Source organism: Eleutherodactylus coqui, chromosome 10, assembly GCF_035609145.1.
Source record: "Eleutherodactylus coqui strain aEleCoq1 chromosome 10, aEleCoq1.hap1, whole genome shotgun sequence".
NCBI classification, from domain to species: Eukaryota; Metazoa; Chordata; class Amphibia; order Anura; family Eleutherodactylidae; genus Eleutherodactylus; species Eleutherodactylus coqui.
Window position 1 is genome coordinate 14,735,024 of NC_089846.1, and position 129,691 is coordinate 14,864,714.

Sequence of the window (129,691 nt, forward strand, 5' to 3'; positions counted from 1 at the left end):
TTGCAGTTTCAAGTGTTCTGAAAAGACACTTGGCGTCCACTAAGACTACAACTCCCAGAGACCCACACAAGTGAAAGTTTGAAGCAGTTCCAGCCAAACAGTGGCATTATGGAATACAGCGGGTTAGGTTGTGCTGTAGGTTATCCAGTGTTATGAAGTGTGATTAATCTGTAGTAGAGATGGGCGAACGTACTCGGATAAGCACTACTCGTCCGAGTAATGTGCTTTATCCGAGTATCTCGCCGCTCGTCCTGAAAAATTTGGGGCGCTCTGCTGCTGACAGGTGAGTCGCAGCGGGGAGCGGGGCAGAGCGGGCGGGAGAGAAGGAGAGAAAGATCTCCCCTCCGTTCCTCCCCGCTCTCCCCTGCAGCTCCCCGCTCCGCAGCGCGTCCCGAATCTTTCAGGACGAGCAGAGAGGTACTCGGATAAAGCACATTACTCGGACGAGTAGTGCTTATCCGAGTACGTTTGCTCATCTCTAATCTGTAGTCATGGAGTTATAAAAGTCATACATTATATGATAGAGGTGCGCAGGCTGCACACAACTCCCATTACATGGAAGTGATTCATATGGAAATAATTGCCTTGTCGGTTTCAGATTTCACCGATTTGTTTTCGGATGGATTATCGACAAAAAACGAAGTATCACTACTAATTTTTAGAAAAATGTGTTTTCTACCGCCCCTTTGAGAAGTAAAAACGCCCACAAGGGGGAAATAATGCCCACATTGAGAACCACTGCTCTAATGGAGAACAAGGATCTCTCAGGATTTGTAATAGTTCAACCTATAAGATTCAATAATGTAGAGAATATTAAAGGACCCTGAACAGGAATTCCTCCAGTTGTTGCATGCCAGCGTAATATAAAGCACACAGCCGCCGGCAGGCAAAACCTCTCGGTATACTGTGACAGGAACGCACTGTTAATAAAGTTGTCACATGATCAGAAGTAGTGAGAGGCGGTACCGGTAATGGACTTATCAGAGCTTCTATCTCAGCGGTGTGAAACCCATTTTCAGCGAGGGCCACATTTGGATTATGGTTCCTGGCAAAGGGCCCTTTATCAGGGCTTATTCACACAGGCCTGCTTCTGTTCGTATGCAAATAAGGAAGATGGAACAATACCTCTGCAGCGCCACCTATTGGTTGCAACATTCCTGTAAATCAATTGCAGACCCTTTATACAAGTCTTCAATTCCCAATCATGGCTATAAAAAACGAAAGTCAGACAACCATAAACATACAGCTGTTTCGGGGGGTTTGCCCCTCATTAGTGTGCAGTGGCATTAGTGAGAGGCCTATGACATCCAAAATCCAACTGTTGGAGTCCACTGGTTCCTATAAAGGTGGCAAAAAAGGATGCCAATGTTGTGTAAACATATCCACGATCACAAAGTGCAGCATCCCAAAGGGTAACTCTGGACACTGGGCACACGTAGCCTCAGGCAGAGCAGCACTGGGCCTCTTCCGGACACCCCTAAGAGAGGGATAGTCAATATAGATGGAACAGGAATACATTTTTGTCACTCGTGACGCCACCGTTCCTATTACCCACCGGTATGACCCTCGGTGGTAATAAAGAGAATTCACACACAATGTAAGGTTGAAGTACCTCGGTTCCTGGGAATGGTCAGGGCCTGGCAAAACTTTACTTGGAAACTTCAATGTCACACCAATCAGGAATACACTGGTGCAGGAAAGAACAGACAGTTTGAGGTCAAAAAGAAAACTCAGGATGACACCGATCCTGTAGGCCTGCGTTATCTGTCAGGAACCGCTCCTGGAAGGGGAACTTTCCAGAGGAGGATAGGGGTAGGGTCACTCCACAGACACTCTTGCAACACAGTATCTCTGCACAGTGGTCTTGGCCTTTCTTTTCTCCTCACACTCACTCTCTTTTAATGGTTCCTGGCTTTGGGGACCTTAGGATACCTTTCTTTCTCTTCCATACGTCACCACATGAGGGTTGAAGGTACCCCCATGTGGCTGGCACTCTTTCTCAGGAACCCAGAAGAACAGAACCCCACCTTGCTCTCAAACACTCATACTTATAGACTCTAGCATACCACATGACCGGATATAAATTGATACATTTGCAGACATCACCCAGTCTCATGCAAACAGTAAAGGGGTTGTCCCGCGAAAGCAAGTGGGGCTAAGCCCTTCTGTATGGCCATATTAATGCGCTTTGTAATATTCATCGTGCATTAAATATTGGCCATATAGAAGTTATACATTTACCCCCTCCGGTGTTGGCGTCCCCGTCTCCATGGCGCTGACCGAAGCCTTCTTCTGCCTGGATTAGACGCGCTTGCGCAGTCTGCCCTCTTCGGTCCAGCTCCGGCGTGCTCGCGCCGCAGAGGTCTTCTGCGCATGCGCAGAAGACCTGTGCGGCGCGAGCACGCTGGAGCAGCCCCTTCAGCGGGACAGAAGAAGCAGACTACGCAAGGCTTCGGTCCGCGCCATGGAGACGGGGACGCCAACACCGGAGGGGGTAAGTGTATAACTTCTGTATGGCCAATATTTAATGCACGATGTATATTACAAAGTGCATTAATACGGCCATACAGAAGTGCTTAACCCCACTTGCTTTCGTGGGACAACCCCTTTAACCTCTCACTTGCTGCAGCTGTGAAATACACATAAAAAGAGACTAGACAATTTGCACAGTGCATCTACACAGAAGACATTACATGTATGATATTTATGGTGGGACCAGGAAGAGATGTTGTGGGCCACCACACAAAGAAATCCATATGGATGCAGAAAACATCTTCTTACCTCTGAAGGACTTTCTACATTGCAGATCCCAAAATATAATTTATCAAAATCAGTAAGGGAGCGCCCCAGAGATAAGGTAGAGTGAGAAGTGACTAAGGTAGAATGTATCGCTAAGTGCCTAGGTGAATAAAAAATGGGTTGACTCACTCCGGAGTACCAGAGTCACCCTTGCTTAAGGGTGCTCTAGTACATCCACAGTCACGAAGTGCAGGGAGTATAGTTTACATACCGTGGTCCACAGGACATCCGAACATGGAGAGCATCAAGGGGAATCCGAACATCAAGGGATATATCAGAGAATAGAAGCAGCAATAGTACATCATAGGTCAGAGCCTAAAAAGAACACCCAGCACTCCAGGTTGTAAACTTAGAGAATGGTAAAATGTGAAGCACTTGCTTCACAGGCGTGCCGCAGAAGAGTGCACCCCTAATCCAGAATAGCTGTGAAATACCAGGTCCAACTGGAGGGAGGTTGTACAAGCCACAGTACATTGACAAGTGCTTTATTCAAAAGGGAAACACTATCAATGCGACGCGTTTCGGCTCATAGGTGAGCCTTTTCCAAGCATAAAGAAAATGTGTACTACATTCATATATATAATTAAAACCATTGAATACCATGTGCAGGGTCTCTTCCACGTGTGCGTCCATATCTCCAAGGCTAGGGTGTCTGTTGATGACGTATAATGAAAACAAAGGTTTGGTGCCGTGTCGCCAGTAGAGCAAAATGTGATTGCTTCCAGCAAGAGAAACGACATAATCTTGTAGATATGATACCTTTTAATGGCTAACAAAAATACAGGATGTAATAGCGAGCTTCCGAACCTATCGGGTTCTTCATCAGGCTTAAATTGATTGGATCTGAAGAGGCAAGCATATTTATACACACTTATAACATACATACTTATGACAAGGCACAGATATGGATGTGATTGGTTTGCACTTAAAAGGAATTCTGCAACAGCAAACAAGCTTTTTTTTGTCTAGGCACTGATAGCGGAGTGAAAGTTTTATGGTCCCTAAATTACTGTTGAGGGGGGGGGGGCAGCAGGCTAGAAATGCTACAAGAGATACACAAACATTTTTAGCTAAACACTGATAAGGGAGTGAAAGTTTATGGTCCCTGAATTACTGTTGATGGGGGTCTTATCTGTGCAATAAATGTCTCACACCTCCCCTTCACACATAAATCCTGGGGAATAATTTAACCCAGGATTCAGCGTGTCAAAAGTTATCAATTTATATTCCCAAATTCTTCAGTGGTTTTGTGACTTAAAACCACCCTTCAATATCAAAACTCTCATATCCCCTATGTCATGTCCACGGTTTGAGAAGTGCTCGGCCACAGGTAATTCTCTTTTTCTGTGTTTAATCGTGTGGCAATGAGATCTCATCCTTGCTTTCAGTTTCTGACCTGTTTGTCCAACATAAAGCCCCCCAACAGGACACTTACTGCCACGGATCAGGTACACAACATTGGACGAGGAACATGTGATTTGTCCTGGGATCTTATAGTCCTGCTGTGTGTTGGGGATCCGTATCCTGTCCGCAGTCAGTATATGTGAGCAGGTCTTGCAGCTCCTTACATTACAGGGATAAGTTCCTTTTTGTGTGTCAGAGGGTAATGCACTCCTGATTATAAAGTTCCTCAAGTTAGGAGGTTGTCTGTAACACAGAAGCGGAGGGTCCGGGAATATGGTTTTCAGACGGTCATCCTTGTGTAGGGTATGGTGGAGTTTCTTTGCAGTTTTCCTTAGTACCTCTAGTTGCGGATTGTAGGTCACTACTAGAGGCACACGATTGTTTCTTTCCTTCTCCTTGTATTGTAGTAGTTGATTTCTGGGTATCCTGGTTGCTCTGGTGATTTGGTCATCAGTTGAGGTGGGATGGTAGCCCTGATTTATAAATGTCCTTTTAAGATGGTACAAATGTTCCTCTCTGTCCATTGGGTTGGAGCAGATCCGATTGTATCTGATGGCCTGGCTGTAGACAATGGACTTTTTGATGTGCTTAGGATGGTAACTGTCCCATCTGTGGTATGTAGGCCGATCAATCGGTTTTCGGTATAGGGATGTCTGTATTGAGTTGTTTAAAATTTTTATGGTGGTGTCCAAAAAGTTGATTTCTGTATGTGAGTAGTTTAATGTCAGGTTTATGGGGGGGGAGGAATGCATGGAATCTCTCATGGAATTTTATTAATTCTTGTTTGGTGTTGGTCCAGATGATTATGATGTCATCAATGTAGCGGAAGTAGGCCAATGGTTTGCTGGGGCAGTAGGCCAGAAAGTCACTCTCCAGTTTTGCCATAAAAAGGTTGGCATATTGCGGTGGCATTTTACTGCCCATGGCAGTCCCGGTGAGTTGCAGGAATATCTCTTGGCCAAAGGAGAAATAATTGTGTGTGAGGTGACATATTGAATAAATATATGCTGTAATTTGCACCAAAAAACTCATTTTATTGAATAATAAATAATCCCCTATATGTATAGCTCAGCCTCTGGGGCTGGAAAGTGGAAACACTAGAAGCTGAATATATTACTAAAATATATAAATAAAAGTTGATTATTTCTACATGTTTTTTATTTATTTATAAGCAGAAAATAAATGAAGACAAGTTATTGTAAGCATCCAGTTCTTTATTGCGCAAAAATTTCAACCATAATATATAGGAGACTGCGAGACCGCATGTCCGCAGAAGTGTTACACATCAATCATGTCCACGGTTGAAGGTAAAGGTTGAGATCACCTGCTGCAGCCAAGTTGCGGTCTCTGCCACCATTTTGCCTAATTTTGTGCAAATAGTTGCATAAAGAAAAAGTTTAGTTGTTTACAAGTAAAATTCCTCTTTAGTTTGTAAAGACGTTTTAAGGGGGGGAAAAAACACATTGATGATTAGACAATTACCGACTACAGCCATTTGTAAAGAAACATAATGAGGCACGTGTACTAATACTATCTAAGGCCTCTTTCACACGGGCTACAAAATCTTGCTACAAAACGCATTAATGTGAAGCTCATGGTTTCCAGTGGGTTCTTTCACATGAGAGATGTTTTGTAGCCTGAAAGAACCCATTGGGAACCATGAGCTTCACATTAATGCGTTTTGTAGCGAGATTTTGTAGCTCGTGTGAAAGAAGCCTAAAGGTTAGCACAAACTAAGACAGAGAGTCTTAAAGGGGTATTCTGGGACTGCTAGGTCATCAAAAGTTGACTGACGGGGGCTTGGTACTTGGGATCCCTGCTGATCAGCTGATTGTTTAGCTCACTGTCAGGGCCAGACATAGTTATTGGTGGAAGTGTAATAGTCGTTTCACTCAAATTAAAATCAATGGGAGCCCCTTCTCAAGGTCAAGACTGAATGTCCACATTGAGGAGCTGGAAGTGCAATAGGAGGCATTGCTCCCATTGATTTTAATGGGAATGAAGCCAGCTATTACAGTTCTTCCCCTGCCTACCTATGACAATGTCTGGCCCACTGCACTGATAGCATGCTGAATGATCAGCTGATCGGTGGGGATCCCAAGTGGCAGGACCCCATTGATCAACTACTGATGACTTATCCTACGGATAGATCACCAATAGTTAAAGGCTGAAGCACACAGAATGTCCCGAGAATGTAAAGCAGTGTTTCCCAAACTCCAGTCCTCATGACCCCCAACAGGGCAGGCTTTCAGGATTTCCTCAGTATTACACAGGTGATGTAATTATGGTCAGTGACTCAGACATTGCCATAGGTGTTCTCTCTATAGGATATCCTGAAAACATGACCTGTTGGAGGTCCCTGAGGACTAGAGTTGGGAAACACTGGTGTAGAGCCAGAGAGGTACAGAGGCCTCTGCCCAGCACAGGTGTGTATAACCAGGGAGGCCTCAGAAGCCGCAGGAAAATCGTGTTCGCAACTGGCAACAAAGCTGGTATGGTTGGCAGACCATGGGAGCAGGCCAGGGACTGCTGGAGGTGGCAGGGGGCCAAGGACCATGGTAAAGGGTGACAACAGATGAGGGAACCCATGGAGAAAAGGGCAGGAGACACTGCTGGAAAGTACTTGACTGGGGAAAAAAAATGCAGCCAAAGGGGGATTGAGAGGAGGGAAAGGTGATGAGAGTGGGGAAGGTGAGGGATGATGGCACCATACTTGCCTAATATGTTATTTATTTACTAATCTTGATCCTCTTCTCTTCGGTTTCCTGGGGCACCAGCAGGGTCATCGCTTCAGCAATGGTCACTTAGTATTGAGAGGATGTTGAAATGGGAAAGCAATCAGGAACAGTAGGTGACTCCATGACTGGTGGGATACTGAGTAGTTAGTGCTCTTCTGGTCTACTTTGTCTCCTTGGAGGAGGGAGTAGTGGCATGTCTGATGCAGTACTGTTCGCTCTCCTCACTTAGGGACAATCAGGGATATTAGATCATCCCCAATTCCCACATTGAGGGGGAAATGGAAAAATAATAAAAGCAGGAAGGTCTGCCTCCTCCAGACACTAAGCTGGTAGGAGGGACCATGTCTTTCTTTGCTTAGTGTCCGCCTCCTAGTGGCAATAGCTATACCCAAGGTCTTGCTGTGTGATGTGGATATGGATGAACAAACTGTATTATATGCAAGAGGTGTGTGATGAGCAACCAGATCGCGGATCCCAGCAGAGAAGCAGAATGGTGGGGTCACATCCGTATTACACTTGTGTTGCTTTTCCTGAACTTTTATTTCTAGCAACAGTTTGCACACATCCTCATTACAATTCCTGCATCAATGTGGGATATTTCCCGGCTTCCTAGAAATAACTGCGCTACTCGTCAGTTTCGGATTTCATTGTGCTTCTTTGGAACAGTTACAAACCGTCGTCTCTTTAGGAATTTTGGGATTCCAAAACTGTCATCCCACAGATATTCCGGGGACAGGATCTTGGTGGGCTTGTGGTACAGGAAGTATTTGTTCAGGTAGCTCTCATCATGCCAGATGGCCTCAATGTTCTTGGCTTTGTCCGCCATCATGGCGTTATGACAGAAGCTGGTCAGCTTGTAAACTTCTTCTACGTTCCCCCCAAAGTAGCCCCCCGCATAATAAAAATCTCCCTCGTCTAAGGGGATGAAGGCCTCCGACTGCGGGTTCCGCTCATATGTGTAAATTTTCCGCGGTACTCCATACATGCCTGGATGTAGTGTCCCAAATAGGTCGCTTAAGATCTCCACCCCGACCTCATCATTGAACCTCATGTCCACGTCCACACATACCAGGTAATCCACCGCATCCGTGAATCGCTGGCGGGAATAGTCCCGGAGTATCTCCATGCGCCTCATGGACACATCCTGCCATCTCTGATAAGTGGGCGCTCTCAGCACCATCAACCGCCTGCCCTCCGCTAGCTCCATGATAGGAATGTTACTGACATGGTCTGTAAACACATAGTAGGTGACCTTGTGTCCCACCATGAAATACTTCTCAGCCGTCTCTATAAAGGTCTGGACAAACACTGTATATCTGGAAAATAAGGAAGACGTAACAGGAAGAGGCATGTTTATAATCAGACTGCATATAATAGAATGCTACTAAGGTATCATACATGCAGTGGGATACTGTCTGGGGCTCTGTCACCGCGGCCATAAATGGAATTGCGATAGAACTCCCGAACGAAACCATTGACTGTCATTAATCAAGCAGACACCACTTTAGTTTTCGTTTTACAAGGGTTCCATTTGTTTCTCCTATGTTTGGAGTATCCGCATTTACAGTTTCTAATATCCAAAGTTGCCAAGAAACAGCTAAGATGAAATGAAGTCACCAAATACCAATCCCCCTCCAGCTGCATTCTGCCTCCATCTGTCCACTGCAACGGAGGACAAGGAGCAGAATCTTCTTGTGATCCTACTTGGTGACTTTCCTTGATTGGATTCGTTCATATTTGTCAAGAAATGGCGCAGTAACATGAGTGATATGCAGAGGATGTCTCTTAGCTGCTCAAGATGGTGGAATTAATGCTATCGGATCAAAGTCAATCGTCCCGGTAAACGGAAAGGTACTCACTTCTTAATAGCAAACACAGTGAGGCAGATGCGGAGGTCTCTCTGCTGAAACTGTGCGGTCAATACGTCAATGTTATAGGTGCCATTCCAGACGATGGGGGCGAACCAGGGCGTCATCATTAAGATGTCAGTCCTCCTGGAAGACACAGTCAAGAGAAAATGGTGATTACAGGGTCTCAAGTTGGGGAAGACTAAGATCTCATGTCCATGGCGCACACGGATTTTCACAGTGGAAGACCTGCGAGTCAGTGCGGAAATGATTTTTTTAAATGATTGCCGGCGATTGTGGATGCAAATTTTTTTTTTGTTCTACGCGGATGTACTGTTGGGGGAAAAAAATGAAACATCGCAAGCCTCCTCCCCACCTCCCTGCTAGGTCTCCAAGCAACCAGAGAGGTATCTGCCTACAAATCCGCAATGTATCCGCAATTGAATTGTGGATCGCTTGCTTCCGTAGAGATCTATTGAGCCCTTCCACGCGGAATCCGCGGTAAAATAGAGCAAGCTGCGATTTCTTTTCTGTGCATGCGATCCGCAAATCAAACAAAATCCACAGGTGTTAAATTAAGTGCGGACGCCCCAGGCTTCTCTATCGGCTGCTTGAACTGTGGATTCCGCAATTCAATTTGGCTCGTGGACATGAGACCTAAGGCTCTGTTCACAAAAATAACAATTTTGGCATTACTGTTTAAAGCACAGCGTTCACCCTGCGAAATATATAACAAAATGTTTTCATAGCCTGGGTTTCATTTCATTTCTGCGTTTTGCTCTTTTTCTAGCCCTTGTTTCCCAATGGAGCCTTTGCTTTATCGCAGTGCACAAACTTGCGACTTTTATGCGTTTTTTTAGCATTAGTAAGTCCTATTGTCTTTCTAAGGGGAAAATCGCGAGCGGCAGCAATGTTTTTGCGAGAAAAAGCAAGCTGACCCTGAAAAATCGCGCGAACAAAGAGGCAATTTTGCCACAATTTTCTTGCTGCAATATCGAGATCGTCCGTGTGAAATGACCCATAGGCTGCCGTCACACTGAAGGAGCCCTCACTGACTCCACAGCCCTAAGGGCCTATTCACACAGGTGTATAACGCAGCCGTGTATTTCACGTGGCCTTAAAGCCCATGAGGCCATTCACATGATGCATGTATAAGGATAAAATCACTAGCTCATTAGTTTCCATGGACAAGAACTGGACTTGTAATGTGCAGGATCAGACAGAACATGGAAGGCTCGCGGTGTGCCGTCCAATACAGGTTGCACCGGAGTTTCTTGTGCGCAATGTTCATACGCCTGTGTGAATAAGCCCTAAATGTAGCAATCTGACAACGTAATCACACAATGTAGACACTTACGGGGGCTTCAAGGCGTCCGGCTTCTCGTACAGCATCCTGTAAAATGGGGAGGGGATTAGGGGGATGATCGGTCACGACGCACATTTCCTAATTAACTAATCATTACGATCATTCGGGTTTATTACCTTTACTGTAATGAAAATCAGGAAAAAAAATCCTAAAATCATATCTGTCCCCTCTTCAGCTACAGAGTCATGTGGAAAAAGTAAGTGCCCCCTGCATAGTGTTATATGCCCCCCTATACGGTACTTCAGTATCTACTCCTCAGTCACAGAAGAGAAAGGAGATGGAAGAAGAACAAACTGCGCAAAACATCTGGTAATTCCCAGATCTGCCATCTCCTTCTATGGAAGACGTGCCCACGTGCCTCGTGTCCCGGGGTGTTGGCCCTCTGGCAGACACAACACCCAGCAGGGGTTTCTTGCAGGCTCCTATGTTGGGCATTGTTCCGGAGAATGTATCCTGCTGGGGCGATTGTTTGGAGGTTTCTTACACACAGGACACCACTATTAAGAGGTAAGTCAGTGGCCACATCCACCACTATGAGGGTCCCAGACAGTGGCCATCACTACTTTATGGGTCTCAGTGATCAGCCACCACCACCATTACATGGGTTCCAAGCATTGTTTTCAACCACCATTACATGGGTCTCTGTCATCAGCCACCATCACCACTCCATTAGTCATCAGTCACCACCACTACAGGGGTCTCAGTCAGTGATTATGCTGAATTTCCACTTATGCTACAGTTTGACTTACCTTTGAGAAGTGACATTTTTATAATGGTCTCGTGGTGACAAGGAGGCAATGGAGAGGTTAGTGGTGGTGCCCCTGTGTGGAGACATCAGGTATTACAAATAGGACCGTGGAGACTTTCCACATTGACTTATTTGTCTTGTTCTTGTGCCTGGTGTTCACGTGAACCTCAGTTGGGGAGGGGGCGCTGTTCACACAGCTATACAGAATCTCGGAACTCTCACTGCGGATATTGTTGGCTTCCGATTCTGTGGGAGCTGTAAGGTGAGTGGATGGGTGGCAGTCGGCCGTGGATGGGGGTCACTCTGCTGGTGATGATGGTTCTATAAATGGGGATCTTCTGATGGTGCTATCATAATGGATACTCTAGCTATTTCTATAAAAGCATATAATATAGGCACTGTATGCAAGAGTAGCTATACATACAGTATACCAGCATCTTTTATATGTACTGCCTGGTGGTATAAGTAATGTATGCAGTATAGCAGTATTATCTATGTGTACTCTGTGGTGGAAACATGTATGTGCACAGAATGGTGGCTTCATTTGTGTGTACTTTGTGGTAGTACTAATCATGTGTACCATATGTATAGTTCCATCATTTGTGTATATTGTGTGGTGGTATTGGCCATGTGTACATTATGTATAGCAGCATCATCTTTTGTATACTGTGTGGTGTTATTAGTTATGTGTATGGTGTGACAGTACTCATAAGTACAGTATAGCAGCAGAATTTGTGTGTACTGCGTGGTGGCATCAGTTGTGTGTACAGTAAACCGCAACACTTATGTGTACTGTGTGGTAGGATTAGTTATATGCAAGATATAGCAGTGTCAGTTGTATGCATATTATAATAGTGTCATTTATGCATTCTGTGTGGTTGCATTAGTTACGTGTACAGTATGTATTGCGGTATCATTTCTGTGTTGTGTGTGGTGGCATTATTCATGTGTATGGTATGATAGTGTTCTGTGTACTGTGACATGGCAGTAGTTATGTGTACAGCATAGCAGCATCTTTTATGTGTACTGTGTGGTAGCATAACTTATGTGTACTGTATGTATTGAAGTGTCATTTCTGTGTAGTGGCATTATTTATGGGTACTGTGCAGTCGCATTAGTTACGTGCATAGTTTAGCGGTGTTAGTTTAGTGCATAATACCGTATAGTAAGGTTATGTTTGCGTACAGTGTGGTAGCATTAGATATGGGTGTAGTATTGCAGCATCTTTTATGTGAGTAGTGGGGTGGCATTAGTTATGCCTATGGTAGGTCAGTGTCATGTATATGTACAGTATGTAGGGTACCCTTGTATTAACATCTGTTGGCATGTGTGTGCACCACATAAACATAATTATACCCAAGAACCCCCTCCTTGACAAACATAGAAGCCTACACATGTGGGCGCTACAGCAAGTTCAACACAAGTTACTACCATTCCATATATGTTGAGGTTTTCCCAGGATTCGTACTTCGCATGGCTCAGTAGCAGACACGGATTGACTCAGCCGCTATTGTCATTCCAGGTCCAAAGCTCGAAATATGTCATATCCAAAAAATGACAATCACTACTCACTGCGGTCTACAAGACGGAGGGATCCCGTGACGCCATCTGTCACTTCTTATACAGAACCTGAGAAAACAAGTAAACTTCTGAGATTCCTCAAGAGAATTTCAAAGGTCTTTACCAGCAGCTTCCTGGCACAGGCCAGAATCTGACATTTACCTACAATATGGAGCTCACTCCACAGTGGGAATCTACTACCAGCAACTACCTTCTGTCATATCTCCTTTATCCGTGAACTGTGGATTGTAAACGATACTTGCGGACAGACATAAACCAACGACTGACAAATGCTCAAGACACTCACCATACATACCTGTACACAAAACAGATGGAATTGCTATAGAATGTATGAGGTATTAGTTTGTGAATTGGCCACTCCAAGGATCCTCGTTGTCTCGCGGGTCTCTACTCTAACTAGACAACTTCCACATGAAACCTGCCTGCATGCAGGTTGATTGCCCCAATAGGGACGGCCCCACGCTGGAACCTACGGACCTAACATGCTCAGGATGGAAAACAACCCAAAGCAGAACAGGACACAGTTCACGCCAACACACTAGGAATTGCATGCACCACAGAACAGGACTGTTCATACCTCATGACTGGCCACCTGTGCAGACCCACAGAACACATTACTGTTCACACACGTCCGGCCACCTGCACATACACACACAACACATGATGCATGAAAGCAAAACCCTAGAGTGAAGGGAAACTAGCATCCTCTAGCCAGAGGGCTGGTATATATGAGCAGCAGACTAAGGGGATTGGCTGGCTGGAGAAATCCACATCCAGACAGCTCAATTAAACCACACTTGTGAAGCGGTGCTACTGGAAACCCGTAGAAGAACAGGTCTCAGCAGCACAACCTACCACCTTTCCCCAGTAGGGCTATGCTAAAGTGATGAAAAATGGGCCTACATGTGGTCTCACCCTTATATGTGTGTCTGTGGCAGCAAATATCAGGAGAATAAAGAGCTAAAAAATGTAACAGCCTTTTGCATGGTCTCAGGAGGACTCCCATGAGGGAAGAAGAGTGTTGCTTCCGCAATACTTACCCCTATACATGCTTTTAATGGATGTTATGAATGACTGACTTACCAGAAGGAGCAAAGAACCAGGAGGAGTAGCAGGACATTCAGAAGACAACAGCATCTCTTCCCAAGACCCCTGTCATCTGTGCGAGAAACCGACAAGGTCATGACCCCCAGGAAACCAGCACTACAACAGAAGCGGTACTGTGCACTGTCCATAGACGCAGAACAAAAGAAGCGGTACTGTGCACCGTCCATACATGCAGAAGAGAAGAAGAAGCGGTACTGTGCACCGTCCATACATGCAGAAGAGAAGAAGAAGCGGTACTGTGCACCGTCCATACATGCAGAAGAGAAGCAGTACTGTGCGCCGTCCATACATGCAGAAGAGAAGCAGTACTGTGCGCCGTCCATACATGCAGAAGAGAAGCAGTACTGTGCGCCGTCCATACATGCAGAAGAGAAGCAGTACTGTGCGCCGTCCATACATGCAGAAGAGAAGCAGTACTGTGCGCCGTCCATACATGCAGAAGAGAAGCAGTACTGTGCGCCGTCCATACATGCAGAAGAGAAGCAGTACTGTGCGCCGTCCATACATGCAGAAGAGAAGCAGTACTGTGCGCCGTCCATACATGCAGAAGAGAAGCAGTACTGTGCGCCGTCCATACATGCAGAAGAGAAGCAGTACTGTGCGTCGTCCATACATGCAGAAGAGAAGCAGTACTGTGCGCCGTCCATACATGCAGAAGAGAAGCAGTACTGTGCGCTGTCCATACATGCAGAAGAGAAGCAGTACTGTGCACCGTCCATACATGCAGAAGAGAAGCAGTACTGTGCACCGTCCATACATGCAGAAGAGAAGAAGAAGCGGTACTGTGCACCGTCCATACATGCAGAAGAGAAGAAGAGGCGGTACTGTGCGCCGTCCATACATGCAGAAGAGAAGAAGAAGCGGTACTGTGCACCGTCCATACATGCAGAAGAGAAGAAGAAGCGGTACTGTGCTCCGTCCATACATGCAGAAGAGAAGCAGTACTGTGCTCCGTCCATACATGCAGAAGAGAAGCAGTACTGTGCTCCGTCCATACATGCAGAAGAGAAGCAGTACTGTGCTCCGTCCATACATGCAGAAGAGAAGCAGTACTGTGCTCCGTCCATACATGCAGAAGAGAAGCAGTACTGTGCTCCGTCCATACATGCAGAAGAGAAGCAGTACTGTGCACCGTCCATACATGCAGAAGAGAAGCAGTACTGTGCACCGTCCATACATGCAGAAGAGAAGCAGTACTGTGCGCTGTCCATACATGCAGAAGAGAAGCAGTACTGTGCGCTGTCCATACATGCAGAAGAGAAGCAGTACTGTGCACCGTCCATACATGCAGAAGAGAAGCAGTACTGTGCACCGTCCATACATGCAGAAGAGAAGAAGAAGCGGTACTGTGCACCGTCCATACATGCAGAAGAGAAGAAGAGGCGGTACTGTGCGCCGTCCATACATGCAGAAGAGAAGAAGAAGCGGTACTGTGCACCGTCCATACATGCAGAAGAGAAGAAGAAGCGGTACTGTGCTCCGTCCATACATGCAGAAGAGAAGCAGTACTGTGCTCCGTCCATACATGCAGAAGAGAAGCAGTACTGTGCTCCGTCCATACATGCAGAAGAGAAGCAGTACTGTGCTCCGTCCATACATGCAGAAGAGAAGCAGTACTGTGCTCCGTCCATACATGCAGAAGAGAAGCAGTACTGTGCTCCGTCCATACATGCAGAAGAGAAGCAGTACTGTGCTCCGTCCATACATGCAGAAGAGAAGCAGTACTGTGCTCCGTCCATACATGCAGAAGAGAAGCAGTACTGTGCTCCGTCCATACATGCAGAAGAGAAGCAGTACTGTGCTCCGTCCATACATGCAGAAGAGAAGCAGTACTGTGCACCGTCCATACATGCAGAAGAGAAGCAGTACTGTGCACCGTCCATACATGCAGAAGAGAAGCAGTACTGTGCACCGTCCATACATGCAAAAGAGAAGCAGTACTGTGCTCCGTCCATACATGCAGAAGAGAAGCAGTACTGTGCTCCGTCCATACATGCAGAAGAGAAGAAGAAGCAGTACTGTGCACCGTCCATACATGCAGAAGAGAAGAAGAAGCGGTACTGTGCACCGTCCATACATGCAGAAGAGAAGCAGTACTGTGCACCGTCCATACATGCAGAAGAGAAGAAGCAGTACTGTGCTCCGTCCATACATGCAGTGGTACTGTATGGTGTGTGTATATATACTGGAGCAGTTGAACTGTATGGTGTGTATATAGAGGAGCAGTGGTACTGTATAGTTCTATCTATATCTATCTAATAATATATATAATATAAAAATATATTATACACATACATACACACACACGAGCAGTGGTACTGTATGGCGTGTATATATACACGAGCAGTGGTACTGTATGGTGAGTATACACACAGGAGCAGTGGTACTGTATAATGTATGTATATACTGGAGTAGTGGTACTGTATGGTGTGTATCTATGATATGAGGTGGGCTGCCCTGCAGTGATGAGGTTATGTTGGAGGGGTCCTCGGTTACAGGTGGTGCCTGTGGTGGGTTGTCATCACTCTCCTCAGGCTTCACCCACGAGGACCCCGGCTGACACGACAAGTGATTTCAGACACTCGGTGATCTGTGAGGCGTCTACACTTCCACCTGCTGTTACTGGAAGCCAGTATGAGGCGCTGACATGACCAATGACCTACATGTGTAGCTGATGGGGGGTCTGAGGGTACAGGACCCCGCAAACAGCAGCCCCCCATCCCCCTCCTACATACAACATACGTCATTCACTTACAGATATCCAGGACCATGGCTGCTGTATGTGTGGCTGCTGCGTGTCTCCCCCTCCTTCCTGAGGGACCTCCATACACCTGGGAGCGTGAGCAGCTGCTCCAACCTGAGGAAGCAGCCAGCAGTGTAGGTAATCCTGGAGATACGGGGCGATTAGCACCAGCCTCCTCACTGGAAACAGCGAATTCGGGCGATAATAGTCCCGTGTACAAGCGGCCGCCGACGGCGCACCGAGCGACAAGTCCAGCACTTACTACAAGCCAAGCGACGGTGCGCCGAGCGACAAGTCCAGCACTTACTACAAGCCAAGCGACGGCGCACCGAGCGACAAGTCCAGCGCTTACTACAAGCCAAGCGACGGCGCACCGAGCGACAAGTCCAGCGCTTACTACAAGCCAAGCGACGGCGCGCCGAGCGACAAGTCCAGCGCTTACTACAAGCCAAGCGACGGCGCGCCGAGCGACAAGTCCAGCACTTACTACAAGCCAAGCGACGGCGCACCGAGCGACAAGTCCAGCACTTACTACAAGCCAAGCGACGGCGCACCGAGCGACAAGTCCAGCACTTACTACAAGCCAAGCGACGGCGCACCGAGCGACAAGTCCAGCACTTACTACAAGCCAAGCGACGGCGCACCGAGCGACAAGTCCAGCACTTACTACAAGCCAAGCGACGGCGCACCGAGCGACACGTCCAGCACTTACTACAAGCCAAGCGACGGCGCACCGAGCGACAAGTCCAGCACTTACTACAAGCCAAGCGACGGCGCACCGAGCGACAAGTCCAGCACTTACCACAAGCCAAGCGACGGCGCGCCGAGCGACAAGTCCAGCACTTACTACAAGCCAAGCGACGGCGCACCGAGCGACAAGTCCAGCACTTACTACAAGCCAAGCGACGGCGCACCGAGCGACAAGTCCAGCACTTACTACAAGCCAAGCGACGGCGCACCGAGCGACAAGTCCAGCACTTACTACAAGCCAAGCGACGGCGCACCGAGCGACAAGTCCAGCACTTACTACAAGCCAAGCGACGGCGCACCGAGCGACAAGTCCAGCACTTACTACAAGCCAAGCGACGGCGCACCGAGCGACAAGTCCAGCACTTACTACAAGCCAAGCGACGGCGCACCGAGCGACAAGTCCAGCACTTACTACAAGCCAAGCGACGGCGCACCGAGCGACACGTCCAGCACTTACTACAAGCCAAGCGACGGCGCACCGAGCGACAAGTCCAGCACTTACTACAAGCCAAGCGACGGCGCACCGAGCGACAAGTCCAGCACTTACCACAAGCCAAGCGACGGCGCGCCGAGCGACAAGTCCAGCACTTACTACAAGCCAAGCGACGGCGCACCGAGCGACAAGTCCAGCACTTACTACAAGCCAAGCGACGGCGCACCGAGCGACAAGTCCAGCACTTACTACAAGCCAAGCGACGGCGCACCGAGCGACAAGTCCAGCACTTACTACAAGCCAAGCGACGGCGCACCGAGCGACAAGTCCAGCACTTGTTGGAGCCACTTGGCTTTTAGCTAAACTACAAGCCAAGTGACTGTCGGCCGTGTACACCGCCGCCGCTCAGTGTATGAGCGACTCCTGTTTACGGTGGATGGCGGGCGGCAGGAATGATCCCCGGACCGCTCTGCCTCCAGTCACAGAATGACTATCCATCCTATGGAAAATCTGCACCAAATCTGCTATGTGTGAACCCACCATAACTGGTCGGAAATAGTTTCCTTATATAGTGCTGGAAGTCAGAGGGAACGTACCGCAACTAACTACTGGGGGAGCGTCCTGGTCACAAGAGCTTACACTCTATGAGGAAATAGGGGGGAGGGTCCTGGTCACAAGAGCTTACACTTTATGAGGAAATAGGGGGAGGGTCCTGGTCACAAGAGCTTACACTTTATGAGGAAATAGGGGGAGGGTCCTGGTCACAAGAGCTTACACTTTATGAGGAAATAGGGGGAGGGTCCTGGTCACAAGAGCTTACACTTTATGAGGAAATAGGGGGAGGGTCCTGGTCACAAGAGCTTACACTTTATGAGGAAATAGGGGGAGGGTCCTGGTCACAAGAGCTTACACTTTATGAGGAAATAGGGGGAGGGTCCTGGTCACAAGAGCTTACACTTTATGAGGAAATAGGGGGAGGGTCCTGGTCACAAGAGCTTACACTTTATGAGGAAATAGGGGGAGGGTCCTGGTCACAAGAGCTTACACTTTATGAGGAAATAGGGGGAGGGTCCTGGTCACAAGAGCTTACACTTTATGAGGAAATAGGGGGAGGGTCCTGGTCACAAGAGCTTACACTTTGAGGAAATAGGGGGAGGGTCCTGGTCACAAGAGCTTACACTTTGAGGAAATAGGGGGAGGGTCCTGGTCACAAGAGCTTACACTCTATGAGGAAATAGGAGAGAGGGTCCTGGTCACAAGAGCTTACACTCTATGAGGAAATAGGGGAGAGGGTCCTGGTCACAAGAGCTTACACTCTATGAGGAAATAGGAGAGAGGGTCCTGGTCACAAGAGCTTACACTCTATGAGGAAATAGGGGAGAGGGTCCTGGTCACAAGAGCTTACACTCTATGAGGAAATAGGGGGAGGGTCCTGGTCACAAGAGCTTACACTTTATGAGGAAATAGGGGGAGGGTCCTGGTCACAAGAGCTTACACTTTATGAGGAAATAGGGGGGAGGGTCCTGGTCACAAGAGCTTACACTTTGAGGAAATAGGGGGAGGGTCCTGGTCACAAGAGCTTACACTTTGAGGAAATAGGGGGAGGGTCCTGGTCACAAGAGCTTACACTCTATGAGGAAATAGGAGAGAGGGTCCTGGTCACAAGAGCTTACACTCTATGAGGAAATAGGGGAGAGGGTCCTGGTCACAAGAGCTTACACTCTATGAGGAAATAGGAGAGAGGGTCCTGGTCACAAGAGCTTACACTCTATGAGGAAATAGGGGAGAGGGTCCTGGTCACAAGAGCTTACACTCTATGAGGAACTAGGGGGGAGGGTCCTCGTCACAAGAGCTTACAATCTATGAAGAAATAGGGGGGGGGGGAGGTAAGAGCTTACAATCTATGAGGAAATAGGGGGGGGGAGGTAAGAGCATACAATCTATGAGGTAGCAGTGCTTGCCCTGTCCAGTGGGCGGCCATCTCTTATATCGGTAGGTCAGGCATCACTACGGTACTTACTGATCGATAACTGCAGTAGTTCAGTAAATAACGCCGTTAGATGCGTCAGCCTGAGCCCGAGTGCCGCTGCTGCAGTGGATGCTGGGACCTCTTCTATCATTGTGAGAAAAAAAATCACTTGTGTATACGACCCCACTGAAGATAATGCGTTCGTTACACGTGTGACTCCTGCGCATCTCACAGCACACAAATCACGTGTGTAAATACAGCCTTATAGACTCAGGGGGGCCAGTTAAAGGGGTGGTCTGGTTGTAAACCAAGGATCATTAGATTAGCTGGGGGTCTGCTGCCAGCCAGGTGAACCCACCAATGGGGAGCGGACTAGATATGCAGACAAAATCTAGCATCTTGGCACAACTCTCCAGGGAGATAATAGGATGAGATATCCAACTTCATCAGTCAAGCTGCGGGAAACTAGTATATAAAAAAGAGATGCAACATGTGTATATTGCATAAGGGAAGGAGAGCGTAAAAAGAGAGGGGGAAAACCAACCAAAAAAATAAAGAAAAGTCTGCAAAGAGCGATGTTACATGATCAGGCTGAAAAACACAAAGCAAAAAGGGAAAAAATGTTCTGCCAACAACGGTCAGTGACGATGGGATTAGTTCAGATGCCACTATGTGGACAGATACAGTACAAGAAGGGCAAAGATAAAATACAGGAAAAACAAGATAAAACCTAAAATGATGAAATAGAAAACCATGAATGGTGGATGGCAATAGTTACAAAAAATGAAAGTACCTAGAAAGGGCATAACTATATGTAAAAAAAAGAGATAATTTTAAGAATTATACAGAAGAAATATATAAACATACAAAAAAATATGTAAAACAAAGACTTTATTTCAGGATTTTAAGATTAAAGAGAGAAATATAAAATACTATTGAATACAAACACCTAACACAAACGTCTATATACACACACACCTAACACATATACACGCACATGAGCACACACCTAACACATATATGAGCACACACCTAACATATACACGCGCATGAACACACACCTAACATATACACGCGCATGAGCACACACCTAACATATACACGCGCATGAGCACACACCTAACATATACACGCACATGAGCACACACCTAACACATATATGAGCACACACCTAACATATACACGCGCATGAACACACACCTAACATATACACGCGCATGAGCACACACCTAACATATACACGCGCATGAGCACACACCTAACACATATATGAGCACACACCTAACATATACACGCGCATGAGCACACACCTAACATATACACGCACATGAGCACACACCTAACACATATATGAGCACACACCTAACATATACACGCGCATGAACACACACCTAACATATACACGCGCATGAGCACACACCTAACATATACACGCGCATGAGCACACACCTAACATATACACGCACATGAGCACACACCTAACACATATATGAGCACACACCTAACATATACACGCGCATGAACACACACCTAACATATACACGCGCATGAGCTCACACCTAACATATACACGCGCATGAGCACACACCTAACATATACACGCGCATGAGCACACACCTAACATATACACGCGCATGAGCACACACCTAACATATACACGCGCATGAGCACACACCTAACATATACACGCGCATGAGCACACACCTAACATATACACGCGCATGAGCACACACCTAACATATACACGCGCATGAGCACACACCTAACATATACACGCGCATGAGCACACACCTAACATATACACGCGCATGAGCACACACCTAACATATACACGCGCATGAGCACACACCTAACATATACACGCGCATGAGCACACACCTAACATATACACGCGCATGAGCACACACCTAACATATACACGCGCATGAGCACACACCTAACATATACACGCGCATGAACACACACCTAACATATACACGCGCATGAGCACACACCTAACATATACACGCGCATGAGCACACACCTAACATATACACGCGCATGAGCACACACCTAACATATACACGCGCATGAGCACACACCTAACATATACACGCGCATGAGCACACACCTAACATATACACGCGCATGAGCACACACCTAACATATATACGCGCATGAGCACACACCTAACATATACACGCGCATGAGCACACACCTAACATATACACGCGCATGAGCACACACCTAACATATACACGCGCATGAACACACACCTAACATATACACGCACATGAGCACACACCTAACATATACACGCGCACGAGCACACACCTAACATATACAATCGCACGAGCACACACCTAACATATACACGCGCACGAGCACACACCTAACATATACACGCGCACGAGCGCACACCTAACATATACACGCGCACGAGCGCACACCTAACATATACACGCGCACGAGCGCACACCTAACATATACACGCGCACGAGCGCACACCTAACATATACACGCGCACGAGCGCACACCTAACATATACACGCGCACGAGCGCACACCTAACATATACACGCGCACGAGCGCACACCTAACATATACACGCGCACGAGCGCACACCTAACATATACACGCGCACACCTAACATATACACGCGCACACCTAACATATACACGCGCACGAGCGCACACCTAACATATACACGCGCACACCTAACATATACACGCGCACACCTAACATATACACGCGCACAAGCGCACACCTAACATATACACGCGCACGAGCGCACACCTAACATATACACGCGCACGAGCGCACACCTAACATATACACGCGCACGAGCGCACACCTAACATATACACGCGCACGAGCGCACACCTAACATATACACGCGCACGAGCGCACACCTAACATATACACGCGCACGAGCGCACACCTAACATATACACGCGCACGAGCGCATACCTAACATATACACGCGCACGAACGCACACCTAACATATACACGCACACGAACGCACACCTAACATATACACGCACACGTACGCACACCTAACATATACACGCACATGAACACACACCTAACATATACACGCACATGAACACACACCTAACATATACACGCACATGAACACACACCTAACATATACACGCACATGAACACACACCTAACATATACACGCACATGAACACACACCTAACATATACACGCACATGAACACACACCTAACATATACACGCACATGAACACACACCTAACACATATACACGCGCATGAACACACACCTAACACATATACACGCGCATGAACACACACCTAACACATATACACGCGCATGAACACACACCTAACACATATACACGCACATGAACACACACCTAACATATACACGCACATGAACACACACCTAACATATACACGCACATGAACACACACCTAACATATACACGCACATGAACACACACCTAACATATACACGCACATGAACACACACCTAACACATATACACGCACATGAACACACACCTAACACATATACACGCGCATGAACACACACCTAACACATATACACGCGCATGAACACACACCTAACACATATACACGCGCATGAACACACACCTAACACATATACACGCGCATGAACACACACCTAACATATACACGCACATGAACACACACCTAACATATACACGCACATGAACACACACCTAACATATACACGCACATGAACACACACCTAACATATACACGCACATGAACACACACCTAACATATACACGCACATGAACACACACCTAGCACATGAACACACACCTAACACATATACACGCACATGAACACACACCTAACATATACACGCACATGAACACACACCTAACATATACACGCACATGAACACACACCTAACATATACACGCACATGAACACACACCTAACATATACACGCACATGAACACACACCTAACACATATACACGCGCATGAACACACACCTAACACATATACACGCGCATGAACACACACCTAACACATATACACGCGCATGAACACACACCTAACACATATACACGCACATGAACACACACCTAACATATACACGCACATGAACACACACCTAACATATACACGCACATGAACACACACCTAACATATACACGCACATGAACACACACCTAACATATACACGCACATGAACACACACCTAACACATATACACGCACATGAACACACACCTAACACATATACACGCGCATGAACACACACCTAACACATATACACGCGCATGAACACACACCTAACACATATACACGCGCATGAACACACACCTAACACATATACACGCGCATGAACACACACCTAACATATACACGCACATGAACACACACCTAACATATACACGCACATGAACACACACCTAACATATACACGCACATGAACACACACCTAACATATACACGCACATGAACACACACCTAACATATACACGCACATGAACACACACCTAACACATATACACGCACATGAACACACACCTAACACATATACACGCACATGAACATACACCTAAGGCCACTCTTACACACATCGTCAAAATGCTTCTATTTTGATCGCGACAGTTGGCAGCGATTTTACAGCCATTTTCGGACACGGGTTATGGCGTCCTCCAGCGTCCTTTAACAGACCTTATCATTGTGATGGGGTGTGTTAAAAAGCGTGGAAACGCAGCAAAATAAAGCAGACAGCGATCGGAAATCGTGGCATTTGAGCGCATGTCTGCAAGGCCCCAGTGAAATCAATGGTAGCGTTATACCACTAATCGTGTGTGAGCGGCCCAACACAAACATATAACCGCACATACATGTATAGACATAAAAACTATAACTAAACATGTGGTGTGCTGATAATGGCTGACCTCACCTGTCCAAATGGGAAGTCATGTGGGACGGTACAAAAATAATACATAACCACTACTTTGGGGGTGGGAGGACTGTAAGGCTAGTAGTAGACTTACCATCCCCTTTGTATATATGATTACAAAGGGGACATTATGACTAATTATATATATTACTAGAGGGGACATTATGGCCATTACTACAGGTGGATAGTAGGTCTATTTCTTACTACATGTAACAGTATGGCTACCTTTTACTACAGTGGAGGTTATAGACATATTACTACATGGGGGACATTATAGCTATATATTACTGCAGGGAGATAGTATGGAAAATCTCTATTACAGGGGTTATTATGGCTATATATTACTACGGGCGAACAGTATGGCTATTACTATAAGGGGGAGAGTATGGATCCTTATTTACTGCGGGGGGACAGTATGGCTATTACTATAAGGGGGAGAGTATGGATCCTTATTTACTACGGGGGGACAGTGCTGATCATTGTCCATAGCAGGGGGACAGTGCAGCTGGTTATTCATTACTCGGGGCGCTGGGACGTGCGGTGTTATACAGTATTCAGGGGAATCCATGTGCGGCACTATTACAAGCCTATCTTCATATAGGGATTAAATATATGAAAAAGCAAATGGCCAACAACATCCGTGTGGCAACCTCTGAGACCAGTTGTGTCCAGCAGTTGTCATGTCGGACTGGATGGAAGAGATAATGACAACGCTGATTAGAGATGATGTCACGTGTGTCACAGTGTTGTTTATTCTGCCTCTGATCAGTCCTGTAGTCACTGTACGGGCTGTATAGCCATAATGGGCAATAGCTTTCTTGTTTGTGAACTGACAGCGCCCGTCACACATTACCACTGTTCAGGTCATAATAGGAAGTACAACATTAAATAGAAGGCTGCCTTGACTTTTCAGATGATCCCTTTATTAATCTTGGTTCTGGTGCTGTATTTATGTATTGAGATAAGTTCTTGGTTGCCCTAGATGCCAAGCCACACTGCAATTACAATATAGGCTACCAAGCCTTCCCCAGACAGAGTTCCACCCTCTGTTCCTGCTAGTTTGTCTGCATATTATATACAGTACTTTTTCTTCATCATCCGTGAAGTAATACTTTTTCGAAGTAATGCTCCTCTCCGCTGGAGAGAGATGAGGGGACTCCCCGGGGCATCCCCGGGGCATCCCTTCATTGCGGGGATGAAGGGAAGACCCAGGGGAGTCCCCCCATCTCCTCAATGAAGAGAAGCCCTGGCAGGGATGAAGGGAGTACCCACCAGGGCTTACCTTTATCACATTGCCAGGCACTCTCTTCATCCCCGCCGGGAACTAAAAGGACCTTACAGCTGGACATTTAAAAAGTGAAAACTTGCCGTTCAGAGGGACTTCGGCGCTGCTGCTATGATCTGTCTCTCTTGTGCCCGAACTCTGGCGCATTTTTTCCATCGCTGATCAGCATAGTTTTAACGCTGATACAGCTTGGGACTTCAGTGTGAAAAAGTCATCCATTCACTCGATTTTCACTCAAGTTAGCTGAGATTTTTTTTGTGTGTGGCTACCTTCTGCACAATTTTGATACCCGTGTGAATGAGCCCTTAGGTGGAATCACGCACAGCGGAAATGCTGCGGAATCACAGCAGATGTGCTGTAAATGCCGCAGACTAAACCGCGTGGAGCAGATTTCTAAAGTCTCCTTCACATGCTGCAGAAGTTTTCTGCAACAAATCCGCAGCAGATCAGCAATTAAAGGCAGCCAAACCCGCATTATTTAGGTGCCGATTTGGCCACTGCAGATTTACAGCGCAACTGATGCAAGTTTTCCGCTGCAGAAATTCCACAGCAAATGCACCACGTGTGAAGGTCCAAGAAGCAGCGTCCAAAAGTCTCTGCCCTATTTCTGTCAAGAGCAGCGTTCTATTTGGTAAAGGCTTGGCCATGGGGTAGTCGTGACCTATAGATCTGTGTCCATGACCAGATGCTGACAGCGGAGTGAGGTCTGATCCTGCACCCCCGACCAGAGTTCTATGCACTGATCAGAAGAGAATTAAGGGCGCTTTCACACGGGCTGGAATAAGCCCGCAGGACGCACCGCAAGCCAACATAAAATCCTCAACAAAATCTGCAGGCTTGAAAATGAGACAAATGAGGACAGTGCTCCGCAACATAAATGGTGAATATCAATGGGCAGCGGTGAATAAAAAAACAACAGGACTTACCCGGTGTCCAGCGGGGTGCCTCCTGGGAAACACCGCTAGCACCTCCACATCCCGATAGGCATATAGAATATATATAATATAGGTCCCCCCAATCTTCTTTCTATATCTTGTGGCTACAGGAGAGCTTCATTGTTATGTGGATTGTATCATTCATTGTTACTATTATAACTATTTTAGGTACTCTGAATTTATAGAAAAGTTTTTTAGATTCAATGTATCATTTAGTTTGGGTAAACTATTTAATTTTACATATATAGATAAATATTCAATGTGGGGAATGGTATAAATGGGGTTCATACTATTTATAGGGATCATTTTATATTCTATATACCGCGTTTCCCCGAAAATAAGGCATCCTCTGAAATTTGCAGAAGTCCCAAATATAAGGCACCCCCGATAGTAAGGCATAGTAAAGTGTGCAGGCAAGTCAAGAGGCCTGTCCCCTGCTGCCATCCCCGCTGTCTCCTACCTTCAGATGTATAGGTAGATCTGCAGACAGTCTGCTGTTATCCTGTCCCTGCTGTGCTGTAAGAGTGTGCTGTTGTGAGCTCCCCTTGCTGGCTGGAAAAGTCCATACTGTACGTTCTGTTCCTGCTGTACATGTCTGCTGTGATGAGCTCCCCCTGGTGGCCGGAAGCTGCAATACCATCCCTGCTTACAAGTAAGTGGTACAGGAACTTCTGTCTGCAGACAGGTACGTTACTTTACAGCCCTTATTTTAAGGCTCTGTGTGTGAGTCAGGCACCCTGTGTGATTCTTAAGGTTGGGTTCTCACAGAGCGTATTTCCAGTGGAAATCTCGCAGTTTGGCCACAGCGATAAACAGCGAGATTTCCGCCGGGAAAGCGCTGCTTCAAAACCCACGGCACTCAGCCGCTTGTTTTGAAGTGACCTGGCTGCACGCTTTTCCGTTTCTCTGGCCGGTGAATCCGCACCACAACACCGGCTTCTCCCAGCTTTGCCGTGACAGATTTGCTGTCCCATGTGGACAAGATTTCTGAGAAATTTCGTCCACAAAGCTGGCCAATGGAGGGATTAGCGGCCACAGACGGATTTGCCGCGGCGAAATAAGACACCCCCTGAAAATAAGAAGTAGCGCATATTTGGGAGCAAAAATTAATATAAGACGCGTCTTATTTTCGGGGAAACAGGGTAGTAAAGATATGGATACTAATAATATTCTTTATAATGAAATATACACACAAAAATACGCCCGGGTACATATTATGCTAACAATTATAATAACTGCTAGTACGGACAAAAACATTTAGATAAATTATATAGGAAATGTATTTTTTTTATTATATTAGTTGTGGAGTAAAATAGGATGTAGTAAACGACTCAGAATATCAAGAGGAGAGTGAGAGGGCGCTATGCAATAGTTCTGCTGATCATGTGACTACTTTATAAGAGTTGGCTGTATGAGCGGTCCAATATACGTCACAGAGCACCGTCCCTCCCTCCCCTTGCGGCGCTCCCAATCCGGAAGTCGGTCAGGCAGGGGGAACACCATTGGATGAACACATGTAAGTGAATGTAATTGTATATACGTTTGTGAGTGGTAATGCTTATGTATTATGCTTGAAAAAGTTGTGGATAGTGACAAACGCATTGCATTAAAGGTTTTGTAAACTGTCCTTGTGAAAGATCCGAACATCTTTTTTTCTGACTGAGCGATGAGGACATTTTTTGTTTTTTCTCGAGTTTAGAACTGAAAAAGGCTTAAATCAAAATTCACAGTTAGACCTGCGGATTGTGGTATGGAATTCCACAGCAGCAGAATACGCTATAGATTTGGGGGTGCCCTGTGGGCTAATTGTGGCCCGTGCAAAAGCACCCTAAAATAGCTGTCCTAGAATGGACATTCATTGGCCAGCTACGGCTGTACTCTGCTGTTTCCATCAGCCCCATAGACATGGAATGCAGCAGCTGGGAAGATGTGTGACCACAAGAGATGAGCGAGCCTACTCGGCCACGCCCCTTTTTCGCCCAAGCACCGCGATTTTCGAGTACTTCCGTACTCGGGCGAAAAGGTTCGGGGGGCGCCGTGGGTGAGGAGAGGGCTCCCCCCGTGCCGCCACGCCTCCGAATCTTTTCACCCGAGTACTGAAGTACTCGAAAATCGCGGTGCTCGATCGAGTAATTACTCGAAACGAGTAGATTCGCTCATCTCTAGTGACCACCTGTTCATTCAAATTGCTCCACCCTGTGGTTTTGCAATGAGGAGGAATAGGAGACCCAGACCCCCATTCTAGTGATCATTGGGGTCCCAGCAGTCAAATATTTACCACCTAATTCTGCTGATAAATGTCCTTGAGGTTTAACCCCTTTAATCTTCTTCCTTCTGAAATATTGTATCACAGAAGAAGTGCAGAGATATTGGAAACATTCTGCACACATTACAGCCTGTGTGGGGCAGACACAAGCAGACAACCATGGACCAACCAGCCCGCAGGAAGAGACAAGCAGCAACAGCTACCTAAAAAGGCCAAAAAGAGCCACTGAACATAAATGACTGCACCCTAACCCTTATCTACACGTTATTTCTCATGACCTACCTGACCGAGTTCATGGAGGAACTTGGACCAAAGTCATCACTGGACTGGAATTCATAAGGCCTATGCCCGTTATTTTTTTCACTACAATGCATGCATTTTGGACTGAGAATCATAGTTTGTAGTAAAATTTAATTTAAAATGTTTCATTTGTTTTCTGCAGCTTCTACATATCATTGTATACATAGAAACTGCAGTATTAGTCTCAATAGGAAGCCGCTGTGAGAAGGCACACATAACTACCAGGACGGCTGAGCACCCTATGAGCTGAAATACACAACATCATTCAGGTCTTTACTCTATACAATTATATTGAGAAAGCCTCCTCAGAACCACCTCTTCGGGACCAAACGTCCTTCCAATCCATATATCTCCCCCCAAAAAGAGTTCTGTACTCTTTAAGATAAAGTTCTTCTAGGCAGCAGTCAGTCGTCCCACCACCTGCATCACTTCAAACCAGCTTTGGCCAAGTCCTCAGGCAGGATCCGTCCGCGCTTGCGAGCCCTGTTCTTCTTCTTCTCCACCTTGGCTATCTTCTTCTTCTTGATGTTGCGGCTCCTCTTGTCTTGCCTCTGCTGCATCTTCTCCGCTGTGTTCTGTATTCGCTTGTCCCAGTTCTTCTTTCGCTGCTCCTTCCGCTTCTCTTTTCTCTTCAGGGCAGTTTTCAGCATCCCCTCGTCGTCCTTGATCTTCAGGCCTTCGGCTTTGTACAGCACGTTTGTCCACTTGATCTTGTTCTCGAATTCCTTGGCTTTCTCCTGGTCTTTAGCCTTCAGGTCTTCCAGTTTGCTGTTCCGGGCCTCCAGCCGGCTCAGCAGCTGCTTATAGTTCTTGCCTGTCATGGGTGTGATGTTGCCCTTCACTCGTTCTTTCTTCTTTTGCTTCTTTATGACCTTATTGAGGGGTTCATCATTGACTTCCACCTTATTAAAGACGAGCGGAGGCTGATCTGTGTCCTTTGTCAGGTCCTCTGTACTCTTCTCCTCCAAGGAGGCTTCCATCTCGGGAGTCTCCTGCGTGGCGGCCTTCAACTTCCGCTCCTTCCTTTTTCTCTTTTTCCGTTCTCTTTCTTGCTTTCTTTTTTGCCGTCTTTTCTCTATTTCTTCAATAGAGAGAGATTTGTTGGAAACCTGCATTTAGGAAGGAAGAAACATTTACTTCATTGGTAATATAGGATGCAGAGTCTTCGGCCCAGTGTTGTGAGGACCACAGTCATCATCACTACGATTGCTGTCCTCTAGGGTGGACTCATCCTCACCTGACCCCGAGACTCCTCAATCTTTTCATAAAGACGTTTTCTTAGTAAGTCAACTGTGGAGAAGGAGTTCCGAGGCGACTCTGCAGAGGGAACACAAGAGGATGATAAGGAAGGAAAAAAAAAATCCTCCGCCATACATATAGCATTCACTTCACCCCCATAATGGCAATCAGCTCACTAGCTCACTCATAGAACGGTGTTCACTCTACCCCTATATATAACGGCATTCACTCCACCTCCAATAATTACCCCCACATGTAGGAGCACCCCCAGACAACTATTTCTCTGGCCAACTTTGGGTATTGTCTCTTCTAGTTTCCACTGCGGATATTTTCTTTTAATCTTGTGCAGTTTTAGCCCTTTAAGGAGGTTTTCTGGGACTATACTAGTGATGACCGATCCTCAGGATAGCTCATCAATAGTAGATTGGTGGGGGATCACCGCTCGGGACTCCCACTGATCAGCTGATTGAAGAGGCTTGGGTGAGTGGCAAGGCCTCTTCTTAGCCCTGTGACATCACAATCATTGGTCAAATGTCCTGAGAGCAGCTCAGTCGTAGTCAAGTGAATGGGACGGAGCTGCAATACCAGGCACAGCCACTATAAAATGTACAGCACTGTGACCAAGGAGGACTGAGGTGACCATGGCCCTCACGTAAGCGCTGCTGTCACACCTGATGGGAAGGGAGTCTTGGGCAACCAGCCAGCCTGCCTGCCTCCCCCCCCTGACCAACTATTGATGACCGATCATCAATAGTTTACTCCCGGAAAACGCCTTTAAAGAAGACGCAATGGCAATGAGGCCATGATAAGCTGGTGGAAAGTGCGCAACATTCCGTGTAGTGGGCGGTCAGTGCTGCCCCTCCTCCCCCACACGTTATACACAGTCACCTGTGTTCTGTAGTGTGGGGATGACCAGCGGCGGCATGTGGACGGTTTCTTGCGCTCGTTGCCCGGAGCGCGGTTTTCTTGGCTTCTTTTTCTTCTTCTTCTTGGGGCCGCTCGGCTCGTCTGGATCTTGGGTTCTGAAGGCTGGAAATAGAGGGGAAGGTCAGCGAGTGATACTGACCGCCAGACGAACGAGCGGAACGCAGCGGCCACATACATCAGCTCACCCGGGGCACGTTTTGGCTTTTCTTTAGGCTGCTGCACACAGACCTTCCTGGCCAGGTTCTGCAGGTAGGTGTCCTTACTCGCCAGGGACTCCATCACCACCTAAAAGAGCCAGAAAGACGCTGGAAAGCTGACATGCGAGGGCAGGCAGGACTTACCGCTACATTCGGGTCTGACTTACCTCTGCAGCCGCTACCAACACATGGAGTCTCAGACTATACTAGCAGATGCCAGACAGCATTCACCCGCGGCCCCTTCGCAGCGTCCTGTACTCGGCGCACAACAGGGTTCCGTAATCGATTTCCTGGGTCTGCCGAGAATTGCAGGCGTGGGCTAGAGCGGTGGTGGAGCAGAGCATGACGGGATACAGGAGGACTCATTGCCCGGGGAGAAGGAGGAGGCTGCAGTTCTCTGTACCTGCTGTACTGCCTGTATATACTACTCGGATATGCTGTATTGCTGGCATATAATATCCGTATATACTGTTTATAATGTGCTGTCTATATATGTGTATACATATATAGACAGCACTTTATACTGTATACAGTGAGTTGTATATGTATATACATAACTGTATATAATGAACTGTGTTTGTATATATATATCTCCCATATACTGTATATATCCTATTTACCGTATATAATGGACTGTCTATATATTACCCTATATACTATGTACAATGGGCTGTCATATATGTGTATATATAACCATACTTGCTGTATATAATTGGCTGTGTATATAACCGTATATACTGTATATAATGGACTCTATATATATTACCATATATACTGTATATAATGGGCTGTCTAAATATGTTTTTTAACTCTATATACTGTATATAATTGGCTATATATAACCCTATATAATGTATATAATAGTCACATCTACTACATCATCTCTGCTCAGCATTATCACTGTGTTCTCTATGGTGTTACATAGGACTGCAGGTGACATCATCATCTGTCCTCAACGTTATCACTGTGTTCTCTGTGGTGTTACATAGGACTGCAGCTGCCATCATCAGCTGCCCGCAGCGTTATCACTGTGTTCTCTGTGCTGTTACATAGGACTGCAGCTGACATCATCATCTGTCCGCAGCGTTATCACTGTGTTCTCTGTGCTGTTACATAGGACTGCAGGTGACATCATCATCTGTCCTCAACGTTATCACTGTGTTCTCTGTGCTGTTACATAGGACTGCAGCTGACATCATCATCTGTCCTCAACGTTATCACTGTGTTCTCTGTGCTGTTACATAGGACTGCAGCTGACATCATCATCTATCCTTAGCGTTATCACTGTGTTCTCTATGGTGTTACATAGGACTGCAGCTGCCATCATCATCTGTCTGCAGCGTTATCACTGTGTTCTCTGTGCTGTTACATAGGACTGCAGGTGACATCATCATCTGTCCTCAACGTTATCACTGTGTTCTCTGTGCTGTTACATAGGACTGCAGGTTACATCATCTGTCCTTAGCGTTATCACTGTGTTCTCTATGGTGTTACATAGGACTGCAGCTGACATCATCATCTGTCCTCAGCGTTATGACCGTGTTCTCTGTGGTGTTACATTGGCGTGCAATTGTACAGTACTGTACTAGTGTATTACCTGGCGCCGATGATGAAGGGTGGGTTGCATTAGCTGCAGGAGGACGAGTAGAAGACACCGAGCGGGAGATCACGTGGGCCGGCACACACCGGTGTTACTAACTGGAGGCAACATTTTGGCTAAAACAAAACGGCCTTACTCGAAATCAGCCTTAGTAGATGCCAACGCTGGTAGAGGTTTCACTGTATGCTGTATTGCCTGCATGTAGTGCCTTTATATATATATCCTGTATACAATACCCATTTTCTATAATCTGTTATACCTGTTCACCTACTTCAGCAGCTGCCCGTCCAGCACTGGCACCCAGGAGCGCGCCGTTCGAAGCCCAGAAGATGCGTGCGGTCACATGACCACTCAGTTGACCACAGACTTCAGACTTCGTCACACGGGCGTACTGCATATTACACCCACAGATTTTGTGCACGTCCTTCGTAGTGAATAGAACCCATTGACTTCAGAGGGCTCGTTCACAGGAGTGTATTTTGCGCACGCATTTCATTCACGCAAAAAAAAAATGCAACCCGTTGTATTTCCGTGAGCATTGCTCATATTAAACCTAATCACCAATTAAAATCACAGCAAGCATGTTTGCATGTTTTTTTGCGCGCCCAAATACAAAGGTCACGCACGTGCAAAAACACAAAAAAAATGCAATGCCCATCGCGCAAATGTGCTTGCCCCACCCTTATGACAACATTTTTCATCCACGAACAGAAACCGCAACTGGTTTCCGCTTGTGCGCATTGGATGGACATTGCTGCGGAATCCGCGGGGCAGGCGCCTTCGCCCCTTTAACACAACAGGACGTACACTTACGCCCCGTGGATAGCGCAATATTAGAAGAGATCCTGCACCAGCCAACTGTCACCGATAGCTGGCCTCCCGCTGCATCAGCGGGGTTGCATTGGGGCAGCGCCCCTGCTGTTAACCCCTTACATTCCACAATCTATGTAGAGCGTGCTCCCTCCCTGTAATGTATTGTGTCATTTATGCTGCATGATTAACGCTGTAAAAATAAAAACCCACAAAAAACAATGCAGAATTGATGCGTTTTCTCTCGCTATTATAAAAAATGTAATAAAAGCTGTACAATATAGTCTATGTACCCAAAACTGGCACCAATACAAACTACAGTTCGCCACGCAAAAAACAAGCCCTCATACGGCCGCGTCGACAGAAAAATAAAAACGTTATGGCTTTTGAAAAGTGGAGATGAAGATCCCCCCAAAACGGTTGCGTGCTTAAGGGGTTAAAACTGCCTTCAAAAGGGGCGATAAAATCGCACGATGCGAGAGCGAGCAGAAAAGCAGAATTATGAAACCAATGATTTTCAATGGTTTCCTTCACATTAGTGATGTTTTCAGTGATGCGATGTGGCGAACAAAATAATCGCTGCGTGCGCTCTCTTTCTGCGATTTTTATTTTTTTTTTTTTTTTAAATCACCCATGTTTCCCTATTATAAGACACTACACCTACGCCAGTGCTGCCCCCATGAGGTGCTGTAAGTCAGCAGCATGTAGTGCACATCAGGTAGACAAGCGGTTCGGCCCGTAGGGACGCTTTAACCTCCAGTTTTGGGCTTCCTGACGGCCCCATTTTTAAATCTCATGTGTTCCTCTATGTGGTAATAATTACGGAATGGTTTTCCTGAGGCGACGGTCACACGGCCGTATTTGCTCCATATTTGGATTGGTATTTGTAAGCTAAAATCAGGATCGGGTCGAAAACACGGAAGTGATGCGAATCTCTCCGTTATACTTTCTCGGTACGAGCCTCTCCTGCTTTAACCTCCAAATACCGATGAAAAATACTGCCGTGTCAATGGGGCAGTAAAGAGGCAATGCTGAGGTTTTTTCATGGCACATTGTACTTTGTGTTAGCGGCAAATTTTGTACAATTTGTTTTTATTTATTAAAAAAAAAAAATCCAATGGAAATTTAAAAAAAAACAAAAAAAAAAATTTACATTTTCAAAATTTTAATTTTTGTGCTAGTAAAACAAAAAAAAGTTACAAACCTTCACCGTGCGTCCTCTTTATCTCGGCATCATTCTGGAAGCAGCCTTCATAATGCTTGTAAGTATGGGGGAAGTTTTTCATATTAAAAAATGTCCAAAAGCTATTTTTTTTAGGAATCGGTTCTGTTTTGGAGAACCAGCGTTAGAAACCCCCATAAGGCCTCTTTTACACGAGCGACAGCGATATCACATCTGTGTTTTGTGCGATATTGCTGCGTTATCTGTCGCTAGACGACATTGTAGTGCTCTTTTGCAGGGATTTTCATGTGGCTAGAGCTTATATTTTAAGTCCCTTCCCCACCCCCGCAAATAAGCCATAGCTGCATGAAACACACAAAAAAAACCAATACGTCACCTAAGAGGCGTTATCGGCTCCTCTGCAGCTCTGGCACTTGTTTGTAGTCTTCAGTGACTGCTTCCTGGTCAGGGGTTTCAAAAACCCCACCTCCAAGAAGCACTGCCTCTGATTACTTCTCAAGCGCCGCGGCTCAGCCAATCCGAGCCAGCGCTCGATGAACCAATCATGGCTATCGCATTGAATGGCTGTGATTGGTTCATTGAGCGCTGGCTCTGATTGGTTCTTGTGCACTGTGGCTCAGCCAATCACAGACAGCGCTTCCTGGAGGCAATGCAACAGAACGGAAGGCTCCATAGGGAAACATGGGCCACAAAACATAAGAAATCGCGTCAATATTCATCAACCCGCATTTTTTTTCTCACAATGTAGCAGCCTACAAAACTTTGCTAATGTGAAGGAACCCATTGGAAAACATGTGATTTGTAGCGCTGTCGCAATGCGGCAAAACTGGCCTTAATCATCCAGTCTTGAAAAAATGCATCCCTCAAAGTATTCAAAACACTTTTACAAAATCCGTTACCCCTTTATGTGTTTCACTCAAATTAAAGCGAAGAAGAAATTGGTAAATTGTCTTAGTTCTTACAACTTTACAATAGGACCGTCTGCGACCCGGCAGTAGCTATCAGAGGGACAACCCGAAGATTCATTAGCGAGTCTGATGTTTCTAGAAATCAGGGAGCACCTTACAGTTTTGGGATGACTTGAGGTGCTAGGACGTAAGAAACCACACCATTTTGGAAATTACCCCCTTAAGGAAATCGTTGAGGGTTAGTGAGTAGAGATGAGCGAGTATACTCGCTAAGGCACATTACTCGAGCAAGTAGTACCTTAGCCGAGTATCTCCCCGCTCGTCTCTAAAGATGCGGGGGCCGGTGGGGAGCAGCGGGGGAGAGCTGGGAGGAATAAAGGGGAGATCTCTCTCTCCCTCTCCCCCCGCAATTCACTTGTCACCGGTGCCGGCTCCCGAATCTTTAGAGATGAGCGGGGAGATACTCGGCTAAGGCACTACTCGCTCGAGTAATGTGCCTTAGCGAGTATACTCGCTCATCTCTAGTAGTGAGTGGTTCAATCCCATAATGGTTTTGGAATTGGGCTTTGAAAATGACTTACAAATTCTCTGAAAACACTTGAGGTTTAGCCCCACATTGTCCATTTTCATAAGGGGCAATTAAAAAGAAAAAAAAAAAAGCACCCACTTTGCTATTCCCAATTTTCCCTAAGTAAGAAAATTCCCCCTACATGAACGTAAACTAGTTTGGAAACGCAACAGGGCTCAGAAGGGGCGGAGCGCTATTTGGCTTTTGGAGGGCAAATTGTGTTGGAATTAATCTTACCCGCCATGTAGCGACCCCACAAACTGACCCCATCTGGGAAACTACACTTCTCAGGAAATTCAACAAGGGGTGCAGTGAGCGTTTAGACCTCACAGGTGTCTGGCGGTAGGATAAGAAAAAATTTATATAAGCGGGCGATGGACCACAAGTGGGCAGATGGGGGTAGGATTGGGGAGGGAGGTATGAGGTTTTGTAACTAGACCTCTATTACAAATGTAAACTGAACAGCAAACTTTATTGGCTTCATGAGTGATTTAAGGTTAGTTTTTTAGCGTCTCTCTCCTCCTGCATGGCCCCAAAAGGACTTTGATAGCGCCCAAGAGTTTTGTGTAGTTGCTGCACCTGCAGGGCTCCCCCTAACACCTCTAGGATCACATCAATCACAGGACTATCAGGGGAAGGGGGGGGTCATGGCTATCATCGGGGTATATTCCTATTCTGAACCCTCTTCGAGGAGTGATATACACCCTATGATAGAGTTGTACAGTCATTACAACGTAGCGACTTCAAGGCCTTCAATAGGCGTGGGATGGTTAACTCGGGAATATCCGTGGTCCATTTCATGAGCGCTGCTTGGAACATGGCATAGTCTATTAGAGTATGCAGATGTGGGTAGGCTCTGGTTGTATACCCTCACATAGAGGGGTGCGTCGTGCATATGTGGTTTAGTTTTGACCATTGGTGTGGGGACATGTTGGCCAGGATTCTGTCTATGTAACTTCTTGCTTGTAGATAGGGAAAAAAAGATTTTGAGGGCTTGGGGGTATTTGTTTTGCAGATCTGGGAGAGATAGCATCTCACAGGTGTTTTCAGTTAGCAGACATTTAAAGGGGTTGTCTCGCGAAAGCAAGTGGGGTTATACACTTCTGTATGGCCATATTAATGCACTTTGTAATGTACATTGTGCATTAAATATGAGCCATACAGAAGTTATTCACTTACCTGCTCCGTTGCTAGCGTCCCTGTTGCCATGGTTCCGTCTAACTTCGGTGTCTGCTTGCTTTTTTAGACGCGCTTGCGCAGATGCATCTTCTCCCTTCGGCTGGTCTTCGAAGCATCGGCGTTTTGGCTCCGCCCCCTTGTACGCATCATCGCGTGGCTCCGCCCCATGACGTGTGCCGGTTCCAGCCTCCTGATTGGCTGGAATCGGCACATGACGGGGGCGGAGCTACGCGATGACGCGTACAAGGGGCGGAGCCAAAACGCTGATGCTTCCAAGACCAGCCGAAGGGAGAAGATGCATCTGCGCAAGCGCGTCTAAAAAAGCAAGAAGACACCGAAGTTAGACGGAACCATGGCAACGGGGACGCTAGCAACGGAGCAGGTAAGTGTATAACTTCTGTATGGCTCATATTTAATGCACAATGTACATTACAAAGTGCATTAATATGGCCATACAGAAGTGTATAACCCCACTTGCTGCTGCGAGACAACCCCTTTAATATTGTTTATTTCTTCCGTCTGCCATTGATGGGAATCCTCTGTGGGGCGCATTGTGGTGAAAGTTCGGTTTTCAGCAACCTTTTTCAACATGGCGGGGTGAAATCCATGTTACACATACTAATTTTGCAACTTTTTTTTTCCCAATCGCATGTGCGCCTACTGTTATTTAAGGATAGGCAGCTCTAACATACGAGACGAATCGTACGCAGTTATATCCTATATGTCATCGACATGTGCCACACCCCACGCTTCTACTGAACCAAACTTGGATGGCTAAAGGGTTCATTAGAATTAGGGTTACAATACAGGTGACCAGCAGAGAACTGGCAAACCCATACACGGGGGAACAGTCCTGGCTCCTCTCATTAAAACAGACTAGAAAGGAGATTAATCCACGTGGCCCCTGCAGCACTTCACGGTGGTAATATCACCGACTAATTTATTGCTGTTGGGATTGAAAACACAAAGTAACAAAAACAAGACAAAAAAAAAAGTTTATTTTAGGCTTACAAAACAAATGAAACCTACAGCGGAGGGGCAGATGACTACAAGCGCTCCATGGAATGGAGGACATCCTCGACAGCGTGAAGGAAAGGGACAAGACATGATGGAAGATCTTGCGTCATCAAGTCTGTGCGTGTACAACACCCCACCTGCTGATTGGACGTAGGCTGCGGTTATGGGGTCAGACAAAACCTTGGGACTCATAAATAGATGTACAGAGTTGTAGTGACCAGGTGAAAATGGTCTGGATGATGGAAGACATGTTCTACAAGCCTCACCTTCCAAGCCACCAGCTCAACCCTCAAGGGTCTCCATGGATGACATCACGCTGGACCTTTAACTATGTGACAAGAATCAGGCCTGGAGGTCAAGTATGAACGACCTGAGCTACATGAGGTCAGAGTTCTCAGCTGTGCTCCGATATGCTCACTCCGTGTCCGTTCACATGTGGAGATGCGTGGATCTGACTGGGGATGGAACTGTTCTCGGACGTTACCGACATCATCGGGTTGGAGGGATCCTGAGGCGAAGAGTCAAGACTGTCTCTGATCCAGTACGCTTCGCACAGCGGGAGATCGCTCGGCTCACACACACTGTAGCTTACAACACAACAGGTAAAGCGGCAGACAGCGTCCGGGCAGCAAGAAGGCCAGAAAGCAGGAAGAGAAAAGCAAGACAGAAGCAAAGCGTTAAGAACTCGGCAGCAGCAAATCACTGGGACTTATCATCATGTACAAACTACATGTAAGAGGAGGCGCTCCAGCCGGGACTGTGTATATTGTACCACCCCGGAGCGAGCGGCCATCCTCTATCTGCCCCCCGGACACACAACAGAGGAGCAGAAGGGACAGGAAGACACGAGACAGCAACGAACAGGAAGGAGGCCAGAGCTACGGTCAGACATGTGACAAGGGGCCATTACACGGGTGACACATCTGGACCTGCAGTTCATGTTCAATTGTGCTCCGGATTAGGAGGTACATCAGAAACCAGCTATTGGGTGGTCTACAGGCAGAATTGTGAAACTGTGGGTAGATCTACTCATCAGGAGAGTGGCAGGACCCCCGACCCCACAACACACGGCCGAGGTGATCACACAACTATCGAGGGTTAATGCACAAATCACTTTATTGTCCTTACATAAAGTTGTCAGACCTGAAATCTGTACAAGACTGAGGAACTGGACAATTCCATCCTCAGGACACACTAAATCCCCCTCCCACTGCTAGAACTGTGCAACTAATGGGGCTCTGATGTTACACATATACAGGGACATCAATTACCCCACCACCACTCCCAGCAAGAAACAGCGGATGCCAGGGAACAGATGGCACGTGCCCACACAGCAGTGTAGGACAATAGCGGTCGCAGCACTGCAGAAAAATGAATGGCACACCACCACACAGAACTATAGGACATTAGCGGGCATGCCACCAGGCAGCACGGTAGTACAATGGATGGCACGCAGCACTGTAGGACAATAGCTGGCATGCCACCACACAGCACTGTAATACATCGAATGGCACTCAGCACAATAAATGGCATGCCACCACGCAGCACTGTGGTACAACGGATGGCACGCAGCACTGTAGGTTGCCTTCGGCTGCCCTCATTCACGAGATACAAGAAGTCAATTGGAAAAGTAATATTTTTTTTTTTTAAAAGTCTAGAAAAGAATAAAAAACGAACACAGAGCCAGGTAAATATGACGGTGCTGGTGTGATACTGGGCATGGCACAAACAGTAACCCCTTCACTGCCACGGATCGGTTTACAACCCCATTGCTAACAAAGGCACGGCAGCAGTCAGCCTCCCGCGACAAAGGCCACGCAGTCCAATCGGAGCCTACTTATACCTGGAGGAGTAATATTCCTCTTCAAGTTCATAGAGGTCTATGGCAATCTCGTCCCGCAGTGAGACCAGCTTCTTGTCACACTCCTCCTGCAGGCCGCGGAGCTGCTGGTTACGTTGGTTAATGGCCTCGTTCACGGAGGGGAAGTCGTTCAGGATAAGATACTGCTTCAGATCAGACACCAGCCTCATCAGCGACTCTCCGGCCCGGACCTGCAGTACACAGAAGGGAGACAAAGCATCAAACACCTCCACCCTGTATACTGAGGGCTGACGCACACGGCGCACTGTGTATTTCAGTCCGTGAATATGCAGCGTATTCACAGACTGTAATATGCCGATTCCCTGCGTGGTTCTGCCCATTTCCTGCATATTTACGCACACTCATTGATTTCAATCAGCGATTTCGGTGCACCATTCACACAAACATAGGACATGTCGCAGTTTTTTTTCATGTGATCGTCACGTGAAAAAAATGCAAGTGTGAATAAACCCATTGAAACCAATGGGCTCTATTCACTGCGCAATACTCTGCGGATTTACGTTTGTGTGAACGAACCCTAACAGATCTGACGCCGCACAAATAGACGTCCTCTAAAAGAAGCCAAACTAAGTACGACCCCCGAAAGGACCTCTTATCATGGACCCCATTGTCATCCCCCACACAGATAACCCAACCCCATAGCGACAGATGATGGCAGGAGCGGCGCAGCATGTGGATCCGCCAGCCGTCACTTCCTGACATTGATGACATGGCTACCTGCTGTACTTACTATGTTAGCGGAGCGGACCTGCATCTCGTAGTTATCCTGCTCCCCTTGGGTTGAGCGGCTCACTTGATGTTCTTCTTCAATCTGACCAAAGAGAAAAAAAAGACTCCAAATCATTATCGCTCCACCGCGGGAGGAAGCAATAGCCTGTCGCACTGACATCAAGAGGTCTACGAGTCTTAACGAGTTAATGCCCCCCACATGTATGAGCGACACCTAGCGGAGGCAACCTTATGTGCACAGTACATGTGCGACTGGGAGTCAATCTGCAACATGTCTCACTGCTATAAGGCCGTATTTGCGCTGTGTAATATGTCGTGACCAGACTGCATTGATTTCATTGGGTGCGTTCACATGAACGCTTTTTTTCACGCAATGACATCAATGGACTTTAGTTAATGCGCACGACATACGCAGAAAACCAGAGAAATTCGCAGCACATATATGCACAAAAATCACATTGATTTTGTGCAGATTTGTTTGCGCGAACGTGTGCTGGATTTGCGTACACAAATACATGACAGAGCGGGCGAAATATGCCGGCATAAGCACATTTTGGCAGCGCAAACATGTAGCATATTTGCACGGCAAAAACATGCTTACACGTATGTACCCAACCTAAAACCAGGACACGCGCCGCTCACTTCTCTGTACCGACTACTCGCCAACCCTCACCCGGGCGGTCTTGATGATCTCGGTGAAGTTGTCCATGATGGATTTGATGTCGTCCCTCAACCTCTTGTTGTAGGACTGCAACAACGTCTCCTTGCTCTGGGGTAGCACTCTCTGCTGCGCCATGACATCACCTCACTGAAAGGGAAGGAGAAGCGCCGGTCAGTCACACAATTACCCAAAACGTCTATTATCCCCCAAGGACCTGCCCTCAGCCTGGACAAACGGGAAGGAAGCCCCCACTTCCTGTAAGGGGTCCATCCAGACGGAGACGCCCACCGCAAGTCACTGTCAGGTGTGCAGCCTGGGGTGAGAGAGGTAAAAATACTGCGAGCGCCTCACCACCGCCATCTGCATACAATCGCACAACCTGCAACAATGTGTAATAATGGGGGGGCATAAAAATTCAGGTTTGTGGCAGAAAGACCCCGAGACCCCCTAACAGAATGTCACTTCTGTCTACAAGTACATCCACATAGAAGCGTCAAGAGTCCCCGGCCCTCCCCAGTGGGGTTCAACAGCTGGACCTTTGGGACAAACTTTGCTAAAAGTTTGGTTCAGCGAGAACTCAAACCTCAAGTATTTTTCTTGGCTGAACTCGCTGAAGGAAAACGTAGGCAAGAGGGAAAAAATCCGTTTTTCTCTTTTTTGGATTAACTTTGTCTAAACCGCATCACCCTCGCGTTACAGCGCCATTTTCCTGTGAGTAGAAACTTTCCATTATTCCCTATGGGAACAAAATAAATCCCATTCGATGTACATGTGAAGGCAGAGTGGTTTTTAAGGGTTTTTTTACGCCTCCGTTGGGAAGAATGGGCGATATCCCCTAAGGGTAGGATACGCCATAATGCTTATTCTAAGGCCGCCTGCAGACGAACGGGTCGGATTCCGCATGCAGGAGCCCACAGCGGAATCCGGCCCTGGCAGCAGCCGGCGACCCGTCTGTTTCTTCTTCTCATCTGTACCGCGGATGGTCGCGGCCGCCGTTAGACACACACGGTATAAGCTTATTTTTTTTTATGTTTATTTCCCCTGCGCTGTTGCTAGGCGATGATGCAGAATCCGTGACCGGTCCGCAATGTCACTTGTGGACGGACTGCGAGTCGGACGGCTTCCATTGCAATTTCTCCTCTACTTGCAGAAACGGCAATTGGTTTGTGTGCAGGAAGAATCGCTTTCCCATAACATGCTATGGGTGGTATTCGCTGCGAATGTGCAGTTGATGCCAACCGCGGCATCCGCAAGGCAGGTCCGTTCGTGTGCAGGCGGCCGGAGGGTCACACGGGGCATCGGTGCGAGCCACACGGTTTAGAGGCAGCGGGGATGTTTGACAAAACTTCTGCTTAGATTTGGTGAAGCGGCTGAACCAAACGTCTTAAAGGTTTGCTCAGCACGGTCCTCAGGGGTGCGGGATTACTACAAGCCCCTCCCCCGCAGCCAGCGCCATCCAACGGAAGGGCGATCTTAAAAGGAACGATTATCATCAAATTATCGAAAATTAGCGATATTGTAGACGATAATTCATTCACTAATAGTTCGCCGTTCGTTAATCGCAGACATAACAGCATCGCTCGCCGCTTGGCGGTTGTTTAGGCGTAAAAAGCGATGAGCGAGTCTTCTACAAGCTGCTCCCCGCTGAACGCAGATTCCCCGACGGAACGATTAAAAAAAATTTAGTCGTTATTGCGCCCGTAAACAGATGACGGTTAAAAGCAAACGACTCATTCGCTCGTTCCTACGAATAACCGCTCCGTGTAAAAGGGCCCGAAGGGCTAACAGTCTGCGGCAGAACGCAAAGGCATCGTATATACGAGCAGAACAAATCACCTAACCCCCATCCCCAACCTCCTTCCTCCCTGATATCTCGGTCCCGCCGTCCCTCCTGCTCCACAGACTCCCTTTTCCCGGTCACTCACCAAAATGCTCGCGGTGACTCGCGGCGATTGGCTGCAAAACGTCCCCGCTAACCTGTGATTGGCCAAAACAAACGTCAATCATCTCGAAGAGCTGAAGCTTCCTGTTTATTTGACCACGTGACCACGACTCGTGGTGTTATTGCGGCTCGGAGCCTCCAGGCGCCGCTGTTCAGCCTCATCTCGCAGTAGCCCACGATTTAATGCTCAGTGACGCTCGCATCCTCAAGGTGGCGCTGTTCGGTATTCACTTACGTCAGGCGCCTGAGCCTCAAATCTCGTTTTTTGCCGCTAAGTGTCGCGGTACTTTGGACTTGATACAAAAATTACCCACAATGCCTCCTTCTTCCTTTCCCTGCCCCGTCCACCATGGTGAGTGATGGCCGCCTCTGCTGCCGCTGATACAATCCGGCTCCATCCTACGCCCGCCGGCTCCTCTCTACCCTCCTGACTCCCGCGGTGTGTGCAGGGCCGTCCGCTGCTTCCTCCGCGCGGTGTATGTGGTTATTCCCGGGGACGGGGAGCTGTTAGCCGGCTGTTCTTACCGCTGACTGGCCTGCCGGCGGTGAGCGGCACTGGGGCTCCGGCGGGTCGTGTCCCGTGTAGGAGCCCTGCTGCTGCCGCCGCTGTATACGGGGTTCCTGGTGCTGGGGGAGCAGGGTGGCAGAGCGCTGCGGTCCATAGGCCCGGGGTGCTGCTGTCTGTGGGGAGGAGTGTTGGTGGCAGGGTGGTCTGGGGGTACAGGTGGCTGCTTCCTGCAGTCTCCAGAGGCCCAGAGTGGCACGGGGCTGCATTCTGCGGGGAGGAGCGTGGGCGCTGCGGCGGTCTTGAGTGAGCGTTGGTGGTGGAGTGGTCTAGGGGGTTACAGGTACTGTGATGGTGTGAGGGCCTGGGGGCAGCCAGGCGCTGCGGTGGTCTGTGGCTGGTTGCAGTAGGCTGCAAGGAGAAGTGTGGGCAGCTGGGCACTGATGAGTTGTGGGGACAGCATGGCGCTGCGGTGGTCTAGCGGCTGGTTGCTGCAGGGAGGAGTGTGGGCAGCTGGGCACTGATGAGTTGTGGGGGCAGCATGGCGCTGCGATGGTCTGGCGGCTGGTTGCTGCATGGAGGGGCGTGGGCAGCTGGGCACTAATGGGTTGTGGGGGCAGCATGGCGCTGCGGTGGTCTGGCGGCTGGTTGCTGCAGGGAGGAGTGTGGGCAGCTGGGCACTGATGGGTTGTGGGGGCAGCATGGCGCTGCGGTGGTCTGGCGGCTGGTTGCTGCAGGGAGGAGCGTGGGCAGCTGGGCACTGATGGGTTGTGGGGGCAGCATGGCGCTGCGGTGGTCTGGCGGTTGGTTGCTGCAGGGAGGAGCGTGGGCAGCTGGGCACTGATGGGGTGTGGGGGCAGCATGGCGCTGCGGTGGTCTGGTGGCTGGTTGCAGCGGCTCGAGGTGGCTGGTTGCTGCAGTGTGGGCAGCTGGGCACTGTGATAGGGTGTGGGGGCAGCATGGTGCTGCAGTAGTCTGGGGGACCGCAGGCGGTCAGGGCAGTTCCATGTTTGTCGCGGTCCTGCTTTGCCAGTCAGACGAGCAGATGATGACAAAATATTTGCTATCTGAGTCAATGATTACACTTGACCACCAAGATCCCTGATGCTCGTCTGCAGCGCCCATCTCGTGCGCCCGGCGTTGCCTCCTGTGGTGATGTAATTTATGCTCACGTCTCCGCAGCCTAAAGGAAAGAAGGCCAAGGGTAAGAAGGTGGCTCCGGCCCCTGCCGTCGTCAGGAAGGCTGAAGTGAAGAAGGTGGTGAACCCTCTCTTTGAGAAGAGGCCCAAGAACTTTGGCATCGGTGAGTGGCGCTGCCCGCAGCTGCTTCTGCATGTGAGCAGCAGTTCTCTTATTAAACCATCTTCTTCCTTCAGGACAGGATATCCAACCCAAGAGGGATCTCACCCGCTTCGTGAAATGGCCACGTTACATCCGCCTCCAGCGCCAGCGGTCCATCCTGTACAAACGTCTCAAGGTGCCTCCTGCAATCCACCAGTTCGCCCAGGCCCTCGACCGGCAGACAGGTTCGTGGAGGTGCCCGCACCTCATAGGGTCAACATGTTTATTACTGTCCTAGAGCGGGTAGAAACTGCGCCAAATGTATCAGTGGCTGCTGTACGATACATTTGGTGCAGCTTGCTAGATGTGGGCCAGTTGTCCTTTTGCCGCCTCTAGGCTGGTTTTACACCTGTATTTAGCACTTGATTTTCGCACTTTTTACGTCTCCTTCAGGCTGCGCTCCCTTTTATGGGCACCATTAACCTGTCTAGTGTATTATAAGGGGTCCAGCATATAAATGTGACCCACGGCGTGCCGCTTGTTTTCTGACACAACTTGCGCCAGAATTCTGCGTTCTATTTAGTAAATCTACAAGATGCTGCATAAATCTAAGGCCGGGCCGTACCCTAACGAGCGTCTTGTATACTGGTGCAGACTCCATGTCCATAGCAACCAGTCAGCTCAGGTTGCCAGCATCCCCCTGTATACCTGGCGGTGCCTACAGGCTTTGTGCACGCAGTGGTGAGTTTTTTTCCGCATGGATCTATGTAGCTCAGCTGTTTCTTTTGTTGCAGATCCTGCCCTGTAAATGGACAAAATCCATATGTGGAATTTCCAATGTGATTCTGCATGGATTTGCGTTAAGTGATAAATCACGATTCAGGGCCGTAATTACATGGTTGAGTTCAGTATTGGTCCGAGGTGCAGCACTTGTAAACATGCGATGCGTATTTTTATGCATTGCTGTGCTTGGACTTTTTCATGCACATGCTGTTCCTATAGAAAATTGCATCACACTCGCATGAAAATTGCACTTTTTTTCCTATAGATGATAATGGCCAATTCTGGAACAGGTGAGTGGAAGATCATTCCTGTAAATTAACCCGTTGAAAGCAGTGAGTTTTCCTGTGCAAGTTCCATCCAGTTGCAATATGGACAGAACTCGCATTGGGAAAATAGTGTTAATACACCCTAAAGAGGGATTTAGTGACTTTATTTTTTCTGTTGCTGACCGGCAGGGACTCGACTCTTGCACTGCAGCACTGCTACAGTGGAATTCCAAGTGGGAGCTGTGCCTGCAACACCAATCTAGGCTGCCGGGCTATGGTCAGCGCTTCCTGCAGTGACAGCGGCCCCAGGAGTCAGCTGATTGGTTGGGGTCCATGGACCAAGTCCCAGCCGATCATCTATTTGTGACTTTTCAGTCATCAGAGAAATGTCCCAGAATACCCCTTTAATGCGGCTCCTCATCAGAAATTCCACATTCAGACTTTGCCCGTTTACAAGGGTAAATTTACTTCTGGATCCATGACCAAATTATGCAGATTTCTTACACTTTTGTAGATGTGGGATCCATGCGGAAAAATCAGTGTTGGATTTCGCTGTGTGCACATAGCCTAATGGTGGCTTTATATGGGACTACTGTTTGCTTGGCCCAGGCAAGTCTATTTTGCAATCTTAGCAGCTTACTTCGTGATAATCTACATTTCGAATAGTCCTTTGAAAGGGTGAATACAAGCAGTCAGTCCTTGTAAACATGGCTGCTTCGTTAAGGTGTTAGGACCATAGTTAATTTGCCCAGTGCCGGTTCTCTGTCTCTGTGGAGCGAGGATCAGACGGCACAGGGATGGGTCGCTGTTGGTTCTTTCAGCTTGCTTTGTGTCCATATTGGAGATTCCAGCTATTCTACTTGAGCATCTGGGGCGCAGTGAGTCTTCCTGTAAGATGCAGCTGGGGTCCCCGGGCTCGTGTGCACATGATGTGTCTAATATTTGCTATCTGAGAAGCTGTGATTACACTCTTCCACCAAGATCTCTGATGCACATTATCTGTGCTCTTCTCTGATGTCTCTTCCTTCCATCCCACGTTGACCAAGCTTTCTCCCCTCAGCAACTCAGCTCTTCAAACTGGCTCACAAATACCGGCCAGAGACCAAGCAAGAGAAGAAGAAAAGGCTGCTGGCCCGAGCTGAGCAAAAAGCTGCTGGCAAAGGAGATGTCCCAACCAAGAGACCCCCAATGATCAGAGCAGGTATGTTGGAGGAAGGGGCAGAGGAGGCTGGGGGGGGAGGGGGCGGCTAACTGCAGATTGCAATGATGTCTGAATTTCTTCACCTGAATCCAATTTGTGTGGAATAAAACACGAGCTTTTTAACCCTGAGCAATAACCTTGTCCAGGCTTTAGATCCCATCAGAGATGAGCAGAGCTGACTACTTTTTTTTTTTTCCTTCTCTACAGGTGTAAACACAGTGACCACCTTGGTGGAGAACAAGAAGGCCCAGCTAGTTGTCCTTGCTCATGATGTGGACCCTATTGAGGTGAGATGACCTTTGCTGGGTGCATTTACCATTGGGGAGGGGTCATTAGATTGTAGCTGTTTGCCCATAATGCACAGACTGTTCGGCTTTATGATGTGTATGGGGCCTATTTCTGTCAGCGGCGTTCTGGAATTGCAAGGATGTGTGAATTTCTTCACCTGACTCTCACTATGAAGATTAAATCCGAGCTTTTTAACCCTGAGCAATTCCCTAGCGATGCGATTTAGTGACTGGTTCCTGTATGTCCAGGCTCACACTGTGCTTGTCCTACAGCTTGTCGTCTTCCTGCCTGCTCTGTGCCGAAAGATGGGCGTACCCTACTGCATCATCAAGGGCAAGGCCAGACTGGGCCGCCTAGTCCATAGGAAGACCTGCACCAGCATTGCCTTCACACAAGTCAACACGTAGGTTCACTTACTGTTTCTAGCTTCTGACCCGATGGCTTCTCAGCAATGATGTAACAGAATTTCTTCACCTGAACATAACTGTGTGGTTCTAGAGCTTTTTAACCCTGAGCTGTTGAGGCTTCTGATATGCAGTGGACTTGATGGGTTACGGTCATAGTGAGAACTGACACTTGTATTCCTTTTGCAGGGAGGATAAGGGATCGCTCGCCAAACTGGTGGAGGCCATCAAGACAAACTACAACGACAGACATGACGAGGTAAGATGAGAAAGACTGATGGTTCTGACCCAAGTAGGGGGGGAGTTGATGTTTTCTCTAAGAATACTTCTGGCGCACTTGGCAGTGGGCACTATGTAATCTAGAGTGGGTCAGGGTTCTTTGTCCCCTACTGTAAAAGCCTACAGACATTCAAGACAGCAACGCCTGATATGGTCATTAGTGACTGCTGATGACATTGTCTGTCAATGGTTTGTGGATTTAAACATTAAAGGAGTTGTGCCATAATATACAGTTATCCCCTATCCACAGGATAAGAGAATAGATTTATGAACTGTGGGAGTCCAACTGCTGGAGCTCACACTAGTCCTAGTTATCCTCTATGCTATAGTTTGAGTATTTTTCACACTGACCACAGAGTCTGAAAGGCACTCTTACATCAAACAAGTATTGGCAAAATTGCTCAAACGATTTTTTTTTTTTTGACCAATAGTTTTCCTGTGACTGCAGGACCCAAGAGGGTGCTGAGTGCGAAATTGCTCACTAGCCATTCGTTTCAGTGTGCTGAAACCGTGACTGAGCGGCTTCTCACTCAGTGTTAACAGGTTATTTTTTGAGTGACTGCCTGTTCACAGAGAATGGAGGTGGGCGACTGGAAGAGGTCTGCAGCATGCACTGCCTCCATGTACTGAAGGCTATCGCTCCTGTGTAAACACACAGGAGCGACAGTCGTCCCCTGTATTAAGGTACTTTTTACTCGTCTCCCTTCCTGATCTGTAGAGAAACCTTTGCAGCCATCATCTCAGTCACATCAAAGGGTTGCAATGAAGGGTAACACATATAGATGACACAGGATCCACCATTCACAATTGATTAGTTGTAACTTTCTCTCTCCCTGCAAAATGACCTCTGCACAAGTCACAAGGCATGCCTAGCGCAGTCTCCCATACAATTTAGTAGGTCCTGCCCATTGTGTGAATACAAGCAGTCGTTCCTTGTAAACACGGCCACTCCTGAAAGAATAAAAAATTCTACAATCAGAAAATAACAGACTAGAAAAATAAATGTTTTTCCACCTGGTTTTAATTAGTAAAATACAGGCGGTACAGTCCCCTTTAAAGTTGTTTTTCAAGACTGATATATTGATGATCCTTAGATTAGGTCATTAGATTGTGAAGGTTCACCACTTGGGACCCCCACCAATCAGTTGTTTAAAGGGGCCACTACATTCAGGTAACGGCCGTGGTTGCGTTCCATGCAAGTGCCATGGCCTTTTCAAACAACTGCTCCGTGGTGGACGGTCGCCGATCTGTTATTGATGACCTATCCTTACAATGCCTCATCAGTGTTAGTCCTGGACGTTTCCTTTCAGGGTAAACTTGCCAGGACAGTCTTAAGGGTGTTTTTCTGGTACGAAAATATTTTTATGCTCAGGATAGGTCACCAGTATCAGATCGCTGAGGGTCCACCACCTGGGACCTATGCCTATCAACTGTTTGAAGAGGCAGGGGTGTGCTGTAGCCTCTCTTCTACCTGTAATGTCACATTTTGTTACCTTGTGTGAGCAACTCGGTATACTTCAAATAAATGGGATTTGGCTACTAGACCAGGCACTGCTGCTACAGTCTGACCTGGTATGCAGTGAAGAGGCCTCAGCTGATTGGCAGGAGGTCCCAAGTTGTGGACCCCCATTATAATATATTGACCCATCTTGAGGACTAGTCAACAATATACATATCCACCAAACCCCTTTACCCTAAAAAAAAAAGCAGCTCGGCAAGCTGTCCTGCTGTGCTGTGCCCTCTAGAGATTGAGCAGCAACCTTGCTGCTGTATTATAATATGGAGCAGAAGTATGTGCAGCATTCTGAATTTCGCTGCTACCATTTCCACATGATATTATGGTGACTGTTTCTCATCGTCGCTCTTCTCTAATGGGTTTTGTCTTCTCTCACAGATCCGTCGTCACTGGGGAGGAGGAATCTTGGGCCCAAAGTCTGTGGCCAGAATCGCCAAGCTCGAGAAGGCAAAGGCCAAGGAATTGGCCACGAAACTTGGCTAAATGTACTTGGGTGTTCTGTACATAATAAACAAAATTCCTCAAAGCGTTCTTGGCAGAGTTTTTATTGCTAGTTGCAGCTGCCAACTGCGCACATCGTGACCGGAGTTGATGGATAGTTCTAGTCTGACTGCTGTTCTAGATGGAGGGGTATTCCCAGGGCACATTGAGGGCTCAATGTGCTTTTATATGTGAAATTCTCAATCTTTGAAAATGCACCAGTCCTGACTTCTCATCCTTCAAACTTTTGGTTTGCTCCTGCACACATCCTCCAGTAGTCCCTCAGCTCCTTGTAACGGTTGTGTCCCTGTTTTTGGCACGCAGACTGCTAAAGCTCTCTGCCCTGCATTCAGTAAGCTCAGCTCTGCCTGGACAAAAAGTTAACCCTTTTAACTTCTTTCTGCTCCAGGACTTGTACACACATCCTGGCTGTGTGGACTGATGCACGTTTACGTCACATGGATGGCGTGGGCTCGGGAGCAGAGCCTGCACCATTTGCAGCAGATGCTGGCTGTGCTTGACACCCTGGCCTCCCACTACAATAGTGGGGATCACAGAGCACACCAATCTCTGTGGTTAACAGCCTAAATGCTGCAATCAGTGTTGATCATGGCATGTATTGAGAGAGGTAGCTCCCTCTAACGTTATCAGCCCTTTGCCATGAAATTGCAGAGGGCCGATGAGTTGCCATGGCAATTGGAGGTCTAATAGTGGCTTTACAGGGGTCTCATGAGTTTCAATGTAAATGGCAACAGTATACTGCATTAGAGAAGTAATGCAGGGTATTATCTGAGCAAACTTTTGTTACCAACAAGTGGGGGATAAAAACTAAAAAAAAAATCATTTGGGGACGGTCATTGGACCAACCTGCAGAAAATAGTTGTCATTTACACCAGATGGTGGACTCTGTAAAAGCAGAATTGTGTGGGGTTCTTTTTTTTGTTTTTCCATCCTGACCCTCAAAGTTACATGTACTCTAAAATAGTAGCAAGAAAAAGTACAGCTCATCATGCAGAGAACAAGAACTCATCTGGCCATGTCGACAGACATAGTTATGGCTTTTGAAAAGTGGAAATGAAAATTCCATAATAAAGTCACATCATTGGGCCTAAATGTAAACAGTTATGAGGCTGGAAGAAGTTTTGCAGAGCTCCCTCCTTACTCTATTGGCTTCTCCTTACTGTCCTTCCTCAGATTGTAATGAGTAGGAGCCAGTATTTATACAGGGTTCATCTTTGCCAGCTAACTCTCAGTGCACAGGCAGTGTAGTTATAGGGAAATGGCATGGAGCTGTCAGCAGCCAGGACGAGATGCCGGTACTCCTGGGAACTGTAGTTTCCCAGAGAAGTACTGATCACATGGTCATTAGCATTGCCCTGTTTTGTTAAAGGGATTGTCCACGGTTAGAAAAACATGGCTGATTTCTTAACACAGCGCCACCCTTGTCTGTGGGTTGTCTGGTATTGCAACTCGGCTCCAGTGAAGGGAATGGACGATAAATTGCAATACCAGACAACCCACAGACAAAGAAGGCGCTATGTTTGAAAGAAAGCAGCCATGGTTTTTCTAATCCTGGAAAATCCCTTCAAGCGATTTAACACTTTACCAAAGGGAGTAACTGCGAGTTACATTAGGGGGGAGAAGCAGAGTGATTGTATTTGGGCAAGTGGCATTTTATTTTATATTAGGAAGGTATTGCTAGTTTAGAGAAAGTTTGATTGTGGGATAACCCCTTAAAGAAGGGCTTCTTAGAAAAATTCCTTGAACTCTGGGTGTTTCCCAGACTCTAGTCGTCATGACCCTCAACAGGTCAGGACTTCCTCAGTATTGCACAGGTGAGGGGATGGAATTATTGGTGGAGTCTCATTCATTACCGCAGGTGTTCTGTATAGGATATCCTACAATTATGACCTATCGGGCAGTCGTGAGGACTGGAGTTTAGGAAATGCTTCTCTGGAAATGCGTGCTTGAGGTATTGCATGTAGCTTCCTTTCCTTCTCCCGCCTTACGGTTTGGGGATTAGTTTACAGGAACTGCAGTTTATTGGCTACAATGTTAGTCGCAGACCCTTAGGGCCCATTCAGATGGCCATTATTCCCTTTCGTGTGCTGTCTGCATATTTCATGGACAACACCCGGACCCATTCTAGCCAGTTGGGCTGTCCGCATGAGCACGGTTTCATGCGGACCAATAGTCCATGTGGGAGAAAAAAATGTTCCACTCTGGCCTGTCATGGGAGACTGAAGGCAATGTCCACTGCCCTGCTGCTTGGACAGCAGAATGTGATTGTTCTCAGCAAGAGAAACCTATGCGGGGTTATTCCTCAGGCTTAATGGAGTAGATGCAAAGGGGTGTGTGTTTTAAAAAAAATAAAATAAAAACACTGGCTGCTAAGTCTGGCTTTACTCAGAAAGAAACTAGATAGGAAGATGAAACTTTACATTTCTTCCACATACTCTCCACTGATGTCAACAGACTTCTCAAATCGGTATTCCAAGTTCTGTAAGCCTTACAAATAGAAGGATTTTGGTTGTGCCTCAAACCAGTCATCCGTAGCAGCCATGGCATCAGAAATGGTGTGAAATTTGGTCCCCTTGATATGTTTCTTCAGGTTTGGAAACAGATGATAGTCGGAGGGAGCTAGATCTGGTGAATAAGGTGGGTGGTCAACCAGCTGGAAGCCTAGCTCCACCAGTTTTGCCGTGGTCGCTTGTGCAGTGTGAGCGGAGGCGTTGTCTTGCAGGAACAAGATTCCTTTGGATTCCTTTGCCTTCAATTGGTCCAAAAGTTCAATGCAATACCTTTCATTGATGGTGGAAGCATTTTGAAGGTAGTCCACTAGCAACATGCCCTCCTTATCCCAGAACAGACGCCATCACCTTAGTGGCTGAACTTCTTTGGCCGAGGAGAACCACTTGGTTTCAGGGTCATACGAATAAATCCAGGTCTCATCCAAAGTGACCAGTCCATCCAGGAAGTTCTTATCAGTCTGGAAATGCTGACAAATGGAGCTGGAAGTTTTCACTCGCATGCTTCTGATCTGTTGTCAAACATCCGGGAACCTACTTTGCAGATCGCTTCTTCATGTTCAAATGTTTATGGACAATAACACGTTCACCAGAAATCCCCATGATGTCGGGTATTCTTTTAGCTGACATTGGCCGGTTCTCCAGTATGAGGTTGTGCACAGCATCGACGATCTCCGGAACAACCACCTCTCTCGGTCGTCCAGGACGTTCCTCATCATTGGGGCTGAAGTGGCCCGTTTTAAATTTGGCAATCCAGTTCTTAACTGTAGAATATGAAGGGCATTGATCCCCCAATGTCTGCCACATATCACCATGAATATCCTTCACGGACTTTCCTTGCAGAAACAAGAATTTTATCGCTCCTCTGCTCTCATCTGCTGTGAATATCGCCTTAGACTCCGCCATCTTGTTTCCCCGCGTGCCGAGATCACTGCTGCCATAAGCTACAAACACAATTTTGAAAACCTATATTAGACACATAAGGCTGTCATGTGATGTAACATTCGTTACCATAGAAACAAACACAGCCAATGACTTAGCACCCCCTTGTGGTATTATTTATATAATGCGCAGACATGGTGTGATTAATTTGCACTTAAAACAATACCAGAACAGGATAAGCAGAGGTGTAAGTACTTAGGCCACTGATAAGGCATGTAAAAGTTTTATGGTCCCTAAATTTCTCAATCGCCAGTCACACATGAACCCTCTTGAAATATTTAGGCCTGTGTTGAGAGTGTCAAAGACTGTTCTAAACTTGTACTCCCAAATGCTTCTAGGACCTAGAGATTTGAAGTTGCCTTTTACAATAGTCCCATATGTTGTGTCCGTGACTAGAAAAATGTTCCACCACAGGTAATTTGGTTGTACTTCAATCGTCTGGCGATAAGACCTCATCCTAGCTTTCAGTTTTTGTTCCGTTTCCCCCATCAGGGCCTTTACTGCCCCGGATCAGGTACACAACATCAGACGTGGAACATGTGAATGTCCCGGGATCTTATAGTCCTGCTGTGTGTTGGAGTTATGTATCCTGTCCGCGGTCAGTACATGTCAGCAGGTCTTACAGCTCCTTACCTTACAGGGATAAGTTCCTTTTTGTGTGTCAGAGGGCAATGCACTCCTAATTATAAAGCTCCTCAGACTTAGAGGTTGCCTGTAACACAGAAGCGGAGGGTCCAGGAATATGGTGGTCAGACGGTCCTCCTTGTGTCGGGTATGATGGAGTGTCTTTGCGATTTTCCTTAGTACCTCTAGCTGTGGATTGGTGGTCACTATTAGAGGCACACGTCCGTTTCCTTCCTCCTTGGTGTATTGGGGTAGTTGATTCCTGGGTATCCTGGTGGTGATTTGCTCATCAATTGAGGTCACTCAAAAATGTCCTTTTCAGATGCTGTAAATGTTCCTCTCGGTCTGTTGGGTTGAACAGATCCGGTTGTATCTGATGGCCTGGCTGTAGACCATGGACTGTTTGATGTGTTTATGATGGGAACTGTCCATCTGAGGTATGTGGGGTGATAAATCGGTTTTCGCTATAGGGATGTCTGTATTGAGATGTTTGACATTTTTATGGTGGTATCCAAAAAGTTTGCTTGTGTATACGAGTAGCTTAATGTCAGGTTTATGGTGGGGGGGAATGCATGGAATCTCATGGAATTTTATTAGTTCTTGTTCAGAGTTGGTCCAGATGATGATGTCATCAATGTAGCAGAAGTAGGCCAATGGTTTGCTCGGGCAGGAGGCCTGAAAGGCACTCTCCAGTGTTGCCATGAACAGGTTGGCATATTGCTGTGCCATTTTACTGCCCATGGTGGTTCTAGTAATTTACAGAAATTTCTTTGCCAAAGGAAAAATTGTGTAAAGATGAATCTTGTGAGTTGTAGCACGGATTCAGAGGCGACCCCATTGGCATCAACGTGTCCCTGGCAGGCGGTCAGTCAACATCAACAGACACATGTCCCTGTGGTGTCAAATGCGACTTATGCAACCTGCAAATGGTTGTCTAGGTGGTATTTTCAGAAGGGCAGGTCTCTCTCAGAATGTGTCTGGATTTGGGAGTTCTGGGGAAAGGATTATTCTCATTTCTTTTTTTTTTTTTTATAATTGATGGTATGAAGTTTCCAGCACTGAAATATTTAATCTCTGGCACCTCGTGTCCTGGAATAACCTGCAAGGGACTGGATCTGTGTATGTTGCTAATCTTCCAAGAGGAGTTTGGCAGCAGTTTATTCCCCCCCTCCCTGCAGAGTATACAGCGGTCTGATTGTGTATACGGGGGAGCTGGGCTGACTGTTGGCCGACGCAGTGTCCGGCTGACTGCTATCTGTAGTGTGAGGCCAGCTTAAAGGGTCGGTGGGTTTAGTTCTCTGGGGTTCCTGTGACGATCTACGTGGGATAGTGAGACATTGTGTTTTTCTATGACGGCGGTGAAGACTTGTCTCCTGTCTACCGCCTTGTTTATGTCTGATACACTGTGCAGCGCCATCTTGGTTTGGTGTAAAGCACCTTGAGGTCAATCTAACAGCCCCTAACCCTGCGTTGCCCCCTGCTTGGCAACATCACTTGAGTGTTTTTCATTGCACTTTTCTCTGATGCATCAATTAATAATTAGGCATACCTGATTCATAAGGCTACGCTACCCTTTGAGTATCACCTAAATTAAGTCAGTACTTCACTTCCATCCCCTTATCTCCTATGTTTACTGTTTCCATGGGCTATTACACAAGCGTCGTTAACACTCGGGTAATAGCAATATTGGCCGGGCTGCACATACACTTGCAGGTTTAGCCCGGCAATTGTTGGAGTAATGCGGGCGATAATGCTCGTGTAATAGCACCCTAACAGTCGCTGTAATAATACCCCTCGAGTACACAAATTATTGCCCCAGGCCTGTTCTGCAGAAGTTTAGATATACGCAAACACTGATCAGCATGACGTACCTGTGAAGCTCTGACTGCAGATCACCCTCTTCTGGGGCTAGACTATTAATGTATTTGATTTGCTTCTTAAATGATGCACAATTTTGAATTTTCTTCATAACTGTTGTGAAATTGGTACAAGCCCCTGTTGGCGAGGCTAATGGTGGCATGAAGGGAAGCTATGGCGGAGGCTGGGTGAGCAGGATGGCACACTGATCAGACGGGAATTCTGCATAGTGCTGAGTGGCCAAGCGTCAACCAATCAGTGCTAGGCTTGTATATGGCACTGGCTTTCACGCTCATCAGTATGCGTACAGCGCAAATGAGCACCACAGAAGAAAGTACATGGGGAGCGGGGACGGTGCCGTGGTGTCTGGGAGAAACCCTGCGTTTCATGTGTCTATAACAATGATGTGTGTACCCCAGCTTATTCACACAGGTGTATGCATTCTAAGTCCATGAAAAACGTACTGCGCGTGTATATGTGCCTTTATCATATAGGTACGTTTTTTGTTTTTGATACAACACAATTTGTTTAATAAGATCAATGAGCAAAATTATATAAAATGGATGAAAGTTAAACTAATTTACATAAAAGTGTAAAAGTTTTCAATATCACCTATTAGGCAAGGGTTGAATACTGATATCACCAAGGGATACACATGAACACCTTCATATTACATAGGAATATACTTACAACACATTAACTACATCTGTTTACTGAATACCCACCATTGGAGTCCATCGCCTCGCAGTCTGGTCTGAGTTTACAATCAGCTGGAGAATCGACAGCCGAAGACAGAGAACCCCTTTGGAAACTACTGTGAGCGCCCCTCGTCACAGGTTACAGGCTCCTATAGGTATGTTTTTAGCATGTATGTTGCATGAGTATTCACTGTGGTTTTTATCGCTCCAAAAAAAAAAATGCAGACTGTCTCCTAGCAATGTGTGAGAAACACAGGGGCTTCGCATGTAGCATCCGTATTCACTGTTTTTTTTTTTTTTTAATATATTCATTCCTATTGACTTAGGCCATCTTCACAAACCAGATGTTTACTGCAGTATCCGCTGTCAACGTCTGCACGGGGGATCCGTAGCAAATAGCATGCATCGAAAGGTATGTAAACGTACTTTTTCCTTCACATTGCGATTTCCTTAAGCAGAGGAAAAATCGCAGCGTGCTATACTTTGCTGCAGACTCCACACGGATGGCCTCCATTGAAATCAATGGAAGCCATCCGACCTGCAGCCCATCCGCAATTGACATTACGGATAGGCTGCGGGTACCTGCGTTATCGGCTAGCGACGGTGCCAGAAAAACAAATATGTAAAAAAAGAAAATCTGTACTGCGCATGACCGACAAGCGTCCGCAGTACAGAAGAAGCAGGGCCGCCTGCCGGAGTCACAGGCTGATTCCACTGTGGGAACCGCATGCGGGATATGGCTCTGCCATTTGCAGCCGGCCTAACATGGATGATTTTGCTCCTTGATACGTACCAAAATAGGCATGTTGGAACTTTTTCACACACGACAAAATGCAGGTAAGAAAACATAAATGCAAAACAATGGTGGTGTGCGCTGTCCGTATTATGTGTGTTAAGAAAAAAAAATTAGCATTCAATACAGACTGCAAAAACGTCTGTGTAAGGCTGGATTCAGACGAACGTATATCGGCTCGGTTTTCACACCGAGCCGATATACGATGTCTTCATCTACAGGGGGGGAGGATGGAAGAGCCAGGAGCAGGAACTGAGCTCCTGCCCCCTCTCCGCCCCTCTGCACTATTTACAATGAAAGGAGGCGGGACGGGGGCTGGGCTAAGTTCCGCCAATTAGCCCCATACCGCCTCTCTCCATTGCAAATAGTGCAGAGGGGTGGAGAGGAGGCAGAGAGGGGGTGGGAGCTCAGAGCACTGCTCCTGGCTCTTCCAGCCTCCCCCCCTGCAGAGAGAGACGACGTATATTGGCTGGACGTGAAAACCCAACCGATATACGGTCGTCTGAATCCATTCTTAGGGAAATACCTGCACAGCAATTTGTTTCTATGTACCGATTATCAGACCTCCCCATGTGATTCTAGTATCTGGAATCACAGAAAAGGGCAGAACCTTACTGGGTGAGGAGTGCATATAGATGCATCCTCTCACCCTGCAGGTAGCTGACTACCAAATGGAGGAGCCAATAACACCTGTGCAGGACACCGATGAGACAGCTGCTCACACTGCCTCTTGATAATGAGGGGGGTGGCTGCTTGGCGTATACTCCCACGCATTTTGTTTTTAATTTTTTATTTCCCCTTCTGTGATGCATTCATATTAGTGTAGGGACCCACTACAACGCAAGGAACCGTGAAGTGGTTAGTGGGCTCATGTATCTTGGCCAACATCCAACCAATGCCTTGCATTTATTATCTATCATTCACATGCAGTGTGGCATTAAGACTCCAGGGGGAGCCCAGGTTGGCAGTACCAATGTGGTTCACTGTTGGAAATGCAGGGCAACCCGCCGAATTATCATGGCGTCATTAATAGTTTGCTGGTCTGCATGGTGAACTACATATATCAGATTGGTCTGGCACCTTGTATCCACTATGTGTGGGAGTGTACGACAAGCACCCACCCCCCTCATTATCAAGTGTGAGTGGGTGTTTTATCGGTGCCCTCACAGGTGTTATTGGCTCCTCCATTTGGTAGTCAGCTACCTGCATGGTGAGAGGATGCATTTATATGCACTCCTCACCCAGTAAGTAACGGCCGTTTTCTGTGATTGTTTTTAATAGTATCTGGAATCGCTTCAGGAATTGCTGTATTTCTCTTATGTAAAAACAAAAGTGTCCCGGTGTTTTTAGAGGCTTGATTCACACCTGCGCTATTTCCGTTGTTAGGTTCCATGTCAAACAACGAAAACGAAAGTGATGGTCACACACCGGAACCAGCAGGAACAGTGCCCAACAGACCCCACCGACTATAATGAGGTCTGTTGGGTTAATGTCATGCTGGCCAGCATTTTCCTGAACAAGTAGCATGGCTCGCTGCACTATTCTGTCCTTGATTTTGTGCAGCATCTGCGCCAAAGGTTCTGGAAGTGGTCTAAAGGTGCCTTTACACCACCAAGATGATTGCTCAAAAGATTGCTTTTGAGTGATCATTTTGCATAAACTATTAATTGGTACTAAGGTCTATTAGTACCAATTAGTAGCATGTGAGCCGCTAGGAGCTGTATTAAGGGAAGAGACCACCGCTGTTCCCTGATTACATTCCCTTTCTTCTGCCAGCTATAAGGGGAGGGGGATCCAGGTGTTCCATACAGATACTTATATGCAGCACTGATCTATCGGGACTATGGGGAGGTGGGCCTATGCGTTACATCCACCATACAGATACTGATACACTGCACTGATCTATGGGGAGGGGGAATCCAGGTGTTACATCCAGTATGAAGATATGGATACCCTGCCCTGATCTATGGCAAAGTGGGATCCCGGTGTTACATCTACCATACAGATACTGATACGCAGCACTAGTTGATGGGGAGGGGGATTCAAGTGTTCCATCCAGTATGCAGATACTGATACGCAGCACTGATTTATGGGGAGTGGGATCCAAGTGTTACATCCACCATACAGATACTGATACGCAGCACTGATTTATGGGGAGGGGGATCCAGGTGTTCCATCCAGTATGCAGATACTGATAAACAGCACTGATTTATGGGGAGAGGGATTCAAGTTTTTCATCCAGTATGCAGATACTGATATGCAGCACTAATCTATGGGGAGGGGGATCCAGGTGTTCCATCCAGTATGCAGATACTGATACGCAGCACTGATTTATGGGGAGGGGATCCAGGTGTTCCATCCAGTATGCAGATACTGATATGCAGCACTGATTTATGGGGAGGGGATCCAGGTGTTCCATCCAGTATGCAGATACTGATATGCAGCACTGATTTATGGGGAGGGGGATCCAAGTGTTCCATCCAGTATGCAGATACTGATATGCAGCACTGATCTATGGGGAAGGGGGATCCAGGTGTTACATCCACCATACAGATACTAATACGCAGCACTGATATAGGGGGGTGGTTACGGGTGTTTAAATCCAGCATACAGATTGTTAAATAATGCGCTGATCTATTATGGGTGGGGGGATCCAGGTGTTACATCCAGAATACAGATAGTTAACACTGCACTGGTGTATGTGGTCCAGTAGATCTAGCTGGGGGAGTCTTGTCGTCTGTGTCTACAGGTCACCAGCCTCTCCTGGTACCGCCCCGGGCTGTAATGTTTGCTTTTGGTTGATTGGAGTTTTCTGGTACCGCCCAGTAACTTATCAGTCGGTGTCTCAGGAGGAGAGCTCAGTTGCTTCTTGCTGCAGGACACTCTCACAATGCAGAGAAGGCTGACGGTGGTGGAGGGCATGGCCCTGGCTTATGACATTGCCAAAGAGTGGGAGCAAATCAAGAATTTCCAGGCGAGAGACGGAGACATTTTAATTGATACATACCCCAAATCTGGTGAGCCCCTGTAAGGTGCAGGGTGAGGAGCACTGGGTAGCTATGGTTGGGGAGCTGTATGCTGAGCTCTGACACACAGACTGTTTAGCAGGGGTGATCCCACCTCAGTTGCAGCAGGTTGGGGTAAATCTCTCAGTTTTGGGGGTTTCCCCATGATTTTGGGATTAATCAGAAAACAACTTCTCATCCTAACTTCAGGAACCACCTGGATGCAGGAGATAGTGGATCTAATAATGCACGACGCAGATGAGCAAGCGTGCAGAAGAGGCCCCGTCTATGAACGGATCCCATTCATCGAACTCTTTCACCTTATGAAACCAGGTAAGGAGGGAGCGCTGTGCTGGAATAGGGAGCAGTGCGTGCATGTATATGTGTGTGTAATATATATAATCACCTGCTGTGTGCAGGAATAGGCAGTGCTGTATTATGCTGCAAGGAGCTGGGAGAAGCAAAATGACGTCTAAATAATCCTGCAATCAGCACATGGCCCAATGCACACGGACGTATTTGCATTGCGTAATCCGGAGTGGGCATTCGCATCCAGATTCCGCCGCAAATACAACCCATAGACATGCTATAGAAAATCACTTTTCCATGTCCACAAGCAGAAATCAATTCCGGAGGGAAAATCGCAGCATGTGCTATTCCAGCGCGGACAGCGACGGCGCAGCATTATCTGTATTGTGCATCGGCCGGTACAGAAAATGCGGCGCACATCCGCAGTACGGAAAAGACGCAGCACAATTAACATTGGATATAGCATCCAACGTAGGCCACGTCACACAGCCAAAAATAAATCGCGCAAGACGTGTGCCTTGCGAGACGCATGAATAGGAACCCTATACTTTTGAACAGGGTTGTACACATGAGCGATTGGGAAACACATTTCGCAATCCACCGCCACAGCTCTTTAACACAAACGCCTCACATCTGCGGTGACATCACATGTTGGCGAGCGCAATTTTTGGCCGCGTTTCACGGTCCGATATCACTCGCCCATTGGAAATTAGCCTTAGGGTTTGAGAAGCAGTAGGAGACCAACAGGTAAATATATCACACCAGTGGCTACCGGTCTCTGCTTGATCTTTAATTGCTATACTTAATATACCTTTTTGACGTAACTATAGTTTTGTTTTTCGAGTTCTATTAAGGAATGACTTAGGGCTCCTTTCCACTGGCGAGATAATTGTGCGTTTTCAGTGCGATGCGAGAGTGCGAGCTCTCGCAGGAAAGTCCTGCACATGTTGTTCTATGACAACCTTTCCACTAGCGATGTTTAAGGGCAAGCTGCGATGCGAGGATTAAAAATCGCAGCAGGAGGATTGTTTCAGCGTTTTGCGTTTTTCTCTCGCACATACAGTGTAATGGCAAAACAGATTCTCTCATCACATCGCAACGCAAAAACTTGCGATTTTGTAGCGATGCAATGCGATTTTTAACATTGCGATATTCTCGCAGCAATTATCACTATCGCCAGTGGAAAGGAGCCCTCAGTTGTATGTTAACCCCTTAAGGACCAGACACGTTTTAGGGATTTTAGCCATGTGGTAGTTTTTTCTGCCCTATTTTTCTTTTTCCTTTAGCTATCAAAATTTCTTTGTTGCTTTTTTTTTTTTTTTTTTTTTTTTCATGACCTATAGGGTTTTTTAAATACATTTTTCATAGACTTTTTTTCCGTTTTATTGGGGGCAAAAAGCTTTAAAAAAATTTTTTTTGGGGGGGGGGAATTTTTTAAATAGTTTTGTTTGTTTTTTTTCTTTAAAATTTGTATATTTACGCTAAAATAAAGTATGGTAACGGGTCCCTCATTTTGTTTCGGATGTCTTGATATATATGTATGGTTTTGGATTACACTGTGCATATAGCGACAGTTTTGGTTGGCGTCTGTGGATTATTTTCTTTGTTATGTATATAGTTTTATTCTGTTTTTTTTTTTTTCCACTTAATTATGTAATTTTTCTTTTTGCTATCTATGTCCCCTAAGACGTCATATAAGACCTCAGGGGTATCTCCACATGTTTTTGTGTTTTTTTTGGTTTGACGTTTTTTCACTGTAGCTGGGACATCCATAGGAGCCTCAGTTACAGAAGAAAACATCCCCTGTAGTGACAATAGTCACTGGCAGAGCTGATCAGGGACCCTGCAGCTCGGTTGTAGAAGGAAATCCTGGTGATCACGTAGTGGAAGAAACACTTCCACTTTCACTTTTTAGTACATAGCGCTCATTGAGCACTGTATACTAAAGAAAGGAGGAGGCAGAAAGGGTTAAAACCCACTTCTCCCTTCTCCAGGTTATCAGCTGTAACTAACAGCTAACAACCTGCCCTGCTTCTGATTGATTGCTGAAGCAGGAGGCTTTAATCCTCACTGTAACTTTACATACGGCTGGGCTTTAATCCCTGGACCAAGTGCAGCGTCCTGTAGGGTAACCCTGGACACAGGGCGTACGCTAAGGAGCTGGGATGGTAAGATGGTTGCTTGCCACCGCGGCACTTACCATGTTCCCTTCCGGAGAGACGCATGTAGCCTCGGCCAGGGCAGCGCTGGGCCTCTTTCGGGCACCCCTAGGTGATGGATTCCCAATAAACTTGCGAACAGGCATAGGGATTGCCACAGATGACATCACTGTTTCATTACCCACTGTAAAGAACCTCGGTAGTAAATAAATGAGCCACAGACTTGTATCACGTACCTCAGGTCCCCGGTAATGGTCAGGGCCTGGCAAAACTTTTACTTAGAATAAACACTGGGTGGAAGGCACAAATTACACAAAGTTGAGTTGCAGGAAGCCAAGCAATAGGATAGTACCTCTACGTGGTGATCCCCGACATGAGTCAACAATATAGGAAACAGTAGAATTTAAGTACCTCTACGCAGTGATCCCTGCCACAGGAACAATAGTAGGCGAGTACCTCTGCACATGGATTTTGGCCTTGATTCACCACCAACATGCTCACGCTCTCTCTCTTTTGGGACTCCCTCTCTCACGGTCACTGGCATACAGATGATCAGGAACCGCTCTTCTTCCTCCATTCTTCACCACATGGGAGTTGAAGATACCCCCATGTGGCTGGCACTCTATTTATATTCTCACTCATACCACATGACAGGATGTAAATGATACATTGCAAGCATCTTCCAGGCACATGCAACACTTAACCTCACTTGCTGCAGCTGTGCAATACACATAATAAAATGACTAGACAATTTGCACAGTGCACCTACAAAAGACATGATGTGTGATATTATGGAGGGGGCCAGAGATAGATGTACTGGGCCACTACACAAGCGCCGTAAATTTACAGCGCTTGTTTCATAATGGGTTAAACATATTCACGAATCTAATTTCACCTCTATTACTGTAGTGGTTCAGTCACTAAGGTGAAGCCTCAGGTGTAGCAGCTGCTCGTCTGGAGAGTAGTCAAGGAAGAGCCAGGAGTCAGCAATGGGAGGTCTCGGTTTGCAGTACAAGGGATGAGGCGGGTAACCTAGTCAGATGGAAAGCCAGAAGTCTGTATCAGCAGGTCTTGTCGCAATAGCAGAGAAGCAGGCAGAAGTGGAGTTTGCTTAGTCAATGCAGAATAATCACTCACTGGTGCAGTGGCAGGGTCAGGCTTTTATAATAAGCCCAATCAGGAACAGAGGGGGGGGGGTCAGGACCAGGATAACTTGAATCATGGAACAAGGTTGGGAGTCATGCAGGGCTGTTGTCCACAGGCTGGATAGCTCAGCAGTGAGAGCTACTAAATGGAGCTCAGGAGGTCCCAGGTTCGACTCCTGACAATTACTGTTTTCTATATTTTGATTTGCTAGTAACATAAAATTCGGTCAAAATTGCTTTCAATGGGAGACCTCGTGATGCTGACGCCAGTCCCCTTGAAAGCAATGGGCGATGCAATGAGAGAGCGCACAGGGAGACAGAACATGCCGCGACTTGTTTCCTGCATCGCGGTCCCATGCAGGAAAACATCGCTCATGTGTATGACCCAATTCAAAAGAATACGGTTCATATTTGTGCATCTCACAACGCGCAAATCTTGTGCGTTTTTTTTCCTCGCCTGTGTGAAGTCGGCCTAACAGATACAGGAATATAAATGTCTGGGAATATGGGGGCGTGGCTAACTGCCAACATGGCAGGACGCGGATGAGCTGAGCTGCTGTGAGATACAGAAAATCTTGCTAGTATCTTAACATTGCTGCTTTAAACAGCGCTGAGAGACTTTCAGTACTCACCAGGACTGCTGTGGGAGGCCCCAAGTACGCTGCGGCGGTGCTTTTGAGAGATCCTGTGCAGCGGCCTGCTGAGCCCCAAAGCATCTGTCTATGTATGGTTTCCTGGCCTGGTTTCCTATTCCCAATTATTGTTATAAAGGCCTGTAAAAATGGTCTGACATTGATTTGACGGAATGCTGCCATCAATAAGTGGCGTTGCAGAGGTATTGTTCCATCTTTCTTATTTGCATAAATTACCTAGAGGAGCTTGCATGGCCTTATAAGTCTCCTCCCTCACCTCTCAGGTGTCTTCTCACACCCCTTCTGGGTGCTCTCCTTGGGGAGAGGCTATACCATCCCCTGACCCACTCACCCCCTAGGTGTCTCCACACACTTTTTGGGTGCTCTCCTTAAGGAGAGACGACACCCCTCTTGACCCAGTTATTCATATATAACATCTGATACTCTTGCATAGTGAGTTATACAGCAAGATTTAAGAATCAATATCTCGACATCCTGACTGAAGTTCAACAGTGCATTGTAGTACGTTGACTGTACTGTAACACAGTTCAATGCCCTACTTCTGCAGCATCATGAGTCCTTGTGCCAAAAATCCATCTGCAGCAGAAAGGTTAAAGGACTTTGCTCGCACGGACACTCTTGATCTCGACACTCTTGACACGAACCGCACAGACAAAGAACAAGGAGGATGACGTAGAACCGGTGCACGAACCTGAGCCTACTCTACGCCAGCTGCTAGAAGCTATAAACGCCTGCAAAACCTCATTAACAAGATAGAGGAGATCAAGATTGACGTCAAATTGCTTCGACAAGATGAGCAAAACCTGAAGGGACGAAAAACATGGAGTAGCATATCTCCACGGCTGAGGACAAGCTGAACCCTCTTACCTCCATGGTTCACACTGCAATTAAAAAAGCTGCAAAATGCCAAACCAAATCGGATGACCTTGAAAATCATCTCTGGCGTAACAATATACGCATTGTGGGCCTTCCAGAGAAAGCAGAATGTCCGAAACATTCCTGGAACGATGGCTTAAATCAATATTGTTGTATGATGCCTTTTCCTCTTTTTTTTTTTTCCCCCCTCAGTGGAGAGAGCCTACCGGGTCCCTGTAAAGCCGCCTGGGGCTCCTTCCTAACCTATATTGGCCAGGCTCCTCACCTGCCGAGATCGAGACACCACTCAGCGTCAAGCTCAACTAAAAAGCCCTATGCAAAACAACAGTGCCACGGTCTGAATATTTCCAGGTTTCTCGGCTGAACTCCAGAAACGAAGAGCTACATTTGTAGAAGTCAAGAAGACACTTAAATTCAGGAACATTCCATATTCGATGACCTTACCCTGCACGTTTTAGGAGAGGCAATATTTTTGCTGAGGCCTTGGAGTGGCTGCAAGCTCATCCTACATGAACTGGGAGTTGACGTCCTCTACTAAACAATAACCTTTTTCAACCATTTTGTTAGTCGCCCACCCCCACCACCGCCGCCGCATCCTCCTTTTTTTAATTTTTCTTTCTCTCTCTTCTCTTCTTCCCTTCTCTTCCCTTTTTCCTGCCTCTCTTCTAAGTGCCAGGAGGACATGACATCCTACAACTAATAAACAGAAGACAGACTGGCATAGAATCCTCAGCGTAGGGGTAACGAAAGCTACAACACGCAACAGTAAAAAAGATGCACAGGTAGACGTGGCAGTGGTTAGGTGGTCATAGGTCACAGGTCACGAGCCTACCACCACAGACTCAATATATCTACACTCTAAGGTCTTTGGTGAAATGGCTGCTTTACATACGTGTAAAACGCATACTGTGACCGCCTCCACTGTTCGATTATATAATGAGGCCGACTTGCCCTCACGTTGATGAGGTATCTCTACCCATAAAAACTTTAAAGTAAGGAGGAGGGTGACTGCACCTCTCCTCTTATAGGACAGATTAAATAAAGATTAAATACAGATCCGGGATGGATCTAGTTAAGCTCTTTTGGATGTACAAAGTTTGCTATATAAGCTGTTCTATTTAGTTTAACCCTTTCCAATCCAATGTCTGACGTCTAAAGACATTATGATTTAAGGCTGTACAGCTCCGATGTTGGAAGAAGTCCGTCAGGGTTCTCTTACTGTATATTGCCAGCCTCTCTGCTATCTGAGCCTATCAAATGTGTCACCTCATGCAGGTACTGGCTTTAGCCAGCAGATAGCGCCGTTGTATAACGGCAAAAAAAGAGTAGGCCCTCTAGGAAAACCAGAATACAAATTGGATTGGAAAGGGTTAATGTTTTCCTAACCGCTTCCACATGTTGGCATGTGTTTGGGGACTCGCTGCAGTGCTACTGTCTGCTGTCAGTTAAATTCTATGCGACTAGTACTGATGGATAAATGCTCATGTCTGTCTTGGAATGTGCAAGGCCTAGCTACCCCAGCTAAGAGAATGGCGGTGTTTTCACATATCTGACGATATAACCCTCACATAATTGGTCTGCAAGAAACACATTTGATATCAGACAAAGTAGACCTCTTAAAAACATAAGTTCAGTGGACCTGCCACTCCTTCCATACTTCATTCTCCAAGGGAGTTTTTGTTAATTCACCGCTCATTACACTGGAATCCCACCAACGCCAGAAGGGATCCATAGAGTAGATTTGTATTCGTGTACGCAGAAATAGATGCAAGCCATACGTTATATTATGAATTTATAACCCGCCACACAACAACATGCGTGTTCTGCAGGCAGCCATTACATTTGCACATCAATACCCGCTAACGGATGTTCTGAGCGTTGGAGACTTTAACCAAACTATAGACTGCCTGAGAGATTCCAGATACACCCACGTGCCATCAGCGGAGGGATATCCCCAATGTGACAGCTGATTCACGGGGTGGGTTGGATAGATTTATGGCGTCTGGACCATCCAGATGTGTCTGAATACACCTGTCACTCTCCCAGCCAGGGGTCCTTATCCAGACTGGGCTATATGTTCAGCACTCCCTCGCTGGCCATTCATGTCTCTTCCATACAACATGGGCTGTGTGGCACGTCGGACTACAGCCTGGAAACTTGGAAATTGCACCCCCTTCTGGCTGAAACTGATAGGTCCAGACGACTATCTCTGACCAACTGTCTTCTTTCCTGGAAATACACGATGATACCACTCCCTACGCCTTGAGATGGGATCCGCTTAAGGCATACTTTAGAGGATGCATCAGGTCTACCATTTCATTTATAAAGCGTACCACCTCTCAGAACCGCAAACACAAGTAACCGAGGCTGTATAATTATATAACAGGCTGCCTTTAAATACCAAAGGTAAGGTGTGTGGTTTTTTTGGGGTTTTTTTTTTTTTTTAACCAAACAATATTTTGAGATGGGCAATCAGTTCAGCCATCTATTAGCAAATCTAATTAAGCAAAACAATCTCTGTCCTGAGAATAAAAGACCCTAATGGGGTGGAGTTTACAGAGACGTAATCTATCAGAACTCGCTTCAAAGACTATTACGCCAACTTTATATAGCTCAAGCGATAAATCCCTATCAGACGCCGTAACATATTTGGAAGATTCCAGCCCTATCCACGGAGCTCTGCTGGATGCTCTTATTACTCTAGAGGAGGTCCAGCAGGCAATTGCGGACATGGCATTAAATAAGTCTCCCAGGCCAGACGGCCTTCCAATTGAGGTGTACAAGAAATACCTAGAGGAGCTCTCTCCAGTTTTGCTGGAGATGTTGAGACAAGTCCATTTGGAGGGCTCCCTTCCACCCTCCTTTTATGATGCCACCATCATAGTTCTATTAAACGGGGTAAGGAACCCATGGAATGTGACTCCTACCGTCCAATATCGTTACTTAAAGGGGTTGTCCCGTGAAACAAAGTGGGGGTATACACTTCTGTATGGCCATATTAATGCACTTTGTAATGTACATTGTGCATTAATTATGAGCCATACAGAAGTTATTCACTTACCTGTTCCGTTGCTGGCGTCCCCGTCTCCATGGTGCCGTCTAATCTTCAGCGTCTAATCACCCGATTAGACGCGCTTGCGCAGTCTGGTCTTCTCCCTTCTGAATGGGGCCGCTCGTGCTGGAGAGCGGCTCCTCGTAGCTCCGCCCCGTCACGTGTGCCGATTCCAGCCAATCAGGAGGCTGGAATCGGCAATGGACCGCACAGAAGACCTGCGGTCCACCGAGGGTGAAGATCCCGGCGGCCATCTTCACAAGGTAAGTCAGAAGTCGCCGGAGCGCGGGGATTCGGGTAAGTACTGGACGGTTTGTTTTTTTTATGCCTGCATCGGGTTTGTCTCGCGCCGAACGGGGGGGCTATTGAAAAAAAAAAAACCGTTTCGGCGCGGGACAACCCCTTTAACATTGACTATAAAATACTCACCAAAATTTTAGCTACTACATTAAACCTAGTTATTCTTTCCATTATCAACTGGGACCAGACCGGCTATATGCCTGGGAAATCCACCACTATATCCGTAGAGTCCAAGCAACCATCCAGTTGAATAGAATGCATGATGTTCCCTGGGCGCTAGTGCCACTGGATGCTAAGAAGGCCTTCGACTCTTTGGAGTGGAGCGTCTTAGAAGCCTGGATCAAAATTATTTACAGATCTCATACGGTCATCTAAATTTCCCTTTATGGGGCACTAGGCAAGGCTGACCCTTAATATGGGAATGCCCTCATATTATAGAATTCTGGACAGATATCTGGACCTTTTTGTCCTTACACCTACCCTTTCCCCTTACTTTGGACCCAAAAATAGCGCTGTTCGGTCTAATAGATGGGGAAATATGGCCACACCATACCCGGATCTTCCTTAGAGAAGCCTTGTTTCTGGCCAGGAAGGAAATGGCTGAGTTGGCGAGCCGCCCTCTGTTGCCAGCTGGAGGAGGTTGGTAGATGTAGTAATCCCATATGAAAAAATAATATACCAACACAGGGGATGCCCTAACAAATTTTTAAAAAATATGGGAACCATGGCTTACCTCTCCGCAAACACTATAGACTGATTGTCGGAAACAGATGCATTATGTACTACAGACCCAAGAGATAAGATGGAAGCCAATATGATGAAATGTTTATTGCAATATACATTAACAAACTTTTGTTTAATTCCCGTTAATAAAGAGGGAGAGAAAATCCTTCTTTTACGTCTTTGGTTTTCTTTTAAATTGTTCTTCTCCTATATACAAGAAAGAAAATCCTGTACAAACTTTGCAGAATTGTGTTCCTTGTACCAATTTTTGCAATACTTTTGAATAAAACAAAGTTAAAAAATGTCTGGGAACACAAATGTCTCTCACTGTAGAGGTCTTCATCCCAAGAGGTTCTATAGTGACAAACCCCAAAAAGTCAATTATGTCCTATTTACAAGGCACAACAGTCGTCTAAATGATCTGCAGGAGCGCTGACGTCACCGCTAGGTTAGATGGACAGATCCTCACAGGCTTCTCGCTCAGCACTCCACATTCTATGTGACCGGGGAGCAAGAAGTTGGCGATGACTTTCATGCTAGTTGAAAGTGAGCGACCAACAAACTTTAAATGGATATTGCACGATGGCTGTTCTTTAGATGCAACGATTATTGCACAAATTTGTTCTTTTACACAAAGTTTGCTTGATAATCACCTCGTGTAAATGGCCCTTAAGTCAACAATTCAAAGTCCTCAGCATGTGTGTCCCAGTCATTGTTACAAGGCTTGTATAAACAGTCTAACTTTGGCTTGAAGGAATGCTGCCTTCCAATAGGCGGCGCTGTGGAGGTATTATTCCATCTCCCTTATTTGCCTGATACCGTACTTCTCTGTAATGGCCCTTTTTACACGGGACCATTATAGTCCAGGCTCCCACGGGACTCTGGGCGATTATCAGTGTCATTCAGTGTAAATAGCAATTCACTTTTGAATGACTGTTTTACAGTGAATGGAGGCAGTGGGGGGCGAACGCTCCCCGACCTTCTCCGCCTGCACTGTGAGCGATGCCAGCGGTGCTCGCTCTTGTGTAACAGTATAGGAGTGGGCGTCACGGCACAAATATTCTGCACACAACACTACTGCGTTAAATGATTCAATACTTTCACAGAAGCAAGAGGAAAGGGGATCCACCGTCCGAGGTGGCAACGCAGGGTTAGGGGCTGTTGGATCGACCTCAAGGGTGCGTTACACCAAACCAAGATGGAGCTGCACAGCGGGTCACACAGAAACAAGGCGACAAGTCTTAATCGCCGTCGTAGAAAAACACGGTTACATTATACCACGTAGGTCCTCACAGGAGAACTAAACCCACCGCCCCTTTAAGCTGGCCTCACACTGCAGAGAGTGGTCAGCCGGACACTGGGTCGGCCAACAGTCAGCCCAGCTCCCCCGTATACACAGACCGCTGTATACTCTGCAGGGATAAGGAGATAAACTTCTGCCAAACTCCCAATGTGAGGATTGGCAAAGTACACAGATCCAATCTCCTGTATGTTATTCCAGGACGCGAGGAGCCAGAGATTAAATATTTTAGTGCTGGAAGCTTTATTGCATACCATCAATTAAAAAAAAGATAAATGAGACTAATCCTCCACCCCCACAAATCTCAATCCAGACACATTCTTAAAGACACCCGCACCTCTGAAAATGCCACCTTTTACTTTACACAAGGCCGTATGCAGGTTGCATAAGTCGCATTGGACAACACCCGGACACAGGATAATCGTCCCATGTAAATGCCTGCAGCGACTGAATGAGAGCCGCTCAGTTCTTGTTTGCAGAAAACTGAATGATGTGCCGTTCACTTTTGAACAACTGTCTGCTTACCGTGAATGGAGGCGGATGGGGGAGAACGCTCCCGGGCCGCTCCCCCTCCATTCCGGCAGCGCTGTGAGCGATGCCAGCGGTACTCGTGCCAGTGTAATGGCGCAGGAGCAAGCGTTACTGGGATGAGGGTTGGACAAGGAGAGTGGGCGTAAGGGGAGTATTGTGCCCTCATCACCAATGGCCTATTGTCAAGGTGACTTCACTACTTTCCCTGGTTGGCCAAAGAATAAACCCATAGGAGGAATCCATCCCCACCCTTTACAATGGTAATGGTCTGTCTTTTTATGTCCTTTCTCCATGTTGATGGGTGTGAGAAGTGCAGGTATTAATGGCTGTATTATACTGCCTGCTACTATATGAGCTGGAAGAGGGGGCGCTGTATTATACTGCCTGCTACTATATGAGCTGGAAGAGGGGGCGCTGTATTATACTGCCTGCTACTATATGACCTGGAAAAGGGGGCGCTGTATTATACTGCCTGCTACTATGAGCTGGAAAAGGGGGGGCTGTATTATACTGCCTGCTACTATATGAGCTGGAAGAGGGGGCGCTGTATTATACTGCCTGCTACTATATGAGCTGGAAGAGGGGGCGCTGTATTATACTGCCTGCTACTATATGAGCTGGAAGAGGGGGCGCTGTATTATACTGCCTGCTACTATATGAGCTGGAAGAGGGGGGCGCTGTATTATACTGCCTGCTACTATATGAGCTGAAAGAGGGGGCGCTGTATTATACTGCCTGCTACTATATGAGCTGGAAGAGGGGGGCGCTGTATTATACTGCCTGCTACTATATGAGCTGGAAGAGGGGGCGCTGTATTATACTGCCTGCTACTATATGAGCTGGAAGAGGGGGGCGCTGTATTATACTGCCTTGTACTATATGAGCTGAAAGAGGGGGCGCTGTATTATACTGCCTGCTACTATATGAGCTGAAAGAGGGGGCGCTGTATTATACTGCCTGCTACTATATGAGCTGGAAGAGGGGGGCGCTGTATTATACTGCCTGCTACTATATGAGCTGGAAGAGGGGGCGCTGTATTATACTGCCTGCTACTATATGTGCTGGAAGAGGGGGCGCTGTATTATACTGCCTGCTACTATATGTGCTGGAAGAGGGGGCGCTGTATTATACTGCCTGCTACTATATGAGCTGGAAGAGGGGGCGCTGTATTATACTGCCTGCTACCATATGAGCTGGAAGAGGGGGCGCTGTATTATACTGCCTGCTACTATATGAGCTGGAAGAGGGGGCGCTGTATTATACTGCCTGCTACCATATGAGCTGGAAGAGGGGGCGCTGTATTATACTGCCTGCTACTATATGTGCTGGAGGAGGGGGCGCTGTATTAGTGTCCAAGTTAAGGTTTCGGCTAGGCTCATGGTTAGACTTTGGGTCAGGCTGAGGCTACAGATTAGACTTTGGGTTATGTTTGGGCTTTGGGTCCGGGTTGGTTGCAGTCTTTTCTGGATGGTACTGCGGTAGGACAATGCAGTACTGGGTTTCAGGTGAATGATCAGTGGGTGCTGGGCACACTTATGGGGGCCCTACATATTAGATAGAAGTAGGATGAATGAACAAACGATTGCTGAATGACCATTACACTGATGCAGCCATAACCAAACCAGAATACATATAGCGGTGAATGGATACACAATTTGATTAAGCTGAGGGTCAGGTTCTACATTATGGTCAAGCCTTGAGTATGGATTGGGGGCAGGTCCTAGGTATGAGTTAGATTTAGGATTACTGTCAAGATCAGGCACTGTGTATGGATAAGATTTGAGTATGGGTCATGGTCAGGTCTTGAAGGAGTTGGGCCAGATTTATGGTTGGGGTCAGGCCCTGAGTATTGAAAAAGCTCGGGATTATGGTCAGGCCCTGGTATAGGTTAGGGTTAGACCTTGGGTATGGATTAGGCTCAGCTTTATGGTCAGTCCCTCCGTATGGGTTAGGCTCAAGCTCATTGTTAGGGTCAGGCCCTGGTGTGGATTAAGCTCAGGTGTATGGTTAGCATCAGGAATTCGTTAGCTTTTAGACTTAGGGTGAAGTCACACGAACGTATATCGGCTCGGTTTTTACGCCGAGCCGATATACGTTGTCCTCGTGTGCAGGGGGGGATGGAGGAGCCAGGAGCAGGAACAGGAACTGAGCTCCCCGCCCCCTCTCCGCCCCTCTGCATTATTTGTAATGGGAAGGGGTGGGGCTAAGTTCCAAGAATTAGCCCCGCCCCCGCCCCACCTCTCCCCATTGCAAATAGTGCAGAGGGGCGGAGAGGAGGCAGAGAGGGGGGCGGGAGCTCAGTTCCTGCTCCTGGCTCTTCCATCCTCCCCCCCCCTGCACACGAGGACAACGTATATCGGCTCGGCGTAAAAACCGAGCCGATATACGTTCGTGTGACTTCACCCTGAGGTTTATGGTATGGATTAGGCTCGGGGTCATTGTTTGTGTCAGATCCTGGGTTTGGGATAGGCTCAGTACTTGGTTCATGCTGATTGTCAGGGTAGGGCCTTGGGTTTGGGTTAGGCTAAGGATTAGGCTCAGGTTTAAAACTTGAGTTAGGCTCAGGCCCTGGATGTGGATTGAGGTCAAGGTCATGGCTAGTGTCAGGCCTTTGGTATCTGTTAGGGTCAGGCACAGGACATAGGTTAGGAATAGGCTCCCTGACAGCCCTGAGGTTGAAGAACACAGAGGTTGCTCCAGTAATTTAATCTGTGTGCAGCGCTTAGATTTAGCAGGCATAAGGTTAGGCTCAGATATCCGGATGGAGGCCTGACGATAAAGTTCAGGGTATTTTCAGTTAACCTCTTAGTGATAGCCTATCGTGTTATTACGTCCTGTACATCATACTGCAGGAGCTATCAAAGCATTGCAAGTTGTTCCCTCTGGGGACTGAAAAAGAAAAGTGAAAAGATCAATAAAGTTGTGTTTGTTTGGTTTTCTTTTTTTGTTTTTGTTTTTTTTTACTAAATATTTATTTTAAAAAGTAATAAGTAAAAAAAATTTTTTGCCATATTTATAATTAGAATTTAAATAATAAAACAAAAATACATATTTGGTATCGCTGCGTCCGTAAAAGTCAGATCTATCAAAGTATAAACGTTATCAGAAAAAATAAAGCCAGAAATGCACTTTTTGGGTCAGCCTGTCTCCAAGAAAAAATGCAATAAAAAGCGATCAAAAAGTCATATGCATTCCAAAATGGTACCAACGCAAACTACAGGACTTCCCGCAAAAATGAGCCCTCGCACAACTATGTGGACGGAAAAATAAAAAAAGCCATTCTGCGCACAAGATGCAGCAGAAAATAATTTAAAACAATTAAATATCTTTGAAAAAAAAATACAAGTAGTACAGCAATAAAAAGTTTGGTATCGTAGTAATCGTACTGAGTACTGACCCATAGAATAAAGTTATCGGGTCATTTTTGTTGCAGTTTGTGCGCCGTAGAAACAAGACGCAGTGAAAGATGGCGGAATTTCTTTTTTTTTTTTTTTTCATTTCTCTCCGCTTAAAATTTTTGAAGTTTTTTTCAGTACACTATACGGTACATTAACCCCTTCCTGCTCCAGGACGTACATTTACGCTGTTCGGGGGTCCCGTACGCCCCCCCCCCCCCGCAGTGAGATCGGGAGAGCCGTGCAGGTGTCATGGCTGCCGGGGGCCTTCTGAAAGGCCCCAGGGCTGCCTTGAGAGACTGCCTATCAAGCCATTCCCGTGGGGTTGGGAGAGACTGAGAGACTTCATGCTGCAGGAGCGATCAAAGTATCGCATATTGTAGTCCCCCAGGGGGACTTAAAAGTAAAGTTAAAAAAGTAGTAAAAGTTTAAATCGCCCCCCTTTTGCTATATATATATATATATATATATATATATATATATATATATATATATATATAATTAAAAAGTCTACATAATAAAATTAAAATACATATTTGGTATCGCCACGTCCGTAAAAGTCTGATCTATCAAAGCAGCACATTATTTACCTCCCGCGGTGAATGTAGTCCGAAAGAAAATAAAGAACGGCAGAAATGCACTTTTTCAGTCACCCTGTCTCCCAGAAAAAACACAATAAAAAGCGATGAAAAAGTCGTATGTATTCCGTATGAGTAGTAATGGAAACTAAAGGACATCCCGCAAAAAATGAGCCATTGCTGAACTACGTCGACGGAAAAATAAAGTTATTGCGCGCACAAGATGACAGCAGAAAAAAATAGAAGAAAATTAAATGTCTTTAAAAAAAAAAAAGAGTAGTATAGTAAAAAAAAAACTATACAAGTTTGGTATTGTAGCAATCGCACTGACCCATAGAATAAAGTTATGTCATTTTTGTTGCAGTTTGTGCGCCGTAGAAACAAGACGCACCGAAAGATGGCGGAATGTGTTTTTTTTTTTTTCATTTTACTCCACTTAGAATTTTTTACAAGTTTTTCAGTACATTAAATAGCACCATTGAAAAATACAACTCGTTCCGCAAAAAACAAGCCCTCATATAGCGACGTCGATGGATAAATAAAGGAGTTACGATTTTTTTTAAGCGGGGGAGGAAAAAACGAAAATGGAGGGAAAAAAGGCCCGCGTCATGAAGGGGTTAAATAGCTATGCCAATGGATAAATAAAGGAGTTACTTTTTTTTTTTTTAAAGGGGAGGAAAAAAATGAAAATGGGGGGTGCGGGGGCACTTGGTCACTAAGGGGTTAATTTTGTGCACTGTAAATCATTAAGACTTCTTGATGCAGACAGAGTGGAGGAGCACCTATCTGATTGCATGTGGTGCAGAATGTTCTCTGTTGGTTGATCGTTATGTGCCAGCAGCCCATCCTGTTCAGCACACGGGGCCACAATACAAGAGGGCTACACATTACATCGATGGAGTCGTTTGGCATGGAGATTCCCCTTTCCTAATGAAGGGCCACAACTGCTGCTTTAGTGCCCTGAATTTTCGGCCTGTGGTGCCAAATTGCAGAACAATAGCAAGAAGACTTCTTTCTGCATAGGAACAACCACTGGGTCACAGTTACCAGTGGGGTACCACAGGGGTCGGTATTGGAAAAAATCACTATTACTAGTGCGGTACTTCAGGAAGCCATAATGGAATGGGTATCTAAGCACACAGAGCTGCTGGAGATGCACGGAATACATGAAATCGCTTGCACCTCTTCATGTATTTAGCACACACTGAGCCTGGGGAAATTGCACTAAACCCAACACTGGTAATGCTGGGATTAGTAAATTTCCCTCTGTTATTCCTATATTGCTGTAGTGCACCGTTTCTCCAGTTTTCAGGTTCCCCCATAGAGTGGAGTCCTGGGGTAGTGACTGCTGAATTGATAGGATTTCTTCAGGTGAGATCATTACTGAGGACACGAGCTGCAGAAGGGCACCTGAGGACACGAGCTGCAGAAGGGCACCTGAGGACACGAGCTGAACCCTCCAAGATAAGCTGATGCCAGACACTTTCACATTCCCATCATCTAGTACTGTCATCCAGCTGACATCTATGATATCCAATAGGACATGTCTTGATTATGGTATAGTCAAGTAATATCTAATGTCGTCCTTCAGGCATAGAAGAGGTGAATAGGATGCCCTCCCCCCGGATCCTGAAGAGCCACCTACCTGTGCAGCTGGTGCCGCAGTCTTTCTGGGAACACAACTGCAAGGTTCGGAGTCTTCCAGTATTTTGTAGGTGACTGGTCTCACAGTAGAAATGACTTTCATATGTTTGTCCCCAGGTGATCTATGTGGCGCGAAATGCAAGAGACACGGTCACCTCCTTCTACCATTTTGACCATATTCTGCTATTCCATCCTCATCCCGACCCTTGGGAGAAGTACCTGGAGCGATTTATGAAGGGAGACGGTGAGGAAGGGGAGCTCTAGAGGTGCAGCAGACACTGACGTGTCACTTTGTGGTGTTCGGTTTTGAGGTTACGGTCAGAAACAAAACATTTATTGCGTTAAGGGAAAAGGTGCGATTTCTCCAAAGGACAACGATCTGAGGCCAACCCAGCGAGAACCGTCACCGTCTGCTGACTTCTGCCCCAAAACCTTTACTGGCTTGACAAGCTTTGCATCACCTTTATGAATGGTGTGAGGATGATGTTCTAAATGTTTGAATGGTGTGTGATTGTTGACTGATGTGATGATATGAATGAGGTGTGATTAATGAATGATGTGATAACATCAATTATATGAAGTGTGATTGATGAATGTTAGGATGATGGCGTTTTGAATGTGTGATATTATGGATGATGTGTGTTGATGACCTAATGAATAATTTGATATCAATTATATCTGATGACATTATGACTGGTGGTATTCAAAACATCACGCAACATTCATATGTGGTGATGATCTAGTGTTATGGTGATAACATTCAGTAATATGAAACTGATGAGTTATGTATGATTTTTGAATGATGTGTGTTAAAGCGAATCTTTCAACCTACTTCAGGCTATTCTCTCCCTGAGTATTGACACTGAATTCGTGTGTGTTTGTGTGTGTGTGTGATGTATAAATATGCTGTAGTTTGGCCAAATATTATATATTCTCTGTAGAGCACTGGCAGCGCTCTGAGCCAGGAGTCCTTAAGTTTATGACCTGCAGGCTCCACCCACCGGTAATTGACAGATTTTTCCCTATTACTGTGCATAGGGCAAAACCTGTCAATCGTCAGTGTGGCTTGGTTGGGAACCTGTAGCTCGGAAATAATAGGACTTCTGGCTGTAGAGAGCATCATGAAGCGGGTGACAATTTTGCTTTTAAGGGGCCATATTGCTTTATGTCAGGAAACCTGCTGTCAGGCCGGAACACCCTTCTGAAGTCTGTATGTAAAACGGAGGCAACATAAGGCAGTGTGGCTAGCCCCTAATTGATGGGTTATGAATGATGTAATAATATTGTGTATGTCATCACCATATCATTCAGAATATAAAAATACACTATTTATAAATCACACATCATTCATAACATCACGTACCATTCATAGTGTCATCAATTACACATCTTTCATCAATTCATAACATCACGCATCATTCGTAATGTCATCATTATTCAACATTCATATCGCACATCACTTATAACCTCATTCATATCACATAGCATTCACGTCGTCCTTATCACCACATATCATTCATAACGACCTCCTCCACATATATCATTCATTAATTGAGAGAAATTCATAACCTCTTCACACATCAGAAGTCATTCATGTTATCATCACACATCATTCTGAATGTCATCACCGTCACATATCATTTATAGACATAATATGAACTATATACGATGTATTTAACTGTGTGATGATGTTATGAATGATGGCAGTTTGAATGATGTGTGATGACTAAATTATGTTGTAAATGTGTCGTCTTTCTGACCCCTTGTGGACACAGGACGCTGCTGCAGTCTAGTCCCTTCTGATTGTTCTATTCTCCTGCAGTGGGCTGGGGCTCCTGGTACGATCACGTGAAAGGTTTCTGGGAAGCGCAAGGAAAGCACAATATTTTATACGTATTTTTTGAGGATGTGAAGAAGGTAAGATGAATAGTATGTTATATCATCAGCTGCGCTTCCTGTTGTCACTTCTGTAAAACGGCCTCCATATATATACATATCCCTGTAAGGGGCGGCTGCGGCCCCAGATCCCGGCATCACACTGCCCTACCTGACTATTGTCAGTGCAGACCTCTGACCCTCATTCTGGAGCGCCTTCAGTTTATTCCACGTTCCTCTATTCAGGGCCCAAGAATGATCAGTGCTAATAGGACGATAATATTGTGTAAGACGGCTGCATTACCCTTCAGCCACATAGCAGTGCCAGGCACAGTGCCCCCATAGGTACCAGCCAGTTGCCTCCTGCACAATGTCACCTCCTTGGGCAGCACCGACAGCTCTCGTCTGTGTTGGGTCACCCCATTGTTTGCAGCGACCCCACTCTACCGTAGTTCTAAAATAACGCCATTCTGCTCCATCTGCAGGCGCCCCTACAAGAGATCCGGAAGGTGGCAAAGTTCCTGGGAAAAAACCTATCGGAGGAAACAATTGAGAAGATTGGAAGACTCAGCTCCTTCGAATACATGAAAAAGAACCCGATGGCCAATTACTCTGATTTCCCCAAGGAGATTCTTGACCAATCCGAGGCAGGATTTATGAGGAAAGGTGAAAACGACATCATCCACCCCCAGCCAGACCCCGTATCGCCATCCCACTGCTCATGCAGCCATGTACCCTTATAACTCCAGTCCTACTGCACCCCTAATGTACCCCACTAAACTGCTCTTTGGGGGTCGGTCTCTGGCCCAGACTACCTACAGTTGCAATCAAAAATTATCACATTAAAAATTCTGTTTATTATCCAAATTTACAAACTTTCAGCCGTTTACAAAAACAATCAAACGAGAACAATGAAAATCACTCAACACAACAGAATTCAAAAATTTCTGCGGCTAAGGCTTCTTTCCCACGAGCGTATATCAGTCGGCCATTTTCACGGCCGGCCAATATATACACTATGTTGGGAGAGATAAAATTGGTGAACGGGGGCACAAATCAAATGTTTGTGCACCCGTTCAGACGGCGTGGGTCCCGGCGTATATGCGTTGAGACTACCATGCTGTCGCTCCTTTTCCCTCCCCATCGCAGGCTGAGCATTCTTCTCCTGCCTGCTGGTTCTTTGCAATGGGCGGGGATGGGGCGGAGCTAAGCACCAGCCTGTCCCGCCTCCTCCCCTTGATGGCTATGGACAAGGGGCGGGGAGAGAACAGGAGCTTGGCTCCGGGCACATCCTGCCCCTTGTCCACAGCCAGCAATGGGAGGATACGGGGCAGGGCGGCGCTTAGCTCTGCCCCGTCCCCTCCTATTGCAGAGAGTCAGCGGGGAGGAGAGCAGAGAGGGTGTTTAGCAGCCACATTGCTAAACTCCCTCCCTCCTCCGGCTGCTGTCATTGGTTCCCATAGGAGCCCATGCAACGGCCGATGTATTCAGGCCCAAAAGATAGTTCCAGGACTAGCTTTTGGGCCTGACGTAAAAACGCCCGGTGCTATATCGGCTGGCCGGGTGCTTTTACGTCTCAGGAATAGGATCACAGCGTATATCAGATGGACGTGAAAGCGGACGGCTGATATACACTACCGTTCAAAAGTTTGGGGTCACCCAAACAATTTTGTGTTTTCCATGAAAAGTCACACTTATTCACCACCATGCGTTGTGAAATGAATAGACAATAGAGCCAAGACATTGACAAGGTTAGAAATAATGATTTGTATTTGAAATAACATTGTTTTTACATCAAACTTTGCTTTCGTCAAAGAATCCTCCTTTTGCAGCAATTACAGCATTGCACACCTTTGACATTCTAGCTGTTAATTTGTTGAGGTAAGCTTGTGAAATTGCGCCCCACGCTTCTAGAAGCATCTCCCACAAGTTGGATTGGTTGGATGGGCACTTCTGGCGTACCATACGGTCAAGCTGCTCCCACAACAGCTCAATGGGGTTCAGATCTGGTGACTGCGCTGGCCACTCCATTACCGATAGAATACCAGCTGCCTGCTTCTGCTGTAAATAGTTCTTGCACAATTTGGAGGTGTGTTTAGGGTCATTGTCCTGTTGTAGGATGAAATTGGTTCCAATCAAGCGCTGTCCACTGGGTATGGCATGGCGTTGCAAAATGGAGTGATAGCCTTCCTTATTCAGAATCCCTTTTACCCTGTACAAATCTCCCACCTTACCAGCACCAAAGCAACCCCAGACCATCACATTACCTCCACCATGCTTAACAGATGGCGTCAGGCATTCTTCCAGCATCTTTTCATTTGTTCTGCGTCTCACAAACGTTCTTCTTTGTGATCCAAACACCTCAAACTTGGATTCATCCGTCCACAACACTTTTTTCCAGTCTTCCTCTGTCCAATGTCTGTGTTCTTTTTCCCATCTTAATCTTTTTCTTTTATTGGCCAGTCTCAGATATGGCTTTTTCTTTGCCACTCTGCCCTGAAACCCAAAATCCCGCAGCCGCCTCTTCACTGTAGATGTTGACACTGGTGTTTTGCGGGTACTATTTAATGAAGATGCCAGTTGGGTACCTGTGAGGCGTCTGTTTCTCAAACTAGAGACTCTAATGTGCTTATCTTCTTGCTTAGTTTTGCAACGCGGCCTCCCACTTCTTTTTCTACTCTGGTTAGAGCCTGTTTGTGCTGTCCTCTGAAGGGAGTAGTACACACCGTTGTAGGAAATCTTCAATTTCTTAGCAATTTCTCGCATGGAATAGCCTTCATTTCTAAGAACAAGAATAGACTGTCGAGTTTCAGATGAAAGTTCTCTTTTTCTGGCCATTTTGAGCGTTTAATTGACCCCACAAATGTGATGCTCCAGAAACTCAATCTGCTCACAGGAAGGTCAGTTTTGTAGCTCCTGTAACGAGCTAGACTGTTTTCAGATGTGTGAACATGATTGCACAAGGGTTTTCTAATCATCAATTAGCCTTCTGAGCCAATGAGCAAACACATTATACCATTAGAACACTGGAGTGATAGTTTCTGGAAATGGGCCTCTATTCACCTTTGTAGATATTGCACAAAAAAAACAGGCATTTGCAGCTAGAATAGTCATTTACCACATTAGCAATGTATAGAGTGCATTTGTTTAAAGTTAGGACTAGTTTAAAGTTATCTTCATTGAAAAGTACAGTGCTTTTCCTTCAAAGATAAGGACATTTCAATGTGACCCCAAACTTTTGAACGGTAGTGTACGCTTGTGGGAAAGAAGCCTAAGGGTGACTTTACGTCTGCGGCAGGGATTCCACTTTCTTGCTCCGTTCGCAGGAAAGGGGAATCTCCATGCTATGGACAAGGGGCGGGGACTCCATCCAAACGACTCCATCTATGGATGGAACTGAACAGAGCTGGATAGACCGCATTGACTGTTATGGGATCTGCCAACAGAGAAAGTGCTGCACTCAGAGCTATTTCTTCCAGTATTTTCAGCCGGAGGTTCTGACGCAGATGTGAAGCCGGCCTCCTTTATATCGTTTGATATGGTTTTGAGCATATTGGAGGGGACTTCTTTTTTTTTTTTTCTTGTGCTTTTGGATCAGTGGACGATTGCCTGTTAAAACTGACCGATGCAGCGGCGGACCAACAATTATTTCATTGTCTGATCAGCGATTTATCAGCGGTCTTTCACTGTATGTGTTCACACGGCACAATTATCATGCAAGCCGTTCGATCCAACAAGGCAATCTGACCGTGCCGTGCAACGAGGGCTTCATGCGCCTTACTATGCAAATGAAAACCTCAGTGTCCGCTGCCACCAAGTCTTCCTGCAGGTCTCTTACAGTCACTGGAGGGTTTTTGACCACCTGCCTTCTCAGGAATCTGGTCGCATCGGTGATGGCGCCCTCTGTCTACCACATCCGTGTTGTGCAGCCAGTGTTCCTCTAACTGTATCCCCAGGAACATTCACGGACTGTGTCCTGTTTGTTCTTTTTCAGCTTATGCAAGGCAATGATCTCTTTACTTTTTGGACTGCACTTTGGACTTGCATGTTAGCCATATTTCTAACATACAATCAAACGTCACCGTCAACAAAGCCCTCTCCAGTCCAGGTATTTCATGTTTTATCTCAAGCACACTTGATGCAATGAATGAAGCTCTTGATTAGTGGCATCAGGTGTCCTTGAGATAACACCTGCTTTGTAAATGTAATGTACGCTCTGAGGGAAAATTGCAACAAAATTGCAATTTTGCTCATGAGATGTCTGATCATCGGCGATTTTTCGCCACTTACAATTTGAAATTCATTGGTTTCCTAGTTCTGAGTTTTCTCTCGCTCAAAAGTCGCATGATTTTCTCACAAGTGTATAGGCAGCCTGAAGGAGTCTATTCAGGGGGTGAATAAGTCTGAGACTGCAGTAGTCAGTAAAAGTGATATTTTGTGGTGAATTTGGAGAAACCGTTATACTAGTTTGCAAAATAAAGCAAAGAATGTAAATTGCTAAAGTTGAATGTTTGTAAATGTGACAAACCTTATTTTTAATGGCAGGGGGGGGGGGGTTTGAATAATTTTGATTGCAACCGTATATAGCACCACTCCATCCCATAGCGTTGTCCAGAGATTGTCACCATTAATGTAACTCCCTGCCCTCAGTGGGGTCTGTAATCTAATTTCTGATCTTACACACGGGGCCAGTTCACTTCAGGATGTTTTTGGAGTTATTGGAGTGCGAGGAAACGGGAGAATGCAGGGTGAGCCGTGTGTGAATGCAAGCAGGGGCGACAGCTTGGAGTTTATGCGTTCTCTTCGCGATTGTGCAAGTGCTGACAATGGAGGGATTATATTAGGCGCTACTCACACCTGCTCTTCTATTTTACAGGGAAGGTGGGAGACTGGAAGACGCTGTTCACCGTCCAGCAGAACGAGCTCTTCGAGGAAGATTATCAGAGACAAATGGCCGGCTCTTCGCTCAAATTCCCAGTCGGAAAATAAAGTCCGGAAGGCAGAATAATCTGTAACCCCAGAAATGTCTTTATTGTCGGGAGAAATAAATGATCTTTCATTATAGTAATGTGCCCACTAATCCGACCAACCTCCTTAAAGGAACACGGCACCTAGAAATGCATCCATCCACTATAGAAAAGGGGGTTGCCTTTTTCCAAAATCGGCGCCCCTTTCTGTCCATGTTTTTGGTTTTCACAAGAATGAGGCTGAGCTGCAAACACATCGAGAATTGCCTTTGTTGCAAGATTAGTCATGCTGTTGGCCTCACAATTCTGTGTAACTGAGACCTGGCAGCTAAGCCATGGCAATCGGCCCAGGAAGGGATTGGGAAAAAACTAACCCTCGTGTTCCCTGCAAGACTTCTACAAGACGAGCGGATCCTGCAGACAGACGTTGGGGTCTCATTACATCAAAGGGCAACTTTATACGTAGCATTAATGCTGCAGAATATCCGCAGCATTTACAGTACAAGCCATTTGGAGGAGATTGAGTCTTCTTCACATGGTGCGGAAGAGTAGCGCAATGAATCTGCAGCGGTTTTGAAAAATTCTGTGAATTCTAAATCCACAACATGTCCGTCTGCGCTGCAGATTTATACTCTTGAAATGCAAGGGTTAAAATCCGTGGCCAAATCCACACCATTTAGGTATGGATTCGGCGACTGCGTAATTGCTGCAGGTTTTGCATTGTGAAATGTCCGCAGCGATTGCACTTCGTGTGAAGGCGGTCTCAGTTTACGGTTCCTTCAGGCCGATCTCGCATCTTCTGTATTTACCAGATCTTTGCTGATGCGGAAATGCTGCAGATTTTCTTAGTGGATTTCAGCCGTTGCAACGAGGAAAATGCATGGTCTAGTCCTTACTAAGATTGGCGTGTTACCAACTTTGCTGTTAGTTTACAGATTTCTAAGCTCCTTTAACAGCGTAATGTTTAAACGACGTGTGACCCGGCCTTAAAGGGGTTTTGCAGCACTAAACTATTGATGATCTGTCCTCCAAGATGGGTCAATAGATATGCGGCAGGGTCCGCTGTTCAGGATCACTGATGGCACTCGAGTGGGCGCTGTGGCCTCTTTTCAGGCCTGTAACGTCACATGGACTGAGAATGGGACTGAGCTGCTAAACCAGACACAGCTGCTCTACAATGCATGGCGCCGTGTCTGGTATGGACTGAAGTGACAGCAGGGAAAGTATACAAAAAAGGGTATTTGTCCCTGTAGGGTATGTGAACCTGCAATTCTATGATTGCTCATATAATACACTGCAATACTTCTGTATTGCACTGTATTATCTATATTCTTAACTATTACAGTCCATGGCAGACTTGGATGCCATTGCAACTTACCGGCCCCCTATGATTATATGGCGGAGAACCTTGTATATGCCATGATCAACAGTGATTGCAGCATAGAAGAGGTTAACAATAGGGATCTGTGTTATCGCTACGAGACTCTGGCTATCACTCACAACGAGCAGGCTACGCTTCCAAGCCCACGCTTTGTACATGCTGGAAATATGACATTTCACTGTAACCTCTTCCTTCCCATGAAGTACATTTACATTCTAGGACAGGAAGGGGTTAAGACAATGATGCTGGAGTTCTTGGTAGAGGAAGAAGAGCCAATGCTTCACTGGACCTCCTCCAGTGCTGAATTCCACAGGCATTACATTGTTGCCAGGAGGTTTCATTAACAGCCTGATGTCTCTAGATGGGGTAGACATAGCTGGAACCAATGTTATGTAATGGGTGGGATCAGAACAACTGCTGTGGCCCCTAGACAATACCAGCCATGCACGTGGCCCTCGGTGCAGCTGCACGTAACTTCTTGTACCCCCATGCAGGCAGCTGCTGTTAGGTGCTCTCAAGGTTCCCATACGCATTGGGTAAGTGAACCATTTCCACCAACTGTATATGGGGGCCCCTGACAGATGCGGAGGGCAGAAGGATTAGGCCCTTTGAATTTCAATGCCTGATCCTTCTGGCCCTCCTAGAGCTGTTAGGCTGCAACTTATCCCCATTATCCCCATTGCAAACACCTTAAAGGGGTTGTCCCGCGAAAGGAAGTGGGGTTAAGCACTTCTGTATGGCCATATTAATGCACTTTGTAATATACATCTTACATTAAATATTGGCCATACAGAAGTTATTCACTTACCCTCTCCGATGTTGGCGTCCCCGTCTCCATGGCGCCGACCGAAGCCGCCTTCTGCCTGGATTAGACGCGCTTGCGCTGTCTGCTCTCTTCTGTCCCGTTGAATGGGGCCGCTCCGGCGTGCTCGCGCCGCACAGAAGTGCTTAAGCCCACTTGCTTTTGCGGGACAACCCCTTTAATGTTCGGCTAAACTTACCAAGCTTTCATCTCTTTGGGGGAAATCCATGTTAGCCAGATGTTCAGCTGCCATCTTGAAGGTATATGGGCACAGTGACCGCCTCTCCAGATCTATGACCTTACAGATGCGGCAGGAAATAGTTTTGGTCAATGTGCGGTGTGCTTACACTGGCATTTCTGGCCATATCTTATATAATTGCCCCTGATATTGTAACAAATCCCTCGGAGCAGCCTGAAGGAAGCTCAACCTTGTCTGCTCTGGCCAGGAGCTCCAGCAGTTGCAGAGGCTGCTATGATCACAGTTCTGTCCAAATGCATCAGGCTTTGGCTAAAACCTTGTAGAGACTATGGCAGAGCTGTGGATCTCAGGTCTGCCCCCGATGTGCGCTTTAGATGGGGCTGTAACATGTAATGCACACAGAACACCCCAACACTAGATCTCGCTGCTATCATTTATTACCAGCGGGAGGCAGACTGCCTCATCTGACAGCTTCACCCAATCGAGAAACAGATAAAGTGGACGCCCAAAAAAATATATAAATACCAACTGGTTGATTTGAGATTAAATCTGGAACGGATGGCAGTGAAAGGGAAAACCCGTCCCATGCACAGAGCTGCCTGCCCGTTCCTGGTTCACAAGTCCACTGCTAGCCGCCATCTACATCACACTGCCGTCCTGGCGATGACCACCTTTTCTGACTCCGGCTCAGCGACGGCACCTTGTTGGAGGGTAATGGTTTGGTGGTTGTAGTCCTGTGATGTATGAGATCTACATCCCCGGTGTTAGTGTAGATCTGCCAACCAGAAGAATCCACTGACCGCCGTCCCTGGGGACCCTACTAGAGGGCGCGCCGGATGAACTTTTGGTACCACAGGATAGAGGTGAAGGCCGAGAGCGAGAACCTGGAAATTAGAGCAATAAATGACTTAAGAGCCGGTCACAGCCTCCTGGAGACACTGCGGAGGAGGACAGTATAGCTGGAGGGGACAATTGCTGAGTCTTGTTCTCACATGTACTGTCCGGCAGGTTGTCAGTGAATCAGCGGCGATGTCCTACGTGATGGAAGTCGCCAGCGCTCTAATCGTACAATGAGGCATTTATATGTGCACAATCGGGGGGGGGGGGGGTCACATCCGCGGTGTGTGCTATGAACTGCATCAGGTATAATGAAAACAAAGATCTGGTACCGTGTTAGCCAGTAGAGCAAAATGTGATTGTTCTCAGCAAGAGAAACCACGTAATCTTGTAGATATGATACCTTTTAATGGCTAACAAAAATACATGATGTAATAATAGCGAGCTTTCGTACCAACGCAGGGTTCTTTCTTCAGGCTAATGGATTGGATCTGAAGAGGCATGCATATTTATACACACTTATAACATACATACTTATGACAAGGCACAGATATGGATGTGATTGGTTCGCACTTAAAAGGAATTCTGCAACAGCAAACAAACTTTTTTTGTCTAGGCACTGATAGCGAAGTGAAAGTTTTATGGTCCCTAAATTATTGTTGGAGGGGGGGAAAAGTCAGCAGGCTAGAATTGCTACAAGAGATACACAAACATTTTTAGCTAAACACTGATAAGGGAGTGAAAGTTTATGGTCCCTGAATTACTGTTGATGGGGGTCTTATCTGTGCAATCAAGTCTCACACTTCCCATTCACGCATAAATCCTGGGGAATAATTTAACCCAGTATTCAGCGTGTCAAAGGTTGTTATCAATTTATATTCCCAAATTCTTCTGTGGTTTTGTGACTGGAAACCACCCTTCAATATCAAGAAATCAACTTTTTGGACACCACCATAAAGATTTCAAACAACTCAATACAGACATCCCCATACGGAAACAGATTGATCGGCCTACATACCTCAGATGGGACAGTTTCCAGCCTAAACACATCAAAAAGTCCATTGTCTACAGCCAGGCCATCAGATACAACCGGATCTTCTCCAACCCAACGGACAGAGAGGAACATTTGTACCATCTTAAAAGAACATTTATAAATCAGGGCCACCATCCCACCTCAATTGATGACCAAATCACCAGAGCCACTAGGATACCCAGAAATCACCAGAGCCCCCAGGATACCCAGGAATCACCAGAGCCCCCAGGATACCCAGGAATCAACTACTCCAATACAAGGAGAAGGAAAGAAACAATCGTGTGCCTCTAGTAGTGACCTACAATCCGCAACTAGAGGTACTAAGGAAAACCGCAAGAAAACTCCACCATACCCTGCACAAGGATGACCGTCTGAAAACCATATTACCAGACCCTCCGCTTCTGTGTTACAGGCAACCTCCAAATATGAGGAACTTTATAATCAGGAGTGCATTACCCTCTGACACACAAAAAGGAACTTATCCCTGTAATGTAAGGAGCTGTAAGACCTGCTCACATATACTGACTGCGGACAGGATACGGATCCCCAACACACAGCAGGACTATAAGATCCCGGGGACATTCACATGTTCCTCGTCCAATGTGGTGTACCTAATCATGTGCAGTAAATGTCCTGTTGGGGGCTTTATGTTGGAGAAACAGGACAGAAACTGAAAGCCAGGATGAGATCTCATCGCCACACGATTGAACCTAGAAAAAGAGAATTACCTGTGGCCGAGCACTTCTCTAACCATGGACATAACATAGGAGATATGAGAGTTTTGATATTGAAGGGTGGTTTCAAGTCACAAAACCACAGAAGAATTTGGGAATATAAATTAATAACAACCTTTGACACGCTGAATACGGGGTTAAACTATTCCCCAGGATTTATGCGTTAATGGGAAGTGTGAGACATTTATTGCACAGATAAGACCCCCATCAACAGTAATTCAGGGACCATAAACTTTCACTCCCTTATCAGTGTTTAGCTAAAAATGTTTATGTATCTCTTGTAGCATTTCTAGCCTGCTGACCCCCCCCCCCCTCAACAGTAATTTAGGGACCATAAAACTTTCACTTCGCTATCAGTGCCTAGACAAAAAAAGTTTGTTTGCTGTTGCAGAATTCCTTTTAAGTGCGAACCAATCACATCCATATCTGTGCCTTGTCATAAGTATGTATGTTATAAGTGTGTATAAATATGCATGCCTCTTCAGATCCAATCCATTTAAGCCTGAAGAAGAACCCTGCGTTGGTTCGGAAGCTCGCTATTATTACATCATGTATTTTTGTTAGCCATTAAAAGGTATCATATCTACAAGATTACGTGGTTTCTCTTGCTGGGAACAATCACAATGAGCTGCATCTACATGGTGGTCTATGTGCCTCATTGCTCAGTGGTTTGGAAGGGGCTGGGGATCCCCAATAGTGAGGTTATACAGTCGCTGTTCTAATGCACAGGACGGTTAGGTTACGTTACTTGTGGGTTGGATATCTCTGCCTTTGGAATGTATTACAGCGGACACGTTGGGGCGAGTATACAGCAGCTTAGGAATATGGCGTGAATAGTGATCAAAACTCTTCCCGTCCCGCCTGGTATATAGAATACATCAATGGGCTAAGACTGTCTTCTTGGCACATGTTCGGACATGGGACTGCTTCACTTTTTATACAATGCTGCTTATGGCAGTCGCACGGGTCGGGGATATACATTCAGTTGGGAGATGCTCCTGGCGTACGCCTCCAACGTAATAACCCAACCCAACTCTTATTGGCAGAAGTTGCCGGCGCTCCTTTGTGCAGATTTGATCTCTTGGAAGTCAGCCACATAGCAGAAAACTTTGGGGGTGTTTTCACTCAGAGCAGAAAATCTACGGCAAATTCTACATAAGAAATGCGACAAGTAAAAGGATAAAATCTGCCCCAAATCCTGCTGTGTGAACGTCCTCCATAGCTGCGTCCTCTAAGTGTCAAAAGCCGAGGCTTGAGAAATATGAAGCCTGAGCACCAGTTTACTGCATAAGTGTGTAGATATCCACCTACCAGGTCACGGTGTACTGCAGGTGCTCATTTCGTAGCGTCGTGCGGGTCTGCCCACCGATGGGGCCGCCAGGGACGGTGCTGCCTGAGATGATAGACAAGGACCGTTAAACACAATATGTATGCAACGGGGGAGATGGGTCAAAGCTGGAGCAGTCCCCCACCGCAACCAATCAGATTCCAGCAAAGGCCCCTTGGAGACTGAAAGCAGCAACCTGATTGGTTGCCATGCATAACTTTTCCTTAAAACTGGTTGTAATGCGCTGCGTAGCCTAAAACACGGAGCGCATGCAGAATACGCAGACGGCTGTATATACCTTCCGATTCCATACAGCGACAACTCGAGGTTCTCTTTTAGTTTCATATGAATTGGGCAGGTGCTCCATTGTATGCCGGAGACCAGCGCTATGCACCATATGGCGGCTCACAGACTGGCAGTAGTATAAATTGTCACCTGGGCTGATAAGCCTACCAGACCAGCAGATGACAATGAGCACAATGCTATCTGCTGTAACTCAGGAGGAGGGGCGTTACCCTACAAAGAAAGGGGACGCAGGAGACACGGAGGACGGCGCAAATTGGCAGCTTCCTCTGTAGGTCAAGGATTCATCTTACCATAGTCAGCCTCAATATATATGGGCTCTGCCCCCGTCTTCTCCGCCATGGCTGCCAGGTCCCGGTAATACCACACATTCCTCTGCACATCATTCTTTGGAGCAAATTGTTGGCGGGTTTCTGTGAGTCTCACGATTCCCACCAGATCCTGCTCCTCATCGATCTACGGAGAAAGAAACGGATTAACTTCATGTCCGGCGGACGGAATCGCAGCGCAGAACTAAGAGCGTCTCCTTATTACCCCGAGCGCCAGTTCAAAACTTGTGGTCCATTATATATTATGGACACATCGGGAGATTTCCCACCACAAGTGTCCTTGAGCCAAAGGGCGACATATGCAACACTATAGGGACTGCTGTAGTGACGGAGGGCTCTATGGTCACATCAGGAGTTTCCAGCTGTTTAGGTGAATCCAACAGAAACAGTACGGTGCGACTGAACCCTTATACTGCGATACATAAGCAGTGCCGTGCGTGCCCGGGCCGTGCAGCAGAGGGAACCCCGTGGTGACCTTGACCTTACAGCAGAGGGAACCCCGTGGTGACCTTGACCTTACAGCAGAGGGAGCCCCGTGGTGACCTTTACCTTACAGCAGAAGGAACCCCGTGGTGACCTTTACCTTACAGCAGAAGGAACCCCGTGGTGACCTTACAGCAGAGGGAGCCCCGTGGTGACCTTGACCTTACAGCAGAGGGAGCCCGCTGTGACCTTAACCTTACCGGGAGACCTTGGTCTTACAGTACAGAAAGAGGCCTGACCTTAGAGGGAGACCTGTGGAGACCCTGATCTTATAGTAGAGGGAGCTCTACGTAGACCCCGACCTTACAGTAGAGTTGAATCCTGCTATGACCTTGACCTTACAGTAGAGGGAGCCCTGCGAGATCCCGCAGATCGCTGTATATACTGCTTTTATAAGATCCTGCTCATTCCAGGGGGGAGAAGGGAATGTGGCTGTCAGGTCGCTCTCAGAGGTGCTGATCTTACAAAGAAATACTGTTCATGACGGGGAACTGTCTGCAGCACAAAATATTACTCTAAACACTGAGATGGCAAGTACTGCGCAGCGTACCAGGGCGGGGGAGGGGAGCCCCATCTTATTACACATGATAGTACTGATATAGCATTGTAGCATGTCACACAGCGGCGTCTCACTGTCATGGGGTCTTGGCTTCAAGTTTTTGTCCAACTGGAGAGGTTCCAGTTCAGTCATCATGTTCTCCGCTCACCTGACCCTTCATTCTCGTCTGCGGATTCAGCTTCCTCGTAGGGACGAAACCTCTGTTTACCAAGATGGTGATTCTGTAGGCGAATCATTAGAGCTTGTTAGATATACCGGGAGGAAAACAGGGAATACTAGCAAGAAAACTGATTGGTGAACCTAGGACACCACCACAACCCTTACATGACATCAGCAGACCTACGGTCCCACCCTCTTCATGACATCATTACAACTAGGGCCCCGCCCCTTTTATCACAACACCTGGTGCAGAACCCCTTCTATGACATCATCAGCACACAGAAATCTCTACCCCTTCATGAGGTCATCACACCTATGGCCTCACCCCTTCCATGACATCATCAGCAAACTTATAGCCCCACCCATTCTACACCACCATCGGCACATCTAGGGCTCCACCCCCTTCATGATATTCTACCTAGGGCTGCTCCCTTCATGACAACTTAGGCTTAAGGGTGTCATCTTTTTCATGATGTCATATTACCACCCTATTCATGACATCATTAGACCTAAGGCATTATCCTTTCACAATGTTATCATTACACCTAGGTCACCACCAGCATGGTATAATTGTTTGACCGGTTGTTGGAGTAAACCCTTCAGATTAATCAGTTTATCGTCACACATAAGAGCAGCGATGCACATACGTGATCCTGTAATAACCATAAGGGTAGAGTATTGGAAGACATTAAGAGGTAAGATCACATACCCGAGGTCAGTACAGATAAAGGGGGTGATCACGTGAGCCCCATTCTCCTGAGGTCCCATCCCACCGGACTCGTTACTCGGCTTCACCAGGGTGCGGGGTCTGACGTAAAGCTCCTTCGAGTGGTCAAAATGGCCTCTGACCGTGACGGGACGAAACTCCATTGTCTGAAGTTCTGCGGGACTGAGCACAATGGACCCTGAGATCAGCCACGAGGTTCTATCCACTAAAGGGTTAAAAAACTATAAAATTCATCAACTGAGAGACACAAACTTCAGGATCATAGCACTTCCAACCACTCTATGTCTAAGCTGCATAAATGGGGGACATCTGTAGGTCACACCTGAAATAAGCTGCAGCCATAGCTACATACACACAAGGTGCCAGCTACCAGCTTGTCGGGGGGCACAGGTTGATGTAAGCTGGGGCAATCACTTCCTTTAGGTCCACCTTTCCTTTATGCGGCAGCATCTTGTAGAGGTACGTGAATCATCCTCCTCCTAGCTCTGTCTCCAACCTTCTGATGTCCCGAGGTGCCACCGACAGCCTATCGTGCCCCATGAAACAATCGCTTAGTTCTGCTACTGTATTTATGCACAGAGCTTGGTTCTGGTGCAGTATCTATGTACGGAGCTTGGTTTTAAAACAATATCTATGTACTGAGGTAGGTTCTAGTGCTGTATTTATGTTATGTGCTTCGTTTAGTTGTTGTATTTACATTATAAGTTTTGTTCTGTGGTTGTATTTATGTTATAAGCTTGGTTCTGGGTGCAGTATCTATGCACCAAGCTTGGTTCTGGGTGCAGTATCTGTGCACCGAGCTTGGTTCTGGGAGCAGTATCTATGCACCAAGCTTGGTTCTGGGTGAAGTATCTATGCACCGACCTTGGTTCTGGGTGAAGTATCTATGCACCGAGCTTGGTTCTGCTGCAGTATCTATGCACCGAGCTTGGTTCTGCTGCAGTATCTATGCACCGAACTTGGTTCTGCTGCAGTATCTATGCACCGAACTTGGTTCTGGGTGAAGTATCTATGCACCGAGCTTGGTTCTGCTGCAGTATCTATGCACCGAGCTTGGTTCTGCTGCAGTATCTATGCACCGACCTTGGTTCTGGGTGAAGTATCTATGCACCGAGCTTGGTTCTGCTGCAGTATCTATGCACCGAGCTTGGTTCTGCTGCAGTATCTATGCACCGAACTTGGTTCTGCTGCAGTATCTATGCACCGAACTTGGTTCTGCTGCAGTATCTATGCACCGAACTTGGTTCTGCTGCAGTATCTATGCACCGAACTTGGTTCTGCTGCAGTATCTATGCACCGAGCTTGGTTCTGCTGCAGTATCTATGCACCGAGCTTGGTTCTGCTGCAGTATCTATGCACTGAGCTTGGTTCTGGTGCTGTAGTTATGTATTGTGGTTGGTTTTGGTGTTATATTTATATTATGTGCTTGGTTCTGTGGTTGTATTTATGTTATTAGCTTGGTTCTGGTGCTGTATTTATGTACTGAGTTTTGTTTTCATGCTTTATTTATGAATTTGGTTCTGGTACTACATTTATATTATGAGCTTGGTTCTGGTACAGTATTTATTCACTGAGCTGTTCTGGTGTGCGTGTGCTACTATCTTTCTGCACAACCAGAACACAGGCAGGCTGACTAAAATTCTGCACAAGATGCCATCTAACTTAGGGCCGGCAATGGCTGCTGCTAAAGGCAACTCACTCTATGGGGAGAGGTATGGGGGTGGACGTAGTCTGCGCCTCCAGCTGCTCTATGAGGTTCAGCTTCCATTTCCGTCTCTGTATCTGAAAGAGAAAATAAACAGCAGCAGCGATGCAGAGTTGTGTATCGAGCCCCAGGGAGATCTCCAGACCCCTCGCCCCACTGGCGGCCATCAGTGTAGACACTGAATTGAGAAACCTGTAGTAGAAGAAGAAAACCACCGGACCTGGTTGTCCATCAGCAGGAAGTCTAACTCATCCCCCCCATCATCCTCCGCTGAGCGGCAGCAGAGCTCAACTGTGCTTGCCACCAGCTCTATTTCATACGATCCAGTCACTGAGGGGTTAATTCTGGCCTGTGAAACCTTCCAGGCATCTAAAGCCACTGCGACTGAGAGGTGGACGTGTGTAATGATAGACAGGACCATGGCCGTCCTTAGCTACGTGCGACCCGTACAGTGGTACAAGGTGCCAGCCACCAGCTTGTTGGGGGGGGGGGGGGGCATTGGCTCCCTTAGGTCCGCTCGGCTCGATGAGGTTTTCGATCCATATGCCAGGCTCTTATGAAGCTACATGAATCATGGCTCTGTCTCTCGGATGTTCTAAGGAGCCACTGTCAGCCCATTGGGCCCCTGAAGCACAATATCTTAGTTATAGTGCTGTATTTATGTTAGGAGCTTGGTCCTGGTATTGTGTCTATGTACTAAGATTGGTTTGCGCTGTATTTATGTTATGAGCTAGTTTCTGTAATTGTATCTATATACAAAGCTCAGTTCTGGTGCTTTATCTATGTACAAAGCTTGGTTCTTGTGCTGTATTTATGTTTTGAGCTTGGTTCTGGTATTGTATCTATGTACTAAGGTTGGTTTGTGCTGTATTTATGTTATGAGCTAGTTTCTGTAATTGTATCTACATACAAAGCTCAGTTCTGGTGCTTTATCTATGTACAAAGCTTGGTTCTTGTGCTGTATTTATATTTTGAGCTTGGTTCTGGTATTGTATCTATGTACTAAGGTTGGTTTGTGCTGTATTTATTTTATGAGTCTGGTTCTGATGCTGTATTTATGTACTAAACGTGTTTCTGCTATTATATTTATGTCATATGCTTGGTTCTAGTGATGTATCTATGTTCTCAGCTGAATTCTGGTGCTGAATTTATCTAATGAGCTTGATTCTGATACTGTATTTATGTTACGAGTTTGGTTTTGGTGTGGCAGTTATGCAGTTAACTTACTTCTGCATCTGTATTGAGCTTGGTTCTGATGCTGTATTTATGTTATGAGCTTGATTTTGGTGCTGTATTTATGTAACGAGATTGGTTCTAATGCAGTACTTAATCACTGAGCCGTTTTGCTGTGGGTATGCTGCTATCTTGTTGCTTTCTGCAGCAGCAGAATAGCGGTGGACTGCCTATCAGTTCATTGTGTTCTTCCTTACGACAAGGGGATATGCCCAAATAATTCTGCACAGGTTGCCATCTACTGTAACCTAAGGGCAACACTGCAGAAGATGGCAATGGTCACTGCTACAGTGCCAGTTGAGGTTGTCACCCAACTCTCCTGGGTGCTGAATGTCTAGCAACTTCTTCACTGCAGGATGACCAACATTGGAGGATCCATGGAAAGACATGCTGGCAACTTCTACCCTACAAAGTCTTCTAGGTGGGTGACAACAGCCTGAGGTCACAGGTGCACAACTAGCAGACCCCCACCACCACCACCACCACTTTCCGCTAATCCTGTAAGCAGTGCAATAAATGGGCCCCTGAATGTCTGTTTTAGATGGGATTTGAGAGCAGCAGCTTCAGGTGATGGTGAGCTGCAGAGCTTTGCACTAAGTATACAGAGCATCACCTGCACACGGCCCTGCGATACCGCAACCTCCCCCAATGCCAGTAATTGTTACCTGCCAAACACCGAGCCCAAAGGAGGCGACCGGGATGAGGAAGAGAAGCCATTTCACCAGCGAATCCTTACTGGACTCCGTCGATGTGGAGGAAGAGAAGAACCGCTGGGAGCCGCTGCCAGGACCTGCGAGAGAGACAGGGGAGCTCAGTGCAGAACACAGAGGAGAACACAAACAGAAGGAGCTCCGCGGGGCGACCGCTCTCGCGGTCCACGGCTCCGCGGGGCGACCGCTCTCGCGGTCCAGAGCTTCGCGGGGCGACCGCGCTCACGGTCCAGAGCTCCGCGGGGCGACCGCGCTCACGGTCCAGAGCTCCGCGGGGCGACCGCGCTCACGGTCCAGAGCTCCGCGGGGCGACCGCTCTCATTTACTAGAATTCCAGTTTTTGCCAGTAAACAGGTCAGTCTTACTTACACCTCAGAAGGCTCCATGGGTGCGATCTGGGCTGCACACAGTAAGGGGTCAATCCAGTCCGGAGGAGGAGGGCACAGCGGGAGGACTGCAAGCAAGCAGAGAAAGCCAGTCATTCAATGATCCTTCCACAAGCCCCATCATGAGGGAGCAGCCATTGTTGTAACAACCAGGAAGCAGGAGGACACAGAGCGCAGAGGAAGCTGCAAGGAAAATGTGTGTGCCCCCACCCACACACACAAATGTAGGACAGCTTTTATAACATGGTGACTTAGATACAGCAGCTCAACTCTAGTAACCTCTGAATAATACAGGCACCGTATAATGGTCAGATGCTAGCTCTACACAGTGATAGCAATTACAGTGCAGTTACCACTAGTGATAGTCATAGAATCATAGAATGGTAGAGTTGGAAGGGACCTCCAGGGTCAGCCTTTGTTTGAACACTTCCATTGAAGGAGAACTCCCCACCTCCCGTGGCAACCTGTTCCACTCATTGATCCCCCTCACTGTCTAATATCTAATCAGTGTCTCCTCCCCTTCAGTTTTATCCCATTGCTTCCAGTCTCTCCTTGTGCAGATGAGAATAGGGCTGATCCCTCTGCACTGTGACAGCCCTTCAGATATTTGTAGACGGCTATTAAGTCTCCTCTCAGCCTTCTCTTCTGCAAGCTAAACATTCCCAGATCCTTTAACCGTTCCTCATAGGACATGATTTGCAGACCGCTCACCATCTTGGTAACTCTTCTCTGAACTTGCTCCAGTTTGTCTACGTCTTTTTTAAAGTGGGGTGCCCAGAACTGGACACAGTATTCCAGATGAGGTCTGACTAAGGAAGAGTAGAGGGGATAATGACCTCACGTGATCTAGACTCTATGCTTCTCTTAATACATCCCAGAATTGTTTTTGCCTTTTTGGCTGCTGCATCACATTGTTGATTCATGTTCAGTCTATGATCTGTTAGTATACCCAAGTCTTTTTCACATGTGCTGCTGATTAGCTCAATTCCTCCCATTCTGTATGTGCTTTTTTCTTGCCCAGATGTAGGACTTTGCATTTCTCCTTGTTAAATACCATTCTGTTAGTCACCGACCACTGTGCAAGCTTTTCTAGATCTTTTTGAATACTCTCTCTTCCCTAGTGTTAGCTATCCCTCCTAGCTTTGTGTCGTCGGCAAATCTGATCAGTTTCCCATCAATTCCTTCCTCCAACACTGGGCCCAGGACAGAGCCTTGTGGTACCCCACTTGATACATTCTTCCACTTGGATGTGCAGCCATTTATGACCACTCTATGGGTATGATCACTCAGCCAGTTGTGAATCCACCTAACAGCTTCCTTGTCAATCCCATATTTGGTCCTTTTTTCAATAAGTATGGTATGAGATACTTTGTCAAATGCTTTACTAAAGGTCAAGGAAAACTATATCCACCGCATTTCCCTGATCAACCCAGTCGGTGATTCTGTCAGAAGGGAATTAGATTAGTCTGGCATGACTTGTTTGTCACAAACCCATGCTGGCTCTGGTTGATTGCTCCATTTTTATCCAAGTACTTGCATACATGCTGCTTAATAATTTGTTCACAGATCTTTCCCGGTATAGAAGTCAGGCTCACAGGGCTGTATTTTCTTGAAGCTAGGGACAACATTTGCCCTTTTCCAGTCTTCCGGGACTTCTCCTGTTCTCCATGAATTTTCAAAGATTATGTCGAGTGGTTCAGCAATTCCCTCCACTGCTTCCTTCAGTATCCTAGGATGTAATTCATCTGGACCTTGGGACTTGAATTCATTAAAGTTAGCTAAATGTTCCCTCACCATCTCTCTGCTTACAGATAGCCTTCATTCTTTTATTCCCCCAATAGCACAGGGAAGATCAGCTGATGTTACATCTACTTTCTGATAGAAAACAGATACAAAATAGGAATTTAAAAGTCCAGCCTTCTCAACATCATTCTTAACCAATTCACCATTTTCATCCTGTAAGCATCCAAGAGCATCCTTGACTTTTCTTTTGCTTTTGACATACCCCCCAAATCCTTTTTTATTGCTTTTGGCCTCTGTTGCAAGCATCAATTCACTATTAGCTGCAGTTAGTCAATACAGTGCAGCTACCACTAGTGATAGTAATTACAGTGCAGTTACCACTAGTGATAGTAATTACAGTGCAGCTACCACTAGTGATAGTAATTACAGTGCAGCTACCACTAGTGATAGTAATTACAGTGCAGCTACCACTAGTGATAGTACTTACAGTGCAGCTACCACTAGTGATCGTGTTTATGTTAATGAATATCCACATCATAATTCCCACCAATGATTTTAACACTTTTTGGCGGCGTGGATATTGGATATTCTGCTGCAGCAAATTCACACGAATTCCGCTACGTGTGAACGCACCCTAAAAGAAAAACTGTTCTTGTTGCCCAGAGCAACCAATCACAGAGCAGGCTTAATTTCTAAAGAGCACTATGAAGACTGAACGCTGCACAGTGATTGGTTGCTGTGGGCAACGAGGACAGTTTGTGTTTTAAACAGTTTCGTAAATCTCCCCTGGACTCCACGATCACAGACTGCAGAGCTGGGAGGGAAGGTGATAGCAGGAGTCACGTACCACATCACCAGCTGGGGGCGCTGTTAGCACCATCATCCTGTATCACATGTCACCAGAAGATGGCGCTCTTATTACCGTCAACTTTATATCCCTTATCACCAGCAAATGGTGTTTCTATTACAGTCACCCCTTTATCACGAGCAAATAGCACTTTATTACTGTCTCCCTAGTATCCCGTGTCACCAGCAGATGGCGCTTTATTACTGTATCCCTTGTCACCAGCAGATGGCACTTCTATTACAGGCACTCTGTGTCATGTCTCATCAGTAGATGGCGCCTTTATAATGGGACTTTTACATGAAACGACAGTTATCACCGCTGAGGTCGCCCGCGCTCGTGTATAGCATTTACACTGAAAAACATCGCTGGCTTCTCACTCGGAACTTGCGGAGAGCATTTATACGTAACGAGAAGCCAGCGATCCAGCGATAGTTTATCAGTCCGCGATAACAAGAAGTGAACGAATGGTGAGCGATATTTTTTTTTGCATTTACACGTAACGATTAATATTCATATTTGTTCGTTTAAACGAGTTTTGAGCGATAATCGTTACATGTAAATGGGCCATTACAGGCAACTCTGTATTGCGAATCACCAGCAGATGGCGCCATTACCATCAGCCCATATAGCGTTATTACCTTTGACCTATATGTGCATGTGACCAGCAGACTGCGCCATTATTACTCTAACCACTGTATCAAGTCACCAGCAGAGGGCGATGTTATTACCATCATCTCTGTATCAAGTCACCAGCAGAGGGCAAAGTTATTACCATCATCTCTGTATCAAGTCACCAGCAGAGGGCGATGTTATTACCATCATCTCTGTATCACATGTCACCAGCAAAGGGCAACGGTTATCACCGTCACGCCTGTATCACATCTGACCAGCAGATGGCTCTTTTATTACAGTCATTCCTATATCACGTCACCAGTAGATGGTGCTTTTAATTACAGTCAACTCTGTATCACGTGTCACCAACAGATGGTATTACTGTGACTTTTGTATAACGTGTTACCAGCAGATGGCGCTGTAATTACTGTCAGTCTTGTATCATGTGTCACCAGCAGATGGCGCCATTATTATAGTCAACTCTGTATCACGTCACCAGCAAATGGATCTGTTATTACTGTCAGTCCTATATCACGTGTCACCAGCAGGTGGCGCTGTTATTATAGTCAACTCTGTATCACGTGTCACCAGCAGATGGCGCTATTACTGTGACTCCTGTATCACGTGTCACCAGCTGATGGCGCTGTTATTACAGTCACTCCTGTATCATATTTCACCAGCAGAGGGCGCTTTTAATTACAGTCAACTCTGTATCACGTGTCACCAGCAGAGGGCGCCGATATCATTGTCACACCAGTATTACGTCTGACCAGCAGATGGCGCTTTTATTAAACTCCTATATCACGTGTCACCAGCAGATGGCGCTGCTATTACTGTCACTCCTGTATCACCAATCAGCAGCAGATGGCGCTGTTAGACCTGTATCACATGTCACCAGCAGGCGGCGTTGTTATTACCGTCAGTCCTGTATCACGTGTCACCAGCAGATGGCGCTTTTAAATACAGTCAACTCTGTATCACGTCTCACCAGCAGAGGGAGCCGATATCACGTCTGACCAGTAGATGGCGCAGTTATTACCGTCAGCCCTGTATCACGTGTCACCAGCAGGTGGCGCTGTTATTATAGTCAACTCTGTATCAAATGTCACCAGCAGATGGCGCCATTATTACCGTCACTTCTGTATTACATGTCCCCAGCAGATAGTGCCGTTATTACTGTCAGTCCTGCATCACGTCTGACCAGTTGAGGGCGCAGTTATTACCGTCAGCCCTGTATCATGTGTCACCAGCAGGTGGCGCTGTTATTGTAGTCAACTCTGTATCAAATGTCACCAGCAGGTGGCGCTTTTAATTACAGTCAACTCTGCATCACGTGTCACCAGCAGAGGGCGCCGATATCACCGTAACGCCTGTATCACGTCTGATCAGTAGATGGCGCTGTTATTACCGTCAGTTCTGTATCACGTGTCACCAGCAGATGGCGCCGTTATTACCGTCACTCCGGTATCACGTCTCACCAGCAGATGGCGCTGTTATTGCTGTTATTACTGTCACGCCTGTATCACTTCTCACCAGCAGAGGGTGCCGTTATTACCGTCACTTCTGTGTCACATCTCCCCAGCAGATGGCGCTTTTAATTAGTTAACTCTGTATCACGTGTCACCAGCAGAGGGCGCCGATATCACTGTCACGCCAGTATCACGTCTGACCAGCAGATGGCACTTTTATTAAAATCACTCCTATACCACGTGTGACCAGCAGGCGGCGTTGTTATTACCGTCAGTCCTGTATCACATGTCACCAGCAGGTGGCACTTTTAATTACAGTCTACTCTGTATCACGTGTCACCAGCAGAGGGCGCCGATATCACCATAACGCCTGTATCACGTCTGATCAGTAGATGGCGCTGTTATTACCGTCAGTTCTGTATCACGTGTCACCAGCAGATGGTGCCGTTATTACCGTCACTCCGGTATCACGTCTCACCAGCAGATGGCGCTGTTATCACTGTCACGCCTGTATCACTTCTCACCAGCAGAGGGTGCCGTTATTACCGTCACTTCTGTGTCACATCTCCCCAGCAGATGGCGCTTTTAATTACAGTTAACTCTGTATCACGTGTCACCAGCAGAGGGCGCCGATATCACTGTCACGCCAGTATCACGTCTGACCAGCAGATGGCACTTTTATTAAAATCACTCCTATATCACGTGTGACCAGCAGGCGGCGTTGTTATTACCGTCAGTCCTGTATCACATGTCACCAGCAGGTGGCACTTTTAATTACAGTCTACTCTGTATCACGTGTCACCAGCAGAGGGCGCCGATATCACCGTAACGCCTGTATCACGTCTGATCAGTAGATGGCGCTGTTATTACCGTCAGTTCTGTATCACGTGTCACCAGCAGATGGTGCCGTTATTACCGTCACTTCAGTATCACGTCTCACCAGCAGATGGCGCTGTTATCACTGTCACTCCTGTATCACGTCTCACCAGCAGAGGGCGTCGTTATTACCGTCACATCTGTATCACATGTCACCAGCAGATGGCGCTGTTATTACCGTCTGTCCTGTTTCACGTATTACCAGCAAATGGAGCTGTTATTTCAATCAACTGTTTATCACGTGTCACCAGCAGAGGGCGCCATTATTACTGTCAACTCTGTATAACGTCTCACCAGCAGATGGCGTCGTTATTACCATTATTCCTTTATCACGTCTTACCAGCAGATGGTGCTACTTACCCGTCACTTCTGTACCATGTCTCAGCAGCAGATGGCGCTATCCCCCTCCCCATGTATGCCGTGAGCAAATTAACATATTCTTCCGCACTTCTGCAACAATCAGCAATTCTAGCAACCTGATTGGTTATTTTCACAATTCCAGCAACCTGATTGGTGATTGTCGCAGAAGGCATATATCTATATTCCACAGCACTTCTGCTCAATTCACAACCTAATTGGTTGTTTGGGCTGGCTGATTCACAGTGATTGGTTGTTTGGGTTGGCTTATTCACAGTGATTGGTTGTTTGGGTTGAATCGAGCAGAAGTGTTGTGGAATATAGATATATACTACCGGCAGATGTCGCTGTAGCACCTTCAGCCCTGTTATCATGTGTCACCAGCAGATGTCGCTGTTATAACCCACTTCACCAGCAGACGGCGCTGTTGTCATGCACGCCTGGTGCTCACCTGCCGCGGTGTTGTGGCCGCGGGGCCCCGCAGTAATACGAGGACTCTGTACATGAGGTCGGGTCTCCTCTCGTGTTCTTCCCGCAGCACTTCCGGGTCAGAATGTCCCTCGGAACCAAGGAAACGAGCGCAGTTTCAGGACGGAAACCCGGAAGACTTTAAGGTTATGGCGCAGGGTCTGCATGTCACTGGGAAAATGGCGGCGCCCAGTGGTCTTCACCCTGATGGGCGCCGCCGCACGTGGTGAGAAGATGGATGCGCTGCCCGAGAAAGTGCGGCTGTTCCTGCTGCAGCACCCGACCTTGGAGGTCGTCCCCGGGAACAAGGTGAGGGCGGCACCACGAGGGTCTCGTTCACACCCGCGGGTCCCTGATCTGCATCACGTGATGAACGGAGTCCCTGAAAGTAAACAGGTTGTCATTGATCTGCTGACACGTAGAGCCACGTGGGAACAAGATGGTGGCACGCGCTATTTCTCTGCGCACCTTAATTATATGGCTGTTGATACATCCGTAACGCCGCTATCGGACAGTCACTGCGCAGGACGGCGTGCGTGAGATACACGGTCATACGTGGCGGCAGATGGCGACTGGTAGAATACTGCGGTACGGTCGTGTGACTGAGGCTGGGCGCACCCAGGTGTATTATTGCCGTGTGTTACGTTGGCGCTGTGCGCCCGTGTGGCACGCGGTAACTTGCACCAATCAGTTACATGGCCATGCGCAGTTCTGATCACTGATTTGTGTGTCAGAATTGCGTAAATAAGTAAGATGTGAAGCCGCGCAGCGCCACCTGATGGATGGCAGCAGTCCTGCAAGTCCATGTCCGACCCTTTATAGCAATGATTGGGTTTGAGGACAAGCTGGAGTTTGGTGGCCTTTTGGGGGGGGGTTGCCCTAGACGGTTTATATAAATGTGGGCGCCCCCCAGTAATTCCAGGCAGTGTTGTAAGACCCGCCGGCTCTGTTGCTGCTCCCTTTGTTATGTGTCTTGAGCGCCCCCTTCTCTTCCAGGTGCGCTTCACAGTGACAGGCCACGAGCTGCCATGTCGTCTCCCGGACCTGCAGAACTTTACCGAAGGCAAGAAGTACCAGCGGCTGATGAACCGGCCTCCGGCATTCGACTACAGCGCCTATGAGCCGCATATTGTACCCAGCACCAAGAATGAGTGAGCAGGGAGGAGGCACTGAGAATGAAGGGTGGCTCATGGAGGTGGCACTGAGAATAGGGAGGGGGGGGGGGGGAAGTGGCACTGAAAATGAAAGTGTGGGGGGGGGTGCGGGGAGGTGGCACTGAAAATGAAAGTGGGGGGAGTGCGGGGAGGTGGCACTGAGAATAGGGGGTGGGGGAAGGGGGGTGGCACTGAGAATAGGGGGTGGGGGGAAGGGGGGTGGCACTGAAAATGAAAGTGGAGGGCATGTATTGCTTTGTATTGACTCGCTATTCGGCTCCTTTTCTCCATAGAGGGCAACTGTTCTGCAAATTAACCCTTCGTCACATCAACAAGATCCCAGAACACGTTCAGCGACACGCACAGGGCAAGCGCTACCTCCGGGCCCTGAAGGAGTGTAAGTATCTGCACTCTGGGTGCCCCTGAACCCCAACACTGTACATAAGAATGAGCGATGATGGAGGCTGCAGGACTGCCATGTATTCATTGCCCACGTCATACCGGGATCCCGGTTTAGATCCCCCAATATCACCCAGGATGAAAGCTGCTGCAGAGAACAGCAGACCCCGCCACCAGATATGATATTGTCTCATGGTGGGAGCTCTAGCAGCTGCCGCAATCAGCTGCCCATCAGCGGGTTCTAATATTGAGGAGGTAAAACATGTACACATGAATACACAGATATAGGGGTAGCCTGAGAGTCCTGCAGCCCCCCGACACAGTCACTGACACCCTCATAGAGACAGCCTGCACCATTGTAGTATTTGCGTACTTTAATTTGGGTGTGCACCATACAGATTCTTCCTAAATCCATGTGACCCCCCCCCCCCATTGCTTCACCAGATGAGGAATGCCAGAAACAAGGGGTGGACTATGTTCCCTTTTGTATGCAAAACAAAAAGAAGCAGCGCCACCTAAAGGACAATCGAGCAGGAGGTGAAGGAGGACAAATGTGGAAGCCGGAGGACAGCCATTCTGAGGACAGTGACTCTGGGGACAGTATGAGCGACCTTTACCCAGGTAAGCGAGGGGGGCTTCCATCCTGTATGGCCTCTCTATAGTCCACAGACTTGGCATACAGACAGCTCTCGTCTAGGGAGGGTGGAAGGGAATGGTTCGCAATGTTCGGGGGGGGGCGGGGGCGAGGGCTCCTACCATACAGTGGTAGCACGGGGAGGGGGGGTTGTTGCCGGGGATCTGCAGCGCACGGCTCTCTTCTATCCTTGCTGTTTTATTGCACACATGACTAGTGACGCTTGTGATTGGCTTTTGTGTGACAAGTGTTGCTATCATAGGAGCGGGGTTTGCACTTCCATCCTGTGTTACTAGCTGGGGTTGCATGAAAGAGGCGAGAGTGACGGGCCGGCGTCTGTGGCGCAGCCTGGAGTTATAATAGAGGGCACTATGCAAGCTGCACCAAATAGTAATTACACTGTGTGGCCTCATGTACCCCTCCCCCCCCCAACTCGGGGATCTCTTGTGCCCCCTACAGCTAATATGTTTTCAAGAAAAAGTGCGGCTGAAGAAGAGAACGGCAGCTTGCAGACCGCCGGGGACGAGGAGATGGAAGTCGAGGAAAACATTCACAGCAATCAAAAGAAAAGGCCGCAGGTGAGTGCACGGAATATCCACATGATGGGATGAGACAGGTCTGGCTCTCACTTTAAGGCTACCTACCTACATATGGACGAGCTTGATATCGGTCCGAGAAACGTGGCCCAATATCGCGCTTGTGAGCGTGCAATCTACCCGCATATGTGAGGTGTTTTTCAGGCAAAAACGCCTCGGATTTGTGAAACTCTGAACCATTTGCGCGAGTTTCACATGCGGTAGAGGATTGGAAGTGTTCCTCATTGATGTTCAATGGGAAACCTCGCGCACTCATGCACATCGCATGGTATACAAGAGCCATACGATGCATTAAAGGTCCTATTGAAATCCATGGCTGATGTGTTCTGAGGAACGTGATAAGATAGGACATGTCACAATCCAAAAGAATGGGGTTTATATTAGAATTTCTCAGCCGTGTAAAATCGGCACACAGGCTTATTACAGCTGCATTTAAATGTCTATAACACGGATGTGTGTCCTGGCCTGACCACGAGTATCCTGACATGATGCTCAGAGTTCGGGTCCGGCACGGGGCACCATCCGTATTATGGACCAATGAATGCTGCTTTATTATGCCGTCTGTCACCGACCTAAAGGGACTAGACAGGATCAGAAAATCATGGCTGCTTTCTTCCACAATCAGTGCCACCCTTGGGCATGGGTTGCATCGTCCTAGCCCATTCATAAAGTGACCCTCTGGTTGCGGGACAAAATTCTGTACCAGGACTGATGGGGTAGGGGGCGGGGGTACATTACCTGTAGATGTTCTTCTCTGCCATCCCTCTAGTCCACCGCTTCTGGGTCCCTTTTCAGCCTTCCAAGATGGTCAATACAATCTTCAGACTACCTTATCCCGACAGTCTATTGGTAGTGTTAGACTACCAATGCACTATACCTGCTCTCTGATTGGCTGTTGCTGATCACGTGACCAGCTTTAGACAATCGGTGCAATGTACATTAGATATTTAGAAAATTGCTGCAGCCAACTTGGATAGCTGAAAATGGGGCCAGGAATCGGCTGATCGGAAGGGTGGCAAAGAGCTGCTGCAGGTAATATTCCCCTCCTGTCCGGGGTATTGTCCCAAAACCAGAGGGTTTTCACCTTGATTCAGGCTTGAATTCCACATCCACCCCATGCAGAGACAGTGCTCAGTTTTTGAAGAAAAAAAAAGCCATATTTTTCTAACCCTGGACCATGCCTTCACCTTCCTTATAACAGAAATGCCAATTGTTACACCCAAAAAGCATTAACGAACCTGTAAAGGTTTCATCACGGTGGAACGAAAGGTTCTGTAACTGTCTAATAGACTTTGTCCCAATTCTGCACCTTTTTCAAGAGCCCTGTGTGCTGTCAGTGAAAGGCAGCGTCCCTTGTTTACATCCAGAGGCAGCAAACCCATCCTGACCGTGTGCTGCTTCCACAGCTGAGCGTTTGTTACAGTGTATCACTGTAGTTAAGATGAAGTGAACACGCAACAATTTCTCTTCTCCTCTCTCGGTCCGGTCGGTGTTCCTTGTCCAGCAGAGGCGAGTTCTGCTGCCTTCGTCTGGACGGGATACAATGAGACGTTTTCACATATGCAGCTTGTCCATTCTGTTGTGGATTTTTAATGCAGATTTCACCCTCTGCGATGCATTTGCAGGCTCCGCCTTCTATGGCGCATTCACACGTATTCTCTCTGCATTACATCCTTATTTTTTTCAGGGATGTGATCTGGACAGCATAAACCCCACTGATTTAATTAGACATGCGGTTTTTACATGCATTAAAAGAGAAAACGTGCAGCACAGAAATCGCTCATTAAATACGGGATTGCGTAAAAAGCGCAGCAAATATGCAGTTGCATGGTTTTTAAAGTGTTTTTACGCGTGTTGGCAGGAGATGGTGGGTTAAAAAAAAAAAGGGACATCAATTGGGCTTTCTTGTGTGTTTTTTTTTTTTTTGCATACGTGAAAAATGCAGTGAATATGGATGCAACATGCACATGAAAAAAATCATACGCAGTGGAAGCCGTCTGATTTTTGTGGACTGACATTGCATTGATGTATACACCTGTGTGAATGTGCCTTTAGGCTAGACTTGGGCCACTTCTTCTTAATAATAAATGTTAATCTCTTTCTGCAGAAACAGAATGGATCTTCCCAGAAGAAATTCAAGTCTAATCACAAGAAATCAAAGACGAGCAAGAAGCTCTAGGCCCCGCCCACGTATTTTCTTTTTGTGACCACTAATGCAATAAAGGTTTTGATTTTTGTTTTGGCAGCTGCTTCGCTCCAGATTTACTAATCCTATGGAATAGACCTCTTTCACTGACTAGACTATTTAAAATATACCTTTTATTACAAACTAATTTGAAAACCAGTATCGGGTACGTATAACAAGACACAACAGAACGCCTAGAGTCCAACCACTATAAGGAGTTGATAATTCCAAGCAGGAGTGAAAAGGACTGGTTATGGTTCCTGAAAATAATAAACCCCGTTAACAAATAAATCCTGGGCGGGCGGGCATCGTCATAATATCCTTCACCTTAGAAGACACACTTCAGGATGTGGAGCGTCGGAAACCAATTTCTTTTAGTGTCTCTGGAAGTGATCTATAAGTCGATTTTCTTAGTGTAGCCTAAACTGAGTTTATAAAAGTGGTCCACTGTGTTTCGCTTGAGGCAAGCTCTTCAAGGACCCCGATAAACCTTATAACCATATAACTCCCTCCACAATCACATACTGGATATCCCAGTTTAGGACAGTCCTTATGATCCCTAACAAGATCAGTACTAGACGCATTCAAAGAAACTACCTAAGATCTCCTAGGCGGCTTCTGTTTTACTTTAGGTGCAATGACCCAGGAAGAAAAAGTATATTTCTTATAAGGGGTATGCAGTCCTCTCAAAAGAGGGAATTCAGAATCTGCACTCAGAATGTTCTTTCAATAAGGCATTCCTCCTCCTGTGGTAGATGTCTAATGCCATACACAGGTGCTGTGCTCTCCGTCTGACATCTCATATCTATTTAGAGCAGACCAGCAAAGTTCTTACTTCTAGAATCCCAAATTGCTATCTGATAATATAGCTAAAGTAGTCGAACAACTAGAGGTGGTTTCTGATATACCAAATGAAAAATAGAAATTGAAAATAAAGTGATGAACCAACAGTCCTGATGGTGGACGACTGGTGCACATGAGCTGATCCTATAACACCCTTCTTATAGATGGCTCTCAGCCTTGCCCCCAAGAGGTGTGTGTAGTCCTCAACCAATCAGGCATGCCCTCACATCGGGCGTCATCCATAGTCTCTTCTGGTATTAGTGTACCTTGACGCCACTGGAAGCTAGGGGTTTGACAGGAGGAATGCATCCCTAGCTCCCGATAGGGCCACGGCTCACAGGTCCTACTAGGACACACTGGATAGATTGTGTGTGTGATGTGCAAAAGTGGTTTTAGGCTTACATTATTAGCTGGCAATACTGCCATGTTACCGCTGTAACGTGGCTGCATTAACATGTAATAATGTAAGCCTAAGAAGAAAAATTAGCCTCAGCCTAAGGTCCCTCGCTCTCAGCAGCCGGACTGCAGCTCTGTCTTGCCCGTTCCCCAGCTCACAGCGGCCGTGCTGATCGGGTGTGCTCTGCCGGGACTGACATCACCGTGGACACCGCTCCCCTGCTAATATATGGCGCCCTCACTGCTTCTTCTCCCCCCACCGATAGGACTGTTACATCCATGACCCCGCTCCCCCAGTGACAGCTGCCGCTATGTGCACTATTCGAGACCATTATATTGGGCCTACATTTCTGTATTATATCATTTGGCTTTACCTTCAGTTCAGTATTTTTGTAGGGCTTAGAGTTCCCTTTGCCAGGCCTTAGTTTATTCGATCACCATAGTTTATGTGGTTCCTAGACAATTATTTACCTTAAGGCTGGAAGAACACTGGGCACCAGTGAACATCTAGAGCGTGTGCTGTCTCTTACCCCCCCCCCCCCCCCCCCCCACCCCACTTCAGTTAGAAGACTATTTTAGTGATCATTATACTTAGGACAAGGAAGTTTTGTAGTGATATATTTATTTTTGTGTAGATAAAGAAAAATGTCTACAAAGATCAATATATGAGTGTCCAGGGGTGAATGCAATTAGATCTACACAGAAGAGGTGTTGATGATAACATAACTGAAAACAACTAGACTTTTTAAAAACTTCACAGAAGAGCACGGCCGGAGAACTGCGCCTCTTTCCCTTACTTGACAGGTCTGATTTTCATCTCCGATCTTCTGTAGGAGTAATTATAACCCTTCCCTGAGTACCAGTTAATTCCATTAGCAAAAGATTCATGTTTCCCAGGAAGGTAGAGGCCATTCAGGTTGGCTTGGTGGCACTGATTATACCACCAGGCTCCCTTGTACAAATCCACACAACTTCTATTATCAGCATCATTGTCTTGGTCCTGGGTGGAGAACATCATCCCATTGTGGTACAACAGAGAATCTCCTAGATCAAGATACAAGTATAGTATAGTGACCTCCACAACTCATCCACCACACATCCATTATTACACCACTGCTCGTTACCTGCACTGCCACCGATAAAGCTTCCAAGTACCAACTTGTATTTCTCAGTCTCTCCCATTATTTTAAAAGAGCTGTATTTAGCAAAAGAGTTTGTAGCATTGAAGTCCTGCAGGTCAACATGGAGCTCCCATGTACCTGTGATGAAAGGAGAAGAATTCACTTATGAAACGTTCCTAAATGCTTCAGAAATTACTGCATACCGTATATACATTACAGTTTAAGACTTATTCAAACCTCAGTGAGGTATCCCTTACCCTGCGGGTAGGTGATAACCTGCTGACCGGTGGAGGTCCAATCAGTGGGACCCCCACTGATCCTGAGATATCATCCTGGGAGTGTTCCTGAATTTTTTGACAGCGCACACCACTGCCCCAGTAACTTCAATGAAATTTGCAGCAAAGAGCCAAGTGCAAGTGCTTGGCAATATCCAACAGTCCCATTGAAGGGAATCGAGCAGTGGTACATATGCATGGCCACCAATGTAAAAAAATTCAGGATGCACCGAGGGGGTGATATCTCGAAATCAGTAGGGTCCCAGTGGTTGGACCCCCACCACTTAGCATGTTAGGTTCTGTTTAAACCAGGCAATTTCTTGTTTGAACAAGCATACGTACGAAGAATGTCAGAGTTCGCTAGAACAGCCCGTTCATACAGGCAGATACATCGTTGGCTTGTTCATACAAGAAATCGTTCAGTCGTTCACTGTGTTAGATGAATTAGATTTTCTAGTTGTCCCCACACCCCTTTTGGGTGCTCTCCTTGGGAAGAGACTATGCCATCCCACGTCACAGGCTTCTCACGAGCTAAGCCAGAAGCCTACAGCACACTGATGAGGGGCAAACACCCCAAAACAGCTGTATGTGCATGGTTCTCTGGCTTCCTATTCCCAATTATTGTTAAGATTCGTCAGAAAGTCACATTGATTTGAAGGAATGCTGCCATCCAGTAGGTGGTGCTGCAAAGGTATTTTTCCATCTTCCTTATTTGCATAAATTACCCAGAGGAGCTAGTCTCCTCACTGACCTTCTAGTTGTCCCCACACCCCTTTTGGGTGCTCTTCTTGGGGAGAGACTAAACCATCCCCCGACAGACTCACCCCCTAGGTGTCTCCACACGCTTTTTGGGTGCTCTCCTTAAGGAGACACGACACCCCTCCTGACCCAAGTTGAATGAGAATGACTGAATGATCAGTATTTAAACCGAATGATAAATGAATGAGCCAACGATGATTTTTATGCCTGCATAAAATTAGAGATGAACGACAAGCTTTATTGTTTGCTGTTCGATCCTTGGCTGTGTTTACACTGAACGATCGTTCCCTTTCGCTTGTTTGAACGATTTTTGGAAAGATAATCTTTCCATGTAAAAGGACATTTATCTCTTAGCCTGTGAATAGAGAATAACGTGCTGAGATGGGCATACCCCTAATAGGTCAGTATGCAGTCCTCTCCTATGTTCCATGTCTATACAGGAGCTCCGCATGGGAACAATGCAAATCCGATCACCTTAAAAATATATTAAAGATGATCTATTAAAAAATCTTGATTTCAAAGGTTGGGCATTCAATTTAAATATGAAGATTTCAGCGTTTCTTCAATCCCTTCAAAACAATGCAAATCTTCAGACATTACAGAACTCATCAAAGCTGACAAGAAGATGTTGAAAAGCTAATTAGATAAGGTTCTTCAAGATTTAGGCTGCATTCCCACGAACGTACATCGGCTCGGTTTTCACGCCGAGCCGTTATACGTTGTCCTCGTGTGCAGGGGGGGGATGGAAGAGCCAGGGGCAGGAACTGAGCTCCTGCCCCCTCTCTGCCTCCTCTCCGCCCCTCTGCACTATTTGCAATAGGGAGAGGCGGGGGCGGGACTAATTCTCAGAACTTAGCCCCGCCCCTGCCCCACCTTTTTTCATTGCAAATAGTGCAGAGGGGTAGAGAGGGGGCGGGAGCTCAGTTCCAGCTCCTGGCTCTTCAATCCTGCCCCCCCTGCACATGAGGACGATGTATATCGGCTCGGCGTGAAAACCGAGCCGATATACGTTTGTGGGAATGCACCCTAAAGTTGTGATATACAGGTATCAGGTTGAACTCCAAATGGGCTTTCTGATTATAGTATTAAAGAAGACCTATCATAAGTGCCACAGTAATGGGAGTTTGTGAACTGCAATCCCATTGATGTCCAGAATAATAAGCACCCAAAACTGCCATGATGGACCACCCTGTTTGGTATATTTCATTGCTGCTCCCTGCCACTGTCATTGGAAGGCCTGATCAACACTACCTGATGAAGTTATCTTGTGAATATTTTCATTCCCGAGCCAGAACTCAGATAGATGGCTGCCAAATCCGTTCTTATAAGACTTCCAATCACGTAGGAAATCAACAGTACCATCAGAACGTCTCTGAAAGACCTAGAAAGAAATGAATACTGAGATCTGGACCGTTGTATGTTACATTATTGAGGTTATGAAACTCTATTGTGTCCAATCTAATTTTCTTGCTTCCTTGACTACACCAAATAAAGCTTTCCTGGATAATGGACAAATGAGTCCGCACTTGTGAGGAGTGTGTTTTGTGTTCAGACCCCTGTTACCAGCTCTATCTCATAATCTACTGAAAGCATCCAACACATTGACTAGTTCATCTGATAATGGTGGTAAAGTTGGTTAATTTGGTGGCTAGTCAGAGGCCAGATGAGTAATTGACTGATGGCTGAGCGATGAATGTTCATACCTGTTGATGACCCCATTTTGATCTTGTTTGAGGGTTTTAATTCTCATTCCATGCCCCTATAACTAATAATCCCAACAATGCTCATTTCAGTTTGTATGTTACCCAACAAATCATGAAAATAGAGAAAAAGACATACAATCCAGCCGCCACCATCAGTGTGCATATCACAGAGGACTCTTAGTGGTTGCTCTCCATTAGGGTATATAATGTACCAGTCACTCAGGGTAAAACCTTTCTCCAGCAGTGATTTACAGTCATGTGCATCTGTAAGACATAAGAAAAAATAAAAGGAAGGAGAAGTGGAAGCTATAAGAGCTGTGATAGTTTATCCTCCAGGGGAGGGGTAGCAGCAACACAGGGAGTCCAAGTAGTGGGTAAAGTCACTTCAAGCTTTATTTTGTGCAGCACAAACCAAGCACACAAAATGAAAAGTCCATAGAATATGCACCACGCAGGGTGCTCAGGTTCACGCAGAGACACCGAAGGAAGCTGCACCATGCAAGGTGCTCAGCAGTTTTCTCCTCAGGCTGTCGGGCCCTGACTTCCTGGAGCTGCAGTCTTTTATGCTCCAGTAATGAGGTCAGGGCCTACAGCTGCGCTTCCAGAGAACTAGGGTGAAGTTGTGGGCTGGAGTGCCACCCTGTCCAGACTAAAAGCCTGGGAGGGAGGTATACTCCATCCACAACTTCACCCTTTAAATGCCTACAGAGCATTATACATAATATCATTTTTCTGATAGAGGTGAATGGAGTTTGGCAGTAGACACATAGATAAATTGGTCCTCGTATTATTCCACTGTCTTGGTTCTCTGACTATCCCTATATGGGCTTCAGCCTGGCTCTTCACTAATCTCCAGATACCAGCCCAACCAGCACCTTAACTGTCCATAACCTCTCCCAATTTAGCATAATCTCACCCTCCTGACTTCTCCATTGCCTTTTCTCTCCCTGGCGTTTCTAAAAAGAGAAAGCACTGGTATACTATATACTTACTGATTGCTGGAGTACACCTGTCTAATGTTGACCAGACACTTTAGATAATTGTCGGTCAAACAGGTTATTCCTTCAGATGTATCTGTACACATGCATGCTTGGTTTGGCTGAGCATGCATGTATTCTCCATAGGGATAGGGAAGTAAGCCACTGCTATACATCTCTGATGGCAGCTTATCTCACTTGACAACAAAGAAACAGACATGTTGAAATTCAATATGCCCAACCCTTTTTTCTCCCAACATCTGCCTTCAGGGAAGAGTTGGGACACCTAGAAGTGGTGGGTCAGCCAACATTCGTCTAATGTGCATAGCCACATTTACTTTTCTACAACTCCACTTCTTGCCACTAAAGTAAATGCCCACTCTTTCATTGTACGACATAAAGGCTTTGTTCTTTCGTAAAGATAGCCATGGATTCAACGCCATTTATAACTGAAGGCATGATACTGTGGTGTATGACAGATCAAAAAAGTGCGCCATTGACCACGTTGACTGATAATGTTGTCAGACAATTGGATGGCAAGAATAGCATTTGTGCTGCACTATTCTTGCCATCTAAAGTGACTTAAACCTTGATAGAACCGATATGCTTGCAATGTAGATATGAACAGAGCCTAAAAGACTGCTAGCGCTGGAGTTGCCCTTGTTTAGCGGCTCTCTGCTCTGCATTATGGAGAGAGATCTCAAGCAGGAGACCCTACACTGTTATGTCCATATGCCCTACATGTTTTCATGAGTTAACCCCTTTAATTGCCTTTTTCTACCCCTGGGTTAGTTGTCAGAACTCACTGTCATCTGAGTAGTCTACACCCAGAGCTGCCCTATTGTCAGTGGTTTCATCTTTTTCAATCCTTGTCTTTGGCCCTTTACTCCTTGCTTCATCTACTGATACTCCTAACCAGGAGGTATGGCAAAATGACTATGGAATTGACAGATTGGTATAAGGAGCAATGACTGAGGGAATCTCACTCACGATACAAAGCCTCCGGGGAGCCTGGATCTCCTTTATCTCCTGTGTACAAGAAAAAAGATAATATTTTACAAGTTCCTTAAAGTTTAATATTGGTTACATGAGAAAATATTTCAATGTAATTCTGTGTAATGGAAAATCTTTGCAAATGCAAGATATCAGAGTCTAGCACTTTTTCTTTAATTCCAGATAAGAATAAAGTGCACCATAGACTTTTGCCAATGTGCAAGGGATATATAATCTTTATTTGACAAAATTGTGAGTAATTACTCGATCGAGCACCGCGATTTTCGAGTACTTCCGTACTCGGGTGAAAAGATTCGGGGGGGGGGGGGGTCGGGGGGAGGTGTGGCAGAGCAGGGGGTAGCAGCGAGGAACAGGGGGGAGCCCTCTCTCTCTCCCTCTCCCCCCACTCCCCGCTGCGCAACCCCCCACTCACCCACGGCGCCCCCCGAATCTTTCCGCCCGAGTACGGAAGTACTCGAAAATCGTGGTGCCCGGGCGAAAAAGGGGCGTGGCCGAGTATGCTCGCTCATCTCTATACATAGATAGATAATACTTGTAATAGACACTTCAAATGCAAATATACATTTATCATTCTCCAGGAACAAGATCATTACAAGGTTTTAATTACCAGAATCTAGAGAAGACATCTCATACAGTATGATCATTGCCTCTATACCCACCTATAGACAAATAAAGGATAAGAGGAAGAGGAGGAAAACGGACTAACTTGCCTTTTTTCATATTTTAACTTTATCGCCCAACAAAGGACATTGACAGTCCAAAAACTTGTATTATTTAAATCTCTTTTTGGAATGTTGTTAAATAAGGATTACCGTATATATCCCTTCTATATCTATAAAAGCAAAGGTCTATGGTGCACTTTTTTACCTATTTGGAGACCCCAAGGCAGTTAGGGCCTTAAAGGTGCACACAGCAACCAAAAGCCTTACTATTGACAAGTGCGACCAGTTAGGATACTTTACCTTTTAAGCCTTTAACCCCTAAAACACCGGGATTTCCTGCATCAAAATAGAAGTTACAAATTAGAACCCTGTAGATGTGCAGGTACACAACATAACATAGAATACTATGGTGGGGTTACATAACAGCAGATGACGAGGTACAGAGTATTAAGGTAGCAGAATGCAGTCCTAAGCTCTCACTTACGATTGAAGGTTCAAACCCCACATGGTTCAGGTAGCCTGCTCAAGGTTGGCTCAGCCTTCCATCCTTCCGAGGTTGGTAAAATGAGTACTCAGCTTGGTGCTGGTGGGGTGGGGTAATAAGTAAATTACCTGAAAGCGCTGTGGAATAAGTTGGCGCCATACAAATAACAAGATTTATTTATTTAAAAGAGACCAGGGACACCAACAAATTGTAGAGAGGAATAGATGCATGGATGAGAAGGTAGTAGTGATACGAAGTCTCCCTAGCATCTTAAGTCGGGAGGGTTATTATAATAGCTGGTATGGTGAGGTCCTTATAGGAGGATGACATGGCTTTTGAACACTTTTCTATGCACTATGTAGACATCCACTTGATACTAACCTTTTATCCCTGGTGGCCCAGCCGGTCCTGGACTTCCTGGAGGACCTGAGTTAAAAAACAAAGACTGTAGTACTATCTACCAGTGACCATATATTCCTCAGAGCAGTTCACAGCGGGTGCATTCAGTAAGTAGCCTATTGCCTTGAACAGTTAAAGAGAACTTGTCACCGGGTTCATGCTGTCTGTGGTTCGGGCAGCATGAACCCAGTGACAGGTTTCCTTTAATGGATCAAAATCTACATTTTATACAGAAAGTAGAATATAAGCTCTTCCTGTAGCCATGACAATAGCGCATTCATTCTTGATCACTTTGAAAAATTTACATACACACTTTGCATAAGCTTTGATGAATATTATCAAAAGAAACTGAGCAGATACCAACCAAGAGAAGCTTCAGTAAACACAACCTAGACAACATTTAGTAAATACCACTTGAAAAAGTCCCCATACACATTACACCTCTGATAACTGTAGAGTTGGACGACTCTCTGATGTGTATGGGGGCGTCTCAACTTTCACCAGGAAGATGATATCAGGGAAAGAAGGATCGGGGTACATTGAATTTCAATGGTTGATCCTTTTGTCTCCCAGGAGATAAGCTGCCATCACAGCTGTCTTACTACTGTGTATATATATACCAGCAAAGAAAGTGTCAGTAGTTTCAGTAGATACTACCTGGAAAAATCTCACTATATACTGTTTACATCTCAGTAAAAGCCAAGAAGAGAAGAAATTTTGGTATATGCTACCTGGGGAAGATTAGTCAGGAGGTTTACTGATCTAAATCAGCAGTTGCTACTTTCTTTGTTCTTGAACTACAATATAAACGATAGACCTATGTTGTGTCATTCTATGCTTTTTTTTAGTTCAAAATGTCTTTTTATTAGATACATTGTACAATACAAATATTGTGATAGGCATCTCTTACATATAACCAATGTTAATACCAACCGATCAAAAAACTATTAAACTGTGCTCTGGATAATAAAGTGATTTCTAAAGAGTCTCCAAATTAGTTGGATTATTAACTAGACTAATTATGCCAGCTCACGAGAGCTGGATAGAAAATAACTATACATTAATAACTCATAAACTTCTGATAACTATGTACCTACAAAGGCTGATCTCTAAAGAACTCCCTGAAGCGGTCGGGAGAAAATTTGTTGTAAGGGGAGGAAGGTATAGGAGGGATGGAAGCAGAGATGTGGGTAAAAGGGAGAAGAAACTAGAAGGTTAGAAGGAGGAAAAGATAGATAAGATAAAGAGGAAAAGAACATAATAATAAAGAAGAGAGATGGTGCCTCAGTCCGGAGTCAACCGGTTAACCCCACACCTATCAGTGCTGAGGCAAAGTTCCATTCACCAGCCAGTGCTCAAATCCTGCAGATCTGTGAAATTTTATCCAAGCCTCCTATATGAACCAATATGCTGAGTATTTATCATCATCCCTAGCCCTCAACTCCTCCATGTGGCCTATTTGGTCCAGTGCCGTTACCCAATTCAACCTTGACGGGGAACCCTGGGATCTCCAGAGTCGAGGGATCGCTATTCTCATAGCCAAGAGGAAAGATCTAAGAATATTCCTCCTGCTAGTTCCAATGAGCCCCGGCAGGATTGAAAGCAAGGCTATTTCCGGTGTCAGAGAGCTCCGATTCAAAACATTGTATAGTCTCTCAATCTCCTTCCATAGTCCAGACATAAAAGGGCAAGACCACCATATGGTCACCATGTGTGTGAGCGAGCCTACCCCTCCCATGCATCTCCAACACAGGTAGAAGGTTCCTGGGTAGTTCATTCTATGTTTTTTGAACTCTGTATTAGAACTATGAGTCTTTAATTCATATAGTAAGGTGTTAAGGCCACCAACCTCTCTCTCCTGGGAGTCCATGTTCTCCTTTACCTCCTTGGGCACCTGGGGTCCCAGGACATCCGCGAAGAATGGTCAACTGCTCTGTGCCACCTGTGAATCCCAAAACATCCAGGTCTTAATATATATAATTCCATTAATATAGAAAATGGCTGTAATAGACTCTGAGAAGTATCTAACACATATGACATTTTAACTCCAAAAGACTGACTTACTTGGGCACGTGTCTTGAGCATTACTAAGAGAGATGAAAAAGAGAAGGACTGTACATGTCGAGGAGACCATTTCAGCTTCCAACTCGAGATCTCTACCTGGTCTGAATCTGGTCTTTAACAAGACAAGCGCCCTTTATATCTGCAGATAATATCTTATTTGAATAATTTCTTATGTGTAAATCTATATGGCTGCCCCTCCAAAGATGGAGCAATCATCTGGCAATTGAGGGCAGAATGTCTGCTTCCTGGTATCTGCTATAAAAACATAGATATCATTTACCAAGAGTAAGATTTCATGATTGCAGCAACCAGGATCTTAAATCAACACAAACAGATGTTGGAACAGGAATTGTAGTGATGATAATAGAATCTGATATTCTGCGGTGATCACATCCCGTGTTGGCAGATGGGTCACCAAAACCCTCTACTGCTGTTATTACACTCATTGTCAAAAAAAATTCAGCCCCTAGAAGAAGTTGTCGTTTTGCTGCAAAACTCGGCATGCAGTCACATCTCAGGTAGATATGCAAGTGATTAGAGTTATGGTGTAATTAGATGAACGGTCTTGTTACCTGAGACCCTAAAGTGGTTTCCCCCTTGGCCTATAAGAGGCCTTCGGAGGCTCCTCGTGTGTAGTGATGTCTTCTTCCACTTGTGTAGAGCTTGTTAACCACTAAATACCTCTAGGGGGGTCACAGCAATGTCCCCAAAACATTGTTACACTTCTGTGCCTGCCCGGTTGCCCAATTTATCACTAATAAAGGATCTATGTGACCATCTGGAATGCCAACTTCCACAGCCTATGAGTTTGCAAAATCTAGAGCCTCAGTTGCAGCAAATGTGGAGTGACGTGCCACAGAAAGCATACAGAACCTGTATGCATTCATGCTTGCCCGTAACACATCTTGTATCCAAGCTAGAGGCGGTAAAAGAGGGTACTAGAAGCTCCATGCCCGCCAGTATTAGATCCTGTATCCAAGCTAGGGGCGGTACAACAGGATACTAGAGCCTCCATGCCTGCCTGTATCACATTTTGTATCCAAGCTAGGGGCGGTACAACAGAATACTAGAGCCTCCATGCCTGCCCGTATCACATTTTGTATCCAAGCTAGAGGTGGTACAACAGGGTACTAGAGCCTCCATGCCTTCTTGTATCACATCTTGTATCCAAGCTAGGGGCGGTACAACAGAATACTAGAGCCTCCATGCCCCCTGTATCACATCTTGTATCCAAGCTAGGGGCGGTACAACAGAATACTAGAGCCTCCATGCCTGCCCGTATCACATTTTGTATCCAAGCTAGAGGTGGTATAACAGGGTACTAGAGCCTTCATGCCCCCCGTATCACATCTTGTATCCAAGCTAGAGGTGGTACAACAGGGTACTAGAGCCTCCATGCCTGCACGTATCACATCTTGTATCCAAGCTAGGGGCGGTACAACAGAATACTAGAGCCTCCATGCCTGCCCGTATCACATTTTGTATCCAAGCTAGAGGTGGTATAACAGGGTACTAGAGCCTTCATGCCCCCCGTATCACATCTTGTATCCAAGCTAGGGGTGGTACAACAGAATACTAGAGCCTCCATGCCTGCCCGTATCACATTTTGTATCCAAGCTAGAGGTGGTATAACAGGGTACTAGAGCCTCCATGCCTGCCTCTATCACATCTTGTATCCAAGCTAGAGGTAGTACAACAGGGTACTAGAGCCTCCATGCCTGCACGTATCACATCTTGTATCCAAGCTAGAGGTGGTACAACAGGCTACTAGAGCCTCCATTCCCACCTGTATCACATCTTGCATCCAAGCTAAAGGTGGTACAACAGGGTACTAGAGCCTCCATGCCCGCTCATATCACATCTTGTATCCAAGCTAGAGGTGGTACAACAGGGTACTAGAGCCTCCCTACAAGGAGTCAGTTATCCACAATAAATGATGCTTTTGCTCTGATATTGTAATCACTTACTTATATCAGCGTTACAATCACGCAGATAAAGTTCTATTCAATCCTAAAAACCTCCTTCTAGGTGCTTGAGGAATTAGTCATTGCAGACTTTTCTGAGTCATCGTGTTATCCCTATGGGGCTTGAATTTTGTACTTGGTAAAATCCATGCATTTTTAATTCAAAACCGCAACATTAAATTCCGCAGCAGAAAAGCTTTCTGCGGAGGAGAAAAAGACGTTCTGTGGAATTGTTGTTGCAGATTTTCTCCAATGTTACAATCACACATTAAAAGTTTAATTCAATTCTGACAACTCCTTCAAGGTGCTTGCTTTTTTTGACAATGAGTGTGATAACAAACTCTCTCTTCTTTCTCACTCAGTTACTTTGAGTGTCCGACTTACTTTTGTAACTTGCAACTACAGCAAGACGACCATTATAAATTGATGTGAAAAATGGTCTTCTAGAGGGTGGTCTTCTCAAAGAAGAAGGATACATGATAAATAGAGGTCTGATCTGGTCTTGATCAGGTGTATTTTTTTCTAAAACAGTGTCTTTTGGAGAGGTTTCATTGTATTTATTCCAGGAGTGAGAATAATTGATGTTGGGCTAATCAACTAGTGTTTTCACTGCTGCGATGCTGCGTGAAAAAAAAAAGTGTGTTCTTTCTTTTTGCGATATCGCCCATTGTTTTCAATGGGAAAACATTGCGATTCCCTGTCGCGGTTGTGACAGCTGCAGCAGGGGATTCCTTTAGCACCGCTGGTAAGCGAGGCTGTCACATCCAGGAATTTCTGCATGTTTTCAATGGGGCTGGTGGCAGCAGCGCCGGCCCCACTGAAAACAGTGGGAGAACATTGTGATCTGCTGCCGCGGCGGGGATGAAGGGATTCTCCACTGGGATGCGAGGCTGTTTCCATGTGAAAACGCCTCGCATCCAAGGGTTTTTCAGAAGGATTGCGAGGGCGATATCAGACTGTGAATCACGGCCCAATATCACCCTCGCCAGTGTGAAGGAGCCCTATAAGTGGTAAGGGCTTTTACCCACTAGCATTTTTTAATGCCGCGATATCGCTGCGATTTTTCAATGGGACTTTCTAATGTTAGCATCGCAAGTTTGTGCGATGCGATTTTAACATTAGAAAGTCCCATTGACATTTGCATTGAAAAAACACAGCGATATCGCAGCGTTAAAAAAAACGCTAGTGGGTAAAAGCCCTAAAGGTGTTGTCGACCTAATACGTTAATGAACTAAAGGTTGTGCGAGTATGAAACATTGATGTAAAAGGTTGTAAAAAGGAGGGCCCACTATACATCACTCTGAGGAGAAAGAAAGCCCTGCTCCAACCCTCCGCCATATACAGCTGCATTAATGGCCCCTGGGAGCCGAGAACTGGAAACAAAGAGCATCAGTGCAGCCTGCGGGATCATCGATCTGCAATCCTGTGACCGTTTGGTGTCACAGTATAGACCTCCTAATTTCCTACACGGCGAGCTCCAAACACAAAACCCTCGTGCGTTACACAGATGGGGCTTGACAGTGAGACCTCTTCACTAGTACGTAAAGTCGTTCTTGGGCAGAGAAGAGGTGCATGTTTCCCATTATTGAGAGACATCCCCGACGCTTCTCCTCTCCAATGAGCTTCCTCCCTGGACCAGCTCCACCAACGACCAAAGACCACTATTGCCACTTTGGAAGTCCACAACCAAGAGGAAAGCAGGACCTACAACCTGATTCACAGTCAGCAGGTCACACAGTGAGGGGTTTCCTCCCCATAGCCATATACACATAGATCTATTATGCTTGGACTGTATGTCCTAAAGTAAATTTGATGATTAATGAACCTTCTTATTCATGCAATCTTCACAGGCGCCCCACCAGTTATAACCTTGGTTAGATGTTAACAGTTGAATTATTCTCACTTTTAGCTTGAAGTTGATATAATCGAGCTTCGAATGTGATGTGTGCTACAGCAGCTTCTGCTGTCTACCATGATGGATTGGCGGTTGATATTTATATCCACCTTCCCCATATCCCATGTCACTTAAGACACAATTTTGGGAAATTCATTCCCCAACAATTTTAGTTAATTTGTTATTGCTGCTGTATTTTTCTCCTTCCCCTGTCTCATGTCTGTTTTCATCCCTTTTGTGGCTCCCATGCTTCAAAGACCCAATTATCATTGGTGGAGATTCCAATTTAGCTCTAGACATTTCCTTTGATAAATCTAATTCAGACAGGTCAAAACTTATCCCCACAACTGCTTCTGCCCATCGAATCAATAAGCATTTACACTCCTTCAACTTCGTAGACATATAGAAGAACTCTTCCCCCATCGATAGAGACTATATATATTACTCCATAGCTCATAATGTATACACAAGAATAGACCGCGTTTTTTCCCCAAACTAGATTTATCTCCAAAATTGCCCAAAAATTTTGAGTAAAGTATTACAAGTCCTAAATGTTGGGATCACCATCAACTGCATTTGTGCGACTACCAGGCCTCTAACCCATATATCAAGAATAAAACCATGTCATGATAGGGAATGCAATGCTATTTGGTTTTCCAAGATAGTATCAAGCTTGGCAGGCGGAGATACATGAGCTCAGCAGGACCCAAGCTGCCTGTAAACATACAATACATTAGAGGAAGTGTACACAAAGAGTTTACTGATGGTGGATTAAGACATTCCATTCTTCACGAGAGATGAAAATACAGATAGTTTGACATGTGGAAGACGAGGATGTTTGATCGGTCATACAGAATTGAATGTTAAAAGTGTACACAGTATTAAATTACTAACTTGTATGAGGACACTGTAATAGATGCCTGCTGTATAAATTTATGAGGCACGACATGACCGCCCTTCCCAATGAACTGTAGCTTCTTCCTCATAATTTTAGCACTCCCTCATAAGACGCTCCACACAATTGTTCTTCTTTTGAATAAGGTTCAATATTATAGCCCACTCCACAAAACATTAGCCACATGTGTGTGCAAGATGGCAAAATCTTGGGGGATAACACCATGAACACCAATGATAGTGACGACCAGACCAGTATGCACATATTCTAAAATTACCTATCTGGCCTTATTTCCAGGGGAAGGAGGCTACTTGCAACCAAGAATCCACTAAGAATTTCCCTTAGGCCCAAGTTTTATTGAGTACAGTAAACCCATCTAGTACTGTATATTTATCCCTCAAAGACCCCCATAAATCAACTGCTTGTCTCAAACAGTGCACAATTCCCATTCAGATCAAAATCCTGCCCTTCATTTTTGCGCCTCACTCCAATGGTGTCTAACAAATTTAACAGACTTTATTCAAAAAGATTCCCATCCAACTACTTATGAACAGGTAAAACTAATTTGTTTTAAAGTGAAGCCTGCTTTTTTGAGCGTCCCACTAATAGCTTTTCTTAAGGAGTTGTCAACTTTGCACTGTCCATTCCCTAACGAAAAACTGATCACAGGGTATCTCGCTGTTGTGACTCTCAGTGATCAGTTCTATTTTGTAGGGGAACGCCATAGCAAGCTTTTAATCTCCTAGCGGCAGCACCACAGAGAAAATGAAGCATTACACAGCAGGCAATGGGCTATGATGTACTGGGACTTCTTTCATAAACACTCTTTTTAGCCACCACTCTGGCTGACATGGGTAAATGTGGTGACTTGAATAACTTTAACTGTGGGCAGACTGATGGTGCCCTGAGGTGTGATGCCAGTATTTCTGAAACAGTTGCACTTGTTAGGTGATCCTGAATGGTGGTATTAAGAGTGTACCAAGACTGGTTGGACAATGGATAGACATCCGACAGCATATTAAACAGCGGTAGGCCACATGTGGTTGATCCTGGAGGTGAGCATCTGAGGATATGTCTGGGATCTGAGCAACAACGTGTCACAGTGTCAGGACTCGAACCTGGGAACTCCTGTGCTCCAGGTAGCAGCTCCTCTAGTCCTTGCTCCTGTTGATCCAGTTCCTGTTTCCCTGTCTAGCTCCACCCCGTTCCCTTGATTAGTAACACTATTTAAGCCTGGCCTTGTACCTCTCTCATTGTGTGATTATTGAGCTCCCAGCTTACAGTCAAGGTCAACCACATGCTGAACCACGTACTGAACTCTGTCTTCCCCTAACTACACTATGTGCCTGCTCCTTTGTACCACAACAGATATTACCCATTACTGACCTCTGGCTTTCCTCTGACTACTCTATCTGTCTGCTCAGGTTACAACAGGAAGGCTCCAAACCCGCACCAGACCCGTAACAAAATAATCACGGCTAAATATGAAGACCCATTGTGACCACATTGCGAAAACAGGTTGCTGAGCTCCAAGAATTTTGTGCCACCTATCAGGGGAAGGTTGTGGTGCTGCAAAGGGAGATCGCTGGTTTACAGGGACAACTTCTAGAGTTGCGCAATTCTAGCTCTGCTGTTCGCACTCCACTGCCAGCAAAGTTCGATGGGGATCATCGCCAGTACTGGTTATTCCTCAGCCAGTGCTGTATCTACTTCCAGATGCAACCCACACCGTTTACCAGTGACAGGAAGAAGGTATTATTTATCGTCAACCTCCTCACAGATGATGTGCTTGCATGGGCCTTGCCGTATGTGGAAATCAACAGTAACCTCCTTGACAGTCTTGATGCCTTCACTACCGCTATGGATCAAGTCTTTGATGACCCGAATCGCTGCGTCACCTCAGAGGGTAGGTTACATAAGCTACAACAAGGGCGATGCTCTGTTGCTAAATATACGACTGAATTTCAACGCTGGGTGACTGAAACCACATGGAACCTGGCTGCCCAGAATAGTCAATTCCAACGAGGATTATCTGAGCCAGTAAAAGATGAGCTTGACAGAGTCGAGACCTCTTACAATTTGGAGGACTTTATTCGGTGGTATGTTCGAATCGATTAGAGACTTACTGGACGTAAAAAGGAGAAGCTGCAGGTTTTTGGGAATCACACTGCCTATTCTTTCAGTCAACCAGCATTTAACACCAAACAAAGAACTGAAGTCATCCCTGAACAAATGCAGATTCATGTCATCTGCAAACCTCTTTCCCTAGCAGAGAAGGAAAGCCGCCCTACAGAAAATCTATGTCTCTATTGTGGGGGCTAGGGACATTATGCTATTAACTGCCCCAACAAGTTCCAAAAGACTATTGCTTTCACTACTGCTAAGACCATAGGAAAATTTGACATTCCAAAACTGCTGGTTTTGGTATCGCAGGCCATCCCATCGATAATGCAAGATAAGTATGAGATATGTACCCCATCTTTTTGTTTTGTCATTCATTCCCTTATAGGTCCTAATTGGGGACCAAAAATTGAAATGTTCAGCTATGTTAAATTCTGGAGCTAGAGAAAACTACATGGAATGTAAATACGCTCTCAACAACAATATCTCTAATAGGACCAAAGCCATACCAAATGAGATGGAAACCGTGGATCGATCACCATTGTCTGCCGGGCTTGTAACGCATGAGACAATCGAACTTGGAATTATTATTGAACCTGATCACAGTGAAACGATTAATTTCCATCTTATCTCTTCTTCCAATTTCCAGTTATCCTAGGAATCTCTTGGTTTTCTACCCACAATCCTTCCATTAACTGGGCATTAAAACCATTACCTTCCCCTCTGAGTACGGTAAAGAAAGATGTCAAATGTCAATACTCGCCCTCGAGCATACCCAAACTTCTGAAAGTTGTCCACAGAATTCTAAGTTGCCACCTCAGTACCAGCAATTCAATGACGTCTGCAGCAAGGAAAAATCTGACCAACTACCTCCTTGTCAACCATTTGATTGTCCAATAGAATTGCTCCTTGGAATAACCATTCCTTTTGGGCAAATGTACAATTTTTTCGAACAAGAATTTAAGATACTCACAGAATACTTGGATGAAAATTAAAAAAAAAGGCTTCAGTCAATTTTCTTCATCCCCAGCTGGGCACCCTTGTTCTTCGTGGAGAAGAAAGACTCAACCATGCAGCTGTTAGGGAAATTCAATCGTTCCATCAATATGCTGTGGGGCTTCAAATCAGAGGTGGTTATGGCAGCCGCCGTGAGAAAGCAGTGACACAGACAGGTCTATGTGCAAAGCAATCTACCTTTATTACATTTGTCACAACTTATATAGTAATAAACATCTTTTCACATAAACACACATTGTTGCTTAGAGATGTTATCTTAAATTGAACAGTAATTTGTGTTTTCACATTCCAATGTTACATTATGTTGTTGGTTCCACCTAAACAGGATATGCGATTAGTAAATTTTGCTGAGTTGTACTGCTAGCAGTATGGCCAGAAAATCCTGTTTAGCTGTGTCAAGAAGTGGTAGACAAGACAAAATCATATTCAGGCCTGAGATCTTCAAAAATCCCCCATTTAAAATTGTCCATCGAGAAGGAGTCCATAGGATGATGGTACGTTCGAGGGTTATATTCCACCTATGCCAGACTTATCCACTATATTTTTCAATTCTTCTTGCTGGATTAACATAAAAAAAGCCCTTTAAGATGGCTATTTTAACTATATTGTAGGGGCAGCATCTCCAAATTATTGGCTTGTCTTCTCATATTGCAGAACATCCAGAAATTGCAAACACTCAAAATAACAAACAGAGTAAAAAGTAATAATAAAGGATGCAATACAAAATTCATAACTTTTCCTGCTGTGGGCAACCAACATGTAAATACATCATACAAATGGTGCCCCATATCCACCTGTATCTTTGTATCTATGCTGATAAATTCATCTGCCACCCAAACCGTCTGTTTCTCCAAATCTACCAATGTAAGATTAATGACTTCTAAATTCTTTTTCATGTGCTCAGTGTTTCTCATAATGTTAATTACCTTCTGAAGTGATATTGTTATATTAGACTTCGGTAATATGTCTGGATGCCAATAATATCTTAACGTTATTTCAGCATCGGGGAGGAAAGTACATACTTCTGCAAACCAGTATAACAGGCACACACTCTGTAAACATCCTGAGAAGGGTATAGTCTAATTGTACATGGAGGTGGTGTTTTTCTGATTTGTTACCATACAAATATATTGTGGTCCTATTTCTATCATCATGTGATAAGTAATTAGCAACACCATCCAGTCGCATATACTGACTGAATGTTGTAACAAACATGGCTCATATTGTGCTGTCCCCTGACCACAAACTAGACCATCTAAGGTCTTTTCATAGGTGACTATTTTATGTATCTTATTATTTATAACAACCATTACACCTTCAAATTTAGGTAACCAGTATTGTGCTGGGTATAGTGGTGGACCAAATATCACAGGTAAAACTATAAACTTGCACATCAGATCGGTGCTTTTTACCTGGAAATATATCATAGAGCCTGTATAATACTCATTCTACATTGTCTATTTTAGGGTGTATCCATGCTCCCTTAGGTATCATATTTTTGAATATATTTCTCCATAATCTTTCATTATTGGTCATGAGGTCCGACTGCACTTTGTCTCTCTCATGTAGCATATACACATATATTCCAGATTACATTGTGTGTATTTTATAAAATCGCTTAGATTTGCAAATACATTATATTGTAACACAAAGCTCGAATTAAAAAGAGTTAAAGGGGTTGTCCCGCGCCGAAACGGGTTTTTTTTTTTTTCAACCCCCCCCCCCCCGTTCGGCGCGAGACAACCCCGATGCAGGGACTGAAAAAAAGAACAGCACAGCGCTTATCTGAATCCCGGCGCTCCGGTGACTTCTATACTTACCGGTGAAGATGGCCGCCGGGATCCTCTACCTCCGTGGACCGCAGGGCTTCTGTGCGGTCCATTGCC

General features: G+C 46.2%; 8 protein-coding genes and 5 non-coding genes across 19 annotated transcripts; 8 read left to right on the plus strand and 5 right to left on the minus strand.

Moving 5' to 3' along the window:
* Positions 1 to 7,566: 7,566 nt before the first annotated feature.
* Positions 7,567 to 13,667, minus strand: LOC136579685 (histo-blood group ABO system transferase-like). The gene is made up of 6 exons (XM_066579741.1): positions 13,567 to 13,667; positions 12,475 to 12,531; positions 10,904 to 10,975; positions 10,146 to 10,181; positions 8,801 to 8,935; positions 7,567 to 8,257 (listed from the first exon to the last, which is right to left on the minus strand). Exons 1-6 carry the CDS (start codon positions 13,665 to 13,667, stop codon positions 7,573 to 7,575), a joined length of 1,086 nt encoding a protein of 361 aa, XP_066435838.1. The 3' UTR covers positions 7,567 to 7,572.
* Positions 13,668 to 29,262: 15,595 nt separating this feature from the next.
* On the minus strand, positions 29,263 to 31,836 carry SURF6 (surfeit 6). Of its 2 annotated transcripts, XM_066580314.1 has the most exons (5): positions 31,702 to 31,836; positions 31,523 to 31,622; positions 31,299 to 31,439; positions 30,409 to 30,488; positions 29,263 to 30,280 (listed from the first exon to the last, which is right to left on the minus strand). In XM_066580314.1, the coding sequence occupies exons 2-5, from the start codon at positions 31,614 to 31,616 to the stop codon at positions 29,597 to 29,599; spliced, it is 999 nt and encodes a 332-aa protein (XP_066436411.1). In that variant the 5' UTR covers positions 31,617 to 31,622; positions 31,702 to 31,836; the 3' UTR covers positions 29,263 to 29,596. The 2 variants fall into 2 exon arrangements, with proteins under 2 accessions (XP_066436411.1, XP_066436412.1); XM_066580315.1 differs by lacking the exon at positions 31,702 to 31,836 and having other exon boundaries at positions 31,513 to 31,620.
* A 6,922-nt stretch (positions 31,837 to 38,758) lies between these two features.
* On the minus strand, positions 38,759 to 44,104 carry MED22 (mediator complex subunit 22). Of its 6 annotated transcripts, none has more exons than XM_066580317.1 (5): positions 43,997 to 44,104; positions 42,084 to 42,218; positions 41,412 to 41,492; positions 40,643 to 40,851; positions 38,759 to 39,386 (listed from the first exon to the last, which is right to left on the minus strand). In XM_066580317.1, exons 2-5 carry the CDS (start codon positions 42,204 to 42,206, stop codon positions 39,194 to 39,196), a joined length of 606 nt encoding a protein of 201 aa, XP_066436414.1. In that variant the 5' UTR covers positions 42,207 to 42,218; positions 43,997 to 44,104; the 3' UTR covers positions 38,759 to 39,193. The 6 variants fall into 6 exon arrangements, with proteins under 6 accessions (XP_066436414.1, XP_066436417.1, XP_066436416.1 ...); XM_066580320.1 differs by lacking the exon at positions 43,997 to 44,104 and adding an exon at positions 43,926 to 43,990 and having other exon boundaries at positions 38,759 to 39,307; XM_066580319.1 differs by lacking the exon at positions 43,997 to 44,104 and adding an exon at positions 43,926 to 43,990 and having other exon boundaries at positions 38,759 to 39,380.
* Positions 44,105 to 44,223: 119 nt separating this feature from the next.
* On the plus strand, positions 44,224 to 51,062 carry RPL7A (ribosomal protein L7a). Its single transcript, XM_066580322.1, has 8 exons — positions 44,224 to 44,365; positions 45,701 to 45,821; positions 45,895 to 46,044; positions 47,909 to 48,049; positions 48,257 to 48,336; positions 48,610 to 48,740; positions 48,931 to 49,000; positions 50,915 to 51,062. The coding sequence occupies exons 1-8, from the start codon at positions 44,363 to 44,365 to the stop codon at positions 51,017 to 51,019; spliced, it is 801 nt and encodes a 266-aa protein (XP_066436419.1). The 5' UTR covers positions 44,224 to 44,362; the 3' UTR covers positions 51,020 to 51,062.
* LOC136581171 (small nucleolar RNA SNORD24) lies at positions 45,559 to 45,627 on the plus strand. Its single transcript, XR_010787045.1, has one exon. It is a non-coding gene; the product is annotated as a small nucleolar RNA SNORD24 (small nucleolar RNA).
* LOC136581172 (small nucleolar RNA SNORD24) lies at positions 47,770 to 47,841 on the plus strand. Its single transcript, XR_010787046.1, has one exon. It is a non-coding gene; the product is annotated as a small nucleolar RNA SNORD24 (small nucleolar RNA).
* Positions 48,107 to 48,183, plus strand: LOC136581196 (small nucleolar RNA SNORD36). Its single transcript, XR_010787068.1, has one exon. It is a non-coding gene; the product is annotated as a small nucleolar RNA SNORD36 (small nucleolar RNA).
* Positions 48,469 to 48,543, plus strand: LOC136581197 (small nucleolar RNA SNORD36). The gene has a single exon (XR_010787069.1). It is a non-coding gene; the product is annotated as a small nucleolar RNA SNORD36 (small nucleolar RNA).
* LOC136581170 (small nucleolar RNA SNORD36) lies at positions 48,784 to 48,856 on the plus strand. The gene has a single exon (XR_010787044.1). It is a non-coding gene; the product is annotated as a small nucleolar RNA SNORD36 (small nucleolar RNA).
* Positions 51,063 to 61,310: 10,248 nt separating the features above from the next.
* Positions 61,311 to 85,067, plus strand: LOC136580085 (sulfotransferase 1 family member D1-like). Its single transcript, XM_066580323.1, has 7 exons — positions 61,311 to 61,475; positions 61,674 to 61,796; positions 78,076 to 78,173; positions 78,246 to 78,372; positions 79,951 to 80,045; positions 80,489 to 80,669; positions 84,880 to 85,067. Exons 1-7 carry the CDS (start codon positions 61,349 to 61,351, stop codon positions 84,990 to 84,992), a joined length of 864 nt encoding a protein of 287 aa, XP_066436420.1. The 5' UTR covers positions 61,311 to 61,348; the 3' UTR covers positions 84,993 to 85,067.
* Positions 85,068 to 87,773: 2,706 nt separating this feature from the next.
* On the minus strand, positions 87,774 to 104,367 carry SURF1 (SURF1 cytochrome c oxidase assembly factor). Its single transcript, XM_066580324.1, has 9 exons — positions 104,233 to 104,367; positions 97,861 to 97,945; positions 97,447 to 97,571; positions 95,543 to 95,625; positions 93,826 to 94,005; positions 93,106 to 93,178; positions 91,880 to 92,042; positions 91,268 to 91,349; positions 87,774 to 88,236 (listed from the first exon to the last, which is right to left on the minus strand). The coding sequence occupies exons 1-9, from the start codon at positions 104,284 to 104,286 to the stop codon at positions 88,173 to 88,175; spliced, it is 909 nt and encodes a 302-aa protein (XP_066436421.1). The 5' UTR covers positions 104,287 to 104,367; the 3' UTR covers positions 87,774 to 88,172.
* Positions 104,368 to 104,414: 47 nt separating this feature from the next.
* Positions 104,415 to 109,275, plus strand: SURF2 (surfeit 2). Its single transcript, XM_066580325.1, has 6 exons — positions 104,415 to 104,558; positions 105,246 to 105,400; positions 105,697 to 105,800; positions 106,247 to 106,423; positions 106,896 to 107,014; positions 109,140 to 109,275. Exons 1-6 carry the CDS (start codon positions 104,415 to 104,417, stop codon positions 109,209 to 109,211), a joined length of 771 nt encoding a protein of 256 aa, XP_066436422.1. The 3' UTR covers positions 109,212 to 109,275.
* Positions 109,276 to 111,102: 1,827 nt separating this feature from the next.
* Positions 111,103 to 120,006, minus strand: LOC136580088 (ficolin-1-like). Its single transcript, XM_066580327.1, has 9 exons — positions 119,915 to 120,006; positions 119,700 to 119,792; positions 117,833 to 117,877; positions 117,268 to 117,303; positions 116,282 to 116,320; positions 114,451 to 114,578; positions 113,863 to 113,992; positions 111,581 to 111,715; positions 111,103 to 111,500 (listed from the first exon to the last, which is right to left on the minus strand). Exons 1-9 carry the CDS (start codon positions 119,982 to 119,984, stop codon positions 111,250 to 111,252), a joined length of 927 nt encoding a protein of 308 aa, XP_066436424.1. The 5' UTR covers positions 119,985 to 120,006; the 3' UTR covers positions 111,103 to 111,249.
* Between the last annotated feature and the right edge of the window lie 9,685 nt (positions 120,007 to 129,691).

What these genes read in the sequence shown, in the direction of transcription:
- LOC136579685 (XM_066579741.1), bottom strand. Translation starts at nt 13,667, where the DNA reads ATGACCTTGTCGGTTTCTCGCACAGATGACAGGGGTCTTGGGAAGAGA. An exon ending in CCTCCGTCTTGTAGACCGCA is followed by an intron (nt 10,976 to 12,474) that starts GTGAGTAGTGAT and finishes GTCTCCACACAG; the next exon opens with GGGCACCACCACTAACCTCT. An exon ending in AAAAATGTCACTTCTCAAAG is followed by an intron (nt 10,182 to 10,903) that starts GTAAGTCAAACT and finishes CCCATTTTACAG; the next exon opens with GATGCTGTACGAGAAGCCGG.
- SURF6 (XM_066580314.1), bottom strand. Translation starts at nt 31,616, where the DNA reads ATGGAGTCCCTGGCGAGTAAGGACACCTACCTGCAGAACCTGGCCAGG. An exon ending in CCCCACACTACAGAACACAG is followed by an intron (nt 30,489 to 31,298) that starts GTGACTGTGTAT and finishes TTCCCTCTGCAG; the next exon opens with AGTCGCCTCGGAACTCCTTC. An exon ending in TTGAGGAGTCTCGGGGTCAG is followed by an intron (nt 30,281 to 30,408) that starts GTGAGGATGAGT and finishes TCCTAAATGCAG; the next exon opens with GTTTCCAACAAATCTCTCTC.
- MED22 (XM_066580317.1), bottom strand. Translation starts at nt 42,206, where the DNA reads ATGGCGCAGCAGAGAGTGCTACCCCAGAGCAAGGAGACGTTGTTGCAG. An exon ending in AGATCATCAAGACCGCCCGG is followed by an intron (nt 41,493 to 42,083) that starts GTGAGGGTTGGC and finishes CTCTTTGGTCAG; the next exon opens with ATTGAAGAAGAACATCAAGT. An exon ending in GAGGAATATTACTCCTCCAG is followed by an intron (nt 39,387 to 40,642) that starts GTATAAGTAGGC and finishes TTGTGTTGTAAG; the next exon opens with CTACAGTGTGTGTGAGCCGA.
- RPL7A (XM_066580322.1), top strand. An exon ending in GGCCCTCGACCGGCAGACAG is followed by an intron (nt 46,045 to 47,908) that starts GTTCGTGGAGGT and finishes TTCTCCCCTCAG; the next exon opens with CAACTCAGCTCTTCAAACTG. An exon ending in ACAACGACAGACATGACGAG is followed by an intron (nt 49,001 to 50,914) that starts GTAAGATGAGAA and finishes CTTCTCTCACAG; the next exon opens with ATCCGTCGTCACTGGGGAGG.
- LOC136580085 (XM_066580323.1), top strand. Translation starts at nt 61,349, where the DNA reads ATGCAGAGAAGGCTGACGGTGGTGGAGGGCATGGCCCTGGCTTATGAC. An exon ending in CTTTCACCTTATGAAACCAG is followed by an intron (nt 61,797 to 78,075) that starts GTAAGGAGGGAG and finishes GTCGTCCTTCAG; the next exon opens with GCATAGAAGAGGTGAATAGG. An exon ending in GGCAGGATTTATGAGGAAAG is followed by an intron (nt 80,670 to 84,879) that starts GTGAAAACGACA and finishes TCTATTTTACAG; the next exon opens with GGAAGGTGGGAGACTGGAAG.
- SURF1 (XM_066580324.1), bottom strand. Translation starts at nt 104,286, where the DNA reads ATGTACAGAGTCCTCGTATTACTGCGGGGCCCCGCGGCCACAACACCG. An exon ending in CCCATACCTCTCCCCATAGA is followed by an intron (nt 94,006 to 95,542) that starts GTGAGTTGCCTT and finishes CATTGTGCTCAG; the next exon opens with TCCCGCAGAACTTCAGACAA. An exon ending in AGACGAGAATGAAGGGTCAG is followed by an intron (nt 92,043 to 93,105) that starts GTGAGCGGAGAA and finishes CTTTCTCCGTAG; the next exon opens with ATCGATGAGGAGCAGGATCT.
- SURF2 (XM_066580325.1), top strand. Translation starts at nt 104,415, where the DNA reads ATGTCACTGGGAAAATGGCGGCGCCCAGTGGTCTTCACCCTGATGGGC. An exon ending in AGGTCGTCCCCGGGAACAAG is followed by an intron (nt 104,559 to 105,245) that starts GTGAGGGCGGCA and finishes CTTCTCTTCCAG; the next exon opens with GTGCGCTTCACAGTGACAGG. An exon ending in ATCAAAAGAAAAGGCCGCAG is followed by an intron (nt 107,015 to 109,139) that starts GTGAGTGCACGG and finishes CTCTTTCTGCAG; the next exon opens with AAACAGAATGGATCTTCCCA.
- LOC136580088 (XM_066580327.1), bottom strand. Translation starts at nt 119,984, where the DNA reads ATGGTCTCCTCGACATGTACAGTCCTTCTCTTTTTCATCTCTCTTAGT. An exon ending in AGGGGTTAAAGGCTTAAAAG is followed by an intron (nt 116,321 to 117,267) that starts GTAAAGTATCCT and finishes TCTTGTACACAG; the next exon opens with GAGATAAAGGAGATCCAGGC. An exon ending in CTTTATCGGTGGCAGTGCAG is followed by an intron (nt 111,501 to 111,580) that starts GTAACGAGCAGT and finishes ATCTTGATCTAG; the next exon opens with GAGATTCTCTGTTGTACCAC.